General features: G+C 44.5%; 3 protein-coding genes and 1 non-coding gene across 7 annotated transcripts in view; all 4 read right to left on the bottom strand.

Moving 5' to 3' along the window:
• LRP3 (LDL receptor related protein 3) overlaps positions 1 to 2,282 on the bottom strand; it is a 59,125-nt gene extending 56,843 nt beyond the window's left edge. The window contains 1 exon segment of the mRNA XM_030205056.1: positions 1,936 to 2,282. Within this exon segment, the coding sequence (XP_030060916.1) occupies positions 1,936 to 2,194 (259 nt within the window). The 5' untranslated portion in view covers positions 2,195 to 2,282.
• A 12,228-nt stretch (positions 2,283 to 14,510) lies between these two features.
• LOC115470847 (cysteine-rich secretory protein 3-like) lies at positions 14,511 to 67,730 on the bottom strand. 4 transcript variants are annotated; one of them, XM_030204429.1, is made up of 11 exons: positions 67,509 to 67,730; positions 58,584 to 58,736; positions 41,084 to 41,191; positions 40,888 to 40,985; positions 37,417 to 37,514; positions 34,001 to 34,024; positions 32,479 to 32,571; positions 27,654 to 27,755; positions 26,615 to 26,740; positions 25,212 to 25,289; positions 14,511 to 14,790 (listed from the first exon to the last, which is right to left on the bottom strand). In XM_030204429.1, the coding sequence occupies exons 1-11, from the start codon at positions 67,689 to 67,691 to the stop codon at positions 14,765 to 14,767; spliced, it is 1,089 nt and encodes a 362-aa protein (XP_030060289.1). In that variant the 5' UTR covers positions 67,692 to 67,730; the 3' UTR covers positions 14,511 to 14,764. The 4 variants fall into 4 exon arrangements, with proteins under 4 accessions (XP_030060289.1, XP_030060292.1, XP_030060290.1 ...); XM_030204431.1 differs by lacking the exon at positions 14,511 to 14,790 and adding an exon at positions 15,615 to 15,702; XM_030204432.1 differs by lacking the exon at positions 25,212 to 25,289.
• A 605-nt stretch (positions 67,731 to 68,335) lies between these two features.
• TRNAT-AGU lies at positions 68,336 to 68,409 on the bottom strand. Its single transcript has one exon. It is a non-coding gene; the product is annotated as a tRNA-Thr (tRNA).
• Positions 68,410 to 77,682: 9,273 nt separating this feature from the next.
• WDR88 (WD repeat domain 88) lies at positions 77,683 to 137,624 on the bottom strand. The gene is made up of 12 exons (XM_030205055.1): positions 137,494 to 137,624; positions 133,353 to 133,536; positions 127,900 to 128,010; positions 125,025 to 125,113; positions 123,160 to 123,229; positions 121,396 to 121,534; positions 109,033 to 109,162; positions 105,375 to 105,559; positions 101,593 to 101,675; positions 85,973 to 86,041; positions 83,097 to 83,189; positions 77,683 to 78,122 (listed from the first exon to the last, which is right to left on the bottom strand). Exons 1-12 carry the CDS (start codon positions 137,622 to 137,624, stop codon positions 77,997 to 77,999), a joined length of 1,410 nt encoding a protein of 469 aa, XP_030060915.1. The 3' UTR covers positions 77,683 to 77,996.
• Between the last annotated feature and the right edge of the window lie 6,555 nt (positions 137,625 to 144,179).

The raw sequence follows: 144,179 nt of genomic DNA, 5'->3' as shown, positions 1-144,179 counted from the left end.
ATACACTAATTGTTTTTATACATATGTAAACCGTTCTGTTTTGCAGCTGCAATAAGACACGGTATATAAATTAACATAAATAAATAAAAAATAAAAATACACTTTGCTAGGTGTATTCTGTAAAGCGGCGCTCGTAGATTCCAACATGCACAGCCAAAAAGGGGGGGTGAGGGCATGGGGTGTGGCCTATCAATCAAATCTACGCGCAACATTATAGAATTTGGGCCTATGTGCGTAGATTTAGATGCAGCCATTTTCACCAGCTTTTCACTGGTGTAAATGGACACAGTATGGCAATACTTATGTACATTAGTAAATCAGACCCAGAGCTGGCATTAAAGGGGTGACAGCCACGGCAACTGCCCTGGGCCCCCAAGCCTGCTTTAAGTTGAAGGAGGCATATACTTAAGGTGGGCTTTGGTGCCCCCTTCCCAGTTTCTGCCCTGGGACTTTGTATGTCAAACACTGGGCCCTGGTATTCTCTGCTACAACACACTTAGTTTTGTTTTGTTTTTTTTGTTACATTTGTACCCTGCGCTTTCCCACTCATGGCAGGCTCAATGCAGCTTAGGGCAATGAAGGGTTAAGTGACTTGCCCAGAATCACAAGGAGCTGCCTGTGCCTGAAGTGGGAATTGAACTCAGTTCCTCAGGACCAAAGTCCACCACCCCTAACCACTAGGCCACTCCTCCATTCCTGTTGTCAGTTAGGGGCCCTTTTACAAAGCAGCGGGCTTACCACATGGCAATCTGGAAATACCGCCAGCCCAATGCAGGTGCCGGCAGTAGTTCCATCCCCAGCATGCGGCAGGCATTTCCAGTGCTGACGGAAAATATTTTAAAAATATCTCCGCAGGGGGTTACCCGACGGTAACCAGGCAGTGCCGCACGATGGCCGGTTACCACCAGGTTAGCACAGGAGCCCTTATGGGTGGCGGTAAGTGCTCCTCCCCCTCCCCCACACATGGTTAAATGCAATCGAACCACATGGCCATTTCTTTTTTCAGCCTTTTTACCTGCTGCAGTAAAAAGGACCTCAGTGCACGGCAAAAACGGGCCCCCGCAGTTTAGTGAAAAGACCCCTTAGTCAACAGAAACTAACCTTTACATGCTACAACAACCATAGAGTATGAGAATAAAATGGAAAAAAAAAACCTGCTAGATAATTATCAGTATGTATTATTCTGCAATGATGACACTTGCCTTTGCTTTTCTTTTTCAACAACAAAATCAATATAATGAAAAAAATCACACCATAAATGATTCTGATCTCCAGACCCAAGAAGCCAAGGGTAGTTTAAGTGAACTGGAAAAAAAAAGGCCTGCAGGAAGCTGGCAGGCTCTCTTTAATGCAATTGACCAGGAAGGCTATATTAGAGGATGATGTAATGTACCAGGAACACTGAAGACAGCAAGATCCGTACAAAAAAAACCTCGGCAATCTACTCTCTCGTCTCTAGGTTCTTGCGCAAGAAAAATTATTCAATAATGCAAGCTTTTTGGAAAACGTATCAATATTTGTTTCCGATTACATAAGCACCTAAAAGCCTACCTGACTTGTGCATTGGAAATGCTAACTTCCAACGAAGCCCGGAGATGCTCCTGGATGCACACACACTTTAGTAAAGCATCATACCACACACACACACAACACACACTTCACAAATCCAGAGAACTGTCTTCTATAATTCATTGCACACTTTACATCCATTTCATACTGGGATCCCAGATGCACGCAATTTCATTTGTACTTGCATTCTAAATGCTGGATGCATTTCTTTCAAATAGAGGTGCAGGTCTAGGTCTCCACGGGAAATTGCTGTGCTCCGTCTTTGCAAGTGCAAGCTAAAATAATAAAAAGCCGGAGAGTGCAATCAAGCAAAGCTCTGCTACGGGGGTGCACTGGTGTCACGGCTGCACGGTGTCAGGTACTCACCAGAGCAAATCACAGTGAGCTGAAGAAGTGCGCAATGAAGAAGCTCCAGCGCCGCTACCTTCTGCATGGTGAAGAAAGGGCGGCCAGTCCGTCCCCTTCGGTGAGCGGGGAGAGGGAGAGCATCAGCCACCCCTTTGTCAGCCTCGGAGCCGCGCGACCGCCCACGCCGCCTGTTCCAGCAGGGATGCGATCTCAGCTGGAGCTCGAGCTGGAGGAGGCGCGCGCAGCCTGCATCCCCGCGACCGCTCGCCCGAAGCATGCGCGCCACGCTCCAGCTCGCGCCTCTGCCTCCTCCTGGGGAGCTTCTGGCCCTTCCCCCATCCAGGGACCCGAAGGCAGCAGGTGGCGAGTGGGCGTGCGAAGAAGAGCAGCAGTAACCTGCAACACGTCACGCGCGTGACCATCCTGCCAACACTAGAGGGAGTGAGCGCGCACAAACCCATCTCCCGCCGCAGGGGAGCGAGGGCTGGGTGCACCTGCTGGGCGCGTGCACTGTTGGAGGCCCGTGTGTGCTGTAGTGGCACGTTAGGAGAGTGGGCTGGGCTCGAGCACCTGCTGCTGTTTGTTTTTATGAAGTTTGTTCTTTGCATTAGAAAATGAGTTAATGAAGGGCTAGTGGAAGCTTCTTTCAAACCCGTGGCTGGGTTCAGTTTCCTTGCACTGAGATCTAGGCGGGCAGGTCCATTTGTCCTATTTTCAGACCTTTTTGCCCGCTTCTGAACTTTACGAAAAGATGCCTCTCTGCGTATAAAGGATCTCTTGAACAACAGTTTAAAACTAAAGGGAAAGTACCCACGACCGTGACCTGTATGTACATATAGTTAAGCCGGTTTATGGTTTAAAATGGAGAGATGTGGATGTGGTAGCCGTGTTAGTCCACTTCCAAAGGTGATCAGTAGAAACAGAATAAAATAAGACAGAGAAAAGAAAATAAGATGATACATTTTTTATGGGACTAACTTAATACATTTTTTCATTAGCTTTTGATTAGTCCCATTAAAAAAGGTTATCATCATATTTTCTTTTCTCTGTTTTATTTATTTTATTTGTAGCATTTGTATCCCACATTTTCCCACCAATTTGCAGGCTCAATGTGGCTTACATTTGCCGTAGTGGCGATTGCCATTTCCGGTTAACAGAATTGCAAATGGTATTGCATTTTATTTTATTTTATTCTATTTCTATTGGTTTAAAATACAAATAATGCAAAGCATGCTACAATAAAATCCAAACAATAATATGCATATCATCAATACAACCCAACCCATCCAACCAGGAAGCAGGAACAATAATTCCCAAGCGATAATACACATATTGTCAGTACAACTCAACCCATCCAACCCGAGTCAGGAACTACGAAACCCAGGCAATACATACCCTTAGAGTGCCGCCTTCTGACATCATTTCCTGTTTCCATGAGGGCGGGACTCAGAGGGAACAAACTCGAAGGGAAGGCTAGAGATGGGCAGGGCTTTCAATAACACGGCCGCTTCGACAGGTAATCAGGGGAGAGAGGAGAATCACTGGGTATGGGTGGCTGGAGGGGGGGCAGGGGAGAGAAGAGAATCACTGGGTGTGGGTGGCTGGAGGGGGGCAGGGGAGAGAAGAGAATCGCTGGGTATGGGTGCTGGAGGGGGCAGGGGAGAGAAGAGAATTGCTGGGTATGGATGGATAGAGGGGGCAGGGGAGAAGAGAATCACTGGGTATGGATGGAGGGGGGCAGGGGAGAGGAGAGTTGCTGGATATGGATGGAGGGGAGGGCAGGGGAGAGGAGAGTTGCTGGACATGGGTGGATAGAGGGGAGGGCAGGGGGAAAGGAGGGTTGCTGGACATGGATGGAGGGAAGGGAAGAGTGAGGAAGGAGATGAGATGAGGGAAAAGGAAGAGAGGAGAAAAACTGCACATGGATGAAGAAAATAGGCAGAAGCTGGATCCACTGGACAGTCAAGTCTGCGGAGGACCCAGCTTTTACTTACGGATGTAGGGCAAGAAATGAAGAAGAAAGGCGGATAGTAAAGAAATAAATGGAAAGGAAGCCCTGGAAACGGAATTAAGAGGACAGATAGCAGCAGAATCGGACACTGGGCCAGCATGATCAGAAAAACAAAGTCACCAGACAACAAAGGTAGAAAAAAATCATTTTATTTTCATTGTAGTGTTTGGAATATGTCCACTTTGAGAATCAGGTGCTCAACATTAAAAGTTTACATTTATTTATTTACTTATTTATGGCATTTTATCCCACATTAAACATGAATTAGATTTGAACCTTGGATCATTTAATTTTTTTTTCCTGGAGTAATGCATTGCCCCCCCCCCCCCAGGCTCTCTCCCCGGCTATAGCCAGCTCTGCAATTTGGGGGGGGGGGGGGGCGCAGAGGTGGACCAGGGAGAGAGCCTGTTGTTAAACATTTACCAGCACACCACTGGCTACATCCAAAACAATAGTGCAAATTAAAAGCATACTCTTTCTTGAAACATATTTGGACCTACATAGGGCTCATAATCAAAGCAAAAAAAAAGTCCAAAAAATGGCATAACTGGCAGATGTACGTATTTCTGTCAGAAAAACCTCTAAAGCGTATAATCAAACAAAAAAATCCATCCAAGACTTATAGTCGCCAAAAAGAAGACATTCCCAGAGGGGGTGTTTCGTGGGTGTGACACAGGCGGTGTTATGTGATGAATGTTTTTTGGCAGTAACAGATAGCAAAACTACTTCCTGGGGGCAGAAAGAAAACGCCCAGAATTAAACCTGCTTTAAAAGCATCTAGGGTAAGGCTAAACCTATCTTTGGACCCATGTCTAATTTTGCTGAGTTGAAGAGTGGAGAGGTTGAAGTGGTCATTTGTGAGAAATAGTGGAGAGTTGCTGAGTGCGTTGTTACCATTGTGTGTTTGCCCCAGTCTGAACCTTTTGACCCTCACATTTCCTGCTTGCCTCCTCTGTCTCATCTCTTTGCCCACACCTGCTAGCCCTCCCAGCAGGGGCATAGCCAGACTTCGGCGGGGGGTCCAGAGCCCAAGGTGAGGGGGCACATTTTAGACCCCCCCCCGGCACTACCAACCCCCCCCCCCCACCACTTTTTACCCCCCCCCCCCCCCCCCGGCACCCCTCCCCCATCCTTTTTGACCCCCCCCTCCCGCCACCACCAGGTACCTTTGCTGGCAGGGGTCCCCAACCCCCACCAGCCGAAGTCCCCTTCAGCACCGGTCTCCAAGTCCAGAGCGTTCACTGATCTGGATTCTGTTTCTGCGATTCCTGACGTCCTGCACGTAGGAACGTGCAGGACATCAGGAATCGCAGAAACAGAATCCAGATCAGCAACGTGCCAGAGACCGGCGCTGAAGAGGACTTCGGCTGGCAGGGGTTGGGGACCCCCACCAGCAAAGGTACCTGACGGCGGCGGGGGAGGGTTGGCTGCGGGAGGGGGGGTCGAATGTGGCGGGGAAGGGTCAGCGGTGGGAGGGGTGAAAGCAGGGGGGCCAGGGCTATATCCGTGGGAGTCCATGCCCCCACCTAGCTACGCCCCTGCCTCCCAGCCACACCCATCCCTTCCTCTGTATCTTACCCCCTTCCTCCACCAAACCCCTCACTGTACCCAAACCGCCACACCTTCCATTATACCCCCCCAACCTGCTTGTCCCCTGTCTCTCATTCTTCCTCTTTTGTCCAATCCCAGTATGTCACTGTGCTCTGTGCTGTATCTCGGTGTGTGACCACTGTTTGCTGGTGGTGAAAGTGTGAGTACTTAATGCTGCAGCTGTGTGTGTCTGTATTGTTTGTTGGTGACGGGAGAGAGTGTTTTGGGCAGCTGATGCTGGGTCTCACCAGGTGCAGTAGGTGGAGGTGTTGACAGTGATGTTACTGGGGTCAGTGGATTGCACCTGTGGTGGTGGAGGAACACCTGCATGTCAGTCATGGATGCACTGCATGCTTTGGTGCTCACACCTTGCTAGAGGTGGATCAGAGTTTGCAGGGAAAGCCCTGGAGGAGATATCCCTATCATAGAGTCTTCAGGCCCCGCACTCGTTTCCTGGACCTCACTGCCTAGGAATACCTTACTAGGTTCCACTTTGACAGGCTGTCGTACAGCACCTCTGCGGCCAGCTACAACCCCTCCTCAGCCCAGGACACGCAGGAATAATCCTGTGGCAGTCCACCTGTAGGTCACTGCCTCTCTCACCTTTCTGGTCATTGGCACTTTCCAGTCAGTGCTAGCGGTCAATACAGGCTTCACCCAGACTGCCATCTCTAACTGTCTTGCCCAGTTCTTGGATGCTTCCCCTACCACCACCAACAACAGAACCACCCCCTCTCCCCCCAGCACACACCTCCACCCCTTCTTCCCCAGAACACACCCCCTCAACCCACCAAACAACCCCTCCCCTATACACACACCCATACCCCCTCTCCCTAGCAAACAACCCTCCTCCCCATGCACACCCCCACCCCCTCCCCCCAGTGGTGTCTCTAGAGAGAAATATTCAGGGTGGCAACAGGAGGGCAAGCTAGATATGGAGGGGGCAAGTCAAAGTGGCATTTCCACACATCCTGCCTACCACATCACACACCCCTCTCCAACCTCCTTTTTTTAAATTAGCAATATAAGATGCCATGAACTTTTATGCATAAAGAAGCCCTAGCTCTACAGGATTGCATAGAATCTCAACCCTGCACCTCCAGTTCTATATCACAAATTCCATATTCCCCAACAACGGAGCTACCCTTCTTACAACACATCATACAAGAAAATATTGAAATTGTGATTATCACCTCAGGAGCAGCACATGCTCCTCCTTCCACTGCCAGATACTTTGATTTACCAGCTTTTGAAGGCTGACTCCCAGTTTCAAGTACAGAATTTTATTTTTAATGGAAAGTTTCATCCTTCTGCAGTGACAATACTCATAATGTAACCATGTCCCACTGGAGTCAGATGGCAGGGCATTGAGCAGTACCCTATGCCCCCCCCCCCCACCCCACACACACACACACACTTAGTATAGATTCTCAGTCTCAGCCAAAAGGCCACAAAGGTGCCATCCTCCTTTCATATCTCAGACCCTAAATAGGATCTTAGGTATCAGAAAGACCTCTTTGTCAGCCATTTGTCTAAGATCCAAGCTCAGGAGCTGAGCCCTGAGCTAAAGATGGTCCCTCCTTGGTCTCTTGGCGAACACTAATTAGAATATGGGGAAGGACATTTATGCCCTACCACATAAGCAGTGATAAAGCTGGAGGGAACTGCTTGAACAAATGCTTTAAAATGCTATTTTTAAGACGATATGGGTCTAAAAGATATTATTTTTATCAGTAAAAAAAAAAAAAAAAAAAGAGAGAATTTTTGCACTTTGCTTAGAAAATGAAGGTTTTACATAGTAACATAGTAGATGACGGCAGAAAAAGACCTGTACGGTCCATCTAGTCTGCCCAACATGATAAACTCATATGTGCTACTTTATGTGTATACCTGCCATTTTCAGGGCACAGACTGTAGAAGTCTGCCCAGCACTAGCCCCGCCTCCCAACCACCAGCCCCGCCTCCCCCACAGCTCTGCCATCCAATCTCGGCTAAGCTTCCTTTTCAATCTCGCAAATACAGCCCATTCCCCTCAGACAAACTGTAAAACGCAGTCTACACTGGTACTGATCATTTGTATTTAGTGCTATACACCAACTAAACTGAAATCTGTAACCGTCTCTCTTGTAATATGTACAATGTAAGCCACATTGAACCTACCAATGGGTGGGAAAATGTGGGATACAAATGCAATAAATAAATTTTAAAAATGACTGACCTTAGCAATCTCTTACTTTTTTTAAAGTTTGATGAAATGATTCAGCAGCCTAGATAATTGAAATTATTACTTTTATAGGGTTGTCTCTAAAGTACAATACTTTGTGTGCTGCACAATGTACAAAATGTCTTCTGTTCTTTCTTGGTCAAGGACCTCAGAATGGGATATCAAGATCATAACAGGAGAGGACATCATAGAGTCGACCCTCGATGGCAGTTATTGTTATTCAGTCACTTTTGTACTTGTATCATTCCTTAAATTAACAGACACCCCCCCCCCCCCCCAAATTGAAGAATGTAGAAAAGGTCTTTTTGAATAAAATTCTTACATTTGAAACAAATAAATGACTAATGTTCAAAACTGTAAACACAGTCAGCTTTATTAAATGGCACTACATTACTAAACACAGAATTACATTTCATTCTCTTCTGCTCTCTTCTTTTTCCAGGTGAGTCAGGGTCTATTAGATTGTAAGCTCTTTGAGCAGGGACTGTCTTTCTTCTATGTTTGTGCAGCGCTGCGTAAGCCTTGAAGCGCTATAAAAATGCTAAATAGTAGTAGAAGTAGTAACTGGTGCCGTGAACCTTTAATTGCACTAACTGGGGGGGGGGGGGGAGTTCTCCTGTTTTTCTCTCTCTTTTCTCACTCACAGACACACTTACTTCTCCTTTCTTCCTCAAAATGTACCACCTGTTCCTCTGATCCCATTCCCACCCACCTTCTTAATGCCATCTCTCCTACTCTTATTCCTTTTATCTGTCACATTCTCAACCTCTCACTTTCCACTGCAACTGTCCCTGCTGCCTTTAAACATGCTGTGGTCACACCTCTCCTTAAGAAGCCTTCACTTGACCCTACTTGTCCCTCTAATTACCGACCCATCTCCCTCCTTCCTTTTCTCTCCAAATTACTTGAGCGTGCTGTTCACCGCCGCTGCCTTGATTTTCTCTCCTCACATGCTATTCTTGACCCATTACAATCTGGTTTTCGCCCTCTCCACTCAACCGAAACTGCGCTTACTAAAGTCTCCAATGACCTATTACTGGCTAAATCCAGAGGTCAATATTCCATCCTCATTCTTCTTGATCTTTCCGCTGCTTTTGACACTGTCGATCACAGCATACTTCTCGATACCCTGTCCTCACTTGGATTCCAGGGCTCTGTCCTTTCCTGGTTCTCTTCCTACCTCTCCCTCCGCACCTTTAGTGTTCACTCTGGTGGATCCTCTTCTACTTCTGTCCCTCTGCCTGTCGGCGTACCTCAGGGTTCTGTTCTTGGTCCCCTCCTCTTTTCTATCTACACTTCTTCCCTTGGTTCATTAATCTCATCCCATGGCTTTTCCTACCATCTCTATGCTGATGACTCCCAAATCTACCTTTCTACCCCTATCTCACCTTGCATCCAAACCAAAGTTTCAGCGTGCTTGTCTGACATTGCTGTCTGGATGTCTCAACGCCACCTGAAATTAAACATGACCAAAACCGAGCTTCTCATTTTTCCCCCCAAACCCACCTCCCCACTCCCCCCGTTTTCTATTTCTGTTGATGGCTCTCTCATTCTCCCTGTCTCCTCAGCTCGAAACCTTGGGGTCATCTTTGACTCTTCTCTCTCCTTCTCTGCTCATATCCAGCAGATCGCCAAGACCTGTCATTTCTTTCTTTACAACATCCGTAAAATCCACCCCTTTCTTTCCGAGCACTCTACCAAAACCCTCATCCACACCCTTGTCACCTCTCGCTTAGACTACTGCAATCTGCTTCTTGCTGGCTTCCCACTTAGTCACCTCTCCCCTCTCCAATCGGTTCAAAACTCTGCTGCCCATCTCATCTTCCGCCAGGGTCACTTTACTCATACTACCCCTCTCCTCAAGACCCTTCACTTGCTCCCTATCCGTTTTCGCATCCTGTTCAAACTTCTTCTACTAACCTATAAATGTACTCATTCTGCTGCTCCCCAGTATCTCTCCACACTCGTCCTTCCCTACACCTCTTCCCGTGCACTCCGCTCCATGGATAAATCCTTCTTATTTGTTCCCTTCTCCACTACTGCCAACTCCAGACTTCGCGCCTTCTGTCTCGCTGCACCCTACGCATGGAATAAACTTCCTGAAACCCTACATCTTGCCCCATCCTTGGCCACCTTTAAATCTAGACTGAAAGCCCACCTCTTTAACATTGCTTTTGACTCGTAACCACTTATAACCACTCGCCTCCACCTACCCTCCTCTCCACCTTCCTGTACACATTAATTGATTTGATTTGCTTACTTTATTTTTGTCTATTAGATTGTAAGCTCTTTGAGCAGGGACTATCTTTCTTCTATGTTTGTGCAGCGCTGCGTAAGCCTTGTAGCGCTATAAAAATGCTAAATAGTAGTAGTAGTAGAGTTATTAGGCTGACAGTCCTGGAGTGGAAGATATGTGGCAGCTATGTGTCTCAAATTGGCAGTCCAGGACTCACTCACAATGCCTGCAGCTTGTGGGGGGGGGGGGGGGGGGGGGGCTGTGAATGCCATGGTACAGCTAGAGGAGGATTATGAACTGAGCCTGGTACACGCTCAAGGAACCAGTCTCTCACTGCCAGGCCTAGACTATAATTTGTATGACCAATTAAAGGTGTGACCTAAATTCAATAAATCCCTTTAAAAATACACACATAACATAAATGTATATATACTGGGTTTACGGGCTAGATTCTACAATATGGCACCAACAAAATCAGCACCAAAAACAGCGCTATTCTATAAACCATGCGTAAAGTTAAGCACAGTTTATAGAATAGCGCTTATGCCCAGGAATCGCTTCTATCTTTAGGCGTGGCCATTTGCACCAACTGAAATGTGTTGCTCATGTATGCGCCTACAGTAGGAGCAAATCCCCGTTATTCTATAACAACGTGTATTAATTTTAGGAATGCCCCCATTACACTCATGACCCTCCCATTCCTGCGCCCCCTTTTTTTTAGATTGCACGTAAATTTTAGGCATGGATCCTGCGCCTAAATTTATGCACCTAAATGCTAAATAAATGTAATTAGTGCCAATAATTGCTTGTTAAAAAGTCTATTATTGGCACTAATTAGCTCATTATTCAATTAATGTATGCAATTTTTGGTAACTTTTATAGAATTAGGGGGACAGCGTCTGCAAACTTATCTCATTCCTATTCACTGCAGACATCCTGAAAACATGACTGACTGCGGGATCCCCAGGTTGGAGAAGCCCCAGAGTGTCCCAAAAATCCACCTCACCTCCTCACTGCTTAGGCCAGTGCTTCTCAACTCTCTCATGGAGGCTCCCCTAGCCAGCTGAGTTTTCAGAATTACCACAATGAATATGGATGAAATACATTTGCATGTACAGAAACCCATTATATGCAAATCTGTCTCATGTATATTCATTGTAGTGATCCTGAAAACCTGACTGACTGGATGTGCCTCCAAGGGAGGATTGAGAAGCATTGGCCTAAGCTAGTTTTGATTAGGAACGGAGGAGTAAGGGAGGAAGCCTGACGGGCTGATGCCAAGGATCCTGATATACAGCATCTAAGGAAAGAAAGGGTCAAGAAAGCATAGAGTCCAGAGCGTCTATTCCAATAAATATTGCTGTGAAAGAGATAAGCATTGTTTGTTACATTGATACAATGTGCTAAGTACATGTATTCATTGCTTAGAATGCTTAAATACTGTAAACAAAGGTAATTAATTTTGCATAATTGCGATTTTATCTGCACTTCATTCTCCAGTGTGCATCTAATAATATCTATTTATTTGTGTGTGTGTGTGTTGTTGTTGTTCTTTATAATTTTATGGCACACACCACTTTCTGAGACATGAATCTCATCTTCCAATGGACCTCCTGAATTTGTTTACCCTGGAAAATCAACAGTCACAGGGAGACTGTGTAGAAGAAATAAGGCGGCACAAGAGACCAGCAGTACTTCTCAGCTGCTTGTAAATCACAGAACAAAAAGTCAGACTTTGCACAGACAAAGCGCTTGCATTTCACACAATATCTGTACTGACATATGATACTGTATTTATACAAATAATAACAGACATTGCCATTTTCGCAGTAAAGCAAGCTCCACACAGCACTTTCCAGAGCATAAGAGAGCATACATTATTTATGATATTGTACAAACATATGACACAAAACAACAGGCCAGTAACTTCATAGGCATAAAAAACGTTTCAGTAAAAATAAGTTTTAAAAATAAAGTCTGGAAGGTTTTTTATGCTTATGAAGCTACTGACCTGTTATTTTGTGGTATATGTTTGTACAATGTCATAAACAGGCTCTGAGGCTTTTTCCTTCCTTCCTTTATTTTTTTAATTAATTAATTAATTGGGCTTTATTAACCACCTTTATGAAGAGATTCACCCAAGGCGGTGTACAGCAGGAACACTTTAACATAAAACTTAGAATTTTGTTAACAACATAGTAAAATTAACATAAATACAATAAATGAGGTAAACTTGAAAACAGTAAACTGAAACCTAATAGAACTACCGTGAAACAGTATCAAAAATATACACATTTAACAGCACTGGAATTCAAATGCCAGAGAAATAAAACAACGTTAGCCTAATACCAATGATACACCTAATAAGCATACATTAGAACATTCAACTAACATAGATATGATGCTAAAGATTTTCTACAATATGGCGTTTACCATATAGCCTGAGGGACCAAGAGTGATGGGACCAAGATGCGTGGTACAAGTCTATTCTCGAGTTAACTGTGATATTTGCATTAGCTCTTGTAAATGTTTATCTTTAAACTGCTAGTATTGTCTTGATGATTTGTATGATTTTAATTATTGCTCCCTGAAAAATTTCCCACACGATTGATCTGCTGTCTCTGCTTCTAAGTTTTCTATTGAGAACAATGCATGTAGTTTGCATATAGTCTGCCCTCTTCTTTTCCCTCTTCCGAGCATCTCAGTCCGCAGGTACAAATACATGCATTGTTGACTTTGACCCTCAGACACGCTGGGCAATAACCAAAGCCCAATTCCACAGTTAAACACTGTTTACCTATGGAAATGCCTTTGATTATTAAGCACCCGAATATAAAGACAAGCATTTAGCCACATACTTGCAAAGATGTAGTACTACTAAATTCACTTTTGGGCAGCCTGGAATTTCTTGTTCCAATATTCTGGTTATCCCAGTTATCTTCACATCCTCCCTTTTACTGTAATTTATAATTTAAATACAGAGAAATACATTCTAGGTAGGGCTTAATTTCTGGGAAATAGCCTGGAACCAGTAGTACAGGCAGAAGGCAATTTTGGGGTAGCACAGGTTAAATGGATGGGCATGACACATTTCCTCTCCACCTCTCACTTTCCCACTCCTCCCCACCGGCTTCCTTCTCCCCTGTCCCTGTCCCCACCACCACTACCAAACTTGAATACCTTAGGTGGGGGGGGGATCCCAAGAACTGAACATACACAAGAATTTATCATGTGTAAGGTGTGGGCATGGGCAACTGGGACTGCCATGGAATGTCTTTAGCTGGCAGTGATTGGGGATTCTCTGCCAGTTACACTGATGGTGTGTGCGACTGTTGGGTGGACCGGAGCAGAAAATTGACACACCCAGGCCCTCCCAAGTCCACCTGTGTCTATGCCCCTACCTAGAACTATGTTCCACCACTCCCATTTTGTTTCAGACTTTCTAGCAGCAGCAGTTTCCTGCTCCAGTCCCTGACTTCCAGGCAGCACATAGGGAAAAGGAGGGAAGAGGGAATCTAAAATAGTGGCGAGAGGACAGTCACTCTACTGGCATCTCCTGGGCCTGGCCCATCCATCCACCCCTCACCCAGTTCCACTTCCTTTTTGACTACAAATGAAGCCAAATGATCACACCAGGTCCTTAAAGGTTGAAGGAATATTTATTTATATATTTCCAGAGTCCACTACCTTTCATAATTACCACAAAGTGGGTCATGATAAAATCCAAATAAAGTAGACAATTCTATTCAACAAAACCCTAACAATCTAATCCTAAACCACATATTAACATAGTGAATAACTGCAGGAACAGATCGAATTGTCCCATCCAGCCTGCCCAGTTAGATTCTTCCATTGGGGGTAGATGAGTACATATAAATTCCCATGTGCAACCAACGCCAACTCCCCTGTACATATCCTGTCCTTGAGCTCACAACCCCTTGCCCACCTTCAATCTGCTTTCCACTGGCTTTTTTTTCTTCTTGTATGTATGTTCTGTGCTATAGGCTTGAAGTCTTTCTATGGAGTTTTTTCCATCTAACTTATTTATGACTTACACCTTCACTATGCAACATCAAGCACATTGGTTTCCTCGAGAAAGCCTGAAAGAGATGGGTGAAACAGTACCTCATTGGATTTTTAAAGAAAAGTGTGCTATGATGCTAGAGCCAGCTGAGCAATAAATGTTTTATATAAAATATATACTACAAAATTATAAAAAAAAAGTGGAGGAGGTGTTTTGAGCCAACGATGAACTGAAGTTCTGTTGATGATTATATTTTACTAAATAAGGAAGTACCACAGATATACAGAGGCTTTTTGTCCATTCACTTTTTTCTTCTTCCTCATTGTGTGTTGTTTTAGATGAAACACAAGGAGTTTTAAACCACATTTGATGTTAGTTGAAAAAGGATTGGACAAGTTCCTGGATGAAAAGTCCATAGTCTGTTATTGAGATGGACACGGGAAAGCCACTGCTTGCCCTGGGATTGGTAACATGGAATGTTGCTACTATTCGGGTTTCTGCCAGGTACTTGTATCCTGGATTGGCCACTGCTGATGGACCATTGGTCTGACTCAGTATGGCTCTTCTTATGTTCTTGGCGCACCAAAGCAGCTTTGTGCCAGTATTCTATGATGGTTTAGGTGCACCTATATGCCATTATAGCATTGGTGCTGCGCACACCCCTTTTGTGGTGCCTAAAATGAGGCACTAATTTATAGAATGGCCCCCTTATTATTCTCTCTGCATGTCCAGTCTTAATATCTCGCTGTCCATGTTGGCTGATTATTGTTTCATATGCTGTACAATGCCTGTGATGAAATTCATTCACAACAGTGAGTAAAGAACAAATATTCATCCAAAGTACGACTGTACAATCCATTGCTTTTATTTTTATGAAATGAAAACAAAAGAGAAATACAAAATGGGCCCAATACTCAGCTGACAGCGAGTTTGCTGTCTGTTGTCGGCATTAAACCCAGTTATTCAATTTCAGACCATATCTTTTTTTGTTGTTGTTGTTGTTACATTTGTACCCTGTGCTTTCCCACTCATGGCAGGCTCAATGCGGCTTACATGGGGCAATGGAGGGTTAAGTGACTTGCCCAGAGTCACAGGGAGCTGCCTGTGCCTGAAGTGGGAATCAAACTCAGTTCCTCAGGACCAAAGTCCACCACCCTAACCACTAGGCCACTCCTCCAGTGACTGGCATTGAATATCTGGGTTTATTTTGGTCGCTAAAAAGTTTAACCGCTGAATATCGACATAAGTGCTAACCGGTTAACTTTTTAGCAGTCAAAGATAGAGCGGCCTATTTAGACCGCTTAACATAGCCGGTTTGGGGCTGAATATCCGCGCCTAACCGGCTACATGTCACGCAATATAGCCGGTTAGCAGCTAGCTGCTAACCGGGATATTCAGCAAGAGATAACTGGTTATTTAAGTTAGGCACTTAAACACTATTTAACTGGGCTGGAGCCGTTCCTGGCCATTTACCTAGTTTGAATATTGGAGGGAATGGGAATAAAACACGGAAAAGAGTCAAAATAAAGCAAAATGGATATTATAAGAACAATAGCTCATCTGCAGCTTTTACATAGATAAAGGTATCTACTGGAGGAGATATGAATGCTAGGATATGCCTATGCTGGAAGCCATTACTAAAGAGACCATGGGAAGTATCATAGATAAGGTTGTTATGAGTCTGTGTCCATCTGCCAGTTCTACGAGAGAAAAAGACAAGAGAAAGTCTGATTATGTAAATATAATAAACACAGGAAGGCACAAGTCCAACAGACACAGACTATCATTCGGATGGCCTTATTTCTTCAGAGAGAAAAGGTACTCCTGCAGAGTACTCCATGCATAAGATGAGGTGGTACTGCGTAACAAGGGGAGACAGGAAGGTTGAGAATACTACCGCAGAGGTATTTCCTCACCTAAGTTTCTCAAATGAGTTATTAATATTGAGTTTGTTTATTTATTTACAAAACTTCTATATGGCTCATCATGAAATGCTGTACAAATCATGCACAAATAAAAAATATTACTATAACATGCGTAAATAGAAAACTGCTTTACATCTTATGGGAGAAATTCCATAATATAGGTGCTTCCAATGTTAATACTTCAAATAAGGGCATTTACACATGTATGTCTGGATATAGCGAAGATACTTACCTGTAGCAGGTATTCTCCGAGGACAGCAGGCTGATTGTTCTCACATGTGGGTCGACGTCCGCGTCAGCCAGGACTCGGCATTTTGCAAGCAAATAAAAACAAAGTTTTGCCAGAGTTTTCTGGTGCGCGTGCAGCGCGGACCGATTTCCCACAGTCGCATGAGCACATCTCGTCAGTTAGATCAAAAAGCATATAAGAAATAAATAACCACTCCAAAGGGGAGGAGGGCGGGTTTGTGAGAACAATCAGCCTGCTGTCTTCGGAGAATACCTGCTACACGTAAGTATCTTCGCTTTCTCCGAGGACAAGCAGGCTGCTGTTCTCACATGTGGGGTATCCCTAGCCACCAGGCTCACTCAAAACAATGAACATTGGTCAACTGGGCCTCGCAACGGTGAGGACGTAACATAGATTGACCTAAAACCATAAACAACTAACTGAGAGTGCAGCCTGGAACAGAACAAAAATGGGTCTAGGGGGGTGGAGTTGGATTCTAAACCCGAACAGATTCTGCAGCACAGACTGCCCAGACCCGACTGTCGTGTCGGGTATCCTACTGAAGGCAGTAGTAGTGAGATTTATTTAATTTATAGCATTTATATCCCACAATTTTCCCATCCACGGGCAGGCCCAATGTGGCTTACAACAGTTTACAGAACACATACAACAATCAGCAAACAAACAATCAATTTCATAGGAGTGAAAGAGAGAAAGGGTAATAGCAAAGGAGGGAAAAGGAGAAAGAGTAGTGGTGATCAAAATGCCGTTATGACATTTTGCCGCTATGACAGTTACAGTTCAGAAGTAAGAGATGCCAGGCAGGTTTGGAGCATAAGCGTTTCCAAATAAAAAGGTCTTGAGGCGCTTTTTGAAGGTCAAGTGATCAGGGGTAAGTTTGACCAATTTTGGTAGACCATTCTATAAATAAGCGCTAATATAGGAGAGGTGGATGCGTAGGTGGTCTTATACTTGAGGCCACAATTGGGTAATGGAGATTTAAGTACGAACGAGCTAATCTGTGAGAGTTTCCTAGGTGGCAGGTTGACTAGGGTGTCCATATAAGCTGGGGCTTCACCGTTAGATTTTATGCACCAGAGTGCAAATTTTAAAAGCGATGCGGTCCTTGACAGGAAGCCACTGCAGTTTTGAACGCAGTGGTCTGGAACTTTCGAATCTCAATTTACCATAAATAAGCCTAGCAGCTGTATTCTGGGCAGTTTGTAGTTTTTTTAGAAGAAAATCTTTGCACCCAGCATATATACCATTGCAGTAATCAAGGCGGCTTATGACTAGTGATTGAACCAACTTGCGAAATACTTCTTTAGGGAAATATGGTTTGACACGTTTTACTTTCCAAGAAAGAAGAACATTTGTCTGGTTGTAGAGTTCATTGATGCCCCAGTGTTAAGTTTCTATCAACAATGACACCTAATATTTTTAGGGTCTCTGAGATTGGCAAGGCAAGCTCAGAAGTGATTAATGTTGGGGGCGTGAATTTGTTATAGGGAGAGGAGAGTATTAGGCAATGAGTTTTCTCGGTATTGAGTTTAAATTTAAATGAGTTGGCCCAAATCAAGCATGGTGTGCAATCCAAGACTAATTTCATTTGTTATTTCGCTTAGGTCTTTTTTAAAGGAATAAAGATGTGATGTCATCAGCATAAATAAACAAAGCTCCCTCCACCGACGTCGAAGGGGAGTCGACCTGGGTGGCAGCCGACACTGATGCCACAGGCGGCACCGCAGTCGGGATCTCACCGCAGGAGAAGGGCCAGATACTGCTGCAGCAGGCGGTTACAGAAGGTGCAAGCACCCCAAACACCGAAGCTGTCGTAGCAGTCCCTCCAGAAGTTCTGGAAACAAGGCCCGGATGCACTCATCGATGAGCTGCCATTGGAGAAGGTCGCGGGGGTCAGTGGAACAGGCAGTGTCAGTATCCGTGGAGGCTCGGGAGCAGGTACGGGCTGCTAGGAGACCGACACATGGGCACCTCCTGTATCAAGGGGGGAGCGATCCTCTCGGCGCCGATGCTTCTCGGGTGCCGACTCTCTCGATGCCCCGGAGCTCCCGGTACTGTGTGTCAAAGAAGAACAATGATGGTGCTTCTTCGCCTTCACTTGACGCCCGTCATCGAGACTCCTCGGGTACCGATGAGGACGTGGAATCCTCATGTCTTCTCAGTGCCGGGTCCGATGAAGGTCGGTCACGGGGTGCCTGCATAACAGAAGGCCTCGAGGAAGGTGGAGACCCACTCGACGCCTCACTGCTCCCAGCGCGAGTTGGTCTCTCAGCAGTCATTACCTCTCTTCCCGACGTTGTGCTCCTTTTGATGTCGATGCCACCGACCTCGGTACCGATGTCAACGTCGAAGGATTGGACTGAGCCCCAAAAAGCTTTTCTCGTTGGGCTTCTCGAGATGCTTGGGTCAGTTTCTTCATACGCAAGACACAGACCACAAGTGGCTGGGCTATGGTCGGGCCCAAGGCACTGGATACACCAGCATGGGTATCGGTACCTAAGATGGTCCGGTTGCACCGAGTACAATGTTTTGAAGCCGCTGGGTGTCTTCGATGACATGGAAGGGAAAACAGCTTCGGCGAAATCAAACGATGCAATTGTGCCTGCTAAAAGAAAGGGCACAAATAAAAATGATGGCACTAACCCGGCAACGTCGAAAAAACAAAGGAAACTTTTTAAAAAGGGACAAACTAAAATACACTACGGGAGCTCTTTTTTTTTTTTTAAGATAATCAAATAAATAAAGAAAAATAGGAGAAAATAGCAAAGACTCGCAAAGACTCTTCTCTGGGCCTGAGAGGAGCGGAGAAAAAAACCTACCACAGCTCAACGCGGAGAAAAGAAAACTGATGGGATGTGCTCACGCGATGGGCGGGAAATAGGTCCACGCATGCGCGGTGCGCACTGCACGCGCACCAGAAGACTCTGGCAAAACTTTGTTTTTATTTTACTTGCAAAATGCCGATTCCTGGGCCGACGCAGACATCGACCCACATGTGAGAACAAGCAGCCTGCTTGTCCTCAGAGAAACATGTGTAACTGTCAATGTTCCACCTAGCGCTATCTGCAATTATCTGCGTAACTTACATAACATGTATTTGCAAGGAGCACATATATAGGTGGAGCACAGGTGCAACTCACATTTATGCATACAACTTATAGAATACCATATGGTTTAGGGGGGCAGAAGTCTATAAATTGTGCTCAAAAGTGGGCGCCAAAAAAGATTGGCATTAAGCGCTATTCCATAAATGGCACACGCCATGTATACAATCAAGCTTAGCACTGAATCTCTGGGCACCAGACTTATGCCTGCTGAAACCTGGTGTAAATGTTGGTGCCCCAGTTGGTTGCACTGACCCATTATTCTATAACATTGTGCACAACGTTTTGGAACACCCTTGACCCGTCCATGCCCTTCCCATGGCCATATCCTGGTTGGGTTGCATGTTATGGGATTTACGTGCCCTGCATTACAGAGTACCATGCAGCCATGATGAGTGCCCCAATCCTAATTGGTGGCAATTAATGTGAATAATTGTTTCTTAGCATCCAATTAGATGGTTAACAGCTCGTTAGCCAATTAAATTGCATGTGCAACTCAGGAGTTTGCCCAAATCTGGGCTCTATATATAGAATCCAGGGGGCAACTGCGTTAATACCAGTGGAATTAAATAAACTGTAGCTCAAAACCAAAAATAATCTGAGTTCTCCACACTAGCGATAAGTTTGAAAGCTCCCCTCAAGCAGATTGGGGGGGGAAAAAACCTAATTGGTTGGTCCTACCTTCTCCTAAGCAAGCCCATTATGAGTTAACCTGGAGCTCTGCTTTTTTCTTCTTATCTCCTTGCCTTTGGAATAGCTTACCTGCTGATATAAGATCTGAAGTTTCTGTATCTAAATCTGAGGCAAAACTTAAGTCCTTCTTCTTTTCAACACCTTTTGGATTAGGTTCCAGTTAAGTATTGGCCTCATGAAGTTTGTACTGAAACATCGTGCTCCATCATTCACGCTACTTTCCTAGCCCTTCCCTTCCCCCCCCCCTTCTTATCCTTTGTTGTTGTTTTTTTATTTCATTGTAGATTGAATGATTGTGTCTTTCCTATTTGTAATGGAGTTCTTTTCTTGATTTTGTGTTTTATATTATTGTAAACTGCTTTGACCTTCTTTTAGCTACAGCGGTATATCAAATCTCTAAATAAACATAAACATACTGCTTTAAAACGAATAAAACCCTTAAAAACCAGATTGGCAAAACTTGTTATTAGTCTGATAGAATATGTCATGTAGAGGATCAAAAGAAATTATTTAGAACATGGTGATAAATTGGGGGAATTATTAGCATGGCAGCTGAAAAGGCAACAAACTGATAGTGGGTTAATAGAATCATATCTAAAGCGGGGGAGGGTAAAACTTCTCATGAAAACTTTGCTAAAGATGTTTTTAGGAACAATTATACACCTTGGAACTTACTTGTCCCAGAGAAGAAATTCAGAACTATGTGAAAGGATTGAGACTCCCTAAAATAGACGAGAAAGATCACGTTACCTTGAATTTCCCCATATTAGAGCAAGAAGTAGTTCAAGTGATCCAGGGTCTTCCATCAGACAAAGCCCCAAAAGACAGGTTCCCAATGGAATACTATAAAGTTATGAATCATGAAGTATCAGGAGGTTCTTGCTAACCTCTTTAATGATGTATTACAAGGAGCCCCTCTTCCCAAAAGGCAAATGTGGTGTTGCTTCAGAAGCCGGGAAAAGACCTATCTTCACGTGCTACCTATAGACCAATAGCACTGTTAAATAATGATATAACAATTTTTGCAAAGATGCTAGCCAACAGATTGGATAGAATTCTCCACAAGTTTATTCATAGAGATCAAACTGCATTTATTCAAGGAAGGCAACTTGGAGATAATGTTAGACGGTCTATAAAAAAACTTAATTGATATTATTGCTAAAAGACATGAAAAAGCCCTCTGCATAGCTATCAATGCAGAAGAAGTGTTTGATAGGGTGGAATGGCCATACCTATTTGAAGTCATGAACCAAATGGGACTGGGAAGGAACTTTGTTACGTGGGTGAAATCCCTTTATACAGAACCAAAAAGTGCTATCCTGGTTAGTATTGTAGATCTGAAGAATTCCCACTTACTAGAGAGACTAAGCAAAGTTGTCCTATGTCCCCACTTGTATTTGCTATTGCAATACAACCCTTGGCTACTAGAATTAGCTCCTCGGTTGATATAGCCCCTATAGAAGTTCAGGAAAGACATCATAAAATTGTATTGTATGCGGATGATGCTCTTATTTTTATGTCTAATCTGCAGAAATCATTACCTTTTATGTTGCCTGAATTATCACAATTTGGCCAGCTATCTGGCTTTAAAGTTAATATTGACAAGACGGCAGCCTTACTTTTTAATATTAAACCTACAGATTTTCCTACATTTCCCTTCAGAGTAGCAAATAGGGGGCTCCGACACTTAGGTATCACAATATCTGATAACACCAAAGACTTGATCCATCTTAAATATGACAAACTTACTAAACAAACCACCTTGCAGACTTAGACCGGTGACAAACTCTTACCTTAACAAGGTGGGGATGAATAGAAACACTGTGGATGATGATCCTTCCCAAAGTTTTATTCGTATTTTCACAATTAGATAGTAACATAGTAGATGACGGCAGAAAAAAAGACCTGCACGGTCCATCCAGTCTGCCCAACAAGACAACTCATGTGTGCTACGTTTTGTGTATACCCTACTTTGATTTGTACCTGTGCTCTTCAGGGCATAGACCGTATAAGTCTGCCCAGCACTATCCCCGCCTCCCAACCACCAGCCCCGCCTCCCAACCACTGGCTCTGGCACAGACCGTATAAGTCTGCCCAGCACTATCCCTGTCTCCCAACCTCCAGTCCCGCCTCCCACCACCGGCTCTGGCACAGACCGTATAAGTCTGCCCAGCACTATCCATGCCTCCCAACCTCCAGTCCTGCCTCCCACCACCGGCTCTGGCACAGACCGTATAAGTCTGCCCAGCACTATCCCTGCCTCCCACCACCGGCTCTTCCCTCTAAGCAATTTAAGCAGTGGGGCAAAGTACTGAGAGGATTTGTGTGGGAAAGGAAAAGACCCAAGTTACAGGGAACCACATCACAACAGGATAAATTATCAAGTAGCTTGGGGGTTCCTAATCTTAAGCAGTACCACCAGGATGCCATAATAAAGGCTGTTAAAGACCACTATATAGAATCCCCTTCAATACACTGGGTTCAAGTGGAGAAACACTGTATACATCCCTACTCTAAGTACAAAGTAGAGACTTGAGTGACAAAGACTACAAGATCTGTAAGCACGTGTTCCTTCAACCTTTGTAGGACACTTGGGACCAGGTGAAAAGGATTTATCAGATGGCAGGTAAAGCGCACCCATTCCGTGCATTTAAGGATCCATGGTCTACAGACTATTTTACTCCTCTTAGAGAAAGACTGGAGGGGGCAGGTTTCAAACTTTGTAGAGACCTGATGCCCCCACAGTTCTCTGTTACCTCTAAATCAGTTATAAGAAATCCTGCACTGGAAGATCCCATTTTAATAACACTTCCAGGGCAGGGGTTTTCTATTAAGCAAAGACTAGAGATAATTTGCAAAGGAAACCCAATAGAGTAGAAGCAATTCTGTTTAAATCACCTCAATGCAAGAAATTACTTTCTAAGGTATATGCATCACTAGACAAATTATACCCTGCTTTCCAATCTTCTATAAAGAAGGATTGGGAGAAGTGGTTGGACAATCCTCTGGAGCGATGATGATTGGGTCTGTATACACCAATATGCCCATAAATGAACTGCCATTACTAATTATTACCAATTACAGTATCAAATAATAGGAAGAACTTTAGCCACTTTTTCTCCCATTTTTTTAAGGGAGTTTTTTGTGGCTCCTCCTTTTTCCCCTGAAACCTATGATATGAGCTTGGAGATTTCATTTGTTTAAAATTATAGTTTTGAAATAGCACATTGTCCACTAAACTCATTTTGTATTACTGTCATCTTAAATGTTCACCCATTGTATTCCACTGAAATTTAATAAAGAATTAAGTTAAAATGTATATTTATAAATGATCTGGAATAGGGAGCAACAAATAAAGTGATTTCAGCTTTACGTATGTCACAAATTATTTAAATCAATCTGAATTTCCAGTAAGTGCTCTATAGGATATTTCCCAACTGACATGTAACAATGTGATCAAACTACAATATCCTTGAATTCTATCGATATATTTTTTTAAAAATATTTTTTAATGAAAGGAGAAAAAGCCTCAATTATAAGGATTACTCCGTCGTTGGTGCACCAACATAAGGGAGGTCCCTCATATCATCATGGGCAAAAACTCCTTACATAATATAACATAAGGCTACTGCTCAAAATGTTTTCAAAAATATAATTGTAAACATACGGCTACTGCTCAATACCCATTGCGGATCTTGTGCACTTATCTTTTAAGTCTTTTGGACACCTTCCACGGCCCAGTTATTAAAACACAAGCAGATTCTGAGGAGTTGTAGGGGAACCTGGTGAGACTAGGGAACTGAGCACCTAAATGCTGATAGACCTAGGGGTGTAGTTATCAACATGGGCTAAAGTTAAGATGTGTTATTTCACCACTAATTCATGCTATTTTAGCACAGATCCCATTTTATACAATGGGACCTAGTTACTAGTAGCTGTGGTTAATTTTAAAATAACATGTCTTAACTGTAGCCCATGGTGTTAACTTCCTCCCTTAATGTGGTCAAGAGCAAAATGATCCATCCGAAATCCACCAAAGTAGAGAATTCCAAGATCCCACGGGATGCAACAGCAGCAGAAAACAAGTGGGGAAATGACCATGGACTCCAGAGAAAAGAGGGACAGCCTTAACACTTTTAAGAAAATTTTTTGATAAAAAGACTCGACATGGCACCGTGTTTTGGTGCCTTGGTTACGCGACCAGAGAAAACACTGAAGTTTATTGTTAATTCACAGTCTTTTTCAAGACCTCTCCTTAACGTTTTTTTTCGCTATAGGATACCTACATTGGAGAGTTTTTGTCAACAGACTCCTGAGGCAGGCCATAGGCCGAAACACGGTGCCGTGTCAAGTCTTTTAATCAATAAATTTTCTTAAAAGTATTAAGGCTGTCCCTGTTTTCTCTGGAGTCCACCGTCATTTTCCCACTTGCTTTCTGCTGCAAGAGCAAAATGATGCACATGGGAAAATAATCACAATGATAGGAATACAATGCTCTATATCAGGAGTCACTCTCCAAGAAAATCCTTAGTTCAGTAGTAGTCAAAAGCAATTAGATTGTTAGGAATTCTTTGGAAAGAAATAGATACTAAACTGTTGAAAACAAAAATGCCTATTTATTGATCTATAGTGCAACTGCATCTTAAGTATTGTGTACGGTTCTGGTTGTCCCATCTAAAAAAAGATAAGGAACAGAAAATAGTAACAAAAATGATTAAAGATGATGGAACAGTTCCTCTAAAGAAAGGCTACACAGATAAGAGCTCTTCTGCTTAGAGAAGACTGCGAGGGGATATGATAGCAGAGTGGAGCAGGTAAATAAAGAACAGTTGTTTACCCTTTCAAATAGTACTAAGATTAGGGGACACTCCATAAAACAAATTTTAAAAAATAAATTGGAGAAAGTGTCTTTCATTCAATGCACAATCAAGCTCAAATCATCCAAGTTTAAAGCTGTTCCTACAAGTTCCTGGAGAAAAAGGTCTATAAATTACGGTTGGCCAGGTAGACTTGAGAAAGCCATCACGTCTCTGACAGTGAGTGGATCTGCTCTTTGGGATCCTGTTGGGTACGTGTGACCCAAACTGGCCACTGTCAAAGACAGGACACTTGGGGTCAATGGACCCTTGTCTGGCCCAGCATGGTATATCTTTTGTCCTTATGCATCAGAGTCTAGTACTACCAGAATTCCTGCATATTATTTCATATCTCAGGAAAATCAAATGATCTCATCTTACATGGAATTTTAGGTCGGATCTTGCTCAGAATTGTATAATTTATCAGCTTCCTTACAGCATACATGCCCGTCTTTCTCCCTTTTCCAATAAAAAGAAAGATAAGGGTCAACACACAGATTGTAAATGACACCTTATTAATGGACTAACTCTACACATCCATTACTTGCTTTAAAGATGTATGGTCCCTTCATCAGGTCAGTGAAGAAAAGGCAAGGTTATGCTGTCTGAATTAATACATAGATCCACTTTCTGACATCACCATATCTGAAAATGGCGGGGAAGCCAACTAAGTTTTGTTCGGTGATCTCAACTCACACTAAGGACAAGACATTATGCAATGACACATACCTTCCAGTGGCTTTCTGGATAGTGAAGCAGTTCTGGTGTTAGCTTAAGAACCCAATATTCAAATAGTTGTTATGATGTCTTATTTTATGTATTTGCAATGAGAATAGGTTTTGGGCTCTCCAAACCTAGCAATATGAGATTTTTCAGTAAAATTTGTCTAAAACAGAGGGACCAATGCTCAGAACCCCCACATTGTTTGGAACAGTGCAGTAAAATACCACTGGAACAGAGCAGGGAATGAACTCCCCAATGATGAACGCTAATAACAAATTTAGGTGTTTTAGCATTGATCATAGAGGGACTTCTGTGGGAGGGCTGTGCCTGGGCATGCGCTGAAGTCACAATCCTCCAGCAGAAAAGGTTTGGCCCATCAAACGTAAGCCCTGGCGGTCCAGTGGACTTCCAGACTCCCCTACCCCCAAACACATAAGCCACTGTGCCCCACGACAACACCAAAAAACTTGGTGGTCCAGTGGAACCCTTACTAGACCCCATCCACCAAGGCTAGCCTAGTGGTCTAGTGGTGAGCCAACCCACCCCCAAACCCCCCCAGTTCCTCTCCAAACCCCCCATACCTCAAAACAGGAGGACAGACCACCACTCCCTCCCTTCTCCTATGGGCGCTGCCTCAAAATGGCAGCACCTTACCCTGCCCAGTGCATCCTGGCATGCACTGGGTGGGGGCTTAACTACCATATAAGGCCCACCAATAGACCACCAGGCTAGCCCTTGGGTGGGTAGGTGGGGGGGGGGGGTCTAGTAAGGGTCCCACTAGACCACCAGGCTTTTTGGTATTGTCAGTAGGGGAAGGCTTATGTGTTTGGTGGGGGGGGGGGGGGACTGGAAGCATGGAAATGCAAGCTGAACAGGGTCTCCCCATTCCTCCCCAATGCCCTGGCAAACCCTAACACCTGCTCTAAGCCCACATTTGCTTCTGAGCACCAGGGTTTGATTTACTTGAGATCTAATTATGTAACACAATGTCTCTGTTTTACATAGAGTATACATGCTGACACTGAAACACATACACTTGCTACAGGATTCACTATACGTACCACAGGATTTATCATGGAAGCCACCTGGGCACATACATTCACAGTTGCCAGTATTCAAGTAGCCTTTATTGCGACACTGTTTTCCACCACAGCATTTCATTGCCTTTGTAGTATTTCTAGAAGAAGCTGAAATAATTATTAAATATGTTCAAACCTTCTGAAAAAAAAAAAAATCAGGCAATTTAGCAACAATTGAATTTATTTACATAATGCCCGTATAAAGCACTTTATGCAGATTCATAAGCTTGCTGACTCTGTGTGCCCCAGTCTGAACTGTTTGTATCCCAAATCTCCAGTCTTGCCTATTGTGTTTGTCTCTCCCCGAACCTGTTACCCACACCTGTCTCTCCCCTATCACACCCATCCCTGCTGTTTACTAGGCCCCATCCTCCTTTGCTGTGTCCTTCCTCCATCAACCCCTCACTGTCCACAACCAGCACACCTCCCATTGTAACTCCTGACCTGCCATAGACAGTCGATAGCCCGACTGTTTGGGGAGGCTAAAGAGGGCGGAGCTTACCTCCATACGCTCCGTGGCAGCGATGTCAATGAAGAAAAAGACACTACAGGCTCACCGCCAGCTTCTCCCTTCTCTCTGCACAGTGTCCTGCCCTTGCGGAAACAGGAAATGCATCACCGCAGAAGGTGGAACACTGTGTGCAGAGAGAAGGGAGAAGCTGGCGGCGAGCCTGTAGTCTTTTTCTTCATTAACGGCGCTGCCTCGGAAATAAAAGGTCAAAACGCGCGGGGTGGGTGGCGGGCTGCATCGCAAATGGAAATCCACAATTGGGCTGGGGAGGCTTAGCCTCCCCAAGCCTCTTATATGGGGCGCCTATGTGACCTGCTTATACTGTGTTTCTCATTGTCCCTGTATGCACTGTGTGTGTGTCCTGTGTGTTGTACTGGTGCTGGGTGAGTGATGATTTTGGCCAGACAATCCATGTCTTCAATGTGTTTCATATCAAAGAAAAGGCAACAATTTAGGACAATTATAGTCACACAATTATAAAGTTACTTAAAGAGTAAAAATTCTGCTTACTACAATGTCCACATTTGGCTCGGCACCATTCTGGTTGTATCAGTGAACAGCTGGCTTGGTGCATCCTAGTACAGACTGTCTTGTTGGAGTTCTCACAGGGTTCTGTAAATTACACATAACTAACTCACACCTAGGGCAATACACCATGCAAAAGTTTTAGACAGAAAATGTGACATTAAATGATTCCTGTAAATGTGTTAACAATTGACCACATCACACCACTCTAGCATAAACTTCACTGGCTACCAGTACAATGCAGGCCTAAATTTAAAACTCTCTATTTGATTTTCAAGGCCCTTAAAGGAAATGGCCCAGAATACTTGAAGAATAGATCTCCCTCTACACACCTCCAAGGTCACTACAGTCCTCCCAAGGAATATCCCTAACCACACCCTCTCCAAAGGATATCACGCAATATGGTACTCACCAGTGAGCCTTCTCTGGAATAGCCCCCACACTCTGAAATGAACTGCCTGAAAAGCTTTGCTTAACACAAGACTATCTCTACTTCAGGTGGCTCTTCAACCAGGCCTTTAATGGAAGAAGCAGCAGGTCCCTTCTGTGATTCTGTCTGGTTCTCAACATGTTCATCATTCTGCCTTTTGTACTATTTGAGGTGAGGTTTCCCTTGTGGAAAAAGAACTGCAGCTTTTGAACCAGTACAAACCTTCCCTTTCAGCCTCTGCCAGAAATTGTAAAATGGCAAGCATTACGTTTATCTATGCCTTACAAAAACATTTAGATGGGAGGGCTGTAAATGTTGCTATTTGGTGCATCCAAGTTTCTGAAATTGCCAGCAGCTCAAAACATTTAGGGCTGCAAAATGTCTATGCCTGCCATTTTATAAAGCCACCAGCTTCCCTGGCTCAGTATTGAAACATGAGCCAGAGTTGTGTTATAGAAGATTTAGGTGGTACAATGTTCTTTTTATTTCAATTTTGATTTGATGCCCTTTATATTGTATGGTGTATGTACCTTGTTCTGTTTCTGTTCAGTGCTGAGTAAATAAAGATTAAAAAAAAAAAACCCACTGCTAAATGTTTTCTACTGCTCTGAGAAAAGCCGTCAATATCAAGTCTGGTGCTCTAACCACTAGACTGCTCCTCCATCAGAGGTCAAACTGCAAAACATTTTGCCCTGCTCTAAGGTACAAAATGTATTGCACCCCTAAGCAGGGCAAAATGTTTTGCACTCGAGAGAGGAGTGCCTGGTTCAAATCCCATTGCTGCTCCTTGTGATCTTGAGCACATCACTTAACTCTCCTTAGTTTCAGGTACAAAATTAGATTGTGATGTGAGACCTCCTGGAACAGGAAAATACCTGGTGTACCTAAATGTAACTCACCTTGATCTACTACTGAAAAAGGTGTGACCAAAATAAAAAATCAACATTTTGTACCCCAGAGAAGGGCAAAACATTTCACAGTATAAAATAGAATGGAGAAATAGCTTAGTAGTTAGCTTGCCAGGTGGCTGGTTCAAATCCCACTGCTGGTCCACGTGATCTTTGGCAGATCATCAAATCCTCCATTATGAACCCAACTGGGGTTGAGCTGTTCAGCCAAAAAAGGTGTGAGCAAAATTTAAATAAACATTTTGCACAGGGCAGTGCTAAGCTTTTTTGTATGCGCTATACATTTCATACCACCACCACAAGTGGCGCTAGATGTGAAGGCATTGAATGCATACCAGAGACGCAGCTGGGACCTCGTAGACGATATGTACTTGTCTTATGGGGGCAGGGCATGATAATGTGAACTTGTGTGCAAAGTGTTCAGCTTCATGAACACCCTTAGGTCAGTGGCGTAGCCAGAAGGCAATTTTTGGGTGGGCCAACAAGTTGGATGGGTGGGCACTAGAGTTGCCAACTTTTTGAAAGAGAAAAAAACCCCAGCCACCTAATACGCCCATGCTTTACCCCTATCCCACCCCATGCTGCACCTCTACCTCACTCCCCATTACTTCAATGAGGGTAGCAGTGCAGGCTTCAGTGGCCAATTAATTGAGAGCTAAAGGAAGTACAAGGAACTGCACTCTTCTTCAGCCCCCATTCAGCCAAGGTCCTCCAACACACATATGGTACTGAAAGCCAAACACTGAACGCCAAACACATTCTGCATCCACAGCACCTCCTGGCCTTCCATCAATAATGGATGCAGAGCATAGCAAGGACATTTCCCCATAAAACTCACCATACAAAGAAATTCTGGTAATCTCAATAATAGACATGTTGTAAAGTAATTTTAAAAAATCTACAAACAAAAAGTCACTCAGAATCTAGAGCAAATCTACCATGCCAGCACTAACTTCCAAAACAAGGATCCTCTACCTATGAAAAGCGGCTCTAAAATATTGATACATCTATCAAGAAAACTGAACAAGCCAAATTACTACAGAATGCTACATAGAAACTTCATGGTGACAGAATACCTCGGGGCCACGCACACAGAACACAAGAGCCAAATACAGAATAAGTGACCACAAACTCTATAAATATAAATTAAACTGAAACCCCAAGAAACCAGACCTTGCATGTAGTACAACACTAGAGAAACAAAAAGAAAGGCATTTCCTCCTGTGCAAAATTTAAAGGTATCACATGCCAGGGATGATGTTTTTGGGGGTTTTTTTTGGGGGGGGGGTGCAAATAGGGAAATTGTGCTTGGCTTTCTGGCCAGAGAGAGCCCCAAGCCTGCCAGAAGCTGAAGAAGGTGCAGCCTGGTAATGGGCTTTGGGGTCCTCTCCTAGATTTCTTCCCTGGGCCCCAGCAATGTCTGACATATGCCAACTCTGACATAATCTAATCACAAAATAGAAATAAAAATAATTTTGTACCTTTTTGTTGTCTGGTCATTTTATTTTCATATCATATTGGTCCCTGTCTCTGGTTTCTGCTTCCCTGTGTCTTTCCTGTCCATTTGACATTTCTTCTGTCTCCATGTCCACCATCCATCTCCCATCTCTGTGTCCATATATTTCCTTATTCAGAATCTCCCATGTTCATATCCCCGCATCCATCATCATTCCTTTGTGCACACATGTACCCCATGTCCAGCATCTCCCATCTGTGTTCCTATTCTCCCTCTTGTCTGGTATCTCCCCTCTGTGTCCATTATATCTCTATTCTCATACCCCCCCCCCCCCCCATGTCCATTGTATCTTTATTCCCATCTCCCTCCCCACCCCCATGTCAGGCATTGCCCCTATGTGCCCATATGTCATCCCAATACAGCATCTCATCTGTGTCCCTGTCCCCATGCTCCCATCCAATGCTCATCCCTTCTGTTTCTCTGTACCTCTCTATGTCCCCTTTCTCCCTCCCCCACCTTTCCTCCTTCTGCTCTCCTGTTCTCTTTTCCACCAACCTTTCCTCTCTCCCCCTTTCTCCCCCCCCCTCTCCTCTCTCCAACCAGCAACTTCCTTCTCTCTTCCCTCCCCCTTATGCATCTGGTTCATTCTCCACTGTGGGTTCAGCATTTGACGCCCCCCCCCCCCCCATTCCTTTATCTCCTTGATCCAACATCCTTCTCCTTTCCTCTAACACTAACCCTTCCCCCTCTCATAGGTCCAGTACTTCTCTCCCTTCGTTCTCGCCCCCCTTGCAGGTCCACATCTCTCCCTCTTCCCTCCAGTCCTCCCCTGCATATCCAGCCCTCTCTCCCTTTGCAGCAGCCTCCCTTGCATGCCCAGCACCTCTCCCCCTTCCCGCCTGCCCTCCCCCACAAAGCCAGCAGCTCTCTCCCTTCCCCCCCACACCCTCACCCAGCACATCTCTCCCTTCTCTCCCTCCTACATATCCAGCACCTCTCTCCCTTCCCTCCCACCCACATATCCAGCACCTCTATCCCTTCTCTCCCCCTACATATCCAGCAACTCTATCCCTTCCCCCAGCACCTCCTTACATGCCCAGCACCTCTCTTCCTTCTCTCCAACCTCCCACCCACAAGCATACATGTCCAGGGCCCCTTCCCTCCCCTCCACCCTCGCATGTCTGGCGCCTCTCTCTCCCCTCCCACAGTTCCGGCACCGCCAGGGCGCTACCTCCGTGTCTTCCTTACCCACCCGCCATCCTTGCCGCGGAACTTCTCTCTCTATGATCGCCGCCCAGCAGGAACTTCAAACAGCGCGTCAGCGCTGTGTTAGAGCCTTCCTCTCTGCCGCGTCCCACCCAGCCTGCGTAAACAGGAATTTGCATGAGATGCGTCAGAGAGGAAGGCTCTGACACAGCGCTGACGCGCTGTTTCAAGTTCCTGCTGGGCGGCGATCATAGAGAGAGAAGTTCCGCGGCAAGGATGGCGGGTGGGTAAGGAAGACACGTAGGTAGCAGTGCCGGAACTGTGGGAGGGGAGAGAGACAAGAGGCGCCGGACATGCGAGGGTGGAGGGAAGGGAGGGAATTGGTTTGGGTGTAGCGCTTCTGGGTGGGCCTGAACCAAGACTGGACGGGCCTAGGCCCACCCAGGCCCACCCGTAGCTACGCCCCTGCCTTAGGTGGTCAGCGGGAAGAAGCAAGAGCAACTCAAGATCACTCCTCCTCCAAAGAGGCCATTAGACCACCAGGGCTTTTAGTAGGTAGGCCCAGGGTAGGCCTACAGGTGAGGGGTGAGGACGGATGGACTTAGTGGGCAGCCCAGGAGGATGAGATTTTTGTTGGGATGGCCCAAGTGGGGCAGGCTTATGGTGGCTGGAGCTATGGATTTGACCTTGGTTCCAGCCGAAACCAAGCAGCAAATTTTGACTGCAGATTCGATTTCAGTCAGAACTGAAATCCCCGGTTTTGGTTGGCCTGTAGACTCATATCAGTTGCCTGTAGATTATAATCCATACCTGAACAGTCTGCGTAGTCCCACCCTTCAGTACAGGTACATGTGCAGTTCTTAGCATTAAAGATACCACAGTTCTTACATTTTAAAGGACATGCTGCAAAAAGGAGGAAGGTGACATCAACAAATAAGAAAGCAAGCAAAACCTTACTTTAAAGACAATTGCGACCATCTCTGGGGAAACATGACTAAAGTTGTGGATCCAAAATGTTGAGAGTGGCCAATTTTCATGTCATGCGCCCAAATCAAAATTGAGTTACTAAGTTCAATTTCTTTCCAACACCCTTTGGGTTTGAAAGAATAAAAATGTTGATATTCTGTTCATGTGACTGCTGGACCAAACGTTTTTTTATTTATATTGTCCGTATTTGGGTTAAGATGAAAGTGGGAATAGTTAATGATTTAGGGGGCTAGTGATCAAGCTGCATTACAGCTCTAATGCATGTTATTTGCCACTTAATGCGAGTTAAAGAGCATTAATGCAAGTTAAAATGTCGTAACATGCAGTATTCAACATTACAATGGTTTACTTAGTAATGAGTTTAAAAGGATGCAAATGCATGCAATGCACCTCATTACTATGTAAATTCTATAACGCAACTTGTGGTGAGGACCACAAGCCGCATTACAGCTGGAAAAATTAGTTTAGCAAAAACAGGGATTATTTTAGTATCTCAGGAGCCCTGGGCAAACTGAAACCCAATCCAGACATCCTTGAATCCCTCCCAATTCCAATCCCCCCTCCCAAAGCCCCCTGCCAATCAAGACACCTCCCCTAATCCTCCAATTCCCAACACCCCCTGAAGCCCACCACCATGACGGCAGCCCCTTGGGCCTACCTTTTAAATTCCTGGTATCGAATGGGATCAGAGTAAGAGCAATCCCCATTTGCTCCAGTCCCTTGCTGGCACTGGGTTGAAAATGGTGCCAGCAACCCCTAGTGGTAATCTCATGTTACTATCACTTGGGGTCAAGGTGCTGTATAAGTCCTCTTTGGGTCATGTAAGCCAGGATCAGCGATTGGAGGGGGGCAAGAGGGATTCTCAGCCCGACTGATGACATCATTTGGCCAAGAAGGCAGCAGCTAGCTGAAATCACTGGAACACTACAGGGCAATTTTAGGGGGGGGGGGGAGTTGATTTTTTTTTTTTAATTGGTTACAACTGAAAAAAAAAAACAATTTCCTCATTAGGGGTGTCTTATAGTTTTTCATTTATAATTAAAAAAAAAAAAATCAGAAGCCCAAAGCATAATACACCCATTTGAAAGCTGATGTCTGTCTGTGTGGACACCATTCTCATACACTATCTAGCAGGGATAACACAGCCATGGAACCCACAGTTTAATTAATGTTATTAACCCATTAGTGCCCAATGTTCAATGAATTATCAGGCTCTGACCTTTCTTCACAGGAATACTGCAGCTGGCACAAATGGAACAGTGCCAATAAGGACACACAAAATTGTTTACCATATGAATTCTCAAGAATACGTGTTAAAGAAAGGATAAAAGGCACTTGCCCTTACCGCATGTTTGATCAGTGCAGGTGACTATCAGGAGGAAAGAGAATACAATCAATAAATAAATGTGGCAGCTTCTTGTTTATTTCTAAAGATGTAACTACAGTATAGCACAATTGTAAAACAGTAGTGACGATGAAATAAATTTAACCCTATCAAAATACTGCACTATAGGAGAAATGTACAATATAGCATTGTACAATCAGGAAAAAAAAAAACATTGTGTTGAATGCTTTCTTTTGCCAGTGTCCTAAGTCAGGACTTCCTGGGCTCCCCACAGCAGTGGTGTAGCTATGGGGGGGGGGGGGGGGGGGGGCCTGAGCCCCACCAAATTGGATCCGGTGTCCCCTGGTTTGACTGGCAAGGGTCCCTACTGAGCTACACCTAGAACTCAGTTTCACTACAACCGAGCATACACATGACATGAGGGGATGCAGGGCAGGCAATACGCACAGAACAGCGCTAGAGAAAGGCTTCAGCTGGCGGGGGTTGGTGATCCACGCCAGCCAAGGTATGTGGGGTTGTGGCAGTAAGGTGAGCCAAACTGTGCCCCCCCCCCCCACACACTTTGGGCTTTGGACCCACCCAAACGTTGAGGTCTGGCTATGCCCTTGCCCCCCATCCAGTTGTGTTTTCAGGATATCCACAATAAAACCTCATGAGATAAATCTACACGCACCAGTATCTTCAGGGGGTGGCCAATCATTTCCTCTCAGTTCGCCCTCTCCCCCCCCCCCCCCGCCCCGCCGCTGCCGTATCATACCTTTGCTGGCAGGGATGCTCAACCCTTTTTCAGTAATACAGAGGATGAAAGAGTATACGAATAAATCTCAACAAATTCTCTCTCATACAATAAGCAAAGTACTTTTTAAATATTGTATTCACCCTTTGGAGTACGAAAAAAAATGTATGAAAGGGAAAAAGGCTCAGCACTCATGCCTCCATCCAAACAAAAATGCTTACTGGGTAAAAAGGACTTAAACGGTCAATTCTCTTCATTGGCATAAAAAACCCTTTCACACAAAACATTGTCAAAACTCCACAGAGTTCAATTTCAATGGATCCACCCAGGCACTTAGCTTATTTCTCTAAAGAAGATTCACTTACACTTCTGTGAGTCAATCACACCGACTGTGGCCAGTGTTTCGCTATTTTCAGCTATCTCAAGGCGTAAATAACCAATCAGTTCATTTCAGAATAAACCATCTTCATGCCACTCGGATCCCACTCGGACTGCCCAACCCTGCCAGCCGAAGGGATTCAGGGACCTTACGAGACTGGGAGACTGGGCGTCTAAATGGCAGATGACGTTTAATGTGAACAAGTGCAAAGTGATGCATGTGGGAAAGAGGAACCCAAACTATAGCTACGTCATGCAGGATTCAGCGTTAGGAGTCACTGAGCAAGAAAGGGATCTAGGTGTCATCGTTGATGATACGTTGAAACCTTCTGCTCAATGTGCTGCTGCGGCTAGGAAAGCAAATAGAATGTTGAGTATTATTAGGAAAGGGATGGAAAACAAAAATGAGGATATTATTCTGCCATTGTATCGCTCCATGGTGCGACTGCACCTCGAGTACTGTGTGCAATTCTGGTCGCCGCACCTCAAAAAGATATAGTGGAATTAGAGAAGGTGCAGAGAAGGGCAACAAAGATGATACAGGGGATGGGAAAACTTCCCTATAAGGAAAGGCTGAAGAGGCTGGGGCTCTTCAGCTTGGAGAAAAGGCGACTGAGGGGAGATATGATAGAGGTCTATAAGACAATGAGTGGAATGGAAAGGGTCGATGTGGAGCGTCTGTTTACATTTTCCAAAAATATTAGGACAAGGGGCATTTGCTGAGCCAGTATAGTAAATTTAGAACGAATCAGAGGAAAATTTCTTCATCAACACGTAGTTCGACTCTGGAATTTGTTGCTGGGAAAAGTGGTTAAGGTGGTTGACTTAGCAGAATTTTAAAAAGGGTTGGACGGCTTCCTGGAGGAAAAGGCCATAGAATGTTATTGAATGGACGTGGGAAAAATCCACTATTTCTGGGATGGGCGGGACAAATTGTTTGTTCTTTTGGCCTCTGTCGGAGACAGGGTGCTGGGCTCGATGGACCCTTGGTCTGTCCCAGCATGGCGATGCTTATGTACTAAATGTACTTTTGCCTGGACAGTGAGAAAGCCAGCAGGGTGTTCCAGCCTCTGACACCAGCACTTCGATACATACTCAGTTGAATACATGAACTGAACATGCACAGAAGTGCTGGTATCGGCAGCTGGAGAACTCCACTAACTTCCTGCTGCTCAGGCAGCATTGACTGAAGCTCGGGCAGTGAATCTCTTCAGCAGGCAGGACTTGAGCATCCCCACCAGCCAGGCATCCAGTGCCATAATTTTGGAGGGGGCCTGAGGCCAAAGTGGGGGACCCAGGCCCCCTGAGGCCCCGCCCTTGTGGATTTGCCCCTGGGGAGACTGCATGATAGGGGCCCAAGAGTTAATTGCAGGACAACGGTGTAAGGTTGAAGGTTCGCCTAGGGACCCACCACTGCACTGGCTCTTCATCTTTCTGACCTCCATTCTATGAATTTCAGAGTACACAGCAGCATTTCTTCATGAGGCAAAGATGACGATCCTCCTAGCTGGCCCAAATATATTTGATGAACTACAAGAAACCTCATGATGGGCTACAAAGTTCAGGAGTTTTGTAGCGCTAAGGCCAAAGTTCTGGGTAGCTCAGTAGTTAGAGCAAGAGGTGTGTATTTTTGTATGTTTTTCTTTCTGTTTTGGCATACACTAAAATTAGATTGCATTACACCATTTCAGCAGACAATAAAATGAAACAGCACACACTGATATGTCCAGTGCACTATTCTGTATTACTGTACCCTGAAATGAAATAGTGCACACTAAAATCCAGCAAAACAAAAATTAAAATAAGATACAAAATGAAAGAAAAGAATTCAACAAAAAAAATGAAGCAAAAATGTTCTGCCGCCAAGCTCTTAATTAAAGCAAGCTAAGGATTATGGAAACAAGGGACCCAATTCCACTGCTTTCACTAAAAGCCCTTGCGACCTTGTGAATGTCACGCTACCCTCCACTGCATCAGGTACAAACTTATTTACTAATGTGCATTTAAAAAAGGGTATCATCTTATTTTCTTTTCTATGTTTTGATTTATTTCTATTTATTACCATGTTAATGAGATTTAACACAAGCCCCATAATTGTCAGCAATACACATTAGAAAATCATGTATATAAGCTCTCTGGGGTAGGAAATATCCTACTGCACTTTAATGTAACTCATCTTAATATCAGGTTTGGAACGAGAACTACAATCCAATGCAAAATAAAGTCTATTGTTTTAAACTAAAATCATAAATAGGACATAGAAATTGAGGAAAGACTTTTTTTTAAATTATAAAATTCTTACTGCAAAGTTTATCATCACACCAGCCATGTCCGGAGTCACATTTAGAGCATGGGTCTCCTCTGATATAGGGCTGTTTGGGATTTAATCCTATGTTACCTCTGGAAAAATGACAGGTATACAGATAGATAATGATAGACACATGCAGTAAATTAACATACAAATTTGATTCTTCAGCAAATTAAGGGCCCTGTTTACTAAGGCACGCTAGTGTTTCTAGCGTGGGAAGGAGGTAGAACGAGAGGACATGAAAGGAGATTGAAGGGGGGCAGACTCAGGAAAAATGTCAGGAAGTATTTTTTCACGGAGAGAGCGGTGGATACTTGGAATGCCCTCCCGTGGGAGGTGGTGGAGATGAAAACGGTAACGGAATTCAAACATGCGTGGGATAAACATAAAGGAATCCTGTTCAGAAGGAAGGGATCCTCAGAAGCTTAGCCGAGATTAGGTGGCAGTATAGCGCTGCGTGAGTCTGGTAGCACTTTGGAAATGTTGAGTAGTAGTAGAGCCGGTGGGGGAGGCGGGGCTAGTGCTGGGCAGACTTATACAGTCTGTGCCCTGACAATGGCAGATACAAATCAAGGTAAGGTATACACAAAACGTAGCACATATGAGTTTATCTTGTTGGGCAGACTGGATGGACTGTGCAGGTCTTTTTCTGCCTTCATCTACTATGTTACTATGAACACTAGAGACACCCATAGGAATATATGGGAGTCTTTAGCATTTAGCGTGCGCTAAAAAACGCTAGCGCACCCTTAGTGTAGCTTAGTAAACATGGCCCCAAGTACCAAATAAATTTAAAAATCAGAAATGAAGGTCAAAGTGAGTGAAAAAGGGAAGAAATGAGAACCTGTATCTGCAATGATTTTCTAGCACATTTCAACATTATCTTAACTAACAGGGTCTTTTACTAAAGATTAACTCGAATTATCTGCAGCAGGGCCTATTTTATTCCTATGATAACTCGAGCTAATCTTTAGTAAAAGACCCCCTAAAACAGGTGGGGAAAGCATGCAGAGCGTGACTTCTGCAATTATGTCCCAACCTCACTCTTTATGTATGTGGGTGTATGTATGTCTGTGTTACCGGTGGGTTAGTGGGTGTGGGGGTTATGAGTGTACTTATGTATGTATGCCTGTATATGTGTATAGCTTGTGAATTTATGAATGTGTGGAGGAGTGGCCTAGTGGTTAGGGTGGTGGACTTTGGTCCTGGGGAACTGAGTTCAATTCCCACTTCAGGCACAGGCAACTCCTTGTGACTCTGGGCAAGTCACTTAACCCTCCATTGCCCCATGTAAGCCGCATTGAGCCTGCCATGAGTGGGAAAGCACAGGGTATAAATGTAACAAAAACAAAATGTATGTGTATAGGGGAGTGGGGCAGTTGCAGGGAATTGTAGAAGATTATTTTAGAGGAGTGGGGGAAATTTGGGGTGGTTGATGCAGTTGCAGAATAGTTTGGGGAGTTGGAACAGTTTAGGGGTGGAGGGTCAGTGGTGGGGATAGTTTGCCAGTGCTGAGACAATTGCAGGCAGGTAGTCTTTAAGGTTGGGGCAGTTTGGGGGACGACGGAACAGTTGTAAGGAGGCTTTAAGATTAAGGCGATTTCAAAGAAGGAATTCACTAACTGCTATATTCACTGCCTGTTGTTTCCTAGGCTGCAGAAGATGGAACTGCTTCTCCTATAGAAATGCATTGGGCTATTTGTTTGGGGGGGGGGGGCTTATTTATCTGAAACCCCACAGCACGATCTTGTTCATTTTCAAACTCAATGTGTCTTTTCATTAGTTTTGCCCCCCCCTACCAAAATGTCATCTCATTCTGTTTAATTTGCAGAGTTATTTTGCCCCCAGACAGATATTTCTTGACCACTTTTGTATAATTCTTTCTGGCCCTTAAAGCACGTACTACTGTTACCACATGCACATGGTAACTGTTACCCTGGTGACAGGACAGCATGCACTAATTCGTGCATTAACTGAATGTGGTGAGGGTGGGACTGGGTGGGTTTCGGACAGAGAATGGATGTGGACTTCATACTGAAGTTAGCTTACGGTACTTACCACACACTGTCACTTGTACGGTCAGCATGGGTGCATCCACACTAATTGCAAATAGAGAGGCCCTTTTAGCTGTGCTAAAAAGTGGCCTGCTCTATCACTAATGTGGGGCTTTCCCATGCGCTGAGGTCACTTTTAGCACAGCTGTAAAATGGCCTCATTATCCATTTCCTCTATTAATGGCCACGCGCTAATTTCTCCATTAGTGTGTGGCCATTAGTGCATGAGCACTTACCGACACGTATTTTCTAGGCGGTAAGGGCTCACATGCTAATACTGCACTAATCGGTTAGCGCATGCCGACGTAGCTGCGCTAACCGACTAGCACAGAACATGCTTACTCCCTACCCCCAAAAGTATTTTTTAGCACGTGGGAAGCCTGCAATGATCCAAAAAGAACTGAGCGAGTCCTTTGTTAGTGGTTTTTAACCTGGGGTAAGCACTTAGTAAAAGAGCCCCAGTGTTAATATGCAGTAAAGAACTTTTCAGTGCGGTAAACTGCAGAGGACATATTGGGAACACCTCTCCTCTCCCCTGGTTACAGCACAATGTTTGCACTCACTGCATGTTACCATTTCCTATTAAAGTATGGTAAATTACTCCTACTGGAATTCTGCATGACTGCGCAGAATTTGCACAGAATTCCCGAGCCACTTCCCTTTTTCCCCACAGAATCTATAGCAACCTACCTTAACACCTCTGCTCTCTCGCCGGTGCCATGCTTCTTCAAAATGGCCGCGAGACTTCAAGCGATAATCTCGTCAGGCTGCCACAGGAAGTCTCAGCGGCCATCTTGAAGAAGTGGCAGCACCGGCCCAGAACAGCAGGAAAACAGTGGGGCTCTTCTGCCTCCGAAGAAGCCACTGGACTACCAGGGGTATTAAGTAGACCCGGGTTGGACCCGCCAAGGCTCGAGGAGGGGAAGTGGTGGGGTGGGAGCAGCAGCTAGCTAGCAAGAATTTGGATGGAGTGGGGGGGGGAGCTGAAAAAGGTGGGGGCTCACCAGCCAGCCAGAATTTGGAAGGAGTGAGGGGGGCTCAAAAAGGTGGATTCTATGTGTGGGTGCAGGGAGGGGGGCTGTAATATATTTCAATTATGACAAAATAAACTAGCAGAATTTGCAAATTTGTACACAGAATTTTGCAGAATTTACAAATTTTGTGCACAGAATTTTGATTTTTTGGGGGGGGCACAGAATTCCATCAGGAGTAGTAAATGGGGAAAAAAACAAAACTTACCATACTTAGTAAAAGGGGCCCTTAGTGATTAAAATAGCCCAATATTAACTGTATAATTTCCAAAAATATACAGAAGGGAGCTGTGTGCTTGCCACCCACTGGTGAACACACAACTCCTTTTCAATATCAGCTTGAATGTTATTTAATAATTTTTTTGTATTGTCATACTTACGTTGGACCATAGTTGCATACAACATAGGTGAATTTTCCAGGACACTGTGTGCCATTCAAATAGCCACATCCCACATATTTTGTCCTTGCCCAAACAAGCTAAAAAAGGAAAAGGAAATTATAGTGCTGGTCACAGATTTAAGGATAATGCGTGACACTGAATTCATGGCTACAAAAGGCACTTTCTTCATTGCTACCTGTGTGTAATGACCACACATAGGTCCTAAGCACCGATCGCTGGCAAAATCGTACCATGTCACCTCATCCCACCAAGTTCTTAAAGGTATATGAGTCCGAGCTTCCAGCTGAAAAGAAAGCAATGTATTAGAGCATTCCCAGGAATGTTTTACATCTTAAATATATGGGTCAAAAGTCATACAGTACAACCAGCTCAATAAACGAAGAACAGTTTTGGAAAAAGTTTTTTTCTTCTTAAACCTGTTTTAAGTTGTTATTATTTTTTTTTGCAAAAGTTAAGGAAAAGCATTTCAATTAGTTAGTTTTCAAGTCTTCTGTGACAGAATAAATGGCTATGTTTTACTTGTGTTATAATTTTTCTCATTTTAGCCCAGTCCCCAGGACAACATTTCAGATACTTTAAAAATAATGTGCTTCTCTCCCCTATCCTTACTCCCTTCCCTAGACAATCATATCCACCTACAAACCTGTTCCCTACTGATACTTCAGTTTCTCCAGAAAATGCCTTTAAGACAGGGATTCTCAAATCCAGTCCTCGAGGTCCACAACCCAGGCTGGTTTTCAGGATTTTCACAATGAATATCTATGAAATCTATTTGCATGCAATGGAAGCAGTAAATGCAAATAGATCTCATACATATTTATTGTGGAAATCCTGAAAACCAGGCAAGATTGTGGACCCCCGCCTTAAGAGCTGCAGCCTTTCTGGTTCAGCATGAGGTGGTAAATGTAAGAGATACTCGCCACTTTAAAATGTTTTAAGATGTTGACATGAACTTCTGTGAAAAAGTTGAGATAATGGATAGTAGCAAGGTTTTGAAGATTTGACTACTGGCATTGCCACTCACAAGTTTCAAACTTGTCCTAGTTCGACTCCTTTCTGTGTCCAAACTACACCCACATATTTCTAAATTCTTTAGCGTGAAATGCTGCTGTAACTTTTTAATTGTTTTCAGCGATTAGGCCTGTGAATTAACAATCTAACCTGAGTGTTTATGAGTCCTAGGACTGATGCACAAACTGCTTGCCCATGTGATGAAAAACTTCCCCAAAATTCATTTTATCTTGAAGGCTTCAAAAATATTACGCAGTAGCATAATTATACTGGAGTGGAGGAGTAGCCTAGTGGTTAGAACAGCAAGTTGATAACCAGCGAAGCCTAGTTCAAATCCTACTGTAGTTCCTTGTGATCATAATTAGAGGCCCTTTTATTAAGTAGTGGTGAAATCTGGGGACTTTCCCACAGGCTAAACCCAGATTTGCTACAGCATTAAAGTCAGGATTTAAAAAAAAAATGTTTGCACGTTGTTGTGTACCAATGTTCCCTTTAGCATGGGGCGCCTGCAAAAAACTAAGGCCCTCATGATCAAAAGCAAACTCCGGCGCTAGAGGCTGTTAACGCCATACTAGCGCCGGAGTTTGCTGCCGGCCTGTGGTCAGAGCCCTCAAGCGCATGAAACAACGCACTTGAGGGCTCGTAGTGCAAGTAGCATGCAAATGCATGCTGAACAGGGCTCTTAGCGCAAGTAGCTTGCAAATGCATGCTGAACAGGGCTCTTAGCGCAAGTAGCTTGCAAATGCATGCTAATCAGCGATTAACGCATTCATCCCCAATGATCAGCGTCCAGCACACCAAAGATTGGGGTCGCTGGCCGCGGCAAACTCAACGCCAGCTCCGAGCTGACGTTAGAGTTACCAATCATTGGGGAGGAATGGTGAGCCCTGTCCAGCATGCAGTTGCATGCTGGCAGGCCCCCTCCTCTTCCAGTCGACGCCCGCAAAATGGCGGTGCCCAGCCCCACCCATTGCATCCTGGGATGCACTGGGCGGTGCTACAGACCATGTAAGGGAGCGATTCCCCTACATGGTCTGTAGCCCCGCCCAGCACATCCCAGGATGCAATGGGCAGGGCAGGCTGGGCACCGCCATTTTGTGGTGGCATCGACTAGAAGAGGAGGGAGGCAGGCTGCGTCCCTCCTCCAACTGAAGGTAGGGGGGCCGGGAGGGGGGTTGTCACTACTACTATTGGTACTACTTATCCTCACGGACCACCAGGGATTGGAAGAACAACGCGGGGGGGAGGGGGAGTTGGGGTGGGCTGGAGGTTCACTGGACTTCCAGCCCCTCCCCCCCCCGTCGCTGGGGTGGGAGGGTGGGAGAGGGTTTGGCCGCCGCCGGCCACTTGACATTTTCTGGGGGTTTGGAGGGCTGGAGACCCACCGGACCTCCAGCCCCCCGTTGTTCGGGACTCGGGGCAGGGTGTTTGTCAGGTTTGGGCTTTTGACAGCCCAGACCTGTCAAACAAGTGCGGGAGGATTGTGCTGAGCGCATGCTCGGCACAATTCACTCGCACTTTTACACGATAATCAAAGATAATTGCGCTGCTTAAATTTGCATGCATTATCTTTGATCATCCATGCAGTAAAGCCCCGCGCTGTTCCAGCGCTATTTTTAGAGCGCTGTTTGGAACAGCGCAGGGCTTTTGATCAAGAGGGCCTAACTTGGCAGTACGTACTGTCTTCTATTTAGGAGCTGCTAACCCTATATTTTTATCCATTTAGCATGCATTAAATGCGAATGTGCTAGCTGGACAACGTGGGAACGTTCACACTCCACCTATGATGTGCCCCATCTAAAAATATAGTATTTTTTTAAAACAGTTAACGCATACTTACCTCACGCAAACAGGCAAAATACCACAAAACACTTTAACGTGTTTTGCGGTAGTCAGTTTTTGCCGCAGTAAGTGTGTATTAAGGCTCAACACCCTTTAGCAAAAGGACCCCTTAGACTGTAAACCCTCCAGTACCATGGAAATTCCTATTGTGCTTGAACGTCACTCACCCTAAGGTACTACTGAAAAAAGGTGTGAGCCAAATCCAAAATCCCTTTCATCTCTATCTTTACAGTGGATCACAGCATGATGATGTATGATATAAATAACACAATATTATACAGGTTCAAGTACTGTGAGGCAAGGATGAAGTGTGTGTGGGGGGGGGGGTGGGGTAGTGCTGGGATGAGGTAGGGCTTGAATGGGGCACCTGTTCTGGTGTCATGTTCCCCATTAGGACTGCACTAGCTTCTGACTTGTTTGACAAGAGTTGATCCGTGCATGGACTTGGGGGTCTTGCTTTCCTTGGGGAATACAATAGGAAAATTAAAACTATAAGTTCCTGCATGGAATGTGGTAAACCGAGGACTGGATCAACTCTGTTGGGAGAATCTGGAGCCAGTTGGAAACTCAAGCTCCTTTAGCGGAGGGGTAGCACAGAAAAGGATCCAGCTAGCTAGAACTGCCCATTAAAGCTCAGCACACGGTTTCCTAATGTAAGAGGAGTGCAGGAAATTGGCTTCCCAAAGCAGTAAGCAAATGGTATGAGCAAAAAAAGTTTGCATTACACAAGGCAGAGCACACTGGACACATGCACAGAAAATTGCAGCACTATATCTGTCTGTGTGGAATTCCAAACTGTGCAGAAACTTAAATATTATTTTGCACAGAAATTTCATTGTGAGCAGTCCAGCACTTTACTCTTCATTCCAGCCCACCTCCCCCTCATACCCTGCCTTTTCTTCTTATCCTCCCTTTCAAAACTAATGAAAAATCTGAGCACACCATGGCATTATCCATGCATATAGCTTTTTGAACTGGGCATTTAAAAACAGAACGAGGTACTTAAAAGTCTGTTATCTAACTGCATATATATAGATGTACGCATACAACCAATAAAACACAGCAGGGTGCATAATACTGAACTTCTGTGCTTATAAACGTAACCCTGTGCTTTAAATAAGCCTACAAATATGCTTTTAAGGTGCAATATGACTATAATATTACTGTATACTATGCAATCTTATCCAATAGTTATTGAAATAAAGCAAATGCATAGGAATGCATGCCAGAAAGTGAGGAACTGTAAAGTGCTGTGAATGCTAGGGGGTTTATATAAGGCCAGACTGCAGACTGTCTTTGTTGCTGCAAACTCTGCTCATAGGCATTTCCTTTAAGAAGCTTGTACATACTCATGCTTGTTGATCATAGGTGTTCTGTCATAACTTTGTTTCCCCATGATATAGTTTTTTGGGTATACTAATGGGTCATGGATTTGACATACTGCTTTTCTGTGGTACAATCAAAGCAGTTTACATATATCACAAGCAGGTACTTTGTCCCTATTGGGCTCACAATGTAAGTTTTTTTTGTACCTGAGGCATGGGGGAAGGGGAAGTAATGTAGCGCCCCCAGTGGCGGTAAGATGTAATTACTATGAAAATTATTTTCAAGTCATGGTTGGGTCCCTCTTTATCCAACCACCAGAAGGGGTGACCCAGAAAAAAAAGTTTTTAATGTGGTGAACAGTTTTCTGGACCCTTTACAGTTTCAATTAGTATGCAAAGCACAAAGTTTCAATAAACAACTTTATTGCAGAAATCAATCAAATAGTAAACAGTGCTATACTTGAAGTGCAATGAACTAGAAATATATGCTTTCTAATATAACAACAATCAAGTTTTCTTTTATATACACAGTCATGATCGTCCACTACCCTCATTGCTGCTGGTGCCACTCCTCATGGAGCAGCCTGACCTCTGACACAAATCTGGCCCAGTATTTCTCGTTAGGCCACCCACTCCTGCTGCAAGTATCTGTGCATGGCTGAGACTTGCAGCAGGAGCTGGAGTTGGGTGTCTAGTGTGGGGGGCCCACCAGCAGGGCATGGCAGCAGTTTCTGGGCAGCCCTCAGCAGCTGTGCTGTCCAGCGTAGGTGTATGGGTGGGGCACTGTTCCCTGCGCAACTTTCTTCCCCCTCCAGTGTGGCATGTCCTTCCAAGGACCATCCCCCTCCTCGGCTTCCAGCTATCGTGAAGGGATTGGCACTTCCCAGGGTCCACTGTGACTTCTTCTCACGCTGTCTTGGTGTCAGGCTGGTCCTGGGCAGGCTGTTCCAGGGCATGCTGTTCCAGGATACCCTGATCTGGGCCAGGCTGGTCCTAGGCAGGCTGTTGCAGGGCAGGGTGTTCCTGGGTGCCCTGATCTGGGTCAGGCTGGTCCTGGGCAGGCTGTTCCTGGGCGCCCTGATCTGGGCCAGGTTGGTCCTAGGCAGGCTCTTCAGCAGCTGGAGGGTGCCCTGTATGTGTAAAGGTTTGCAACTGAGATCAACAGATCCTACATGGCTTGCATGGGGTGCAACTGGCTCTTGGGAGGCAGGTACAAGGACAACTGGGGACAGTTGTTACCTGGGGTACATGTCTGAGATGTAGCACCAATAAGATGACATAGCAGGGAACCAAAGCGGCTATGATATCAAAGGTGTTTGTCCCCTGAGAGGGTGGTCTGGCTATGGGCACAAAGGATGGGTTTTGGGCCTACTGGAGGCTACTGGGAAAGCAGGCATTGGCTGGGAGGCTGCTATTGCATGGATGGGGCCATTGTTACCATTTTTGTCAGAGATGTGGGTGTGTGGGTCTCCCCATGCCTATTAAGCTCATTTTCAAAGCACTTAGCCTCCCAAAGTTCCATAGAAACCTATGGAACTTAGCCTCCCAAAGTGCTTTGAAAATATGCCTATGTGTCCTACAGTTGGGTGGGAGATGACAGGGTCCCTGTCAGAGCCACTGATCCTTCTAGCCTCCTCAGCTGGGACCCCCTGGAGAAAGGTAGTTTCCAGACATCAAGGTGGGAAACCTAGGATTGGGAGCACCTATCTGTGCAATATGATGCTAGTTGCTTTAGGGCCTTCACGGATGGCAGTGGCTGCACATCGACCAATGTGCAGCCACTCATGCCCATATTTTGGTGGGGCCCGAGGGGGGAAAGGAAGTGTACACATAGGTGTGAGTTTCCATAGCGAGGGTTGGGGGTCCACTATAATGGTGGAGATGTCTGGGGCTCCCAGCTTGGTCCTTGAGGGATGTCTCACAGGACAGCATACCAAACTTGGGAGCCAACTGGTATATCCAATGAGTGTGGATTAAGCCATCTGGGGGGCAACTGATGCTGTGACAGCCCTTTGTAATTAGTGTACTGTCCTCCTTGAACACTCCATTGGCAGGTGCATATTTGGCATAGTGATTAGGGCTGTGTGCCCTAAATGAAGGGATGTGGGTTTGATTCCCATTGGGGGGGGGGGGGTGATTTGAGATGACTGTTTTATTTTCTCTGCCATAGGAGCTGCAATTTGCTAGATAGGTGTGTTTGACATGCAGGGCATTTTTCTATTGGTCACTGGGGGATGCTATCCAAAGGGCTTCCCCCTCTCCCCCCTTCCTCTCATAGGTTGGGAGTTGGCTGCAACACATTCTAGTAGACATGGGGTTGTAGACAAACTGTAACGAGTGTAGCTACGTATTCAGGCCTTGATCAGGGACAGAGCTCTTATAGGTTGCTATGTCTGTGGCCCTGAGGCGCTCCCTCATGCGCCAGATTACGGTGGGGTCCTCTCCCTAGACACGCCTGTTCTGGCACTGGAACAACTCAAGATCCCATTGTATCCTGAAGCATCTTCAAAACAGAAGTTGGTGGAGGCAGGGTTGGGCCTTCTTGGTGTCACATACATTATTATTTTATACAACATGTTGTGCAATGCTCCTCACATAGCCTGCGACAGATGGTAACAGAGATTTGGGGGGGGGGGGGGGTTCTAAGGGGGGGTGTTAGGCATTACATAGGCACAGGTGCTGTGTGAGTTAAGGTGGCTGTGCGGACAGAGGGTAGCATAGTGGCCTTTCTGTGGAGCATCTGCACTGTTGCTGGGAGATGGAAATGGGAGGTGGGGTAAAGCAGGTGTGTTTCTGGGTGGCTCAATGTACTTTTACTGAGCTACTGCCATCGTTCTCATCAGAATGTAGATGTGAGCCAGGATGCCGCGGAGGGGGGGAGGGGCGAGGAGGAGGTCCACATATGTGCAGCCCCTCATTTTAGCACTGCATAGTTAGTTGTGGGGGGGGGGGGCTCAATAATTAGTTGTTATTGGATATTCTGTAAATATTCTGATTTAATCAATTTTTTTTTCTTTCTTATGAAAAAGCAACAAAAAAAGCAGCACATGTGACTCTGCCTATGCATGGTTCTGTGATTCTGGAAAGCAAAGCTTAGGAACTGGGCAACATTCTGGGAAATGGGGGAGATGGTTCCAAAATGATGGGCTCCACCTTAACCGGGATTGCTGGCACTAACTTTTAAAAAGAGAGCAGCTTTTAAACTAGAATGGGGGGGGGGGGGGGGCAACAGTCGCCCAGGAGCGCATGGTTCGGTGTGGAGTATCCTTGAAGGATACTATTGAAACAGGACATTTAGGGAATCCTAGTGGACAGGTTTCAACAATGCAAAGTAAGCCAGGTGTGCTTAATGAGAGAGCGGGATAAAGGATGCACATTATCCCCTTCAACGTCTAAGCAGATTGCAGATCAAAGGAAAAAACACAATTTGAAGTGCCTGTATATAAATGCTAGAAGCCTAAAAAATAAGATGGGAGAGTTAGAATATATAGCACTAAATGATGAGGTAGATATAATAGGCATCTCAAGAGACTTGGTGGAAAGAGGACAATCAATGGGACACTGTGTTAACAGGGTACAAATTGTATCGCAATGACAGAGAGGATCAAATTGGAGTGGGGTTGCGCTATATGTTAAAGAGGGAATTGAGTCAAATAAAATAAACATTTCACATGACACAGATAGCAGCGTGGAATTATTATAGATAGAAGTTCCATGTGTGAAGGGAAGGAGTATTCTTGTAGGGCTGTACTACCGTCCGCCGGGACAGAACGAGCAGACGGATGAAGAAATGTTTACAGAGATTAGGAAAACTGACAAACTAGGCAACACTATAATAATGGGTGATTTCAATTACTCCAATATTGACTGGATAAATGTTACATCAGGGAGTGCCCGGGAGATAAAATTTCTAGATGTAATAAACGACTGCTTCTTGGAGCAGTTGGCCCAGGAACCGACAAGAGGGGGAGCCATTTTGGATCTGATCCTTGGTGGTATGCAGGGCATAGTGCAAGAAGTGACGGTGTTGGGTCCCCTAGGAAACAGTGATCATAACATGATCAAGTTTGAGCTATTATCCTGGATGAATCCGCAAAGGAAATCTACTGTAGCTGCATTTAATGTTCAAAAGGGCGACAATAATAAAATGAGGAAAATGGTTAAAAAGAAACTAAAAGGATCGGCTGTAAAGGTTAGGACCCTAAATCAGGCATGGACGTTATTCAAAAATACCATCTTGGAAGCCCAGTCTAAATGCATTCCACATATTTGCAAAGGAGGAAAGAAGAGAAAATGTCAGCCAGCATAGTTAAAAGGTGAAGTAAAAGATGCCATTATAGCCAAAAGATTGTCCTTCAAAGAAAGGAAAAAGGACCCCCCCCCCCCCACAAAAAAAAAAAAAAAAAAGAAGAAGCAGCAACATAAGCACTGGCAAGTCAGATGCAAAGCATTAATAAAGAAGGCTAAAAAGAGAATATGAAGAGAAACTTGCCACAGAGACTAAAACTCACAGTAACAACTTTTTCAGGTACATCAGAAGCAGAAAGCCTGCAAGGGAATCTGTGGGACCGTTAGATCATGAAAGAGCAAAAGGGGTGCTCAGGGAAGACAAGGCCATGTGGAGAAACTGAATGAATTATTTGCTTCTGTCTTTATGGAAGATGATGTAAGAAATCTGCCTTTACCAGATTTGTTTTTCAAGGTTGATGATGCAGAGAAACTGAAAGAAATCTCGGTGAACCTGTAAGATGTACTGAGCCAAACTGACAAATTAAAGAGTAGTAAATCACCTGGACTGGATGGCATACATCCAAGGATACTCAAAGAACTCAAGCATGAAATTGTTAATCTGCTGTTATTAATATGCAGCCTGTCGTTAAAATCGTCCATATAAATAAAATTACAGAACACATAGACAAACATGATTTAATGGGACAGAGTCAGCATGGGTTCAGCCGAGGGAAGTCTTACCTCACCAATTTGCTTAAATTCTGTGAAGGCGTGAATAAACATGTGGATAAAGGTGAGCCAGTTGATGCAGTGTATCTAGATTTTCAGAAAGCTTTTGATAAAGTTCCTCATGACAGACTCCTGAGAAAATTAAAGAGTCATGGGATAGGAGGCAAGGTTCTGGTGTGGATTAGGAATTGGTTATTGGACAGAAAACAGAGGGTAGGGTTAAATGGTCATTTCTCTCATTGGAGGAGGGTGAACAGTGGAGGTTGTGATAGAGTCACATCCAAGATAGTTGGGTTAAGGCAGTTTCAGTCTGAAATACAAGTCCCAGAAGGCATTGCAGGCAAGGAGCCAGGGGGTGAGATGAAGAACCCGGACTGGACTCCTAGCTGCAATAGGGGAAGACATGGGTGTAAGCTGGCAGGACTGTAGATTGGCTGCCAGAAGGGGGAAAGAGAGATAGGAAACCCTATGTGCAGGAGCTCATCATTAGTCTAATGCTCAACTCAGCTGGTACGGGTGTGGGGGAAGCTAATGGAAGGAGAATGATTGGTTGTGGTAGCAGAAGCCAGGGATTGATTAGGCAGGTGGGAAGGAATCCCAGGGAAGGGAGAAGCAAAAGGAAAGAAGAGGGTAGAGTGAAGCAGATGCAGGGTGAAATCCCTTGGGTGTGAGAAAGTCCCAAAAGTATTTGCAGGCTGAAAACCCTTGGGTAATAGAGGTCCCTAAAGTATTGAATCTGCCAGTGAAGCCGCTTTAAAGGGGAATCCCTTGGGGTAGGAGAAATCCCTAAAGTACGGAACCCCTCCTGAAGGTAAAGAGAGTAGAAGGTAGAAACTGCTGCATTGTGATTTAACTGTGATGATGAACTGAATGAACTGCTTCTATTTGGAATTGAACTACTGCTTATTGTGCACTGGATAAAGAGCCCAGACTGGAGCTGACTGTGAGTCTGTATTCAATCCTGGTATGTGCTGATACCTACTGCTTAAAGGGGATTATTTGCCACACACTTTCAGGTGGCTTATATGTGCTTAAGATTGAAGGTGAATGCTGCTGTTGGAACTGTGTATCAGGTCTACTAGAAACCTGCATGGAATAAAGTCCTTAGGATTGAAGTTGCTGGTGGACATTTATTTCTTGACTGTACCGGAAGCCTGTGGCTGGAGGAGATTGTTCTATCCTTGGCTGCACCTAGGAGGTACCTGGTTACAAGGTCTACAAAATATTGAGTGGTGTAGAAATAAATATTTTTCTACTCGTTCCAAAAGTACAAACACTAGGGGACACTCAAGGAAGTTACATGGAAATACTTTTAAACAAATAGGAAGAAATAATTTTTCACTCAACGAATAATTACGCTCTGGAACTCTTTGCCAGAGGATGTGGTAACAGCAGTTAGTGTATCTAGGTTTTAAAAAGGTTTGTACAAATTCCTGGAGGAAAAGTCCACAGCCTGCTATTGAGACAGACATGGGAAGTAACTGTTTGCCCTGGGATTTGTAGTATGGAGTGCTGGCACAATTTGGGTTTCTGCCAAGTACTTGTGACATGGCTTGGCCACTGTTTCGAAAACAGGATACTGGGCTAAATAGTCTGACCCAGTATGGCTACTTTTATGTTCTTTCCTTTCCAAGCTGCTCCTTTAATCTCCATGCACTCATGAGACACTGTGTGGGAGAAGGTGGTGTGGTGCTTCATAATTTGTCTCCTGTGCCTGATTGCACAGGAGGACCAGGAGCTCTGTCTCCTGAACCGAAAATTTAGGCTCCCTTCTCAAAGACATAGCTGTGCCCACTGAGGAACATTCCTCCACATGCAGAAGTATATATGCACATTTTGCACATGAAGGAAATGTCTTGTTGTTGCCATGGACATTTTCTCAATGCGGGAACCAGTACCACCATTGCACGTTTTCAGAAATGTTTATTTATTGCCTTTGTACCCCACATTTTCCATCCTAGTGCTAGATTCAATGTTGTTGTACAATTTACATGTTTGAAAGAACAGATTATACGTTCCAGGGGAGATAATGGTTACATGTTCAGAGACATACGGTACAATGTGCCAGGTCCAAGTTCAGTTCACATTCAGATCAGTTGAAGATTCGTAGTTATGGGGAGGTTGTCCTGGCTAATAAGGTCATCGGAGAGGAAGGTTGTTTTCTAGAAGTGGGCTTTCAGGTGTTTTCTGAAGTTGTTCATGTGTTTTTAAGTCTCTTGGAAGGAAGTTCCAGGTTTTGATTCAGATGTAGGCGAAGCTCGTTTCGTATGTGGTATTATATTTCAGGTCTTGGCATCTGGGGAAGTGGAGTGTGAGGTAGGATCTTGTGTTCTTGGTTGTGTTGCAGTGCGGTAATATTATTAGGTCAGTCATGTAAGCCGGGGAGAGGCCAAAAATTATTATGTAAACTAGCATACAGATCTTGAATGAAATGCAGGTTTTGATAGGTAGCCAAAGTAGATTTTTGGATCATGTGCTTTCAAAATGTTTTTTTCTATATACGGGTCTTGCTGATGTGTTTTGTGTAGTTTGTAGTTTTTTGGGTTTTTTAATGTTTAGTTTTTACATCCTGCGTAAATTCCATTGCAGTAATCTGCATGGGCGAGGACTGTGGTTTGGATGAGAGAGTGCGAAAAACATTCTGTGAGAGGTAATTTTTTATTTGTTTGTTTCCACATCATGTGGAACATTTTCTTTGTAGTGTTGGCAACTTATTTGTCGAATGATAGTTTTCAATCTATGGTGATACTTAGGATATTCAGGTGGTCTGCTATAGGAAGGGTTGTGCCCATATTGATGGATGTGAATTATTTGGTGTTGCATGGTGATGGGAGTATTAGGCATTGTGTTTTTTCCCTGTGTAGCTTCAGTTTGAAAGCCGATGCCCAGGCTTCTAGGGTGTTTATGCTGTCTGTGATTTTGGTGGTGATTTCGGATATGTCTTTTTTGAAAGGGACGTAGATATATCGTCGGCGTATATGAAGGGGTTGAAGTCTTTGTTGGCTAGTGATATTGCAAAAGGGACCATCATTAAGTTGAAGAGTACTGGTGAGACTGGAGAGCCCTGAAGGACTCCGCATTCTGCATTTCCATGAGGTGGAGATTGAGGAATTCAATTTTACTTGGTAGTATCTGGTGGTCAGAAATCCTCTGAACTATTCCTGTTTTGTCGAGGATTCTTTGTAGGATTGGCTAGGTAAGGAGTGTGATTAGTACCATTTCTGTGCTGTGGTGGGGTCTAAAGCCTGATTGTGACTTATGTAGTATAGAAAATTTGTTCAGGTACTCAGTTAGGTGGTTGGCAACGATTCCTTCCATTATTTTGGTCATAGGTATATGGCTGCTATTGGTCTGTAGTGGGTGGTATCTTTAATGGGGGTTTTTTGGTATCCTTTGGAATTGGAGCGAGTAGTATGTTGCCTTTTTCACTTGGGAATTTAACTTCTTGGAACAGAAAGTTTAGGTGGGAGGTGAGTTGATCTGTGGGTTTTCATTATGTAGTTGGGACATGAATCAAGGGTGCAGTGTGCCATTGAGAATTCTTTTTAATGCTTATGTGACTGTTTCATTGGTGAGTTTTATGAAGGCTGTTTAAGTCCGGTCTGCGGGTGTTTCCTCTGGGGGGTGGTTGAGTTCATCTAGTAAGTTTTCGAGGTTGGTATTAGCCTGTGGTAGGTCTTTCTTAAGATGAGGATTTTTTCTTCAAAATATCTGGCCAGTTCTTGTGCTGGTGGGGGTTCATCATTTCCTGTTGTTAGGGGTTTGGTATTTAATAGTGTGTTTACAAGCTTGTAGTTTCTTGTGTCTTTGTAATCTGGGCCTACTTGTTCTTTGTAGAATTTTCTCTTGACTTATCCAATTTCGTTTTTATATTTTCTTTGTGCTTCTTTCCATGCACTAATGGTGGAATCATTTTTGATTTTCTCTCCAAATCCATTCATGTTTTCTGCATTGGGATTTTAGCTCTTTGACGTCTTTGCTATACCATGGGACCACTTTTTGTTTTTGTATGGTTTTGGATTTTATGGGTGCTATTGTATTGAGTACGGGTAGTACATCTGATGTCCAATTCTATTATGAAGTCTGTGGAATCTGTTTGTGGTGACCATTGGTCATCGTATATGGAGGACCGGAATTTGGTTGTATCAACCTTTCCTCTTGATTTATGTAGGGATTTTTGGTTGTGCTGGGCTGATCCATTGTTCCTTCCAGTAGAAGGTCATGCTCAGCCTGTAGTGGTCAGACCAGGGAGATTCTGTCCATTTCTGGTTCTGTATTTTAAAGTCCTGGAAAGTCTGTACGCTATCAGGTCTAGTGAGTGGCCTTTGATGTGTGTTGTGTATACTGCTGATCTTTGGTAGTCCCAGAGGTGGAGGAATTCTATGCATTCTTTGGTACTTTCGGTATTCTGATTCTCCAAGTGTAGATTAATGTCTCCTATTACCAGGGTGTTGGGGTTAGTAATACTGGAGTTTGAGATGAAGTCCATAAAGTTGGTTTGAGCCATTTTCCAGTTGCCTGGAGGTCTGTAGAATAGGATGCATGTCAGTTGGTTGTGTAGGTTTTTGTTGCCTATTTTAACCAAGGCGATTTCAAGTTGTGGTGTGAAGGATTTTACAATGGGTTCTGTTGTGAAAAAGGATCTATAGATGAGTGTGATTACCCTCCTTTTTTCCCATTTCTAGTCCAATATATTATTTTATATCCTGAGGGACATAGGTCTAGTATTATGGGGTCTTCTTTGTCATGTATCTAAATTTTGTTTAGGAAGGCTAGTCCTAGGTCTTCTTCCAGTATCCAGTCTTTGATTGTTTCAGTTTTGTTTACCGCTGATCTGGTGTTAATATATCCCACTGGTATTGGCCAATAGTTGTCCTCTATTATCACTATTTTGGGGATTTTCACTAATTGATTGTTGTTGGGATTTTGAATTTGGTTGGTTTTTATCGGTGCTGGCTTTTGTGGTTGGGTGGTTTTGATGTGTGTCTTGTTGACTGGTAGTTTTGGTGCTTCTTTTTGTTTGCGAGTGTTGGGTCTGTCTTGTGAGAGTTTGGTGTTAGTAGTATGGTGATTCAGGATGCGGAGTGTTGGTATTATGTTGTTGTTGTTTCGCGCAAGGGCTTCTGTGGTAGATAGTAAAGTGGGTTTTTGGGGTTTTTTTATTTATTACATTTGCATCCCACATTTTCCCACCTTTTTGGTAGGTGAGTATGTTTGTTAGGGTCCTTGTAATATGCATTTTGTGTTTGTCTGTGTTGGGAGGGTGTTAGATTGTTCTGGTCCTAGAGATAGGGGGTGTATGTTTGCAGTGGTTTTATAGTCTTGTGTGCCTCTGGGTTTGTTATGAGGGTTTGAGGGAATTTTTTTTTGGGGGGGGGGAGGGGTTCCTTCTTCTATCCTTCTCTTTAGCTCTATATTTATCTCTGAATATCTATGACGTTTTCAGTACGTCCTCTTTCAAAATGTTTTTTTTGGGGTATTTTTGAATTAGCGGAAAACGTCTAGTTTTTTCTTCCTTTATTTATTTTCCCAATAAATGTTTATTTTGCCATTTTAATGTCATATCAGAAATGCCCCTCGAAATAACATTATTTCTGTTTTATACAAGCTTTATAAATCAATACAAAATAAAGTTTAAAAATCATTTGGGTAGTGGAGCTGAATTCCATGTGATACAAATTGGTTTATTTACATTAAGTTCTGTGAAATAAGTTATAGATGGGGCAATTGCAATTATGGTCCATGATTTACTTACTTGAATGTATATTATGTATGTTAGTTGTTGCCCACTTTGTACTTCAGAAATAGTGGGCTATAAACTGTTTAAATAAAATAAATAAAATGGGTATATGACAAGGTTTATGTTCTTTTTAAAAACTGTCCACTCCAGGGGCATAGCTACGGGTGGGCCTGGGTGCAGGCTCCTCCCGTCTCTTACATCACTGCCCCTGTAGCGAAGCAGGGGCAGTGACGTAAGAGACGGAAGGAGCCTGCAGAGCCAGCAGCCAATGCTTCGAGGCTGCCTGCAGTGCCGCGTTTTTTTAAAAACATTTTTTCTCGTCGGGTTAGCGACGCGTTGGCGCTCAGCTCAGTCAGCTGAGCGCTTCTTCTTTTTGTAGCGCCGGCCCTGCTGCTCATCAGGAAAAGCAGCAGTGGCTGGCAATGGGAGCTGGGGCTGGTGGGCCTGAATGGGAGAGGGAAAATGGATGGCAGGATGGGGAGAGAAAGAGGGAAAACAGATGGGAGGATGGCAGAGAAAGAGGGAAAATGGAAGGATAGGGAGAGAAAGAGGGACAATGGAAGGATGTGGAGAGAGAGGGAAAACAGATGGGAGGATGGCAGAGAAAGAGGGAAAACAGATGGCAGGATGGGGAGAAAGAGGGAAAATGGAAGGATGGGGAGAGAAAGAGGGAAAACAGATGGGAGGATGGCAGAGAGAGGGAAAACGGAGGATGGGGAGGGAAAACAGATGGGAGGATGGCAGAGAAAGAGGGGAGATGGATGAAAGGATGCAGAGAAAAAGGGGAGAGTGGAAGGATGTGGAGAGAGAAGGGACACTGAACAGAAAAGGGTAGAGAGATAGACACTGGTTAGAAGGAGGGAGAGAGACATTAGATGGAAGGATCAAGAGAGAGGGTAGATGGGTGGAAGGATGGGGAGAGAAAGAGGGAAGACGCTGGATGGAAGGGTAGGGAGAAAGAGGTGACACTGGATGGAAGGATGCAGAAAGAAAGAGGGGAGACTATTGGAAGGATGGGGAGAGAGAGGGGAGACACTGGAAGGATGGGGAGAGAAAGAGGAGAGCTGCTGCATGGAAAGGGGGAGTAGTGAAAGATTGGAGAATAAGAGGAAGGGGCATGGGGAGAACAAGGGTGAGAAAAAGATGAAAAGCCATAAGTAGATGAAGGAAATTAAAGAATGGATAGTAAGAATGAATTAAATTTGGACACAGAGAGAGGCAGAAAAATATTGAAGAAAGCAAAGAAAAAGGAGAGAAAAATGACAAATGGCCAGGAAACCCTGGCAGAAGAGTCAAGCGAAAACGAAGGAAAGCAGAATCTAGAGACTGGAGCAACACAATGAGAAAACGTAAATGGCCATACAACAAAGGTAAAGAAAATAATTTTATTTTTAATTTAGGATAAAGTAATATGGTGTTAATAAAGTTTCAGAGACCAATACTTCCTTCCTTAGGTCAGGAGAGGATACCGTAACAGCATTATACTGACCTGAGGCAGGAGGTTTTGGCCTCTGAAAGCTCACTGAAAAGGGTGTTAAGGCTATTAAATAAATTGTCTGAAATCTGATGCACTGAAAAGCAGCACTTTACCCTGTGTGACAAATGCATCTGAGTGTGACTACATTTTGCTGGGGGGGGGGGGGGGGTAGAGAGAAAATTTTGTGCCCACCCACTTTGGGTTCAGGCCCACCCAAAATTGGCAGTCTGGCTACGCCACTGGTCCACTCTAGTCACATCATTGGAGGGGACTTGTTTGTCTGTGCCTGTCCTGCCCCACCCCTTCAACCTCTCCAAACAAGTGAGTCACCAACCACCTATGGTGATGGATGTTGTAGAGGATGGGGCTGAGGGGAAGACATATTGCAGGGCAGGGGATGAAAGAAGAGAGAGGGAAAGGGAAAGGAGATGGGATTTGATATACTGCCTTTCTGTAGTTGCAAGATTTACATATATACAGGTACTTATTTTGTACTTGGGGCAACGGAGAGTTAAGCAACTTGTCTAGAGTCAAAAGGAGTGGCAGTGGGAATTGAGCCCAGTTCTTTAGTTATCAGGCCACAACACTATCCATTAGGTGATATAGGACAGGTGGTGGGGGAAAGACAGAGGGAGGAGAATGTAGGGCACTCTGTGGGGATGGGGAAGGAGAAAAGTGAAGGGGATGGGGAGTAGACAGCTTGCACTTGGGTCAGGAAAGTGAAGAGGCAGGGTCGGCTGAACCATTAGACAACACTAGGTGGCAGTATCTAGGGAGCAGCAGTTAGCAGATGCAGATGCAGTCCATGTAAAGAAATAGGTCTTGAAACTATATAGAACCATGAGTGTTCTCTTACCCCAAGAAGGATGGACAGTTTTCAAATAGCTCATTTACACAGCTAAATGACTTGTTGAAAATACCCTCATGTGTATATACACAACACAACGTTTAATATTTAAAAGTATGATGTCAATTATGCATTTGTATAGGATTGTTCTAGAAGGGGTGGTGTTGCAATGAGAATGATTGTTAAAGATAATAATCAAAGTTCACTGAGGACACCTAATACCCTTGCACCAGCCCTGGAGTGGAGAAGGATTGTTTGCATCCTGAGACCCCTCCACCCACCAATCTGAGCTCCTTATCTTGTGATTAATTCTGATGCTGACTCTTTCCTTCATGTTGTTAGATATAAGTAGTCTAAATTTGTTTTTTCTCTGCCTGCTGTATCTTCACAGTACATTCAGTTTACATTTCAAGTCAGAACTGCTTTACACTTTACATTAGTCATCATTTGCAATGCCTCAAGAGCAATTCTTACTGAATCAAGACGCTTCAGGTTCGAACTGGTGAACTTGTTGAGATTCTGTCCAATATCCTCAAATGGCTGTCTGTCTCTCTTGGGCTGTCCATGTTCAAAGGTGCATTTGTCAGCCCAGTCCTGAGCCATGCTGGCCAGCTCACTGTGCCATTCCTGGGGAAAAAAAAAAATCAACACTACAGGTATCATTTCATTTCCTGAAATCTCTCTAGTATGCACTTTAAATTGTAAGGAGGGCATTTAATTTTCTAAAAGAGACTTGAAAGGCTCTTTCCACCAGAATGCAAGTCAGCCAGCTTCACTTTTACACTGGAGGTAATGAAGCAACCTGGAATATGTGTACATGTGTTGGTAAAAGGTGGGAGATTTGACCAACCACTGGCTTCCCCGAAACAGTATTGAAAAAAATGGAGAAAAGGGGCCGTCTTCCACTTTAAACATTAAAACAGAGTGGTATGGAATCTGGGCAAGAAGGGGTCCGAGTTACAGGCCTGTGTTTATGTTAACCCAAGCAAATTCTTGACAGAACAAGTGTAGCCCACAACTTTCCAAATCTGCTCTGGTGACCCCACGGCCAGTCAGCTCTTCATCAAATTGACAACGACTAAATTATTTACAGTGGTGGAAATAAGTATTTGATCCCTTGCTGATTTTGTAAGTTTGCCCACTGACAAAGACATGAGCAGCCCATAATTGAAGGGTAGGTTATTGGTAACAGTGAGAGATAGCACATCACAAATTAAATCCGGAAAATCACATTGTGGAAAGTATATGAATTTATTTGCATTCTGCAGAGGGAAATAAGTATTTGATCCCCCACCAACCAGTAAGAGATCTGGCCCCTACAGACCAGGTAGATGCTCCAAATCAACTCGTTACCTGCATGACAGACAGCTGTCGGCAATGGTCACCTGTATGAAAGACACCTGTCCACAGACTCAGTGAATCAGTCAGACTCTAACCTCTACAAAATGGCCAAGAGCAAGGAGCTGTCTAAGGATGTCAGGGACAAGATCATACACCTGCACAAGGCTGGAATGGGCTACAAAACCATCAGTAAGACGCTGGGCGAGAAGGAGACAACTGTTGGTGCCATAGTAAGAAAATGGAAGAAGTACAAAATGACTGTCAATCGACAAAGATCTGGGGCTCCACGCAAAATCTCACCTCGTGGGGTATCCTTGATCATGAGGAAGGTTAGAAATCAGCCTACAACTACAAGGGGGGAACTTGTCAATGATCTCAAGGCAGCTGGGACCACTGTCACCACGAAAACCATTGGTAACACATTACGACATAACGGATTGCAATCCTGCAGTGCCCGCAAGGTCCCCCTGCTCCGGAAGGCACATGTGACGGCCCGTCTGAAGTTTGCCAGTGAACACCTGGATGATGCCGAGAGTGATTGGGAGAAGGTGCTGTGGTCAGATGAGACAAAAATTGAGCTCTTTGGCATGAACTCAACTCGCCGTGTTTGGAGGAAGAGAAATGCTGCCTATGACCCAAAGAACACCGTCCCCACTGTCAAGCATGGAGGTGGAAATGTTATGTTTTGGGGGTGTTTCTCTGCTAAGGGCACAGGACTACTTCACCGCATCAATGGGAGAATGGATGGGGCCATGTACCGTACAATTCTGAGTGACAACCTCCTTCCCTCCGCCAGGGCCTTAAAAATGGGTCGTGGCTGGGTCTTCCAGCACGACAATGACCCAAAACATACAGCCAAGGCAACAAAGGAGTGGCTCAGGAAGAAGCACATTAGGGTCATGGAGTGGCCTAGCCAGTCACCAGACCTTAATCCCATTGAAAACTTATGGAGGGAGCTGAAGCTGCGAGTTGCCAAGCGACAGCCCAGAACTCTTAATGATTTAGAGATGATCTGCAAAGAGGAGTGGACCAAAATTCCTCCTGACATGTGTGCAAACCTCATCATCAACTACAGAAGACGTCTGACCGCTGTGCTTGCCAACAAGGGTTTTGCCACCAAGTATTAGGTCTTGTTTGCCAGAGGGATTAAATACTTATTTCCCTCTGCAGAATGCAAATAAATTCATATACTTTCCACAATGTGATTTTCCGGATTTAATTTGTGATGTGCTATCTCTCACTGTTACCAATAACCTACCCTTCAATTATGGGCTGCTCATGTCTTTGTCAGTGGGCAAACTTACAAAATCAGCAAGGGATCAAATACTTATTTCCACCACTGTAGGGGGTGCAGTAGGGGAGCAAACCAAATTGGCACTTCCTCACATCACACTCACACCTCCCTCCACTTTAAATTAGCTATAAAATACACAATTTAAAAAATTCCCAAGAGGCTTCTGTGCATAAAGAATGCCCCCCCCCCCCCCACACACACACAGGTTGTTCCAATCAGAACAAGCAATGGGTCATGCAAGCTAGCCTATGACCCATGTAACTAATGACACACGGCCCACTGACTACATGGCCCCATTATCCATCAACCTTCCACAATATAGTAAACATAATCTATGACAATTAATTCTGTAATTGGTTAACAAGAAGAACACCATTCCAAGCATTCTGCCACCTTCCTAACCATTGGAACACCATTCCCATGTTCCCTCTCAAAATGACCACCATAATAGACAACTGTGAAGTAATATTTGAAATTGAGTTTGAATAGGCAAGTCTGTACTTTAAAAAAGATGGGTCACATTTTGAATAGACAGACCCATGACCCATTGCTTAGACTACCAGTCACCTACCATTAAAAAATTATTTGATAGCATCATTCAACCACTTTTATATAGGAGTGAAATCTGGGGTTTATACAAGATAGAATAGAATAGAAGCTCTCAGCTCTGTCACACACACTCCACATTCCCCAACACGGAGCTAGGATGCTTCTTCTTATGATTTATCAAAAAAAGTATATGGGTCCAAGCTTCCAACTGGAAAGCAAGGAATGTATTAAAGCATTTCCAAGAACATTTTACATCTTAAATATCTGGGTCACCTGCACCCAACACACCTCCTGCTGGGAAACAAGTCAGACTGAGACAGGCAAAATCCTTTACCTCAGTCACACCAGAGACACAGCCAGACACCCAATTTTGGGTGGGTCTGAGCCCAAATTGGGTGAGCACGACAACCCTGTCCCTGCATCCCCCCCCCCAGCATCTCTCTCTCCCCCCCAGGCGATTGCAAGGGGGTCATTTAACGCCACCCCCCTGACCCCCCCCCCCCCCCCCCCGGTACCTTTTTAGGTCTTCGCTGGCAGCGAGCAGCAACTCATTCCCCTTGCTCATGCCAGCTCCAAACTCACTGTGATGTAACTTCCTAGAAAGTTGTATCAGAGGGAAGGCTCAGGTCAGCGCAAGCAGGGGGAATGTGTTGTTGCTCGATGCTGGCAAAGAATTAAGGATTTAAACATACTGGGGGGGGGGGGATGGAGAGATGCCGGGACTCTTCAGTTGGCAGGCTTAGAGATCCTGGCCAGCCACATCCCTGCTGTGACACTGCTGAGTAGGCCCGAGTTCAATGTTGGTGGGTTGTGCCCACCCATGGCTACACCACTGAGTCACACATGCAGAACATGAGCAGACGACGCCATACTGAGTCAAAGAACAAAGTAACAGGCAGGCAAAAAACTGAAATGGAAACCCCTAAGAAAACCAGACTTTAGGAAAATTGCAGTACTGGAAAACAAAATCAGAAATGCATTTCTTTCTCTTGTTTGCAAAATACAAAAGTAGCAAAGATGCATATTTCCCAAAGCTGGTACAGTCCAATCCTTAAAAATGTAAAATAGCTATTTATTTTTTTACTTTTGTAGTCTGGGCATTTTATTTTTCTAACCAAATTAGTGTTGGTCTCTGTGTCTCTCTCTCTTGCCAACTCTCCTTTTATTAATCTTGTCCTCAATTATTTTCCAAGGTCTCCTGTCCATGTCCTGTCTTTTTCCCTGCATCTGTCTAATATTGATCTTTCCCTTCATCTTTTTTTCTCCATCTCTCCCTTCCTTCCTTTTCCAATCTGATACCTTTCAGTATAAAATTAAATTATAAAAAAAATAAAAGATGACCCCCCTCTTCCCCCATGAAATTGATAATTCTGCTTCACTTCTATTGAAAAAGCTGCAAAAAAGAACTTTATAAAAACCTTATAAATGCTAATAAAATGAATCAACACTTATCAGGAAGGAATTTAAAATGATCTTACTTTAAAAAGAGGATGAAGACAATTTTGTGAACTGCCATCACAGTATGAAATAATCTGCAGTGCTATAAAACATTAAGGGGAGAAGTTATCAACATGGGCTACTGTTAGGTTACTTTACCACAAAAGGGGATCCTGTACTTAAATAACCCAACTTAACTCATTAATAACTTCCCTCTAAATTAATCTATCAGAATTTATCATGAGCTGCTGTTGAGTACCTTGAAAGGGATAAGAATCTGTGGTCCTGTCTTAGCCTGGTTTCAAAGTTTTTTTGGCAAACAGATCATATACACTAAAGAGACGGAACAAGCTTGTCTAAATTTTGGAAACCTCCTTGTGGTGTGCCACAGGGCTCGCCTCTTTCCCCGACTTTATTCAATATATTGTTACAATCGTTAGCTGAGGCCCTTGACAAAATTGATATAAAAGCATCTATATATGCAGATGATGTGATGGTGCTTTTTTCCATTAGAAGCTAGTGAAACTAGTGATACTAGGAATGGATCCTCAGGAGCTTAGTCAGGATTGGGAGGCGGGGCTGGTGGTTGGAAGGCGGGGATAGTGCTGGACAGACTTGTACGGTCTGTGCCGGAGCCGGGGTTGGGAGGCGGGGCTGGTGGTTGGGAGGTGGGGATGGTGCTGGGCAGACTTGTGTGGTCTGTGCCGGAGCCGGTGGTTGGGAGGAGGGGCTGGTGGTTGGGAGGCGGGGATAGTGCTGGGCAGACTTGTGTGGTCTGTGCCGGAGCCGGTGGTTGGGAGGAGGGGCTGGTGGTTGGGAGGCGGGGATAGTGCTGGGCAGACTTATACGGTCTGTGCCCTGAAAAGGACAGGTACAAATCAAAGTAGGGTATACACAAAAAGCAGCAAATATGAGTTATCTTGTTGGGCAGACTGGATGGACCGTGCAGGTCTTTTTCTGCCGTCATCTACTATGTTACTATGTTAGTGCTTTAGCCAACTGTTTAAATTTAATTGTGTCATGGGTTTTCTTTCATAGGTTAAAACTGAACAAATAAAACAAATATATACCCTGTTTCCCCGAAAATAAGACATCCCCTGAAAATAAGACCTAGTAGAGGTTTTGCTGAATTGCTAAATATAAGGCCTCCCCCGAAAGTAAGACCTAGCAAAGTTTTTGTTTGGCCCCGATGGGACATGGACACAGAAACCTTAATTTTTTTCGCTGCAACCCAAAGCCGAAATAATCCTACCTAATAAAAAGCACACCCAACGTTCTGAAGCCGCCAGCATTGCAGTGAAGCCCGAAGCCCTGAAGTGTTCGTCGGCTTCGTAATATCTCCGCCCTCCTCCACTCGCTAGCCCTGCCCTCGGAGCACAGCTGATCACAACAAAGTTGCTCATGCTGTTCCGCCCTCCCGCCCCTCGCACCATGTCACTCAGTTCCTCGCGCTGCTAAAAAAAACGTCATGGGGGCAAGGGGTCAGTAACATGGAGGGGAGGTTGAAATCGAAGGGACGAGGGAATCTACAACGCCATGGGAGGGGCGTGGGTGGAGCTTCGAAACAAGCAGGACTGGTTGGAGGTGTTGTTGAAAGACGTTAAAAGAAAAAAAAAAAGGATGAGAGCCTAAGTTGCAATGCCACACCCCTAAGCAAAAACAGGCAATGTTCTTTTTTTTTTGTTCAACAATAAATGTGAATTCTTCTTCATGAAAAAAAATAAGACATCCCCTGAAAATAAGACCTAGCGCATCTTTGGGAGCAAAAATTAATATAAGACACTGTCTTATTTTCGGGGAAACAGGGTAAGTAGGGGCATCAACCACTTTACATAGCTATTCTTTTCTTGAGCTAGGAGAGGCTAAATTTAAGCTCGAGGAGTCATCTCAGACACAGGGTTGACAGTCAGTTCACTATGACTCTTCAGGTGAGCAAAGGGCTAAGAAATTCTTTTTTTGTTGTTAAAGAAGTTGCGAGTTCTTCGCAAATATTTTGATCAGTCAACGTTTAGACTTCTGGTTCAAGCTCTAGCGTTATTCCAGCTTGATTATTGCAACTTGGTTTACAGTGGCTGTTCACAATTTTTGAAACTTAGGTTGCAACTGATCCAGAATGCAGCTGTTAGGTTCCTTTTTTCCACATCTAAATATGATGCAGTTTTCCCTGTTGTTTTTAGAACTAGATTGGCTCTCTCTCAAAAAAAAAAAAACACGCTGTGATTGCAGTGAAAGCAAACTTGTTGTATCAACCAAGATTATATGCATGCTGAAGTCATACATACAAAATTAATGTAAAAGATAATCTTAAAAATTAGTTCAAAATAAGTCACCTTAGCTGAAAAACTGGTCAAAATAATGTGCCTGCAATACAAATTCACTAAAAACAGCTAAACAGTGGTGATTTAAAAAAAAAAAACAAAAAAAAGTGCACTCTAGCTGTTCACTCAACTTGTAATTAAACTCTGGAATTTGTTACCAGAGAATGTGGTAAAAGCAGTTAGCTTAGTGGAGATTTTAAAAAGGTTTGGATAGCTTCCTAAAAGTAAAGTCCATAAGCCATTATTAAGATGGACTTGGGGAAAATCCACTGCTTATTTCTAGGATAAGCAGCATAAAATATATTGTACTGTTTTGGGATCTTGCCAGGTACTTTTAACCTGGATTGGCCACTGTTGGAAACAGGATACTGGGCTTGATGGACCTTCGGTCTGTCCCAGTATTGCAACACTATACTATATACTTATCATGAAAAAAAGAAGTACATTTAAAACAATGTGTAACCCATTTAAGAAATTGTAAGACTAATGAAGTACATATTTCCAACCTTCCAACTCATGGCAAGAAGTAAGACCACAGCTATTAAAAGTAGCTCTAGCTGTTTAAACAGGTTTAAAATGCCATTGTGTGTAAGTATATACATAAAGATATTGCTGTAATATTCTAGCTTTGGCACAATAAAAGGTAGGAACGAAATTAATCTATCCTTTATTATCTATCTCTTGCACGGTATTAAAATTATTCTAAAAAAAAGTCACGTTCTTAGCAAGTAATGGTTGACATAAGGGTTTTGCATACAGCCTGATTATTCACCTGGGGCTTAATAGAGGATGGTGTTTTGGGGGCTGCTTTTTAATTAATTTATTTGTTTTCCATGAGTAAAGTGGTGTGGTAGCCGTGTTAGTCCAATTTTAAAGGTAATAAATAGAACTAAATCAAAACATATAAAAGAAAATAAGATGATACATTTTTTATTAGCCTAACAATAGATTTTTTTTATTACCTTTCGAAGATGTCCCTTCTTCTTCAGATCGGAAAAAAATCAATGTGGTTTGTTATTTATTTATTTATTTATTTATTGCATTTGTATCCCACATTTTCCCACCTTTTTGCGGGCTCAGTGTGGCTTACAATAAGATATGAATAATAGAAATACATTTGTAATAGCTTGAATATGGAGTACATTGTACAGAGTTGTGTGAGACATTCGATTATCATTAGGAATATAACAATGGGACATCAACATAGAAACATTGGGAGGAGACATTGGGACAGTTGATTACAGGATGAGGGATCTGAAGTGGATGTATGTTGCATTGGTGAACAGTGAGTATGGACTCTATGTGTTTTGGTTCTTTCCGTAAGTTTGTTCAAACAGATACGTCTTCAGTAGTTTTCGGAAGGAAGCTTGTTCGTTAATCGTTCTTAGGTTGCGCGGTAGTGTATTCCAGGCCTGCGTGCTCATGTGGGAAAAGGTTGACGCGTGTAGCGTCTTGTATTTCAGGCCCTTGCAAGTGGGGAAGTGGAGGTTGAGGTATGTTCGGGATGACCTTTTAGCGTTTCTGGGTGGTAGATCTATTAGATCAGACATGTACGCTGGGGCTTCGCCGTAGATGATTTTATGGACTAGTGTGCAAACTTTGAAAGTAACGCGTTCCTTAAGTGGAAGCCAATGTAATTTCTCTCGTAGTGGTTTCGCCCTTTCGTATCTTGGTTTTCCGAGGATGAGCCTGGCTGCTGTGTTCTGGGCTGTTTGAAGTTTCTTCATTATTTGCTCTTTGCAGCCCGCGTATAGTGAGTTGCAGTAATCCAGGTGGTTGAGGACGAGGGATTGCACTAGGATGCGGAAGACGAATCTTGGGAAGAATGGTCTTATCCTTTTCAATTTCCACATGCCGTAGAACATCTTCTTGGTTGTATTGTTTGCGTGGGTTTCGAGTGTTAGGTGGCGATCGATGGTGACTCCGAGGATTTTTAGTGTTTCTGAGACTGGGAGGTTTAGGGTTGGTGTGTTTATAGCGCTGAATTCATTTGTGTTGTATTGGGAGGTGAGTATCAGGCATCGGGTTTTTTCTGCGTTTAGTTTCAGGCGGAATGCGTCTGCCCATGTGTTCATGACGTGTAGACTTTGATTGATTTCGTTGGAGATCTCTTTGGTGTCTTGTTTGAATGGGATGTATATTGTTACATCATCGGCGTATATATATGAACAATGCTCTTATACTGTCTTGCAAGGGCAGATGGTATATACATTTGATAAACAAATTGAATAGTTAACAAAGCACTTTGAAAATCATATGAACGTTAAGGGTAATTCCTTTTTACAGCTATTCTCAACTTATTGTTAAATATTACATAGCTAAGTAAAGAGAACTGGTTGTTACCTTACAACAACAAAATAATTAAATGAACTGTTTATTGTCTCTTTGACATTTGTAAGTGGGTAATAGGAAAGGTATTCTGTTGTTCGCACGTATGCATCCACGCGTGGATCTACTTACCAGTTTCTGCATGTTTGCAGCCGGTGGATCGACTTTCCGCCGATAGTAATTGTGCACATTTAGCAGAATCTGGATTTCTTCTTGAGTGTAGTCGGACTTCCTGCCATGAGTCGGAATCCACAGGAGGAACAAATGAAAGTGCAGCAGTGCCTGGAGCCTTGAGAGGACCCTCGCTCCATTCATTTCGGCTTTGCCCCGGCCGGCACAGTGTGGGGGTAAAGGGCTTGGTGGGTCATTTGTAATCGGAGGTGGAGCCCTGTTTCCCCTCCTCCTCCTGCTGAGCTCCCTCCTCTTTCTTCCCCCTGTTGCACGGCTGCGGCGATACCGGTGGGAGGCGCTGCTGAGTCCTGAATCTCGGCTCACCGCTATCTTTTCCGGTTGGCAGATTGCACAAAATAAAACTGAAGTCCTGAGAAATAGTAGTGTGCTGTTTTGTAGCCGCTGTACCTGTACGCTTCCTGAAGTTTTTTTTTGTTTTACATAAATCAGCTGATTGCTTACGATTACTCACATATTTTAGCAGCAGCAACTGGTGGAGGTAGACAAGGGGCTCTAAGCCGCCAGCTGGAGTTTGGATTCACGTTTGTGTCTTGCCTAATTTGAGGACAGTAGTGAGAAGCTGCAGTCTCAATTCTACTACATCCCCTCTTTCAGGGCTTTGTATCTTTTCCAGTGAGGTTCCAGTTAATTATAAACACACGAGCCTTTTTCTCTCTCCAGTTGTTTGGGGTTTGCATAGAAACAGTACAAATAGATAGAAATAATATGAAAATCCACCATGTGATTGAATACCAACAGGAAGGAAAAAACTGAAGCGCTGCCTCGCCAGGCACCGCTGGGATTCGAACCCAGGATCTCCTGTTTACTAGACAGGCGCTTTAACCAACTAAGCCACGGCGCCGTGCAGGTTTGCTCGGCGTTCAAGCTTTTTTTATATTGTAGATTTGCAATGGCTTTGCTACGGAGAAGTAGGATTGGTAATCTCAGTCTCAAAAGTATCTGCAAGATAATAAATGTATTAAAGAAGGTTAAAGCAAACTTCATTGCTGCACAGGTAGTTCTGTAGCCAAGGACCTGCATTTTTTTGTGTTGAATCCAATCACAGTCAATAATGTCTCTCTTCGCACACACTTCCAGAGAGGTGGGAGGGCAGAGGGTCAGTTTGAGCCTTAGGCAGGCTAGGCAGTCACCTAGGGCAGCAATTTCTATGGGGTACTAAATCACAGCTGCAGTTGAAGCAAAACCATGGGTCTCCTTCAGCCACAGAAATTCACAGGACTATCAGTGCATACTTTTACACTTTAATGTCCAAGGGAGGCCAGAAATGGAGGAGGACAAAATGGGAATGGGAGACCAAATAGAAGGAAAAAACAGAACACAGGAGGAGTGATTCAATTCAACTTGATTCAATTTTGGTCTTATATACCGCTAATATCCCCTGTCTAGGGTTCAGCACAGTTTACAATATTAGTGGAACAAAAGTTACATTTTTATAAGTAGGCTAATGGGCAAATACAATTCTTATTGGAATGATATGATGTTATAGAGCATTATGTGGTATTACAGTCTATGTTAAATTCGATATTTCTAAAGTTTATTTGTCGATCAGTGATCAGTCAGTATTATGTAGCAGTCTTTGGGAAGAAGAAGGTTTTTAGCTTCTTTCGGAAAGCTGAGGTAGTTATACTCTGTTCTGATAGCCATAATGTGAATCCCTGCCCCTGAGAAGAGTGAGTTAAAGATCTTCTGAGATCGGATTCCCTTGAGAAACGGTGGGGCTAGGATTAGTTATTCTTTTAGTCTGTTGGAGTGGACAATGCAAATAGATGAGAGGCTGATCAGGAGTGCAGAGGTGGCACCTCAAAGAATCTGAAAGACTAGACAAGTAACCTTAAACATAGTTCTTTCAGCTATTGGTAGCCAGTGTAGTTTTGCAAGGTAAGGTGAGACGCTGGTGGATCTGTTCAGTTTGAAGATTAGTCTTGCTGCTTTATTCTGTATGATCTGTAGGTTTTTTTTGGTATTTACTCCTAATGCCAAAAAATTGGGCATTGCAGTAGTCCAGGTGTGATAGGATAAGCATTTGTACCAGTATCGCAAAAGCTTTTTCATCAAAGAATGACCTGACTAGATGAAGCTGTCTCATTTTAAACACTGTTTTCTTCCATAGCTGGTTGAGGGAAGAATCAAGAATGACTCCAAGCACTCTTGCTTATGATTCAACAGGGAAGGTCGTATTGTTGGGTAATGCTATTGAAGATGGAACCTCGGTTCCTTGATTCCGGAACCAGAGAATCTTGATCTTTTGGGTATTCAATTTCAGTTTGTTTGCTAGGGCCCAAGTCTGGATAGAGTTCATCCCGATTGTTACTGCTCGGGTCGGGTCTTGGTGCAAGGATGTCAGAGGTAGGAGGAGCATGATGTCATCAGCCTATGATAGTAGTATTTCTCCTTATCCCAGGTGAATAGACACGAAGAAGTTGACCAGGATGGGAGAGAGCGGGGACCCTTGGGGAACCCCGCATATCGGAATCCAGTATTTGGAAAGGTTATTATTTTGTTTAACTGAGTAGCTTCGGAATGAGAAGAATTCATTGAACCATTTGAGGACTTGGCTTGTAATTCCAATCTGATTCAGACGGTCTAGTAGCATTACATGATCCACTGCGTAAAATGCTGCTAAGATGTCGAACTGAAATAGAAGCACCAGATCTTCCTTGCATAGGTATTGTTTGATATACGTTGTTAGTACCAAGAGCAGAGTATCAGTGCTGTGTGTGGATCTGAATCCGAATTGGGACTGGTGTAGTGTGGAGAATGTGTCCAGATATTTGGAGAATTGTTTACTAACATATGATTCAAGAATTCTTGTAAAGAGTGGTATATTCGCCACTGGGCGGTAATTTGCAGTGGAGGCGGAGTCTAACCCTGACCCTTTAGAACTGGTGTGAGGACGATTTTGTCCATATCTGAGGGAAGAGAGCCAGAATCTAGTAGCCCGTTCAGGCAGTTTGTTAGCCAATGAACTGCTTCTGTTGAGGTAGTTTGGAACAGGAATTCTGGACAATGGTCTAGGAAGCAATGCGAGCATGAACATTTTAGTAGTAGTGATTTTACGTCTTCAGTTGATAGTGGTTGGAATAATTCCTATAGTTGGTTTACTTTAATTCTCTGACTTGAATCTAGGGTAGAGATGACCCCCTGAGTCATAGGCTTTTAAGTTCTTTTCTTTTGGGTTCTGTTTGGCAAGGTCAGCTCTAATTTGATTGACCTTGCTTTCGAAGTAGTCAGCTAGATTTTGAGCAGAGGGGCATGCTTGTTGTTCTGTAACAGGAAAGTGGATGGAGCTTAGGCTCCTAACTAGGGTGAATAGTTTTTTATTGTCAAAGGTGTCCTGGCACACTAGGCTTCTGTATTATTTTTGATTGGAACTAGTTACTTTTTGTTTGTAGTGATGAAAGGAGATTTTCCATTTGGATCTATCATCAATAGTTTTGCTTTTTCTCCATTTCTTTTTGAGGTTTCTGCATTTTTGTTCTAATTGTGATAGTTTTTCTGAGAACCGTGGTGATTTTCAAGATGCTTTAATTTTTTTTGGTAGTTATTGGTGCTATTTTGTCCAGAACTGTTTTGACTTTGATATCCCAGACCGATTTTACAGATTCTTGCATGGGGCTTTCAAGGGGAAGAGCGTTTTTCAGTTTGTTCCAGAAGCTGGATTCATCTATTTTCCCTCTAGTGGTGATAAGTTTAAAAGGGTAACGGGTTGGGTGGTTCAGAAGGCAGATATTAATGGTAAAGTCCAATTGGAAATGGTTGGACTATTATTGGCTTCCATGTGGTAAATCCAATTAGGTTGGTGGGAGGGTACATAAGGAAATGTAAAGTGTGGCCTAGCTCATGAGTTGGACCTCCCCTAAGTATAGCACGTTCAGCTATTCTCAAGAATGATTTAAACTTATGTATATTGGCATCCCCATCATTCTCTAGGTGTAAGTTTAGATCTCCCAGAACAACTACTTTGGGAAATTGAGACATCACAGATGAGATGATCTCCATTATGGTAGGTTCAGCCTTAGTCCAGGGTCCCGGTAGTTGGTAGATAAGGAGTGATCTGATTGGCTCCTTTGGAGTTGTCATGGAGTTTACATAGCATGTACTCCAGTTCTGGGAGGACTCCTATACTAACTAAGGATATGTGTAGAAAGCTCTTAAAAATGAGTGCTAGCCTCCTCCTTTTTTATTTAGTCTTGGAGAATTGAGAATGACGTATCCAGGTGGGTTAAGGTAGGGTAGTATCGGGCTATTGACTTCTGTGAACCATCTTTCAGAAATAAATAAAAATCCTAGACAGGACAATTCTTATAGTTCGCTTATTAATTAGGCCTTGTTCACCATGGATCTTGCATTGATATAAATTGCTGGTGCGGGTGTTCAATGGGCATTGTGGTCTGAGGATGATGATTGTTTGGTCAGGTTCAGAAGAGACTGTGTGCTGGGTCAAGCTTTGGGCTTGGTGAGAGGCCTATGGACAGATGCGGGCATGGAACACTGTGACCAGGTGTCAGAGCTCTATAAAAGGTGTCTGTTTGTGGGTCTTGGTTGTTTATGGGTGTTGGGTTTCTGGGTAAATCGCAGATTACTGGAATTACATTAGTGCTGGCACTTTCCTATAAGTTGCCCATCATATGCCTAAGAGGGCAAAGAATAGTATTAGAGACCACCAAAACAGGCTGAAAAGGGGTTGGATTGGAAAAGTCACACAAGAGCATGATTTGGTCAGTCTCTCTTTTTTTTTTTTTTAAGACAAGAGGGGAGATGAGTGATTCCTTGACCCCATGTTATCATTTGAGAAGCAGGTCAACTGTTTAACAAAAAAAAAAAAAAACATTTTGAAAGTTAAGACAGTTGAGAAGAATTTGAAAATATCTTTCAATCAATTTGGTTTAGTAGTACAAGCACTTGATCTAAGCACATTATAAACCTACACACAGTTTAAACAATGATCTTCCCTCCATAGGAAGCCAATGTAATCGCCTTAACGAGGGGATTACGCTATCCCATTTCAAAGCCTGACAGATCAATCTCACTGCCATATTTTGGAGTGTCTGTGATTGATGAGCCACTAGCCTTGAACAACCAGCATACAACAGATTACAATAGTCAAGCTGACTTAACATAGTAACTATCCTGCTTATTTTCGAAAGAGAAGGCTGGTCATCTTCCGACACAATTGAAAGCCGATTTCAGCAGGCCTCAACTGCAGTCCGTCGCGGAGCCGGCCAAACTTCAAGGGGGCGTGTCGGAGGCGTACCGAAGGCGGGACGGGGGCGTTGTTAACACATGGCTGCCCTCAGCTGATAATGGGAAAAAGAAGGGCGGCCCTGACGAGCATTTGCCCGACTTTACTTGGTCCATTTATTTTCAGGACCAAGCTTCAAAAAAGTGTCCAAACCGACCAGACCACTGGAGGGAATCGGGGATGACCTCCCCGTACTCCCCCAGTGGTCACCAATCCCCTCCCACCCTAAAAAAAAAAATTTAAAAACATTTTTTTGCCAGCCTCATAAGCAGTATGCAGGTCCCTGGAGCAGTTTTAGTGGATGCAGTGCACTTCAGCCAGGTGGACCCAGGTCCATCCCCCCCCCCCCCCACCTGTTACACTTGTGGTGGTAAGTGTTGAGCCCTCCAAACCCCCCCAAAACCCACTGTACCCACACGTAGGGTTACCATATGGCTCCAGAAAAAGAAGGACGGATTGAGCCAGCCGGGTTTTACTTCCATTGCTTTAAAGCAATGGAAGTAAAACCCAGCTGGCTCAATCCGTCCTCCTTTTTCTGGAGCCATATGGTAACCCTACAACACGTAGGTGCCCCCCCTTCACCCCTTATGGCTATGGTAGTGTTGTACAGTTGTGTGGAGTGGGTTTGGGGGGGCTCAGCACCCAAGGTAAGGGAGGTATGCACCTGGGAGCAATTTTTGAAGTCCACTGCAGTGCCCCCTAGGGTGCCCGGTTGGTGTCCTGGCATGTCAGGGGGACCAGAGCACTACAAATGCTGGCCCCTCCCACGACCAAATACCTTGGATTTGGATGGGTTTGAGATGGCCGGCCTCGGTTTCCATTATGGCTGGCCATCTTTTTCGATAATACGGTTTGGGACCGCTGTTTGCGGCGCCGGCCATATAGATGGCCCCCCCATATAGATGGCCGGCACCGTTCGATTGTGCCCCTCTATGTTACTATGTTAAGTCAGCTTGACTATTGTAATCTGTTGTAATGCTGGTTGTTCAAGGCTAGTGGCTCATCAATCACAGGCACTCCAAAATATGGCAGTGAGACTGATCTATCAGGCTTTGAAATGGGATAGCGTAATCCCCTGGTTAAGGCAATTACATTGGCTTCCTATGGAGGCAAGATCATTGTTTATAATGTGCTATATGAGTTAGCTCCATCATCACTAATGTCTTTAGTATCATTCTCTACACTGAGAAGCCAATGGTCAGAGTAAACACAGGTGCTAGAGACCATTACCGCCAGACCAGTGCAGTATGCTCAGAGGGAAACATTGCGGGAAAGAACAGCCAAATTACATGGTGATGTAGGCAGAAGAATGAAAATGAGGTCATCTCTCTATTCCATCTGATGCTCAGCAAATAACACAGCAAACAGCGCCCCCTACCACTGGAAACCCTAATGCCAGTATCTGGAACTCCTTACCAAACTGAGTTTGCTTAGACTCTACTTAAGGTTTGGGAAGAAACTGAAAGCTCGTTTATTCACTCCGATTTGGGAAACTGAATTTTGAATTTTTTCTATTTTATAATAATGCAATGTGCTGGATGTTCTTTCTTCCCAGTCTGATTGACTGGTTTGCGTTTTACTGTAATCCGCAGTGAACTATTAGGTAACTGTGAAACAAATGTAAATGTAATTAAATAAGGACTGGAGAGAGGATGAGTAGAGAGGGTGGAAATGGGGGGAGACTGGGAAAATAAAGAAATAGGGGGATGGGAAAATGAAAGGTAGGTGGGGAAGAAGTGAAAGAGGAAGACGGAAGACCTAAGGTGCAGCGAAGGGCAACTAAAATGATAGTGGAGATGGGACGACTTCCCTATGAAACTACAGTGTAGTAAATTTAAAACAAATCGGAGAAAATGTTTCTTCACCCAAAGCATAATTAAACTCTGGAATTTGTTGCCGGAGAACGTGGTGAAGGCGGTTAGCTTAGCAGAGTTTAAAAAGGGATTAGACGGTTTGCTAAAGGACAAGTCCATAAACCACTACTAAATGGACTTGGGAAAAATCCACAATTCCAGGAATAACATGTATAGAATGTTTGTACGTTTGGGAAGCTCACCAGGTGCCCTTGGCCTGGATTGGCCGCTGTCGTGGACAAGATGCTAGGCTCGATGGACCCTTGGTCTTTTCCCAGTATGGCATTACTTATGTACTTATGTAGAGGGTGAGAGAAGGGGTTGAGGTAAAATCCAGATATGTTTATATGAAGTAACCTGTTCCGGGGCAGAGGGAGCAGGGAACCAGTGGAGCCGACACCCCCCCAACGGCTTGCATCCGGGGCGGACCACCCCCCCTTCCTACGCCATTGGACCAAGGGTCCATCGAGCCCAGCATCCTTCCACGACAGCGGCCAATCCAGGCCAAGGGCACCTGGCGAGCTTCCCAAATGTACAAGCATTCTATACATGTTATTCCTGGAATTGTGGATTTTTCCCAAGTCCATTTATTAGTGGTTTATGGACTTGTCCTTTAGGAAACTGTCTAATCCCTTTTTAAACTCTGCTAAGCTAACCGTCTTCACCACGTTCTCCGGCAACGAATTCCAGAGTTTAATTATGCGTTGGGTGAAGAAACATTTTCTCCGATTTGTTTTAAATTTACTACACTGTAGTTTCATAGGGAAGTCGTCCCATCTCCACTATCATTTTAGTCGCCCTTCGCTGCACCTTTTCCAATTCTACTATATCTTTCTTGAGATGCGGTGACCAGAACTGAACACAATACTCAAGGTGCGGTCACACCATGGAGCGATACAATGGCATTATAATATCTTCACACCTGTTTTCCATACCTTTCCTAATAATACCCAACATTCTATTCACTTTCCTAGCCGCAGCAGCACACTGAGCAGAAGGTTTCAGTGTATTATCGACGACGACACCCAGATCTCTTTCTTGGTCCGTAGCTCCTAACGTGGAACCTTGCATGACGTAGCTATAATTCGGGTTCTTTTTTCCTACATGCATCACCTTGCACTTGCATTAAACGTCATCTGCCATTTAGCCTCCCAGTCTCGTAAAGTAGAGAAATATCTTATAAGATGCTATACTGGATTCTGTTTTATGTGTATGTTTGTTAGATATTGGATTGTTTTATATTGTAAACCACCTAGGACCTAGGATAGCGTGGTCTACACACTGTGGGGGTCTTTTACTAAAGGTTAGCTTGAATTATCTGCAGCAGGTCCCATTTTATTTCTATGGGCCCTGCTGCAGATAACTCAAACTAATCTTTAGTAAAAGACCTCCTGTGTAATAAATAAGTAAATAAAATGTTTAAAAAATGGAAAGGGGAGAGGATTTAGGAAAAGACAGGCAAATAGGGAAAAAAAGAGACCAGGAAAATTAAATTAGAAAAATAAAAGGATCATTTGGGTGCAAGAAAGTATTTTATTTTGAGTTTTTAGTGACTGGGATATGTCAGTTTTGGGAATGTCCATTTCTTATGGTTTTGTATTTAGCTTTGTACAGAAGGGAATGCATTTTCTTCAATGTTCCACTCTTCACACCAGTGGCGTAGCCAAGGGTGGGTTTGGGTGGGCCCAGGCCCACCCACTTTGGGCCCGGGCCCACCTAGTACCAGCATAGCTATAATGTGGCTGGCAGGGATCCCCAAGCCTCACCAGCCGAAAACTCCCAACAACTGTCCCTCCTGCATACCTTGTAAATAGCAGATCTTCGCCTGCAGTGAGCAGTGACTGATGCATACTGCTCGCATCCGCCCCATAGCCTTCGCTCTGATGTAGTCTTGCCTAGGTGGAAACAGGAAGTTGCATCAGAGGGAAGGGTATGGAGCCAACATCAGCTGTGTGTATTAGTTGCTGCCTGTTGCCGGTGAAAATCTGCTATTTAAAGGTATGCAGGAGAGGGAGGATATTTGAGAAACCATATGGCCTACAGGTGAGAGGAGAGACCACATCATCTGTGGGATGAGGCGGGGTTCTTCTGCCCACCCATCTCAGGCCCACCCAAAATTAGGTGACTGGCTACGCCCCTGCTTCACACTCTGGTTTATTGCAGTTTCCACTATAGTTTATGTCTGCATGTTTCTGTTGCTAATTTGTACTGTAGTTCTATATTCTGTATTAGGTAAGAGTTGATCTGTGTTTTGTGTATATGATGTGTGCTGATATGTCCGTCTTTATAACAGACTTGTGTCCATTCAAGTTTAAATTAAGTTATGGAGTATTGCATCTTGAGATATCTTGAAATATAATTGTCACAAAATGCCTAGCCATCCGCCTGGGGCTACCCCTGTGGTCTCTTAGAGGGTCTATCCCCAGCACAACTCAGGTCCGCCTGCAACTGCCGCTCAGTGGTACTCTTTGGTCGGCTGTCACCCAGGGTGGATCGCCACTGCACCCCCCCCCCCCCACACACACACAGGATACAGCGTCATCCCCCCTACAGGTGCAGCATCCCCCCAGGTGCAGCATCATTTCCCCTCCCCCCCCCCCCCGGTTCATCACCTCAAAACGCCCCCCCCCCCAGGTGCACTGTTCCTTCTGCCCCAGAATAGGAAGTAACATCAGAGGGAGCAGGGAACTCCCTGCACCCCCCTGCAGAGTGCACCTGGGGCGGACCGCCCCCACTGCCCCACCCTTGGTATGCCGCTGCTGCCACTTGTGCTCTACACTAGCACCCTCCTCCCACCGACTGGGTCCCAACCGCCTCTGGGCGAGTCTCCTGTTCTGAAATTATCCCCCATGATTCCTAGGTTACTGGGGCCACATTCCCAGTGGGCCCACAATTCCCAGAAAGCAGTTACAGACCCACCACACAAACCATCAGGATTCTTATTAAGTCCAGACAAGCAGAGGCAATAACCTAAAAACTGTTTATTATCTTGAAAAATTAGAATCATTCCCCCAGGAGTATTACATGTGAGAAATAAACACATTTCAACTGCACTGAAAAGTCAATAAAAATAGTGCATATGTTAACCTAGAAGCTAGTAAACAGCATTTATTAATACAATAACAGAGTTCATTATGTACTACGGTACAAACACTGTTATGGTCCAAACAAGTTCAAATGGCTGTTACTGCAGAATTCAAAACCAGTGCACAAAAATAGTATTTATAGTATCCTGTACATTAAGGTTCTTTGATTTCTGTGGGAAAAATTTTAGATAAAATATTTCCTGAATCATAGAGACAACTGGAAGCTCTTGCTGGCATGAAGTTCAGGCTAGGAGGCTGGAGGAGAAGGGAAAATGTTTCTTAGAGGAGAAGCCATACGACAGAAAACACACTGCATTATCACATTAAAGTCATCCCAGTTTAACAGCAAGAACGGTTTGCCACACTGTTCACACTAAAAGAAAAAAAATCAGCAATCATTAAATGGACAAGAACAGACTTTAACCACTGAAATCATTCTCCTCTGACAGAATGTGCTCTCTCTCTCTAGCTTGTAAATTTAGACTGATTGGCACATAAAATATTTATCAGATTAAAATACATACATGAAGTAATGCATAGTACAAGCTATTAATGACCTAGGTGAGAATGAGGTAACAGGTGTTATGGGCAGCTGATAGGCCACAATAAAAACTATGAGTAAAGTGCCCTTTTAATCTCTCCATTTTTTTACTATCTTAAGTTCTCTGTAAAACAGAGACATGACACAGAAAATTACTTTATTTTTCGTACCATCATGTTTTGTTTTTTTTAACAAATCAGGAAATCATCTTTATGGTAAGTCTTCAAACAGTAGTATGATAACAGCATCTTCATGCTTATCACAAAGGTGTTTTCTTTAAAGTATCCACATATAGAAGACTATGAGTGTGCCTCAAATCAACTGGTATTTAAGGTGTTGGAAATGCTGAACTGGACTCAAGCAATATGACTGCCCAATTCATCCTTTTTTTTTTTTTGTTACATTTGTACCCCGCGCTTTCCCACTCATGGCAGGCTCAATGCGGCTTACATGGGGCAATGGAGGGTTAAGTGACTTGCCCAGAGTCACAAGGAGCTGCCTGTGCCTGAAGTGGGAATCAAACTCAGTTCCTCAGTTCCCCAGGACCAAAGTCCACCACCCTAACCACTAGGTCACTCCTCCACTGTTGCTACTATTTGAGATTCTACATGGAATGTTGCAACATTCCACGTAGAAGTCGGCCCTTGCAGATCACCAATGTGGCCGCGCAGGCTTCTGCTTCTGTGAGTCTGAGGACGTCAGACTCACAGAAACAGAAGCCTGCGCAGCCTTCTACACGGAATGTTGCTAGTGGAATAGCAACATTCCATGTAGAATCTCCAATAGTAGCAACATTCCATGTAGAATCTCCAATAGTATCTATTTTATTTTTGTTACATTTGTACCCTACGCTTTCCCACTCATGGCAGGCTCAATGCGGCTTACATTGGGCAATGGAGGGTTAAGTGACTTGCCCAGAGTCACAAGGAGCTGCCTGTGCCTGAAGTGGGAATCAAACTCAGTTCCTCAGTTCCCCAGGACCAAAGTCCACCACCCTAACCACTAGGTCACTCCTCCACTGTTGCTACTATTTGAGATTCTACATGGAATGTTGCAACATTCCATGTAGAAGTCGGCCCTTGCAGATCACCAATGTGGCTGCGCAGGCTTCTACACGGAATGTTGCTAGTGGAATAGCAACATTCCATGTAGAATCTCCAATAGTAGCAACATTCCATGTAGAATCTCCAATAGTATCTATTTTATTTTTGTTACATTTGTACCCTGCGCTTTCCCACTCATGGCAGGCTCAATGCGGCTTACATTGGGCAATGGAGGGTTAAGTGACTTGCCCAGAGTCACAAGGAGCTGCCTGTGCCTGAAGTGGGAATCAAACTCAGTTCCTCAGTTCCCCAGGACCAAAGTCCACCACCCTAACCACTACTACTACTACTTAACATTTCTAAAGCGCTACTAGGGTTACGCAGCGCTGTACAATTTAACAAAGAGAGACGGTCCCTGCTCAAAGAGCTTACAATCTAAAAGAGGCCACTCCTCCAGATTGGGGGGGGTGGGGGAGGGGGGGGGAGGGAGGGATACTCAAAGAGGCTTGAAAGTGGGCTCCTGGAATGTAAAAGGTCTAAACAATCCACCACTGTATATATAACATAAGTACATAAGCACTGCCAGACTGGGAAAAGACCAAAGGTCCATCAAGCCCAGCACTCTGTCTCCGACAGTGGCCAATCCAGGCCCGAAGAACCTGGCAAAAACCCAACATTTAATAATGATCAATGGACTTTTCCTTCAAATCTGTTATCACCTTTGGATCAAAGACATACAGTCAGTAAGCATACTACAGATATGTAGCACAATCAGGGCCAGTCCTAACACTGAGCGATGTGATTTTCACACATGGCCCCACTTTTCAGCCCTACTGATTTAGGAGTCACAATGAATCAGCACATGACCCGCCTCTAAAAGAAATTTAGCAGGCAGGGCAATAGTGGTGCAAAAAGCCACACACAGACTGTTATCATAAAATGGATGAAAAGAAAGGTATAAAGAAGACATAAAACAATACTTACATTTAAGGTTTCACTGGCTTAATATTGCCAATTCTAGACATTCTTTAATTTGATTGGCTGCAAGTCATTCTCTTTTTTAATCATTTGTACAATGATGCTGAATTTATTGTAATTTTGTTCATTTGTTGTGCCTTTGATTTTGCTGTTTTCATTATTTGGCTATTTTTAATGATTTGGCGCAGCATTTTAGAAAGGACATCCAAAGCGGAATTTAGGTGTCTGAGTCAGGCCGTCTGAAGTTACTACTACTACTACTTAACACTTCTAAAGCGCTACTAGGGTTACGCAGCGCTGTACAGTTTAACAAAGAAGGACAGTCCCTGCTCAAAGGAGCTTACAATCTAATAGACAAAATGTGCAGTCAAACAAATTGGGGCAGTCTAGATTTCCTGAATAGAGGTATAATGTTAGGTGCCAAAGGCAACATTGAAGAGGTGGGCTTTGAGCAAGGATTTGAAGATGGGCAGGGAGGGGGCCTGGCGTATGGGCTCAGGAAATTTGTTCCAAGCATAGGGAGAGGCGAGGCAGAAAGGGCGGAGCCTGGAATTGGCGGTGGTGGAGAAGGGTACAGAGAGGAGGGATTTGTCCTATGAGCGGAGGTTTCGGGTAGGAGCGTAAGGGGAGATAAGGGTAGAGAGGTAATTAGGGGCTGCAGATTAAGTGCATTTGTAGGTTAGTAGGAGAAGCTTTAACTGTATGCGGTACCTGATCGGAAGCCAGTGAAGTGACTTGAGGAGAGGGGTGATATGAGTTCTGCTAATACCTTAGAACAGGATCTGTCAGTGTAGAACTTGTTCTAAAATACATGGTGAAATGGAAATGTATCTGTTGGATATGTGCTGCATGAACATCTAAACATCTAAATATCTATGGGATAACACAGGATCGTAAACATCTCTGTGGCAGCATATGAATGCTTATGTTATGAAATAGCAATATAGACATTTGTGTGCTGGAACATGTTAGCCACTTTAGAAACAGACATTGAAGTAGTAGCCTAGTGGTTAGTCCAGTGGACTTTGATCCTGGCGAACTCGATTCCCACTGCAGCTCCTTGTGACTCTGGGCAAGTCACTTAACCCTCCATTGCCCCTGGTACAAAATAAGTACCTGAATATATGTAAACCGCTTTGAACGTAGTTGCAAAAACTTCAGAAAGGCAGTATATGAAGTCCCTTTTCCCTTTATTTCTCCTGAAGCTGTCACACAACGAAGTGTCCCTTGCCAGTTTTACATTTTCTTTTGTGTGTGGGGGGGAACAACACCAACCACTGGAGAATGAAAAAGGTGACCTTCCTTAATCTCTCCAGTGTGCTGCTGATCAACGGAATAACTTTTCTGAAAACTGGATATCCCAGGTAGCAGGTCTAACTCCAAACATCCATCTTTTTTGGACAGAGAAATTCATTCCCCTTCTGAAACAGGGAATAAACATCTATTTTTTTGGACCCACCCAAAACATGCCCATGTCATAGGGTGTGACAATTGATTGGAACTAAACTTCCAGCGTGAGGACTGGATTGTGAACTGAGGAGAGGATTCATGGAGAGTAATTTGAAGAACAGATAAGAGAACGAGCACTTTGAATTGGAATAGTTGACTTGTTCTATTTCAAGCTTTGACATTTCGTCCTTTAGATTGTAAGCTCTTCTGAGCAGGGACCGTCCTTAGTTATTAATTTGTACAGCGCTGCGTAACCCTAGTAGCGCTCTAGAAATGTTAAGTAGTAGTAGTAGTTATGGTTATTGAGTGCACAATGAGAAGAAAAGTCATTTGTCACATGTGATTGAAGAAGAAAATTGGACATTGTACATCTTGCTGGTGCAAATAGCCTGTGCATAATAAAATAAGACTATGAGACTGTTCAATCTATGATATATTATATGAACAGAAAAATATGAATGTGTAATCTATGATGCAAATAGGGCATAGTGTAGCCACAGACTACATAGCTGGATAATTAGAGATGTGTATGAAGTGTGCAAGTGTGTGTGAGGATTAGGGACATTTTTAATAATTTTGTAGGTATTTAAATAAAATTGCAAGAATAAAGAAAAATTTTGATGATTAATATAAGGGTGGTTACTGGAGAGTGAGAGTAATAAATGTTGTAACCAGAGTGAAATAAGGAAACTCAGAGGGAAGTATAGGCATTCTCATTAGGGATATCCTGAAAACCTGGCCTGTCTTCGGCATTCGAAGGGCTGAACTCTTGCATCCGTGTTATATACAGAACTGCTATTACTATAGTTCTCTGCTTCTCAACCTTCTGCTGGAGGCACACCTAGTCAGTTGGGTTTTCAGGGTTATCACAACAAATATGCACAAGATATGGTTCTCTGGTTTTAGAACAGCAAGTCATTTCTTTCTGGTTTTTTTAGCCTTCAGATATCATCTATCTATGCATCCTGCACTTTGTGGCTTTCGAGCCTAGCAAATAACATCAAACAAATCTTAAAGGCAAATTGATATATTTTGGAGAGACACAAGGATCTTTATAATATGTGATTTCTGGATCAAATAAGTTTATTTGGATTTCATTTTCCTTCATTTCCTGGCTCCTTTGCTTCTGTTTATGCAACATAAATGTGTTTTTGCCAAGGCATGGTATTATATTACTGAATTCCCTGTGTCCTTTTTAAGATTATCAAATGCAATAATTTATCAAAAGAAGAAATGCATTGTAAAATCCCTAAACTACAAATTTCAAGTACCAACTCATTTGAAAATCATTTTTGCAATTAGTAACAGGTAGAAACAACCCTATCATAACACTGACCTTAACTATTGGCGATTCCCTTGTTCTGTTGCTTTCTTTCGCTGCTGAAATTCGCTCATAATTTTCAATATTCCATAATCTCAAAGTTTTATCCTGGGTATCAGAAGCAAATTCAATTCAACTATAACACTTCAGGGTACATATGTCTCATCAATAACGGAAAAGAGAGTAATTCCATAAACTGAAGCCTTGACATGCTGATGCTCAGCAGTTAAGAGTTTGATCATGAAGACTTTTTTTGATTTTGTGGAAAATAAACCAGCAGATCAATATAGGGACAATTAGCATTAGTAGCGGTGTATCCCTTGGTGATTTAAACATACAACAGGTCTTGCTGAATGTGCTGGTTTTTCTTTTTCCTTTATGAGCATTACTAGTAAAAAAGCCCCGTTTCTGATGCAAATGAAACGGGGGCTAGCAAGGTTTTCTTCAGAGTGTGCATGTGGGAGTGTATGTGTCCCTGCCCTCTGCCCTCTCTCCCTCCCCCTCCCCCCTCCCCCCTCCGAGTCCAGTCCTTCAGTGTTGTTTCCTGCTGTTCTGTGTTTGTGTTACAGAGAGAGTGAGGGCATCTCTCTCCCCTCCCCCCCTCTGAGTCCTTCACTGTTTCCTGGGATTTCGTGCTGTGCTGTTTTCCTTCACTCATGGGAAAACCGGATATCTCTGGCGCTTCACACTTCCGGCTGGAGGCTTCAGTGGTGCCTTTATATATATAGATAATTGTCCCTATCAGATGGTTCTACTTTAGCCCCTGACGCAGCCCCTTTGGGCGAAACACGGCCTGTGTCGGCAACTTTCTGATATACAGTATCATTAATAAAACCCTTTTGATGTTATATTGATCTGTGGGTTTATTTTCCACGTTGGAATTTGCAGATCACTTGCTTTGTTGTTTTTTGGGACTTTTTATGATTTACATAATAACAGAAGTTGTGAATTTTGTAGATTAAAGCAAATATTTATGTAGTTGTAAGTTGTATGATTTTGCAGTTCCTGTTCATTCATTGTGAAAATGAATGTGCAGTAACTGCAGACCTTCTGCGTTGGGGGCAACCACAGAACTTTCCCATTCAGGCAGAGGAAATGTCATTGCCAGGCCATTAACTACATTGCAGCTAACACTATGCTGTTATTTCACCTATTCAAGTGGTGTTAACTGCACCATGTTATCTCCTACATTGGCAGTTAACAAAGCATTTAAGCAGCAAACAGATCCTGTTGTCTGTGCTTCTTTTTTTTTTTTTTTTTTTGCTATGCACTACATTCCTTCTGTCCATTCTTTCTCTTTCCACTACTGATTCATACTTTCATTCTTGCTTTAATTATTTTCCGTTTGGACTACTGCGACCTCTCTCTGGCCCTGATGCTCAGACGTGCGCCGTTAAAGTGAAAGCAAGGAGAGGGGACGTGCTTGGCACATGTGCAGAAGAGTTTTACAGTAAACCCAGCTCCTGTGCGCATGAGCCTGGCAAACCCAAATGTGAAGCCCACATTGGCATCTGTTTTCTGCACCTTTAAATATAAGCTTTTCAATTTTTTTTTTAAACTTGGAAGGCTTAAATGCCAATGTGTGCTTTCAATTTTGGGTTTACTCAGACTTGTGCACATTTGTTTCTCACTACTGGAACTTAGGGGCTTGCACAAAAGCCTCTGAGCATTCTGCGCTCACTAATGAAGGCGCTAGTCTGCCGCTAATGGCCTCTAGTGCCCGTGTTTGCTTCTGAGCATAGGGGCATCTAAGAAGGTCTTCCTCTCTATGCCATACAGCGTCTTCAACACATACAATCCACTGCCATTAAACTACTACATTGTGCTCATGGTTTTGACCGTGTGACACCATTGCTCCGCTCCAAACACTGGCTATTTATTTCATCTCGTGTCAAATTCAAAATTCTTCTCCTTGTATATAGAGGCCTTTTACCAACTGCTCCAGCCTACATTAATAACCTACTCATTCCCTAACCCCCTCTCATACTCTCTGCTCCTCTGACAATTATCCGCTCACACTTCCCTCTCCTTCATCCTTTCATCTTAGCATCTCCTGCAAAACAGCTTTGCTGTGACAATTACATGCAGAGATGCATTCCCCCAAATTAAAACAATGGCAAAATGGTATTTCCCCAGGAGCTGAAGTCACTAACTAGCTACAGCTTAGGGACAGTGAATTAATACTTTATATCCAGCTTTTGCAAACTCCTCCCAGCAAAAAACACAAACACATGAGCAAGGGAACGGCAAAAACAACTCTAAAACTTTCTCTTCCTGGCTTCCCTGTTAAGCAAAGGTTTTGGATAAGATGATTTTCATTTTTAGAAAATTTCACTTCAGTTCATCAGGGTTCTATTACCTATCATGATTCAACCACGTAAAATATGAACAAATCTACCAGCAAGAAGGGAAAGTAATATGAAGACATGTTTGAAACTAATTTTAGTAATGTGGTAGCTATGTTTCCCCACTTGAAAATGTGGAAATAAAGGGCAGTACACAAAAGCAGATATAAGGTGATACCTTTTTATCAAATAGCAATGCTTTCATGATCTAGCATTTACCTCATCAGATCAAAGCAAAATATAGCATTGTCCAATGCAGAGTAAAACAAAGTCAAATTCTGTTTCCTTTTTGAAGAGTTTGCTCTAATATATGTTCAGGCAACATTATCTTTTCCTTTGACCTACTTATTTCATTTTGATCTGAGGAAGGGATTGTAGCACCTAAAAACTAGTCAAGAAACGTGTTGTTAATTTCTTTACTGTTGATTTTAAAAGCTTTGGCCCTTCCTCATTTGTTACCTCTGCATCAAGAGGAATGGTACTCGTAGAGAAAGAATTCCTGAAAAATACTGGATTTGGACTTTTGATTATATGTGCTTTCTTTACCTTACAGCAGGAAACAATCAATTTCTTGTCGCTGCTAATTGCGGCATCCATCACCCAGTCCTCATGGCCCTGCAACGAAGGACACTGTAACTACATGCAGAGTTGAAGTTGTAAATTAGTCTCTAGATGCTCTTTCACAATCTTATGTGGAAGCTGGGTGTGAGAACTAAACTCTTATGTAGGTAAGTGAATAGACAGTAACAAGAGTTAGCAATAGCCTTACTGTTCACAGGTTTCAAAACATCTGTGAATTCTAAAAAAGAAAAACACCCTAAATTAAGGCAATGGAGGCTTATTTCTCTTTTTCTTGCATAGCAGACACTGCAATATGCCCTAAAATGCAAACAGACCTCCTATTGGGAGGTAAAGATTGAAAAACAAAACAGGGGCGTAGCCAGACTTCAGCGGGAGGGGGGTCCAGAGCCCGAGGTGAGGGGGCACATTTTAGCACCCCTCCGGCGCCGATGACCCCCCCAACATTGCCAAACCCCTCACCATCAACTTTGACCCCCCACCACTACCATTGTCGAACCCCCCCGCCATTGCTGAACCCCCCCCACCAACTTTGACCCTCTCGACCCCCCCTGCCGCCAACCCACCGTCACCTACCTTTGCTGGCGGGGGACCCTAGAATGAAGCCTTGCGCGGGATTGGGAAGAAGAGGACCTCGGCTCGGCTGGCGGGTGTTGGGGTCCCCCGCCAGCAAAGGAAGGCGACGGCGGGTTGGCGATGGGAGGGGGGTCAAAAGGGTCAGCGGCAGGGGGTCCAGGGGCAAATCTACGGGGGCCCAGGCCCCCATGGCCCCATACTGGCTACACCTCTGATTTGGACTGCTAGAGATTCCTAAATAGAACCTACTCAGTTACACATGCAAAACACTAATGGATCCCCTCCAACTACAGAAGAAGTGACCACAAACTAGAAATAGAAATATGCAATCAAAACCGAACTGGAAGCCCTAAGAAGCCAGAGTCTGCATGCACTGCAACATTGGAGAAACAAAAACAGAAACGATTGTTGCAGTTGTCCGGGTTTTGCCATGTCTGAGTAAGTGGAACCGACGTTTCAGCCATCATACTGTGGCTTTCTTTAGAGTATGCTGTGAGGTCTGCATTGTCTTTATATATAGTTGATTGACTTGGGTTTGAGGTGGATAGTTTCCTCAGGAAGGAAGGAGGTTTTTGCAGGAAAGTTTGTTGGTCATAAATTTGAATTTTGGAGGGAAAGTTTGTCAGTTACAATTTTAAATTCTGGTGGGAATGGGGCTGGAGATTCACTGGGACAGTTCTGCCTCTGAAGAGGGAGAAATTGTTGTAGGTCATATCAGTGGCGTAGCTACGTGGGGCCTGAGGGGGCCGGGGCCCCCGCAGATTCACCCCAGGACCCCCCTCCCGGCGAACCCGCCCCCGCCGCCGCCTACCTTTACTTTTGCTGGCGGGGGATCCCACTCCCCGCCAGCCGACGTCTTCTCAGTCCTTCCTGCTCTTCAATTTGTTTGCTGACGTCCTGCACGTAATTGTACGTGCAGGACGTCAGACTCAGAGAACAGTTCTGTTCTCTGAGTCTGACGTCCTGCACGTACAACGTGCAGGCCGTCAGCAAACAAATTGAAGAGCAGGAAGCGACTAAGAAGAAGACGTCAGCTGGCGGGGAGTGGGATCCTCCGCCAGCAAAAGTAAAGGTAGGCGGCGGCGGCGTGTTCGCGGCGGGAGGGGGGGCGGCAATGTCGGTGGTGGGGGGGCGGCGCCGGGGGGAGGGCTAAAATGTGCCCCCTCCCCCGGGCTCTGGACCCCTCTCCCACGGAAGGCTGGCTACGCCCCTGGGTCATATTCTACAACTTTGGAAGGGGGGAGAAAAATATCTGTCCTTGGCACCAGCCTTTTTTGCGCTAAATTTATTTTAATTGAGCAGTTGCCATGCTTTGTTTAGGATGAGCCATTTGTCTCCACTGAAGTTATTAGTATGTCTTGTTATCTGTATTGCCTTTGATTCTTATGGGCCACCAACAATCTTCTTTTTCCTGAGGAAACTACCCACCTCAAACCCCAGCCAATCAGGTTTGAGAACCCACTACTTATAAAGACAGACTGCAGAGACCTCTCACAGCATACCCTGAAGAAAGCCACAGCATGATGGCTGAAATGTTGTGTGCAAAAGGTTAGGAAACCTGAGTCATACTATATGCTCCTGTTTCAATTAATCTCTAAAGGGCCCTTTTACTAGAGTGCACTAATTCTGTTAGTGTACGCTAATGCTATGAAGCTCATAGGTTTAAAATGGGCTTCTTAGCATTTATTGCGTGCTAATGGAATTAGAGCACGCTAAACTTTAGTAAATGAGCCCCTAAGTAAACAGAAGCCAACACAATTTCTACATGGTGAGAAGCTAAACACATCTTCCTGCAATTTTTAATGTAAATTACGGTGGCGTAGCTAGGGGGGCTGCCACCTGGGGCGGGGCGGTTCGCCGTTGCACCCCCCCCCCGGGTGCAGCCCGATGACATACCCCCCCTCAGCGCATCAACACCCCCCCCCCCCGACCCAGTGCCCACCCTCTTCCATCCAACCAGCTCCCTACCTTTAAAAAAATATTGGAATCTGAAGTGAGGCGCAGCGCCTCGCGCCTGCACGTAAAAGAAATGTGCACCGTCTCATCGGGCCTTCTCTCGCTCTGTCTGTCCCGCCCTTGTGGAAATAGGAAATTACGTCAGTGGAGGGCGGGACAGACAGAGCAAGGGAAGGCCCGATGAGACGGTGCACATTTCTTTTACGTGCAGGCCTCGCTTCGGATTCCGATATTTTTTTAAAGGTAGGGAGCTGGTTGGACGGAGGAGGGTGGGCACTGGGGAGGGGGGGTGTCGATGCGCCAAGGCGGGGAGCTGGCAGGGAGCACCCCCCCGAGCTGACACCCGGGTCGGACCGCCCCTCCCGCCCCCCCCCCCCTTGCTACGCCAGTGGTAAATTATTTATTTGATAACTTTAACAGACTGAAACATGTGGACACCCTTCCAGTTGACTTATCTTATCACTAGTTATTATATATATATATATATATATATATATATATATATATAGCGAATGCTACATACCTGTAGAAGGTATTCTCCGAGGACAGCAGGCTGATTGTTCTCACTGATGGGTTGACGTCCTCGGCAGCCCCCTCCATCGGAAACTTACTAGCAAAGGCCTTTGCTAGTCCTCGCGCGCCCATGCGCACTGCGCATGCGCGGCCGTCTTCCCGCCCGAAACCGGCTCGAGCCGGCCAGTCCAGTATGTAGCAAGACAATACAAGGGAAGACACAACTCCAAAGAGGAGGCGGGCGGGTTTGTGAGAACAATCAGCCTGCTGTCCTCGGAGAATACCTTCTACAGGTATGTAGCATTCGCTTTCTCCGAGGACAAGCAGGCTGCTTGTTCTCACTGATGGGGTATCCCTAGCCCCCAGGCTCACTCAAAACAACAACCATGGTCAATTGGGCCTCGCAACGGCGAGGACATAACTGAGATTGACCTAAAAAATTTACCAACTAACTGAGAGTGCAGCCTGGAACAGAACAAACAGGGCCCTCGGGGGGTGGAGTTGGATCCTAAAGCCCAAACAGGTTCTGAAGAACTGACTGCCCGAACCGACTGTCGCGTCGGGTATCCTGCTGCAGGCAGTAATGAGATGTGAATGTGTGGACAAATGACCACGTCGCAGCTTTGCAAATTTCTTCAATGGAGGCTGACTTCAAGTGGGCTACTGACACAGCCATGGCTCTAACATTATGAGCCGTGACATGACCCTCAAGAGCCAGCCCCGCCTGGGCGTAAGTGAAGGAAATGCAATCTGCTAGCCAATTGGATATGGTGCGTTTCCCTACAGCCACTCCCCTCCTATTGGGATCAAAAGAAACAAACAATTGGGCGGACTGTCTGTGGGGCTGTGTCCGCTCCAGATAGAAGGCCAATGCTCTCTTGCAGTCCAATGTGTGCAGCTGACGTTCAGCAGGGCAGGAATGAGGACGGGGAAAGAATGTTGGCAAGACAATTGACTGGTTCAGATGGAACTCCGACACGACCTTTGGCAAGAACTTAGGGTGAGTGCGGAGGACTACTCTGTTATGATGAAATTTGGTGTAAGGGGCCTGGGCTACCAGGGCCTGAAGCTCACTGACTCTACGAGCTGAAGTAACTGCCACCAAGAAAATGACCTTCCAGGTCAAGTACTTCAGATGGCAGGAATTCAGTGGCTCAAAGGGAGCTTTCATCAGCTGGGTGAGAACGACATTGAGATCCCATGACACTGTAGGAGGCTTGACAGGGGGCTTTGACAACAGCAAACCTCTCATGAAGCGAACAACTAAAGGCTGTCCTGAGATCGGCTTACCTTCCACACGGTAATGGTATGCACTAATTGCACTAAGGTGAACCCTTACAGAGTTGGTCTTGAGACCAGACTCAGACAAGTGCAGAAGGTATTCAAGCAGGGTCTGTGTAGGACAAGAGCGAGGATCTAGGGCCTTGCTGTCACACCAGACGGCAAACCTTCTCCATTGGAAGAAGTAACTCCTCTTAGTGGAATCTTTCCTGGACGCAAGCAAGATGCGGGAGACACCCTCTGACAGGCCCAAAGAGGCAAAGTCTACGCTCTCAACATCCAGGCCGTGAGAGCCAGGGATCGGAGGCTGGGATGCAGAAGCGCCCCTTCGTCCTGTGTGATGAGGGTCGGAAAACACTCCAATCTCCACGGTTCTTCGGAGGACAACTCCAGAAGAAGAGGGAACCAGATCTGACGCGGCCAAAAAGGAGCAATCAGAATCATGGTGCCTCGGTCTTGCTTGAGTTTCAACAAAGTCTTCCCCACCAGAGGTATGGGAGGATAAGCATACAGCAGACCTTCCCCCCAGTCCAGGAGGAAGGCATCCGATGCCAGTCTGCCGTGGGCCTGAAGCCTGGAACAGAACTGAGGGACTTTGTGGTTGGCTCGAGATGCGAAGAGATCCACCAAGGGGGTGCCCCACACCTGGAAGATCTGTCGCACTACACGAGAATTGAGCGACCACTCGTGAGGTTGCATAATCCTGCTCAATCTGTCGGCCAGACTGTTGTTTACGCCTGCCAGGTATGTGGCTTGGAGCACCATGCCGTGACGGCGAGCCCAGAGCCACATGCTGACGGCTTCCTGACACAGGGGGCGAGATCCGGTGCCCCCCTGCTTGTTGACGTAATACATGGCAACCTGATTGTCTGTCTGAATTTGGATAATTTGGTGGGACAGCCGATCTCTGAAAGCCTTCAGAGCGTTCCAGATCGCTCGTAACTCCAGAAGATTGATCTGCAGATCACGTTCCTGGAGGGACCAGCTTCCTTGGGTGTGAAGCCCATCGACATGAGCTCCCCATCCCAGGAGAGACGCATCCGTGGTCAGCACTTTTTGTGGCTGAGGAATTTGGAAGGGACGTCCCAGAGTCAAATTGGACCAAATCGTCCACCAATACAGGGATTTGAGAAAACTCGTGGACAGGTGGATCACGTCTTCTAGACCCCCAGCAGCCTGATACCACTGGGAGGCTAGGGTCCATTGAGCAGATCTCATGTGCAGACGGGCCATGGGAGTCACATGAACTGTGGAGGCCATGTGGCCCAGCAATCTCAACATCTGCCGAGCTGTGATCTGCTGGGACGCTCGCACCCGCGAGACGAGGGACAACAAGTTGTTGGCTCTCGTCTCTGGAAGATAGGCGCGAGCCGTCCGAGAATCCAGCAGAGCTCCTATGAATTCGAGTTTCTGCAGTGGGAGAAGGTGGGACTTTGGATAATTTATCACAAACCCCAGTAGCTCCAGGAGGCGAATAGTCATCTGCATGGACTGCAGGGCTCCTGCCTCGGACGTGTTCTTTACCAGCCAATCGTCGAGATATGGGAACACGTGCACCCCCAGCCTGCGAAGTGCCGCTGCTACCACAGCCAGGCACTTTGTGAACACCCTGGGCGCAGAGGCGAGCCCAAAGGGTAGCACACAGTACTGGAAGTGACGTGTGCCCAGCTGAAATCGCAGATACTGTCTGTGAGCTGGCAGTATCGGGATGTGTGTGTAGGCATCCTTCAAGTCCAGAGAGCATAGCCAATCGTTTTGCTGAATCATGGGGAGAAGGGTGCCCAGGGAAAGCATCCTGAACCTTTCTTTTACGAGATATTTGTTCAGGGCCCTTAGGTCTAGGATGGGACGCATCCCCCCTGTTTTCTTTTCCACAAGGAAGTACCTGGAATAGAATCCCAGCCCTTCTTGCCCGGATGGCACGGGCTCGACCGCATTGGCGCTGAGAAGGGCGGAGAGTTCCTCTGCAAGTACCTGCTTGTGTTGGAAGCTGTAAGACTGAGCTCCCGGTGGACAATTTGGAGGTGTTGAGGCCAAATTGAGGGTGTATCCTTGCCGGACTATTTGAAGAACCCACTGGTCGGAGGTTATGAGAGGCCACCTTTGGTGAAAAGCTTTTAACCTCCCCCCGACTGGCAGGTCGCCCGGCACTGATACTTGTACTGCGGCTATGCTCTGCTGGAGCCAGTCAAAAGCTCTCCCCCTGCTTTTGCTGGGGAGCCGCGGGGCCTTGCTGAGGCGCACGCTGCTGACGAGAGCGAGCGCGCTGGGGCTTAGCCTGGGCCGCAGGCTGTCGGGAAGGAGGATTGTACCTACGCTTACCAGAAGCATAGGGAACAGTCTTCCTTCCCCCGAAAAATCTTCTACCTGTAGAGGTAGATGCTGAAGGCTGCCGGCGGGAGAACTTGTCGAATGCGGTGTCCCGCTGGTGGAGAGACTCTACCACCTGCTCGACTTTTTCTCCAAAAATGTTGTCCGCACGGCAAGGCGAGTCCGCAATCCGCTGCTGGAGTCTATTCTCCAGGTCGGCGGCACGCAGCCATGAGAGCCTGCGCATCACCACACCTTGAGCAGCGGCCCTGGACGCAACATCAAAAGTGTCATACACTCCTCTGGCCAGGAATTTCCTGCACGCCTTCAGCTGCCTGACCACCTCCTGAAAAGGCTTGGCTTGCTCAGGGGGAAGAGCATCAACCAAGCCCGCCAACTGCCGCACATTGTTCCGCATGTGGATGCTCGTGTAGAGCTGGTAAGATTGGATCTTGGCCACGAGCATAGAAGAATGGTAGGTCTTCCTCCCAAAGGAGTCTAAGGTTCTAGGGTCTTTGCCCGGGGGTGCCGAAGCATGCTCCCTAGAACTCTTAGCCTTCTTTAGGGCCAAATCCACAACTCCAGAGTCGTGAGGCAACTGAGTGCGCATCAGCTCTGGGTCCCCATGGATCCGGTACTGGGACTCAATCTTCTTGGGAATGTGGGGATTAGTTAGTGGTTTTGTCCAGTTCGCCAGCAATGTCTTTTTGAGGACATGGTGCATGGGTACAGTGGACGCTTCCTTAGGTGGAGAAGGATAGTCCAGGAGCTCAAACATTTCAGCCCTGGGCTCGTCCTCCACAACCACCGGGAAGGGGATGGCCGTAGACATCTCCCGGACAAAGGAAGCGAAAGACAGACTCTCAGGAGGAGAAAGCTGCCTTTCAGGAGAGGGAGTGGGATCAGAAGGAAGACCCTCAGACTCCTCGTCAGAGAAATATCTGGGGTCTTCCTCTTCCTCCCACGAGGCCTCACCCTCGGTGTCAGACACAAGTTCACGAACCTGTGTCTGCAACCTCGCCCTGCTCGACTCAGTGGAACCCCGTCCACGGTGGGGGCGTCGAGAGGTAGACTCCCTCGCCCTCATCGGCGAAGCTCCCTCCGCCGACGTAGTCGGGGAGCCTTCCTGGGAGGTGGCCGCGGTCGGCACCGCACGCGGTACCGACGTCGGGGACCTCAACCTGGGCGATGGGCCAGCCGGCGCCACGCTCGCCGGTACCGGAGGCGCAAGCACCGCCGGTACCGGAGGGGTAGGGCGCAACAGCTCTCCCAGAATCTCTGGGAGAACGGCCCGGAGGCTCTCGTTTAGAGCGGCTGCAGAGAAAGGCTGAGAGGTCGATGCAGGCGTCGACGTCAGAACCTGTTCCGGGCGAGGAGGCTGTTCCGGGCTGTCCAGAGTGGAGCGCATCGACACCTCCTGAACAGAGGGTGAGCGGTCCTCTCGGTGCCGATGCCTGCTGGGTGCCGGATCCCTCGGCGACCCAGAGCTCTCGGTGCCGACACGGGGAGGAGACCCGTGTCGATGCTTCTTCGACTTCTTCCGAAGCATGTCACCGGAGCTCCCCTGCACCGACGAGGAGGACGTAGAATCCATCCGTCGCTTCCTCGGGGTCGAGACCGAAGAGGGTCGATCTCGGGGGGGCTGTACCGCAGGAGCCCTCAGGGTAGGAGGAGACCCACCCGAAGGCTCACCGCCACCAGCAGGGAAATGGACAGCCCTCACCTGCACTCCTGACGATGCACCTCCGTCCGACGACATCAGCAGACGAAGTCTCGGTACCACCGACGTCGATGCAGTCGCCCGATGCCTCGGCGCCGATGCAGAGGTCCGATGCCTCGATGCAGTCGATGAAGTGGCGGCCAAGGAAGATGTACCGGACGCTGACGACGTCGATGCACTCGATGCCTCCGGTGCCGATGCCGACGAAGAGCCCGAGAACAAAACGTTCCACTGGGCTAATCTCGCTACCTGAGTCCGCCTTTGTAACAGGGAACACAGACTGCAGTTCTGAGGGCGGTGCTGGGCCCCTAGACACTGAAGGCATGCAGAGTGCCTATCAGTGAGCGAGATTACCCGGGCGCACTGGGTGCACTTCTTGAAGCCGCTGGAAGGCTTCGATGTCATGGGCGGAAAAATCACGCCGGCGAAATCAAAAGCCGAAATGGCGAAAATGTAGCACCAAAAATTTAGAGGGAGAAAATCTCGACCGAGGCCAAAAGAGGCCTACCCCGACGACGAAAGAAAACTTACGGGGCGAAAACTAGAAATTACGGGAAGGGCAGAAAACCCCGAAAGGGTCCTCCGGAGCACTTCCGGAGCGCTTCCCGAACTCTTTTTTAGAGAAAAACAGAAGAAACACGTCGAACCGGACGCGCGAGGTCGACTCTCCAGGGCACGAACGGCGTAACACGACCGTACCGAGCGCGGACGAAAGAAGACTGGCCGGCTCGAGCCGGTTTCGGGCGGGAAGACGGCCGCGCATGCGCAGTGCGCATGGGCGCGCGAGGACTAGCAAAGGCCTTTGCTAGTAAGTTTCCGATGGAGGGGGCTGCCGAGGACGTCAACCCATCAGTGAGAACAAGCAGCCTGCTTGTCCTCGGAGAAATATATATATATATATATATATATATATATATATATATATATGAATAAGGTTCCAAATGTTCAGTAGTCTAATTAGTCAGATGAGTGAACATGGACACAAGGACAGCTATCTAATTTATTGTTTTACTCATTTCACCGACATTGCAAGATCACAGTCACAATCACACTAGGGGAAGCCAATGAAGAAGTGATATTGGGTGTTGATTGGCCAAATTCATGGCATAAATGGCAGCCAATTAAAACCTTCTATGGGGTCATTTATACCGACGGCTCTGTTTCACATACAGAAAATGTTTATATTTATTCCAATATATATTCACTTTTTGGTAGCATCTGAATATGTAAAGCTATAGTCCTTGTTTCCATTTATTTATATTGGTGAGCTCTTTTGTTTTTATACTGTTGATTGCTCTCCAATATTTCAGGTTCACTGGAAGAACAGTTAAACAGCAAACAAAATGCAAAATGTATATTTACTTATTAAGGGAGTCCTTTGAAGGAAATATCCCTACATTAGTTTCTTGATTTATAAATTTTTATTGAACATCAAGCAATATAACAATAATCTGGAGCCCAGGACTCCCACAACTTTCCAACAAGTCAAAAGTCAAACCATTTCCACAAAGCTTTTTTCTTTCCCCCCCCTCCCTCCCCCTCCCCCTCCCCCCCTCTTACCCTCCCCCCCACCCTTCCCACCCTTCAACGCTGTAACTTAACCAGCCCTGTTCACTATGTTTCCAGTAAAAAGTGTCTCCAAATGCATCCATTCTTCTGCAGTGTGACAATATCTCCCTCTACGTCTGTCCGTCATCTTTTCCATAGCCACTATTATCCTAAGCCTCTCCACCCAATCCTTTCCCGTAGGGCCCTTTGTTTGTTTCCAATTTAAGGCCACAATGGTTTTCGCCGCCGCAAAACCCATTCTTTTTATTCTGCATTGCCATCTCTTCCCCCTCCTATTGCCCCAGCCCAGCAAGCACCACTTAGGATCACATGGGACCAAATTACCCAATATTGTAGTTAGCAACCCTGTTACTTCCCCCCAGAATACCTGTAGTACCGGACACTCCCACCAAATATGAAAATATGTCCCCCTCCCAATCTTACATCTCCAGCATGCGTCAAGGGCATCTGGAAACATTGCCTTTATTTTATCAGGTGTGTAATACCATCTGCTTAGTATCTTGTACGCATTCTCTTTTATAAGGACACAAATAGATGCTTTCTTGGCCTCTAAACAAATTCGCCTCCATTCTATTTCAGTCAATTCTGTTTCCAGATCCTTCTCCCACGCCTTCATGTATGGCAATTTTACAAATTCCACTCCCCTAATATAATCATAAAGTTTAGATATCCCTCTCCCCTGTAGATCTATGGTACCCCACAGATTTTCAAATTTCCCTACATTAGTTTCATGCCTCAGAGTCCTTAAAAGTTTACAGTGTAAGAAATCCTAGATAATTCATCTCTAAGGTGATCATATTTATAAGTCGGTTCTATAGGAATCAATATTTAAAATAATGTAACCAGGGAGGAGGGCTCCTGCTCGGTTCAGTCTCACTGGCTAACCTAACTACTAATGTTAAGGGGCACTTTACTGGACTGTGCTACTGAATGATAACACTAACCATAGGCGCCGACTCTGTGGGTGCTGTGGGTGCTCGAGCACCCCCAATATTTTACGGACCAGAAGTTCCCTTCCAGCCCAGCCAGAATTTTAAAACTACTACTACCCTCCGAGTTCCAAGGCCACCCCTCCCTCTGAGTCCGAGTTCCAAGGCCCCCCTCCGTCCGAGTTCCAAGGCCCCCCTCCCTCCGTCTGTCCGAATTTTAAAAGCCCTCTTCTTACCTCGCGTCAGTGAAAAGCGTGCACTGCAGGCTCGTCGGCACTTCAGCCTTCCCTTCTGTCTCTCGGCTCTGGTCCCGCCTTCATTTCAAGTTTCCACAAGGGCGGGACCAGAGCCGAGAGACAGAAGGGAAGGCTGAAGCGCCGACGAGCCTGCAGTGCACGCTTTTCACTGACACGAGGTAAGAAGAGGGCTTTTAAAATTCAGACGGACGGAGGGAGGGGGCCTTGGAACTCAGACAGAGGGGGGCCTTGGAACTCGAAGGTGGGCCTTGGAACTCGGAGGGAGGCAGGCCTTGGAACTCGGAGGGAGGGAGGGAGGGGGGGCCTTGGAACTCGGAGAGGGGCCTTGGAACTCAGAGGCAGGGAGGGGGGCCTTGGAACTTGGAGGGAGGCCTTGGAACTCGGAGGGAGGGAGGCCTTGGAACTCAGAGGGAGGGAGGCCTTGGAACTCGGAGGAAGGGAAGGGAGGGAGGGAAAGGAGAGAGAGAGGGGGGGCCCCTGGAACTGGGAGGGCGGGCAGGAGGGACTGGAACTCTGAGGGAGGGAAAGAGGGGGCAGGGGCGGGGAATGCACCACCTGTAAAAAAACAATTTCAGCACCCCCAATCATTTTGAAAAGTTGGCTCCTATGACACTAACCACTGTGGTACTATCCGGTTAACACTGGGGCGGTCCAGGGGTGGAATTGGGAAGTTATCCAAGCACTGAAGGAATGGATCCTCAGAAGCTTAGCCGAGATTGGGAGGCGGGGCTGGTGCTTGGGTGGTGGGGCTAGTTCTGGGCAAGACTTCTACAGTCTGTGTCCTGAAAATGGCAGATACAAATCAAAGTAAGGGATACACAAGAAGTAGCACATATGAGTTTATCTTGTTGGGCAGACTAGATGGACCGTGCAAGGTCTTTTTCTGCCGTCATCTACTATGTTATGTTACTATGTTACTATTTAATGCTAATGGCCAGATAGCTAACTGCGCATGTTGGAGCACAGAAAAAGAAATCCTAAATATGCCAGGTTAGCTGTGGTACAGCACTGAATATCAGCCATACCCCGATAACTTCTGGGCACCATCGAAGACTCTGGCATTCAGTGCTAGCCTAATTCAACCTGCAGCGGTCAGCACAGGGTGATTATTGTCCCCATAGTGTTTAATGGTCCCATTTAGCAGTTGGTCCTATTTTGCACTTTGTAAGCTTAACTTTACAAAGCAGGGAACAGAATAAGGAATAGAGAAGTGTATGGTTCTAAAAATCTCCTCTCTGTGATCCTATCTTGTTCCTAAAAAAAAAAATAAAAAAATCAGCTCTCACCACAAAAGTCTAATTTTTCATGTATTAACTGGCCTTTATACCTATGGTATTCATCAAAACAGAAATATGTTTAGAAGCTTTAGAGGGGCATTTTTGATATGATATCCGAATGATGAAAAAAAAATATTTTTCAGAGAACATGAAAAGAAAAGATCTCCCCAACCCAGAAGGAATGCATCCATCGTCAGCACCTTTTGTGGCTGAGGAATTTGGAATAGAAGTCCCAGTGTCAAGTTGGATCAAATGGTCCACCAGTGACTTGAGTGAACAAGCTTTGGGGACACTCTGATAGCATCTTCCAGACTTCCTGTGGCTTGATACAACTGAGAAGCCAGAGTCCATTGTGCTGATCTCATGTGAAGATGTGTCATGGGTGTGACATGCACTGCAGATGACATGTGGCCCAACAATCTCAACATCTGCCGAGCCGTGACCTGCAGAGAGGCTTGAACCTGGGAAGACTGTGTGACTAAAGTGTCCGCTCTCAGCCTAGGAAAGTAAGCTCGAACCCTCTGTGTGTCAGGCAGGGCTCCTATGAATTCCAATTGTTGGGCAGAATGTAGGAGGGACTTGGGGTAGTTTAAAACGAACCCTAGTAGCTCGAGCACCCGAATAGTCTTCCATATGGACTCCTGAGCACCGTCCTCCAAGGTGCTCTTTACCAACCAATCGTCGAGATAAGGGAACATGGACTCCCAGTCTGCATAGCAACGCTGCAACTACCGATAGACATTTGGTGAAGACCCTGGGAGTTGACATGAGGCCAAAGGGCAATACGTGGTTTTGGAAGTGGTGTGTTCCCAGCCAAAATTGAAGATACTTCCCGTGGATTGGAAGCATCGGAATGTGGGTATATGCATCCTTCAAGTCCAGAGAGCATAGCCAATCGTTTTCCTGAATCATGGGTATAAGGGTGCCCAGGAAAACCATCCTGAACTTTTCTTTGATCAGGAATTTGTTCAGGGCCCTTAGGTCTAGGATGGAACGCATCCCCCCTATTTTCTTCTGCACAAAGAAGTACTTGAAATAGAATCCCCGCCCTGCTGTATTCAAAAGTGACCCATTTACTACCAATATAGGTGCCACCCCCCACTCCGTCCCATCCCACCCCTTCTTAGCTCTGCTCACTTCACCCTAACCCTATCCAGTCCCTCCCCTCTTTAGTCACTTCAAACATCTGAGTCACTGACTGCCTACGGCCTACACTGCACCAATACCTGCTTCCCAGCATCTACACATGCCTTCTACTTCATTGTGCTTTATTTTCAGACTTAAAAAATTCAGTATCTCTTGTCATTTGTCTGCTCTGTGCCACCGTAACCACCATCTTTTTGGCTGCCATAGACACAGAGTCTGAAGGAAGCATCACTTCTTAACCTAAACCTTGCCCTTACTAGTCCCAATTTTACCATGCACCTCTGATTTTGGAGAATGGGTGGGTTTCATTGCTTCCTCCCATCTTGGACCTCAGCTGCTGCCATGTCTTTCCAAGATCTCTGGAGTAAAAGATGCTGTCATTTACTAAAGTCAATTTTACTTGGTGACCCCTCCATACAATAAATAGGTACATATTGAATTCAATATTATTTCAATTTTTTTAGAATAAAGGTCTTCTCCGAGGACAAGCAGGTCTATTTATTCTCGACACATGTGGGTGTGGAAGGTATTGAGGAACTGGGCAAGACAGTTGGAGATAGCGGGTTGGGTGAGGCCTACATTGACTGCTAACACTGATTGAAAAGTGCCGATGGCAATGAAAGGCTTGGGAGGCTATGACCTTAAGGTGGAATGCCACAAAATTATTCCTGCATGTCTTGACCTGGAGGAGCGATTGTAGCTGCTGACAGAGGTGCTGTATGGTAATCCTATCAAAGCGGTACCTAGTCAGGCATTCCTGATCAGTAAGGTCCAGAAAGCAGTATTGGGCCTAAATACTCTCAGAGAGGGGTATCTCCTCCTGGGCTTCCCTTCTAAACTCTCGTCCACATCCACCAAAGCATCAGCTACAATAGCATTCAGCAAATCCATGATAGATGTGCAACCCACTAAGCCCAGTAACATCACTGTGCACACCTCCACCTACTGCACCTAGTGAGACCCAGCACAAAGCTTTCACTCTCCCAGCAGGAGCATATAGCCCTCACACAAACAGCAGCAGCACAAACCACTCACTCTGCCAGCACCAACATCAGCACACAGCCCTCACGCAGCAGCAGCAGCAGCAGCACAAAGCACTCACTCTGCCAGCACCAGCACACAGCCCTCACACAAACAGCAGCAGCATACAGCAAAGTGACAAACTGGGCTTAGACAAACAAAGCAACAATGAGAGACAGAAGACAAGCAGGTAGGGAGGTAGAATGGAAAGTGTGGAGATTTGGGAACAGTGAGGGTTTGATAGGGGAAGGGGGCCAGACACACAACAAGGGATGGTTATGGCTGAGGGGCTAGCAGGTGTGGGTAAGGACTTGAGGTGAGACACAGAGGAGGCAAGGCAGAAAATGTGAGGGTCAAAATGTTCAAACTGGGGCAGATGAACAATGGTAACAAATCACTCAGCAACTCCCTACTCTTTTTCACAAGCGACCAATTCCACCTCTCTACTCTCAAACTCAGCAAAATCACGAGTGGGTCCAAGACAGGTTTGGTCTTGACCCAGTCACTTTTAAAGTAGGTCTAAATCATGACATTTTTCTTTCCAGCCCCAGAAATTTGTTTCGCTATCCATTATTGCAAAAAAAAAAAAAAAAAAAAAGTCCATCACTTGTTGCTGCCTATCTCATGCCCCTTCTGAAAACATTTTCTTTTCGACAGATATCAGACTATAACATATTTAACATACTTTAACAAATTTAACATATTTATATGTTTTATTTATTTAGATCATTTATACCCCGCTTTTTGCCACGTAAAGCAGCCCCAGAGCGGCTTACAATGAACTAATGAAAACAATTACAATGACAGTAGAGAGGGCAGAAGAATGATTATATGGTTTAAATGTTTTCACACGAGAAACACGTCCATCTGCCACGTATGCCATTTTTTTTGAACATTTATTTCTTTTGATTATAAGCCCCTTGAAGTCTGCAGTACATGAGCAGGGCCAGAAAAGGAGGTAACAGCAGCACACAGTTTACCTATCATATGTTGTATTTCCCATATGTCTGATTCCTTTTTAAGAATGTCCTACCTTTATGATCAGTTTATTTGAAGCTCCCTCTAGATTCCAGAGAATGATATTTTTATCATATCCACCAGATACGACGAGAGTGCCTAAAAGGCAAGCAGCAGAATTCCAGGCTAGTTATTTACCATTTAGTGCCGGCTAACAGATAGATAGTTTTAAACTATAATGAGTTTGTATGATGTAACCAAGTTAAACAGAGAAAGTGAAGGCACATAAAGTCCACCATGTTCATCCAGTCTGTCCAAATTCACTTCTGTTCCAATTGCCTGATATCTGATGTTCTGGTCACTTATTTTGCAACTAAGGATCCTCTATGTTTAAACTAGTCTTTCTTGTTTTCTGTTACTGTTGTTGTCTATTCCATTCCTCTCCCACCTATTTTAAAGAAATATTTCCTGTTGTTACTCCTCAGTCTGCCTCCTCTGGAGCACTTTAATGTGGGGCCAATAGCATTAATGTGCATAAGTGCAGGTTGGTAAGTCTAACCCACAGTAGCAGAGCAGTGGAGGATCAGCAGCCTAGTAGTTGGAGCTGCAGGAACTGAGAACCACAGAAGCCAGGAATCAAATCCCACTAATGCTTCCTGTGACCCAGGGCTGGGCCCACCTAGTTTGGACTCAGGCCCACCCAGCAGCGCTGCACCCTTGCCAAAGCCGGATCAAACTAGGCTCCCACATCTTATTCCCCCATGTGTCCAACATCTCCACCATCACCCAGTTCTCCCCCAATTGTTCAGCATCTCTTCTATCTTCCTGTTCTACCCCCTCCCCCCAGTCTATAGCACCTCCCCTATGTCTCCCTATTCCCTCCCATGTCTAGTGTCTCTCTCCTCTATCTCCCTATACCCACCCCCGCTACTGCTCCAGTTCTCCTCCAACATCTCTCTGGCCTGGGCCAGGATTTTCCACATGTTTCCAGCATATTTCATGTTTCTATGGGACGGGATGCAACAGAGGCTTCAGGCATGCTCTCAGATGATCAGCAAGGCCCTATATTTCTTTCTAGTTATTGCCCCAGGCATTGCTAGAGGCCCAGGCAGAGGTAATACAGCTGTGACAGCACAGCAGTATGTTAGGCTGGAATATGGGGATAGGAGAGACTGCACAGAGCCACTGCAGTCAGCAGAAAACCAGTACTTACACTGACCGGTTTTCTATCCTGCCAGTTGTTATTCTTCCTTACATAGAACTGGCCAGACCAGCCAAATACCAGCTAGTTGGCAATCCTTTTCCCTCCCCAAACAACAGATCTCCTCCCCACCAACGTTCTAAATGAAGCCTCCAGCCGGAAGTGTGAAGGGGGAGAGATATCCGGTTTCCCCATGAGTGTCTGCCCCACCGTCGCTCTCTCTGTAACACAAACAGTGAAGGAAAACACAGCAAAGCACAAAATCAAAAAAGCCCCGTTTCTGATGCAAATGAAACGGGGGGGGGGGGGGGGCTAGCAAGGTTTTCTTCAGAGTGTGCATGTGGGAGTGTGTGTGTCCCTGCCCTCTGCCCTCTCTCCCTTCCCCTGTGCTGTCTGTCCTCTCTCTCCCCTCCCCCCTCTGAGTCCTTCACTGTTACAGAGAGAGCAATTGGGCTCAGCAGTCCCAAAATCTCCTGTCCAGTGGTGTCCAAAATCTCTTGTCCAGTAGTAGCTTTAGGAATTGGTAAACCAGGCCCAAGGACTCATATCTTACGGTAGCCCAAATTTCGTAAGTGAATTATATGCAAAGAAGAGACTTCAGTCTTTCCCACATTTGCATGTTAACACTCAGCTCTTTAGCTAATTCCTCCAAAGAATACTGAAAAGATTCATAATACAACTTTCATTGCAGTTTCATGTATTTGACAAAAGAGAAATTGAAAATGTCCAATTTTCTTACTGCATAGATCATCAAAATTAAGGCTCTAACAGACCTCAAATGACTCTTGCCCAGGGCCTGAACAACCTAAGACAACTACTGCTTTGTACTCCCAGTCGGCCAATTCACCCCATAATCTAACAATACTTTCAATAACATATGTTGAAACCTTTCTATTTCTTGCATCTTTAGCCTCCTTACCTACATCCTTCATGTTTCTTTCTCATGATCCCCATTTATTCTAATTCATATTTTCATTTATTATCTTCTCTTTAGTCATTTTATTTATTTATTTAGATTTAGCTCACACCTTTTTCAGTAGTAGCTCAAGGTGAGTTACATTCAGGTACTCTGGATATTTCTCTGTCCCAGGAGGGCTCACAATCTAAGTTTGTACCTGAGGCAATGGAGAGTGAAGTGACTTGCCCAAGATCACAAGGAGCAGCAGTGGGATTTGAACCGGCCACCTCTGGATTACAAGACTGGTGCTCTAACTACTAGGCCACTCCTCCACACAACAACCAAACTAGGAAACGGACAATACCCAATTCCTTGCCGCAGATCCCACCCTTGCAATCTGCATGGGACGAATCACCCCAATTCTAATTAATTGTACTAACCAATCTGTATTGTTCACACCAGAGTCTGTAACCGCCTCTCCGGAACTATGTAAGCCACATTGTCCATGTTGCTGCATTTCTTCTCTCTGATTTCTATATTTTTTTTCTTTTCTTACCCATTATATTATCTAAGGTTTTTATTTTTAACTGTTTCCTTCCTACTTCCCCTACCTTCACTTGCTAATTTCTTTCCAAGTCTATTTTTTGTCACTTATTTTCTTTTTTGTTGGAGTTGCTGTTTTTACTTTTATTTCTCTTTATCCCACTCTTATGATATTTACTGCATGCTTCCCTCCCCCTTCCTCTTATTCCCCAGCTCTCTCTCACACACAGCTTGCTCCCCACCCCATCTGATCTCACACACTACTCACTTCCCCTCCCTCACACATATACCCTTCTTCCTTACTTTTTCATCTGTCCCTCATCTCTTTGACTATTCCCTTTTTCAGGTCTCTCTCTTCTCTATTTCTCCTCCCCCCCCTTATTGTCCACTCCAATTTTTCTCTCCTCCATATCTTCCCCATCCTTTACCTTCTCGCTCCTCCTTCCCTCATCTTTCTCCACCTTCTTTCTTTTCTTCTCTCATCCCTTTATCCTCTACCTCACCCATCTCTCTCTTCCTCATCCCTTTTTCTGTCAACCCAGCATCCATTCTACACAGTCCTGAGCTACATCAGCCATGGTATCTGAAAAGAAGCAGTGTCTGTTTCTGCAGGTTCACCTCAATCCCTGTGCACTTACACCTAGACACTGGAGAGTAGCATTACAATGGAGGCATGTGCCCCTGAGGCTTTTCTGCTGGATTCACATTTTACCACCCAAGGACTGCCCTGCCTGCCAGCTTCATATAAACACACATGGAACTGTGGAAGCAGAACACTCCATGGTGCCTCTCTTTGAGGCCCACTTCTTTTGAACAGAAATGCAAATAGAAGAAGATGGCCTGTACACAGAGGCACCACAGAGTGTACTGCTGCTACTGCTCCATACAAATTTAAATAGAGCTGGCGGGCAGGACTTTTTCAGGCAGGAAGGCAGAATCAGTGGGAAAGCTCAGGGGAGGCATGCCTACACCCTAACACTGTTCTCCAATGTTTTGGTGTAAGTGCACAGGGATTCGTTCTAGGATGCTGCAGCACTTAAAATTTGGAGTCCGACGGGGCAATCCAAACATGCAGCAGAAAAGGAGCTGGAACTTACTGGCATATACTTGCAGGAAAAAAGAAAATACAGGCCTAATGCAGTAGAGGTGATAAGTTTCACCAGATTATTCAGTATGTAACATGTGATATTAAAGTATTTCACACAGAGTAACTCACCGTCCTCAGAGAAAGCACAGCAACTAGCAGATCCTGAATGACCTTTGTCAAGTACAACAGGACCCTGAGAGCGAAAGTGCCCTGTTTTGATATCCCATAATTTCAAAGTTTTGTCCCAAGAAGCTGTGCATAACTGGCGACCGTTTAAGGTGAAGCAGCAGTCTGAAATCACATTGGCATGTCCTCTGAAACAACAAAGGAAACCACTGAACCTGTGTCCATCACTGCAGGGAATTAATATTCAAGACACAGTATAAGGCACCCATCTCTCTGATGATCAGCCTAAAAGTATTGCAATTTTCTTTACATTTCTACACAGCATTGTATAGTTTTGTGTTTTAGCATTTCCCTGTTAATCTTTAAAGAGTAAATGTGTGTGTGTGGTTTTTTTTTTTTGGGGGGGGGGGTTAAATCTAACAGAGACACAAGAGTGTCTCACTTTATGGTGTGAAAGTTTTCTGTTGGAGTCAAACGTTTTAAGTTGTTCCTAGGTCATCTGGAGTATACATAAATTTAGAGGAATAATGTTCTTCCCCACAAAACCTTCTACAGGTGCACTTAAGTAATGGGTAACCTCAGGCTGTCATGGCATCTCCCAGAAGAAAGGAGGAGGAGGAGCAAGAACAGAAAAGTAAACAAATTGAAAAGTGCATGCTGTAAGTGGTGTACAAAAACGTGTTTCACTGTTGGACTACGTGTATGGGTATGTGAGCACGTCAACGAATGAAAGAATGAGAGTGGGGGGGGGTGAATGAGTGGATGACGACATTATGAGTGAGCAGCACAGCTGAGACAATTGACAAAGGAGCAGAGTGCATATGGCTGTGAATAATGTTGGGAAGGTGGCCAAGTGGGGGGGGGGGGGGGGGGGCTCAGTCAGTGACTGACTGGATTGGAGGGTTATAAGAAGCAGACGCACTCAGTGAATCAGTGAGAGAATGAGGAGTTATGAATGATAGGGGGTTTGGTGACTGAATGCATGTTATAAGTGGCAGTGGGATTGAATAAGTGGTAGAGTAGCAGGGGTATATGAGCTGTTGAAGGGCACAGGGAGTGTAGGATAAGCTGAATGTGTGCTTAAGGAAAGTATAATTAAATGTGAGGTAGGGTTATCTGAGACTACTGGAGGGTGTAAATCAGCCGCCCCCACCCCGCCATTTCCTTCCTCTTTCCTTTTCTTCCCTCTATCTCAGGGTGGGCAACCACAATCCTCAAGGGCCACAACCCAGTCAGGTTTTCAAGATTTCTAAAATGAATATACATGAAATTGATTTGCATGAACTGCTTCCATTGTATGCAAATAGATCTCCTGTACATTCATTGTGGAAATCTTGAAAACCTGACTGGGTTGTGGCCCTTGAGGACTGTGGTTGCCCACCCCTGCACTATCCTCCTTTCCTCCCCTCACTCTCTTCTCCTTTCACCTCACCAGCAAAAACTCCATGTCTTTTGCCTCTTCTGTCAGCAGGCCTAGGAACCTTGATGGTACTTCCCCTCCATCCTATGCTGCCATGGTGAGCCATCTCTTTTTGTGCTGGCAGGCTTAGGAACCTCACCAGTACTTCCCCTCATTCACCACCATGGTTACAAATGGTACGTGCTTTCCTTGATATGCATCTGTTTGTTTGTGAATGTGCAAACTGATGTGTAGAGACAGACCAGCCCATGACAATAGGTATCACATGCCTAAAACATGTCTAAAAATGATTATATACCTCTACGTAGCTTGAAGAGTTAAGTCTTTCTATGCCTGTCTCAAGAATGAGACCCAAAGGAAGACTTAAAACAAATTTATTTCTCTTCTTCAAAAGGTTGAAGGATGGTATTCAGATTCAAGTATCAAGATAACAAGTAAATTAACAATATCTTTCAGAAAAGTAATACTCATCTACAAGAGAATAGAAATCAAACAAAATAAAACATGGAAAAGAAAATAAGATGATACCTTTTTTATTGGACATAACTTAATACATTTCTTGATTAGCTTTCGAAGGTTGCCCTTCTTCGTCAGATCGGAAATAAGCAAATGTGGTAGCTGATAGTATATATAAGTAAAACATCCAAGCATTTCATTGACAGTCTAGCAGGATGGGGGTGGGTAGGAGGTATGCATGGGGACATCAAAGCATTTCATTGATAGTCTAACAGGATGGGTGTGCATGGGTGACAGGAGGGTGATAAAAAGAGAAATACAACTTTATGGTTTATAATGGGCTAGAAAACCCAGATCCTTGTTAAGTCCTGTCTGTTGGGTGTCAAAATATTCAATCATTCTGACTTCAAAGGTCTTACGTTCCTGTATTGTTTTAAAGTTACCTTTCAGGATTCTTACTGTGAAATCACTGGTGCAGTGTTCTGGTCTTGTAAATGTACATTAAAAGGTATACTCAGTTCACTTGCACTTTGAGGCTAAGTGCTTTGAAAATATGCCTCAAAGTTCCCAAATTTGATCATGTTACCTCCATTGTATATCCAATATCATTGACTGCCTATCTCTTATAGAATTAAGTTTAAACTGTTAGTGTTAACTCCTAGGACTTTATATGGAAAGATGCCTCCTTATTTAGTATCATTGATTGTTCCTTATACACCAGCTAGGGATTTACGATCAATGCTACTAAATAGGTTGGTTGTTCTTCTCCTGCATGCGCACACTGAGAATGAGCCCAAGACGGAGCGTTTTTCTACCAAGCAACATTCTTTGGAATCAACTCCCAACTGAGCTTCGTGCTGACGTATATTTTAAGAAATATTTTTAAATGATTGAAAATGCATTTTTTGTTCAGGTATTTGGGGTGTCTGAATGCTGAGAGGAAGGGTTCAGCATGGGGCATCTGTATAATGGGCTATATATATTTAAAAAATATATTTTGTATATTTAAAAAATTATTTTGTATTAACTGGAACTATGATATTTTAGTATGAGTGGAATAGGTCTGTGCTATTGTACATGACATTCTTTTCTGTTCTTTTTTTAACTTTGTAAACTGCTGTGATTAGTTGCGGCCAACAGGTATATCAAATTTAATAAACAATAAATGATACAGATCCTCAGTCTTTCTCTATCACCAGCAGATGGTGACTGTTGGCCATGCAGCTCCTAGAGTGATGCTTACGGGAAAGATCTGGAATTGATTCCACAGCCCAACATCTGTTTCTTCAGCTGGCTGGAATGACATTGAGACAGCTTTCATAGCCATCAAGCAACATCTAGTGGTAGCATTCAATTTGTACACATATCAGATTCCAGAGAGAAATGTAGTCCATTGCCTTGGTTGAAGGACTGTACATTAGAATAGGGGACTAAAACGAAGAATGCCTCTGGATATTTGCGAATGAAGGTTCAAGGTACTGCAACCCAGAAAAGGCTAGTTCTGATTGAACTGGAAGCACAAAGGAGCAAAAACAAACTGATGGACCCCAAAAATATTTAAAGTTAAGGTATTTATAACCATTTAAGCAAAGCAGTAACTGACACCATGTGGTATCACAGAGTATTCAGGGACAGTTCTGTACTCCACATGTGTTTAGCAAAACCAGCTCTTCCCATGCCTGCTAAATGAACTGTTTCCTGTTAATGTTACAGGATTTTACTTGCCACATCTGTGATAGTTGTTTGAACAGAAAAAGAAGTCTGCAATCACCTGTTGTCACTTACTGGTTAATTGTCACAGTGGTTGATTGTGCTATCAGATCCCAAAGCTTTATGGACCTATCTGATGACACAGAAGCCACCCTCTGGCTATCAGGATCAAAACAACATCTCCTTACTGTGTTCATGTGGTGATCTAGAACAGAGGAAAAAGAACACACTGCACAACTCAGTCTCTTCCTTAACTCCTTAGCACAGCATCCAATCATAACATAGGCAACCGAGACCCCTCGGGCCCACCAATTATCTCTTTACCATCATAACCCCCAATAAAGACTTCACATACAGTATTTCTTTAAGTGGTACAACTGGGCCGCAGCCTTATTTTAAATACAAACATATCTTAACCCTGGGCATACCCAAGCCGCTTCAGCCTCTGGCTCAATAACCCCCAAGCCAAGTCCACCGCACTAGCAAGACTGGCTAAGCTTTTACAGAGCCCCCCGTTGCACAGCAAGGGGGCCGTACTGTAATCGCAGCTGCCAGCTGCCTATTTAACACCATCCGGCTTGGGTACCCCGCCAAAGCTGCGACAATTCATACCATTGTACATTGTGTTTTTTTTGGGGGGGGGAGGGTTGGCTGGGTGCCGACCGCTGCCCTGGCCACCGAAGAGGTCGCTCCTGCCCTCTTCCTGAGCTTTTAACCCCCTTTGGGTGGCCCCTCCTATTGCCAGCGGGGAGCCATGAGCGTCGGGATCCTGCCCCTTCCCCCGCCTCGCTCGCCCCGGCTGGCCTCGGAGCGCATGCCCGTTGGGGCACGGCGCCATGTTATTTTTGGCTCCGTGCACCCTGCGGGGCACTGCGCCTTGCTTTTTTCTAGTAGAAGTGCCATAGATGCACAGTGATCTGGTATTCCTCTGGTTATGTAATCCTAATAACTTCTTTCACATTTTAAAATAATCCAATTTAAGTACAACAGGCAGTGCACTTCTCAGCTTCTTTCACTTTTCTGCCCTACCTCTCTTTTTAAATTAAAAGACACACATTCCTATGTAGCCCTGCCTTCAAGAATTCCTGCAAAAAAAAAAAAAACTACTGGCAAATATTTAACTTTGCTCTTGCAGCTTCCTTTATTCTCCACCCCAATCCTAGGTATCTACTCCCTCCAATATGTTTAGCTCATGTATGCTCTGGCAGAGGAATACTGAGCACCCCATATTTGTCTGCTTCTCAGGAACAGCGGTAGATGAAGCCTCACTGAATGTGGTACTGTGAAATGATTGTTCATAGTACTCCAGTCCAGCAACTCTTCCCTTTCCTCCTCCCCTGCAGACTTCCAGTTCCAGTTACTGTAAGGCCCATGAGCAGGTGTCTAACAGTATTACCTGAAGACTACAGCTACTACTATCCACAAGAGCAGCTGAACCCAAGGTGCCCTGTATACTTCTGCCTCAACATACATCTATTTATTTAATTATAACCTGTGCTATCTACTAGGTGAGGTATAAAACCTACATACACAAATGACTTAAAAACACATACAATCACATCATACAGATCCCATTACAACAGACATTCCAGCAATAGCAAAAACTAAAAAAATGGCCTGTAGATGGAAAAGCCTGACCAAAAAAGTGTGCCTTTAAGTTTTTTTCTTATCTGAATATCTGTCAGTATCCTAAGGTAGGTGGTAAATGGTTCCATGTTTCCATGCTGGCAATAGAAAAGGTGCATGCTCTTGTTTCTTGAAAGTTGATCTTTTGCAAGGATGGACCAAATAAATATCAGTATCCATCAAATCTCAACTTTCAAGGAAGAGTATAAATCCTTACTGTACGAAGACAAAATGATGTACCTCACTGGAAAAGTGAAAAAGTTCAATAAAAATAAAGTAATAAAAAATACCAGATGTTTAATAATAGTTTAATAATGCAGCAGGTCAGGAATATCTTTGCCACCTTTTGGGGGCTGTACAGGAGCTCCCCTCCAGAACGGTCCAGACATCGGAACCTGTTCTTAAGTTGTCCAAAGGTACGCTCGATGATGCCACAGGTGGTCCGATGTCTGCTATTGTAGTTCTCCTCTGACCCTGTTTGTGGGTGCATTATGGGGGTCATGAGCCAACTCCGCTGTGGGTAGCCTCTGTCACCTTTGGAGAGAAGCAGGATGAGAAAGATGAGTGTGTATTGTTTGGAGCGGGTACCTTGTGGAGGTGGGGGGGGGGGGGAATAGTGGGTTGTGGAATAAGCTGGAAGGAGACAGTGCTGAGGGCTGCCTGTTGGAGGGCAGATCCATGCTGCACTTACCTAGGAGCTATTCGCCGGTGATCTCCCCTCGGTCAAACCTGTGGAAGATTCCTGAGTGCTGCAATATATAGGCATCACGGGTGGAACCCGGGTATCAGGCACACACGTCTAGAATCTCCCCCTGGCCGTCACACACAACTTGCATATTCATGGAGTGGAATGCTTTCCTGTTCCTATAAGTGGCCTCTCGTGCCCGGGGGGGGGGGGGGTCTGAGTGCGAAATGTGTGCAGTCAATGGCACCTACGACCGAGGCGAAGCGAGCTATGGCGTAGAAGTCAGCCATGTTGTTCTGCAGGGCTTGGGGGGGTGGTGGGGAAGGTGATGTACTCAGAGGTGTGGGTAAGGAAGGCATCAAGGAACTGGGTGAGGCAGTTAGAAATGGAAGGCTGGGTGAGACCCGTGTTCACAGATAGCACAGACTGGAAACTCCCAGTGGCCAGAAAAGAGAGAGAAGCAGTGATCTTTAGGTGCACAGGGATGGGATTGTTCCTACGGATCCTGGCCTGCAGGAGGAGTTGGAGCTGCTCACAAAGGTGCTAAATGGCAGCCCTATCAAAGCGGTACCTAGTGAGACACTGCAGGTCAATGATGTCTAGGAAACTGCTACAGGGCCTGAAAACTCTGGGGCATGCGTACCTCCTGTGGTGCCTCCCCTCTTCCTCCAACATGTAAACCACCTGTGCATTTAGTGCCTCCATTTCCCCACACTAGATGTGCAATGCAGTGCTACCAGTGCTCACCTCTTCCTATCAACTTGGCGAAACACAGCAGCAACAAACAGAAGCTGACACTCACTCTCCCACCACCGACAAACAATGCGGTCAAACACAGCAGAGCCACGCTGCAAGCACTCCTGCCACACCCTCTAGCCACTCACTCTCCAAGCAGCAAACAACAGTCTTCACAAACACGCTGCAGCAGTACACAGGACAAAGAGACAAACAGAGACTACAAATAGGTAAGGGAATGAAATATAAACTTGGGGACAGTGAATGGAGAGGGATAGGGGGAGGGGATGGGGAGATAGAGGAAGGAGTACTGGTGTCTGGGTTTGGGGGCTAGGAGGGGTAGGGAAAGCTGAAAAGGTAAAACACAAATGAGGCAGGTGAGGGTGAAAACGTTAGGACTACGGCACACAGACACAAGTAACAGGTACTCAACAAACTCTCAGCTTTCTCTCCAAACAACTATCTCAAATGGCTAATGGGTCTAAAGACAACTTCCCTCTTACTCTGGTCGCTTTTATTTCAGTTCTAATTAAAAACGCCCATGTTCCGACCCATTCAAAACCATCTCAAAAGCTGTTATATGCTGAGGGTACTCATCACATAACACCGCCCAAAGCACGCCCCTAACAAGCCCCACAGGACGACCATAGATGGGTGTCCTCGCGTTGAGGACACCCTTACTGCCGGTTTTGATTATTGGATTTGGGTGACCTTCTTTCACGGGGATGCCCATTTGCCTTTTGTGTTGTTTTTTGGGTGCCATTCTCCTTTGAAAATAAGCTGGATAGTAACATAGTAGATGATGGCAGAGAAAGACCTGTACGGTCCATCCAGTCTGCCCAACAAGATAAACTCATATGTGCTACTTTATGAGTATACCTGACCTTGATTTGCATCTCCCATTTTCAGGGCACAGACCGTAGAAGTCTGCCCAGCACTAGCCCTGCCTCCCAAGCACTAGCCCCGCCTCCCACCTCCAGCTCTGCCACCCAATCTCCGCTAAGCTTCTGAGGATCCATTCCTTCTGAACAGGATTCCTTTATGTTTATCCCACGCATTTTTGAACTCCGTTACCTTTTTCATCTCCACCACCTCCCGCGGGAGGGCATTCCAAGTATCCACCACTCTCTCCGTGAAAAAATACTTCCTGACATTTTTCTTGAGTCTGCATCCCTTCAATCTCATTTCATGTCCTCTAGTTCTACCGCCTTCCCATCTACGGAAAAGGTTCGTTTGCGGATTAATACCTTTCAAATATTTGAATGTCTGTATCATATCACCCCTGTTTCTCCTTTCCTCCAGGGTATACATGTTCAGGTCAGCAAGTCTCTCCTCATACGTCTTGTAATGCAAATCCCATACCATTCTTGTAGCTTTTCTTTGCACCACTTGAATTCTTTTTACATCCTTAGCAAGATACAGCCTCCAAAACTGAACACAATACTCCAGGTGAGGCCTCACCAACGACTCATACAGGGGCATCAACACTTCCTTTCTTCTGCTGGTCACACCTCTCTTTATACAGCCTAGCAACCTTCTAGCTACGGACACCGTCTTGTCACACTGTTTCGTTGCCTTCAGATCCTCAGATACTATCACCCCAAGATCCCTCTCTCCGTCTGTACATATCAGACTCTCACCGCCAAACACATACGTCTCCCGTGGATTTCTACTCTCCCTAAGTGCATCACTTTGCATTTCTTCGCATTGAATTTTAATTGCCAAACCTTAGTCCATTCTTCTAGCTTCTGCAGATCCTTTTTCATGTTTTCCACTCCCTCCCGGGTGTCCACTCTTACAAATCTTAGTATCATCCGCAAAAAGGCAAACTTTACCTTATAACCCTTCGGCAATGTCACTCACAAATATATTGAACAGAATCGGCCCCAGCACCGATCCCTGAGGCACTCCACTACTCACCTTTCCCTCATCCGAGCGAATTCCATTAACCACCACCCTCTGGCGTCTGTCCGTCAACCAGTTCCTAATCCGGTTCACCATGTCGGGTCCTATCTTCAGCCTGTCAAGTTTATTTAAGAGCCTCCTGTGGGGAACCGTGTCAAAAGCTTTGCTGAAATCTAAGTAGATTACGTCTATAGCACATCCATGATTCAATTCTCCAGTCACCAAGTCAAAGAATTCAATGAGATTCGTTTGGCACGATTTACCTTTGGTAAAACCATGTTGTCTCACATCTTGCAACTTATTGGCTTCCAGGAAATTCACTATCCTTTCCTTCAGCATAGCTTCCATTACTTTTCCAATAACCGAAGTGAGGCTTACCGGTCTGTAGTTTCCAGCTTCTTCCCTATCACCACTTTTGTGAAAAGGGACCACATCCGCCATTCTCCAATCCCATGGAACCTCTCCCGTCTCCAAGGATTTATAAACAAATCTTTAAGAGGACCCGCCAGAACCTCTCTGAGCTCCCTCAATATCCTGGGGTGGATCCCGTCCGGTCCCATGTCTTTGTCACCTTTAGATTTTCAAGTTGTTCATACACACTCTCTTCCGTGAACGGTGCAATATCCACTCCATTCTCGTATATACTTTTGCAGTCAATTTCTTCTGTGAAAACAGAACAAAAATATCTATTCAGCAAATTTGCTTTTTCTTTCATCATTATCTACATAGCGGTTCGCAGCAACTTTCAGTCTCACAATTCCCTTTTTTGTCTTCCTCCTTTCACTAATATACCTGAAGAAATTTTTGTCACCCCTCCTTACCTTTCTAGCCATTTGTTCTTCCGCTTGCGCTTTCGCCAGACGTATCTTCCCTTGGCTTCTTTCAGTTTCATCCGGTATTCCTCTCCGTGTTCCTCTTCTTGAGTTTTTTCTGTATTTCAGGAACGCCAACTCTTTAGCCTTTATTTTCTCAAACCACTTGCTTGGAGAACCTATCGGTTTCCTTTTTCTCTTGCTTTTATTTACTCTCCTTTCATAAAGGTTTGTGGCCCTATTTATAGCTTCTTTCAGTCTGGACCACTGTCCTTCCACTTCTCGTTTGTCCTCCCAGCCCATCAGCTCCTTCCTCAGGTATTCCCCCATTTTACTAAAGTCAGCACACTTGAAATCTAGGACTTTGAGTTTTGAGTGGCCGCCCTCCACTTCAGCTGTCATATCAAACCAAACCGTTTGATGGTCACTGCTGTCCAGGTGGGCACCCACTCGTACATTTGACACACTATCCCCATTTGTAAGCACCAGACCCAGCGTCGCTCCCTCCCTCATGGGTTCCATCACCTTTTGTCTGAGCAGAGCACATTGAAAAGCATCCACGATCTCTCTACTTCTTTCCGATTCCGCAGATGGAACCTTCCAATCTACATCTGGCAGATTGAAATCTCACAGCAACAGCACCTCTCTCTTCTCTCCCAACTTTTGAATATCTGCGATCAGATCTTTATCTAGTTCCTCCAATTGTGTCAGAGGTCTGTAGACAACACCCACGTGAACAGAGATTCTATCATCTCTTTTTAAGGTGATCCATATCGCTTTTTCCGTTCCCCAGGTCCCTGTCATTTCAGTCGCTGCGATATCATTTCTCACATACAGAGCTACTCTTCCACCTTTACGACCATCTCTATCCTTCCTAAATAGATTATAGCCTGGTATGTTTGCATCCCATTCATGGGAGCCATTGAGCCATGTCTCCGTGATTGCAACAATGTCTAAGTCTGACTCCAACATCAGGGCATGAAGGTCATGAACTTTATTGCTTAGACTGCAAGTTCATTTTTCTATTCTATCATAGTAGATGACGGCAGAAAAAGACCTGCATGGTCCATCCAGTCTGCCCAAGACAAACTCATATGTGTATACATTACCTTGAATTTGTACCTGTCCTTTTCAGGGCACAGACCATATAAGTCTGCCCAGCAGTATTACCCGCCTCCCAACCACCAGTCCCCGCCTCCCATCACCGGCTCTGGTACAGACTGTATAAGTCTGCCCTCCCCTATCCCGCCTCCCAACCACCCCCCTCTTCCCCCCAACTGCTCCACCACCCAATTTCAGCTAAGCTTCTGAGGATCCATTCCTTCTGCACAGGATTCCTCTATGCATATCCCACGCATGTTTGAACTCCGTTACCGTTTTCATCTCCACCACCTCCCGTGGGAGGGCATTCCAAGCGTCCACCACCCTCTCCGTGAAAAAATACTTCCTGACATCTTTCCTGAGTCTGCCCCCTTCAATCTCATTTCATGTCCTCTCGTTTCTAACCGCCTTCCCATCTCCGGAAAAGATTCGTTTGCGGATTAATACCTTTCAAATATTTGAATGTCTGTATCATATCACCCCTGTTCCTCCTTTCCTCCAGGGTGTACATGTTCAGGTCGGTAAGCCTCTCTTCATAAGTCTTGGAACGTAAATCCCATACCATCCTCGTAGCTTTCCTTTGCACCGCTTCCATTTTTTTAACATCCTTCGCAAGATACGGCTCCAAAACTGAACACAATACTCCAGGTGGGGCCTCACCAACGTCTTATACAGGGGCATTAAAACCTCCTTTCTTCTGCTGATCACTCCTCTCTCTATACAGCCTAGCAATCTTCTAGCTACCGCCACCGCCTTGTCGCACTGTTCATCGCCTTCAGGTCCTCAGATACTATCACCCCAAGATCCCTCTCCCCGTCCGTGCCTATCAGACTCTCTCCGCCTAACACATACGTCTCCCTTGGATTTCTACTCCCTAAGTGCTCACTTTGCATTTCTTCGCATTGAATTTTAATTGCCAAACGTTAGACCATTCTTCTAGCTTCTTCAGATCTTTTTTCATGTTTTCCACACCCTCCGGGGTGTCCACTCTGTTGGAAATCTTGGTGTCATCCGCAAAAAGGCAAACTTTACCTTGTAACCCTTCGGCAATGTCACTCACAAATATATTGAACAGAATCGGCCCCCAGCACCGATCCCTGAGGCACTCCACTACTCACCTTTCCCTCCTCTGAGCGAACTCCATTGACCACCACCCTCTGGCGTCTGTCCGTCAACCAGTTCTAATCCAGTTCACCACTTCGGGTCCTATCTTCAGGCCGTCTAGTTATTTAAGAGCCTCCTGTGGGGAACCGTGTCAAAAGCCTTGCTGAAATCTAAGTAGATGACGTCCATAGCACGTCCTTGATTTAATTCTCCCGTCACCCAGTCAAAGAATTCAATGAGATTCGTTTGGCACGATTTCCCTTTGGTGAAACCATGTTGTCTCGGATCTGCAACTTATTGGCTTCCAGGAAATTCACTATCCTTTCCTTCAGCATGGTTTCCATTACTTTTCCAATAACCGAAGTGAGGCTTACCGGCCTGTAGTTTCCAGCTTCTTCCCTATCCCCACTTTTGTGAAGAGGGACCACCTCCGCCGTTCTCCAATCTCTCGGAACCTCTCCCGTCTCCAAGGATTTATTAAACAAATCTTTAAGAGGACTTGCCAGGACCTCTCTGAGCTCCCTCAATATTCTGGGTGGATCCCGTCCGGGTCCCATGGCTTTGTCCACCTTTAGCTTTCCAAGTTGTTGATACACACTCTCTTCCGTGAACGGTGCTATATCCATTCCATTCTCAGGTGTACTTTTGCCAGTCCCTCGTGGTCCTTCTCCAGGATTTTCTTCAGTGAAAACCGAACAAAAGTAGCTATTTAGTAAATTGGCTTTTTCTTCATCATTATCTACATAGCGGTTCGCGTATCTTTTAGTCTCACAATTCCCTTTTTAGTCCTTCTTCTTTCACTAATATATCTGAAGAAATTTTTGTCGCCCCTCCTTACATTTCTAGCCATTTGTTCTTCCGCTTGCGCCTTCGCCAGACGTACCTCTCTCTTGGCTTCTTTCAGTTCATCCGGTATTCCTCCCTGTGTTCCTCTTCTTGAGATTGTCTATATTTCTGGAACGCCAACTCTTTAGCCTTTATTTTCTCAGCCACTTGCTTGGAGAACCATATCGGTTTCCTTTTCCTCTTGCTTTTATTTACTCTCCTTACATAAAGGTCTGTGGCCCTATTTATTGCTTCTTTCAGCCTGGACCACTGCCCTTCCACTTCCTGTTTGTCCTCCCAGCCCATCATCTCCTTCCTCAGGTATTCCCCCATTTTACTAAAGTCAGCACGCTTGAAATCCAGGACTTTGAGTTTAGAGTGGCCGCCCTCCACTTCAGCTGTTATATCAAACCAAACCGTTGATGGTCACTGTTTCCCAGATGTGCACACACTCGCACATTTGACACACTATCCCCATTTGTGAGCACCAGATCCAGCATCGCTCCCTCCCTCGTGGGTTCCGTCACCATCTGTCTGAGCAGAGCACTTTGGAAAGCATTAACGATCTCTCTACTTCTTTCTGATTTGGCAGATGGAACCTTCCAATCTACATCCGGCAGATTGAAATCTCCCATCAATAGAACCTCTTTTTCTTTCCTAATTTTTGAATATCTGCAATCAGATCTTTATCTAGTTCCTCTAATTGTGTGGGGGGTCTGTAGACAACACCCAAGGGACAGTAGTTCTATCCTCTCTTTTTAAGGTGATCCATATCGCTTCTTCCTTTTCCCCAGGTCCCTGTCATTTCAGTCGCCATGATATCATTTCTCACATACACAGCTACTCCTCACCTTTACGACCCTCTCTATCCTTCCTAAATAGATTATAGCCTGGTATGCTTGTATCCCATTCGTGGGAACTGTTGAGCCACGTCTCTGTGATTGCAACAACATCTAAGTCTGCTTCTACCATCAGGGCTTGAAGATCATGAACTTTATTGCTTAGACTACGAGCATTTGTGGCCATTGCTTTCCACCTATATTTCTTGGTATGTGTTTTAACATTAGTGATTTGGGGGTGTCTTATCACTTTGGGTACCTTCATGTCTTTTTGTTCCAACTTTGCTTTTTCCTCTGCTTCAGTTCTATTTTCAGGAGCATTACAGTGCTTTAATGGAGCAAAAGAATTCTTAGTGGCAACAGTTGTGCGGGTGGATGCTTCTGTGTCACATGACGAAGTCTGCCTGAGCCTACTGTGAACCATCTGTTATGTGGTTTTATTCTTTGAGGGAGTGGTGAGAAGCTATTTCTCTGTGCAGTCCTAGAAGCTGGTTTAATTGTATCCAATTTTTGCATTACTTTACTGAGCTCTTGTTTAAAACTACATAGTTGAAGACAGATAGGGCAAGCTTTTAAGTCTCCAGATGGTTGGCCTTGAAACTAAAGTACACAATTATTGCAGAGAATAAAAGTCATCCTGATTTCTTGAATTGGGTATGAACAGGTGTACTTAGTTGGGGTTAACAGTCTGTAAGACTGCCTGTGTATGATTAAGTTTAAGTTAATTAGGTTTGGTTTGGTCTTTAAATGAGTGGAAAACCCTGGGGTGGGTGGGTGTGGGGAGGGTGGGTGGGATATAAGTCCCAAGTGCCAGCTAACTACTGAGTTAAGGCCAATTCTCTGGGTGGGACCAGTACTCTAGGATGAATACCATCCATTCCAGATGATTCCTACTCTTCAATTTGTCAAATTGAGCCATTACATTTTCCAGGTTTACAGAGATTTCATTCAGTTTCTCTGACTCATCAGCTTTGAATACCATTTTCTGGCACCCGATATCTCTCCTAAATCTTCCTCGATGAAGAACCGAAGCAAGAATTAATTTAATCTCTCCGCTATGGCTTTGTCTTCCCTGAGTGCCCCTTTTACCCATCGGTCATCTAGTGGTCCAACTGATTCTTTTTCTGTCTTCTTGCTTTTAATATACCTAAAAAGGTTTTATTATGTGTTTTTGCCTCCAATGCAATCCTTTTTTCAAAGTCCCTCTTTGCTTTCCTTGTCAGCGCTTTGCATTTGACTTGCCATTCCTTATGCTGTTTCTTATTATTTTCAGTTGGATCCTTCTTCCATTTTCTGAAGGATTTTCTTTTAGGTCTAATAGCTTCCTTCACCTCACCTTTTAGCCATGACGGCTGTTGCTTGGCCTTCCTTCCACTTTTTTTAATACATAGAATATAACTGGCCTGGGCTTCTAGGATGGTATTTTTGAACAGCATCTAAGCCTGATGTAAATTTTTGATGTTCGCAGCTGTTCCTCTAAGTTTTTCTTTTCATGTTCTTCTGATTTTATCATAGTCTCCTTTTTGAAAGTTAAATGCTAATGTATTGGATTTCCTGTGTGTACTTATTCCAAAGTTGATATAAAATCTGATCATAATATGATTCTAAGATGGTTTTGTGTCCTGCAGAATTTTCACCTATTTGATGCAAGGCCCTTCTGGCTCCTTCCCCATTTTGCTCTCAGTGTTGCTTCATTTTTTAAGGACACAGGTGTATTTGAAATTTTTGGGCATATGTAAAGCAGTGGCATTCCTAGGGCGGGGCAGAGAAGAAGCATGGATCGAACGGAGGACAGGCGCGCATGGCACCCCCCCAGTGACGTGCACGTGGGGGGGTGTCCTTTCGCCGGGGGGGGGGGGTCGCGCTGCATCTGGGGGGGGGGCGCTGCAATCCGGGGGGCGGGGCACATCAGCGATCCGCCCCGGGTGTCAGCCCCCTAGGAACGCCACTGATGTAAAGCACATGTAAATGTAGAATACAAACAGAAGGTGTGACCTAAGGAAAGATAAAAAATTTCATTACAAAATTTCAGAAATAAAGTATGTTAGAAGAATAGAGATGCCCTTGGAATCAAACCAAAAGGGGAAGCCATAATACTAAGAAACAGGCAGATGAATAATTTAAAAAAATCTATTTAAACTGTGGCCTTAAAAAAAGACAAATTGTTTCCTGCTACCTTCAAGAGCTAATCCAGTATTAGAGAACCAGTACAGAAAGTATAGAAATCTTTAAGCAGCAAGGAATCAAAAATAACAAAAAGGTATTTTGGACAGAGAAACAGAGAACTAACAGCAGAAAAAAAAAGACATTAATTCGTCTGTTTGGATTGACTGCCATTTACTGATGCAGTATAGCGCAAAGGACAAAAAGGTACAATAAGTATAAGCTTTTTTTAAATGATTTTTGTTCATTTTACAGTTCAGTTCTTAGCCATGTTATTTAAATATGTAGGGGGTCTTTTACTAATCCAAAGTAATGTTGTTAGCTTGTGGTAGAAATCAGCTGGTGGTAAACGCTGAGACGCCGATTATATTCCTATGGGTGTCTTGGCACTTGCTGCCAGCTGATTTCTACCGTGAGCTAAAACCGCTAACATGGCTTAGTAAAAGACCCCCTCAATGCGCAGTAGAACTTTTTAATATGTCCTAATCAACTTAACATATGGCAACTTGCATGCAATAAATTTTTAAAGGTGTGTTAACGAACTGAATGTGTTAACAAATGCAAGATCTTAATAGCTTTGTTCGAGCAGTCAAAGCATATACTGTAATCTGAAACAAAAAGATACTGTAAGCAACTGCTTTACCTTTCAGAAATGCTATCTCTGTGGAATTTTCTGCATCACTGATACATATGGCATTCTCCAAGTCCAAACCAGACACTATGTATTTGCCATCCAAAGAAATATTGCAGGACATTACAAGGCTTTTAAAACGTATTGTCCACTAAAAGGAGAGAAGGATTTGCACATCAGGATTCAGGACTGGTCATGCCAGCTCTTCCACAGAAACTGATATTTCCTGGACTTAATATAAGAAAGGATGTCACTCCTATTGACTACGCAGAAATTGTGCAGCCCAGATCTACTCTTGCAACGGCCTGCAAGACTTCTTCATTACCAGATATTATTTTAATGAGAACAAAATGTTTTAAAAGGTTATTACTTTGGTAATACCAACTAAGTGCATCAATTAAACCTTTTTATCTGTATAGCTTATCACTACAACTTTATATGTAAACTCCTTGTAGATAAATGGTAAAGTATACGGCGTCTGGAAAAATGAGTCCCATTACATAGTTCAAAATATTTTGCAATTGTTTAAAAATTTTGGGGCCTTTTACCAAATAGCAGTAAACAGTGCCTTAGCATATCTTATGCAGGTCATTTCTGCACACTAAGGTCATTTTTACCGCTGGGGCTGATTTTCTGAATTTTCCAATATTGACCACACACTAATGTTCACACTAGCATGCAGCCATTAGCGCGTGAGCCCCTACCACCACCTATTTTGTAGGGATAAGGACTCATACGCTAAACCTGCATATGGCAATGTAGCTGCGCTAACCAATTAGCACAGAACATACCTCCACTCCGCCCCCCAGACACGCCTCCGTGCCAATAAATAAAACAATTTTTAGCATGTGGGTAGCAAACGCACATGTCAAAATTACTGCAGGACACCTCAGCACACCCCGCAGTATGCCATTTTTTGCTGAGGTAAGCAAGCATTAGCGTTTACTGCAGCGGTGGTTGGGAGGCGGGGATAGTGCTGAGCAGACTTATACGGTCTGTGCCAGAGCCGGTGGTGGGAGGCGGGCCTGGTGGTTGGGAGGCGGGGAAAGTGCTGGGCAGACTTATACGGTCTGTACCCTGAAGAGGACAGGTACAAATCAAAGTAGGGTATACACAAAAAGTAGCGCATATGAGTTTATCTTGTTGGGCAGACTGGATGGACCGTGCAGGTCTTTTTCTGCCGTCATCTACTATGTTACATTCAAGCTCATTTTCAAAGCACTTAGCCTCCCAAAGTTCCATAGAAACCTATGGAACTTAGCCTCCCAAAGTGCTTTGAAAATATGCCTATATGTTACTTTGTGAAAGGGCCCCTTCTTATGACCTTTGAAAATACATTAGTCCAACCTTTATTAGGAAACTCCCTTAGCAAATGCTTTGCATCGTATGACTTATTTTGTCGCAAAAATATAATCACAACTTTATCTTCTTTGCTAAATGCTTTGCTAAAAGGGATCTTAATGGTCACTTCCTGAATTATGTCATTTTGAAAACAGGCATCGCTCTTCTTATCTATTCCCATCACTAGTCCCGGAGAAGTATCTTTAATATATAAAGCAAGCAATACACAAGGCAAGAGAGCACAGTTCCCTTCTGAATGGCTTTTATGTTGTTCTCTGATCAGCCAGCAAATGTCACTATAAGACTATCACAGCCCCAGACAGCCTGAAGCACAAGCCAAAAAACCAGTTGATCCTAACAAAACTTTTATTCAAAACATGAAGGGGAGGGGGAGGGGGAGGAAGAAAGAAAACTACTTGTATAATAAAAAGAAACTACATACAGCACTTGTCCAGTTTCCATATCCCAATATTTTACTGTTTTGTCATATGATGATGTCACCATTCTGAAAATAAAGTACATTAACACAATCAGTACAAAAATGTGACAAAATATCAACAGCTAGAACACTACACAGAAAACAATTCAGCTGATATTCAAGTTACTTATTTAAACAGCAGGCGTAGTTACCTAGATAAATAGAACTGACTGGGGCTATCCTGAATTTTCAGCAGCATTATTCAGATAATACCACTAAAAATCACTGAATAGATAGGGATGGGTAGGAGAATAAATTTTAAGGGGCTTCCATGTTAGCTTCAGAACTTAGTACAAGAACAGTACTGGGCAGACTTCTACGGTCTGTGCCCTGAGAAAGGCAAGGACAAATTAAACTCGGGAATACATATAAAGTATCACATACCATGTAAAATGAGTTTATCTTGTTGGGCAGACTGGATGGACCATACAGGTCTTTATCTGCCGTCATTTTTCTATGTTACTATGTACTCTTTGGGGTTCTACATGGAATGTTGCTACTAATTGGGATTCCGGAATCTTGTAACTCTTTAGGATTCCAGAATCTTCAGAACATTTAGTACAGGAACAGTGCTGGGCAGACTTCTATGGTCTGTGCCTGAGAAAGGCAAGGACAAATCAAACTCGGGTATACATATAAAGTATCACATACCATGTAAAATGAGTTTATCTTGTTCGGCAGACTGGATGAAACGTACAGGTCTTTATCTGCCGTCATTTACTATGTTACTTCAAACCAGCCCAGCACTATCCAAATAGAGCTGGAGTAGTCTGTGGGCGGAGCAAGGGTGGTCAATCAGTTACCCATTATTGGTGATATTCAAGTTGGCCTATCTTGATCTGGTTAGCTATCCAGATATCAAGCTGAATATTTTAGATATGGTACCCGTTCAAAATAGCCCTGATAAAAAAGCCCCCACATAAAATAGCCCTAACAAAAAGCTCACAACATAATAGCCCCCGACATAACAGCCACTGCCAAAACGGCCTGACCACAATATAGCCCCTGACAAATTAGCCCCCTCACCACCACCACCGACAAAAGGGCCCAATCAGGCTGCCCAGAATATAGCCTCTGACAAAGTAACCCGAACAGTACCAGACAGGGGGAGAACTTACCTTGCAGCACACTGCATTTTTTCCTAATAATCTTACCTTGCCAAACAAGATAAGGTTGGTAGGAGTATGAAAATGATGGCAATATTGTTTTTTTTTGTTTTTGTTTTGTGTTTTGATTAGAATGTTGATGGAAGAATAGTTTCCTTAAACAGCAGAACAGATCATGAATACCAGTTGGTAGCTATAGAATTTTGTTTATTTATATATGCTTTATACAATGCCATGCTGGTAGGAGCATATATCAATGAAGATTTCACTTATAGTTTATCATCTTTTTTTGTGATGTGTTATTTTTTCTAGGGGGCTATTTTGTTAAGGGGGCAATTTTGTCTAGGGGCTATTTTGTCAAGAGTTATTTTGTAGGAGGGACCATTTTGTCTAGGGCTACTTTGGGCCATTTTGTCAAGGGCTATTTTGTTACAAGGCTATTTTGTCGGGGCCATTTTGTCAGGGCGCCTTTAGATATCTAGATAGTGCCAGCAGTCAGCATTCAGTCTAGATATTCAGCGCTGGCAACTACCTGAATTACGGCACAGAATTTCTACATTTAATAAATTACTTACCACCCCTGTACAGAATACTCTGGATGAGGTTGCACCAGAGCTTTATACAGAGGCATGATAATACCCTTTGACTTTTGTCCAACACAGCACTTGTCTCCTTTCTGCTTTTTATTGTCGGATGAAACATATCTGAAAAGTCACCTTTTGTTATCAGTAGATATATTGCACTCTGAAATAGGAGCAGTATGTTCTCCTTCAAACACGTGGACAGGAAGACCTGTGGAAACATCCTTAAAAAGAAATAAATCAAAAATGGTTGATCAATAATTTGTTTTGAACCTATAAAAGGGGGGAACAAAAAAGCGTTGTTCTGACATACTGATTTTTATTTTTGTTTTGCATTCAGCTTTCCTTTCAATACAGTAAGGTATTGATACCTGAACGCCAGTTATCCAGACTTCCACTCAAAGCGCTCTGTGGATCTGCAGGCCATACCCTCCCACAGTTGGCTCTAGTTCTTGTAACATTGCCAGTTTGGTGACTACACTCTGTACCCTATTTTCAGCTAAAGCCATGGCTTCTATGTCTAAAATAAGGCAGTGTATTTTTAGGACTGAGTAAAAATTTGAGCTCATCAGAAGACTGCAGTAAGGGGAAACTCTCTCGCTCAAGTTAATGCTGGGAAATCAACAACAAAGGACACAAAATGTAAAAAAAGAACCACTTCTGATCACAGAAAATGACCAACTGGCCCATACAGTCTGCTCGTTATTCCTGTCTACACTGCAAGGATATACTCCAGCTGCCAGTGGTAGAAGTATGACTGCTTATCCAGTCAGTTTTTGTTGTCTTCCTTCTTGGATCTCTGCTCTCCTAGGTAGATGAACATACAAGATCCAGTCCTTAGCCCCTTGCTCTCCCTCTCCATTCCCTATCAAAAACTGTTATCTGGAATGTCAAGGCTACAGTCAAGTGGGGTTGTAAAATGAAGGCTCAGAGTCAAGAAGCACATCGGTAGCTAATTCTGAGTTGAAAATCCAGGAAGAAAATTAACGAGCCATAATAAAAGAAGACAACAGAGAAGGAATGGGAGACATGGATTTGATATACAATCTTCTTGTGGTACAACCATATATTATACACAGGTATTTTTTTTTCTGTCTCCAATTGGTTCACAATTCAAGTTACCTGTGGCAATGGAGGGTTAGGTGATTTGCCCAGAGTCACAAGGAGCTGCAATGAGAAGAAAACCCAGTTCCCCAGGTTCTCAACCCACTGTACTAACCATTAGGCTACTCTTCCATGAGATGCATAATCCTAGGCTTGGAATTTCCTAGAAGGCTGCTCAGTAAAGTTACAATTGTGCAGGAGAAGGTGTCCATGATCAAACTGATTGTAAGCTCTTTGAGCAGGGATTGTCTTTCTTCTATGTTTGTGCAGCGCTGCGTACGCCTTGTAGCGCTATAGAAATGCTAAATAGTAGTAGTAGTAGTAGGCTACGGATGAACGAATAACTTTAAAACAGGTCCATCAAATGATTTAACAAATCTGGGGAAATGTCAAAGTTACACTAAATAGCTCTTCAATCCCCTTTTCGTTTCTTTTTAAGAAAAAAAATGCAAAGTAGATCAAAAATATGTCATGGATTTTCTAAAAGTACAAGGTGGAATTGATCAGACTGGCCACTATCTGCTTTACATTTGCATCAAATTTCATCAAGATCTATGGGAAGGGGGGAAGTCAAGATGGCACCTGTAACAAGTGCCTAGCCCTCTCACTCGCTCAATATGGTGAAGAAAGGCCTATGACCCCGCTGCAGCCTACTTTAGTCATTTCAGGACCAATGGAGTCTTACCTAAAATGTGAGGGCCACAGTTCTCCAGCTGTCAGTGAGTCGCCAGCTTCACAGATATTATTGCCAGGAGGAATGTTGCCCAACATTGGCACAGACATCTCTATCACTCCTGATTAACAGACCCCCCCCCCCCCCCCCCACTCTCTTCACCTTAGCCTTTCCTGCTGAGAACACCAAATCCAGACCCGGGTTCAGTGGATGTCGATGGATGTTTCTGGACCGTGAGGGAAGGGCCTGGTGTCAGAGATGAAGTTGTCTTTCTCTCTCCAAGGCAACAGTCAGCGGTAGCTATGGGAGGAGTAACTGCCAACTGGGAGCTCAAGCTCTATCTACTACGGGCAGAAACGCACCATTGTCGGTAACGGTTCCATTCCAAAAATGATTCTTCAGAGTGACCTCCAGTCTTTACAATTAAGTCAACTGATTCACTAAACCTTTACCCATAGTAACACAATGGGGAAAAGTAGGCTAAGTCAGTGGAGGCACTGCATGCAAATCTCTCTCATGAATATTCATTGTGGATATCCTGAAAGCATGACTGGGTGCGGTGCCTCCAGGACCAGGTTTGGGAACCACTTGGGCTAAGTAAATCTGTCCTAGGATAACAAAGATGTGCCTCAGTTGAACAGGTAGACGTGAAGCATCTGTTTACACTTTCTAAAAATACTAGGACTAGGGGGAATGCGATGAAGCTACAAAGTAGTAAATTTAAACGATTCAGAGAAAAACTTTCTTCACTCAACATTTAATTAAAACTCTGGAATTCGTTGCCAGAGAATGTGGTAAAGGCAGTTAGCTTAGCGGACTTTAAAAAAGGTTTGGACGGCTTCCTAAAGGAAAAGTCCATAGACCGTTATTAAATTAGACTTGGATTGGCCACTGTTGGAAAACAGGATGCTGGGCTTGATGGACCTTTGGTCTGTCCCAGTATGGCAATACTTATGTACTTTTGTAAGCTTAGGACAATTTCTAAATCATATGAAAAGGAAGAACACTTGGATTTATAAGCTGGGGAGCTACAATTGAACATTAATATTTAACCAACTCAGTTAATTCAAAATTTTAAATGGCTCTAATCTTCCTTGCTGTTTACACCAAATCAAGGGGGACAGTCCAGGAAAGAAACCTACAAAATTCCAAACTGCTCCTGGGAGGTTTGTGGTAATATCTGGTGTTAGACAGGCTGTACATCTGCCCTCCAATTTTAGGTTGCTCACATACCCAAAGTTTCACTGTTGCATCGTAGGAACATGAGAGAATCCTTGTATCATCAAAGCAGAAATGGCAGGAGCTCACAGCTTCCTGATCTCCTCTTAAAACTCGAAAGGGGATCTGCAAATTGAAAAACCAAATTAATTTCTAGGAAACAGTACCATGAATCAGTCTTTTTTTCCTAGTTTTTTTACTGCTGTATTAGCCACATGAGAGAGTATGAAAGTGGTGTGACCAGAAACAAAATTCTGTCTGCTTAGCACCTCTTCCTAGTTTATGTTTGTTTAATAAGGCTCCTTTCTGCAGAATTCCCAGTGGCTAAATAGCTGCAAAGATATTTGACTTACTGCATCTTTTATATTACACGGAGAACACTTATGTTCAGGGCCAACTCTGTGAGTCTGCCTGATGGAAATTTACAGTTGTGCATATCTTTTTGGCATTTCTCTCAAACTATTTTCCTTAGAGGTCAAAAAAAGAAAAATAATAAGAATACAGGGTCAGCGGAATATTTGTGTTCCGACTTCTAGAAGTAATAAACCTGAGTGCAATCAATTAGCTAACAGGGATCACATAGCACTGTCAGTATCTAAGCTTTTCTTTCTCTTAATCAAGCACCCCTGATTCATGTCTTTATTAAAATGTCTGAATGCCAAAAGTGCTCCCAAATCATGCAAAAATTGTCTACGGATGTACTACCAGGTCCTATTAAGTTTGCAAATCTACTTAACATAGGTCTCACAAAGAAAAGAGAATAAAATTTATCTTTTTGCTTCATTGATATATTATTTTTCTGAATTGTATTCATTTGATTTTGTACTTTTGGTTCATAAAACTTTAATAAAGAGGAATTATATAAAAATTACTCAGCTTCTGCATTAAATAATTCCAGGTTTTAGCTAGATTTTTTCTATGACAAATATTTCTTTAAATTATTTAATATACATATGCTGGTCACTATTCAGCCTGCTGTGGTCAGAATTAGTCCTGGATATTAAATACTGGGGCCATGTCCGGGCATTAGAACTGAGCGTCCAGGGCTAATTCCTATTTAGCTGGCCACTGGAACTTATGCAGGTCCCAGCCAATATTCAGTCAAAACCTGCATAAGACAGTTATGTGGGCCTCGACTGAATATCAGCTGGGACCCACATAACTGTAAAGAGGTGCCCTCAGCCCATCTAATCCCCTCCCTCCCTCTTCCCAGTCCCAATCCCCCCTCCCTCCCCCCCCCCCCCAAAGCAAATGCTAGGCTCAGCTCCCACCCCCCTCAACTCCTCCCCACACCCGTAGGCCCTTGAAGTTTCCTGGTGTGTTCTCAGGGGGGCATAAGGACAGGGGCAATGCCTACTTGCTCCTGCTCATCACTGGTCTGGCCTCAAAATGGCCACCACGCTCCCTAGTGGCAGTCTCACAATACTCATACAGGATATTGTGGGATCTGAGACTCCATTTTATATATTTATATCAATGCTGAAATTCCTAAAATCTGTAGCAGAACTTAACTCCTAGAAACAGTGGGGTAAATATTCAGCCTACGGTGCCAGATATTCAGTGCCCAGCCATGTCCGGGCACCAGCACTACATATCTAGGGCTAAATGTAGGTGTGCTGGCCGCCGGAGCTTATATGGGTCCCAGCCGATATTCAGTTGGGGCCTGCATAAGACAGTTAAGCAGCCACAAGCTGAATATCAGCCAGGACCTGCATAACAATTTATGGAGCCCCAGGAGTCCCCTCACGGACCCTGCAAAAACCCCCTTCCGTCCCTTCCCCCTCCTCCTAGCCCACCACCATGATGAACACCCCTCCCCCACCAGGATTGTCCCCCACCCCCAATCTTACCCCCAGTCTAGGTAGGCCCCACAGCAGGGAGGTATTTTATATCATTCAAGATAGCAAGGAGTTTGTTTATTATTTGACATCATTTACGCTTCACTGTCTCCATGCATATGTATTACAAACACATTTAAATCAAGTGACTAGTAGCTTTGTTCCCTTTTTTAATATGGTGCCTGATGCACTGTAAAGACTGTTTGATGTAAGTCACACTTCTTTTTAGTTTTTGAGAAGAAGTCTTTAGATTTCTGTTTGGTATCTTTTTGGATAGTGCATTTTTATGCTTTGTTTCAGATGTAATAGTCATAAAAATATTTTACTGCCCTGGATATATTGATTTATTTATCCTTTATTTTCATGGGCAAGCTTACATTTTATTTATTTTGTTACATTTGAACCCCACGCTTTCCCACTCATGGCAGGCTCAATGCAGCTTACATATTATATACAGGTACTTATTTGTACCTGGGGCAATGGAGGGTTAAGTGACTTGCCCAGAGTCACAAGGAGCTGCCTGTGCTTGAAGTGGGAATTGAACTCAGCTCCTCAGTTCCCCAGGAGCAAAGTCCACCACCCTAACCACTAGGCCACTCCTCCACTGTGTGAGGGGAGATATGATTGAGGTCTACAAAATTCTGAGTGGTGTAGAACGAGTAGAAGTAAATCAATTTTTACTTGTTCCAAAAGTACAAAGACTAAGGGACACTAGAGGAAATTACATGGAAACACTTTTAAAACAAATAGGAGAAAATATTTTTTCACTCAAGGAATAGTTAAGCTCTGGAACTCTTACCAGAGGATGTTGTAATAGCAGTTAGCGTATCTGGGTTTAAAAAGGGTTTGGACAAATTCCTGGAGGAAAAGTCCATAGTCTGCTATTGAGACAGACATGGGGAAGCAACTGCTTGCCCCGTGATTGGTAGCATGGAATGTTGCTGCTAATTGGTTTCTGCCAGGTACTTGTGACCTGGCTCTTGGCTACTGTTGGAAAATAGGATACTAGGCTAGATGGACCATTGGTCTGACCCAGTATGGCTACTCTTTATGTTCTTATGTAAGATCTTGATACCAATAGCACATGTATTTTTTATATTGTTTTATCTGTGTGTATGATTTCTTTTCTATCACATATTGTATTTCCTTTCTTATGCTTTTGTATTTGTTTGTAAACCGCTGTGATCTGTTCATCAGCTACAGTGGTATATTAAGTTTTGAATAAATAAATAAATGTATAAGAGCATCACAGTGTTTAGATTAGGTGATGCACTGTCTGGTGTTCTTTTATACTTCAGCGGTTTTAAGATGAATAGTCCATATACTCTAAGAGTCTGCGCAGTTTTTTCACGTATCTAAGTTTATTATGAAGATAGTTTTAAGCAAACCTTTTGGCACCCTGTCTCTCATTTTACCTCCAGCACAACATTCTGGTTTTCTCACTATGGGGTATCTAAGGTGAATTTTTATTATTATTATTTATTGCATTTGTATCCCACATTTTCCCACCTCTTTGCAGGCTCAATGTGGCTTACAAATACATCATGAATAGTGGAAATATATGATAAAGTATACATTTAGTATTACAGAATTAGTGTTTTTAAACGCACCTGTAAATTTAAGGTGCGTTAAACCTCTAACACGACTATACATTTTCTATGGGCGCGTTAGTGTTTAATGTGCGTAAACCATTTACGCGTGTTAAAAAACGCTAACACGCCCATAGCGCCGCTTAGTAAACCTAGCCCTAAGCCTCTATACAACAATGCCCATTAGCAGATTTATACCATCACCTTTTCTTATTTAGAGACGCTTATTTTATCGTTTCTCTTTTAGTCCTTTTCACAATGTCATTTTATATATAGTTACATGCATTTGACCTACTGTTGCCATTTTTCTTTTCTTTCTTTTCTTTGTTTTTTACTTTGTATATAGATGATTTGAATGACAAATGTCAACTTGTTTCTGCCCTTCTTCCTCAAGATGATGGTAGGTTTTTGGCACCACCAAAGATATAGGTTAGTGTCACTACACTGTTTGCTTTGCATATATCACTTTTCAGAGTGGTTCCTTATGTTTACACATTCATTCATTTTATCATAGGTTTTGGACTATGCATACTATTATCTTTTCTCTATTTATTTTGGAAATTGGTCCTTTTTTCCTTTGGTATTTGGTCTTGTCTTTTCACTAGTTCTATACTTCTCTCGGTTGCTCTAATAGCATTTGTATGTTCAATATAGACATAAATAAATAAATATACATACATACTTGCATGTGTTTAAATAATATCAGATGCTTATTATATTTGATTGTCTACATAGTTTGTTCTCTAAAATTGATCTGGATAACTCTCTTTTTAATTTTTTAAATATTCATCTAATATTTATTTATTTTATTGTAATTAGTTTATAGCAATGTAATATATTTATATTTTGTTCCTATTTCTATTTAAGTTGTTGTGACCCCTTGAAGCATGTGGGTCTTCCTGCCGAAACACGGCCCTGTGTCAGGTCTATAATCCAAGTGGTCTTAAAAAGTCATTTTTATTCATCCCTGGTTAACTGCAAGTGACTTTGGTTCATTCATACTCTTTTGTTCAGAATGTAGAAAATGGCAGCCATAACCTCTTGCAACAGCTCATTGTGCCTTTGCGGTATGATGTAAGCCACATTGAGCCTGACGCAGTTGGGAAAATGTGGGTAATAAATGTGATAATAAATAAATAATAAATAAATTGTACCTGTCTAGTGCCACTATGCCACCATGAGAGAGCATGGTAGCCATTTTCCTCAAGCATCCACAAGGGGCAGGAGTGGGGGGGGGGGGGGATTTGCTCCCGCTCCTATCAACCCCGCTGGACCACCAGAGAGCTATAGTAGGCCCAGGTGACTTACCTAGAGTGGGGGAGAGGGGTTCTGCATGGCAGCAGGCTGAGGAGGGTTTTTTTGTAGGAGCCAGGAGGGTGCTCCCAAGGCACTGATATTTAGTGCCAGGGCCCACATAACTAAGCGGGTGAATTTAGGATAGCTTTTGAGCAGGGCCGTGCCTAGGGTCTCTGGCGCCCCCTGCAGACATCAGTTGGCGCCCCCTGCAGACTATCAGTTGGCGTGTGCCCCCCCCCCCCCCCCCCCCGGACCTGCCTGGCTCCAAGGCACGTGAAGAGCTGGGCGGTGCCAAAGAGCCAAGCGCTGCTCCCCCAAGCTGCCATCTGGGGCGCGACGGAGGAAATGGCTGGGTTTGGCCTGAGCCCTCCTCCGCTCCATCCCCGATTCCCTGGCGCTTTAAATTTACCTCTCTCCGCCTCCAGCTCTGACGTCTGCGCAGCGTCAGTGAAAGTGCTGCTTGTCTGACGTCTCTCCACCAGCCTTCCCTTCGATCATTCATTCCCTCTGTGTCCCGCCTTCTTCTGACGTCATTTCCTTGAGGGCGGGACACAGAGGGAACAAACTAGCGAAGGGAAGGCTGGTGGAGAGACGTCAGTCAGGCAGCACTTTCACTGCAGCGAGGTAAATTTAAAGCGCCAGGGAATCGAGGATAGAGCGGAGGAGTTCGTTTTTTTAAAAATACAGCTCGACAGCGCGGCGCCCTTGAAGGCAGGCGCCCCCCTGCGGTGCTTACCGCACTTACTGTGTTGGCACGGCCCTGCTTTTGATTTGTCCTAAAATTCACCTGCTTAGCTATGTAGGTCTTGGCACTGACGATTGCCGACACCCGAATAAACCCTAGCTCCTCTTCCACCACCGCCCCCTGTACCACCCCCGATCTGTCCACGTTTTCTTGGGCTACAGAACCAATATTCAAGTAGCAGCACCTGGTTAAGTGCCACTGAAAATCTGTGGCTAGGTGTCCCCAGGCGATCTAAGTTGCTGTTCCCTGCTTAAATCATTTTGAATATCGGCTGAACTATTTTACATACGGCAACAAGGTATGGTTGGTTTAACATCTATAATAGCATTATCTCCTTTTCCCTGTGCCTCAGTTTACCAAGTGTAATTCAATAATAATGTTTTTATTCTGCTTCACAAGCTCTCATACAAACTAGTTATGAGGAATGTTCCACAGGGCAGCCCATACTAGAGACAACTGTACGCAAGCTATAGGAGCCAGCTCTGTGGGTGCCAGTGGATGTTAATACTGCGGGGTGCTTAAGCAAGCTCCTTCATTTTGTCTAGGAGTGATAATTTGTACTGTTTGGCACCCCCAATCATTTTGAAATGTTCGCACCTATGATACAAACAGATGAGAAACTAATTAGTAAGCTATTATATTTTCTTTCATAGTACTGAGAGCTGGGACTGCTGGCTTGCTTTAGACTGGTCATGAAGTTGATCCAGTCCTAGGTTAATACCACTGCATGCAGGCAGGGACTTGTATTTCATTACTAAAAACAATACTATAATAAAGAAATCAGCTGGAATCCTCACAGGAGCCTCATGAATAAGCTAAGTGAGATGAAGTTAAGTCCCAAAGCAGTGACTGGATTTGAAACCGGTTAACTGGCAGACCACACAGGTGGCAATACATGGTATCCACTCAGAGGAAAGGAAGGTGAGTGTGGAGCGCCTCAGGGTTCTGTGACTGGGGCCGATTCTCTTTAATATATTTGTGAGAGACACTTCTGAAGGGATAAAAACAGAGCTGAAATTTTGATTAAAATTTTTGATCGCGATTAATTGCACGATGAAAGAGACTGGGACATAGCCAACAGCCCACTGGGGGGCACATACATTCCCTCTCCCTCCCCACCCCTACATTAGATATCATATCTTTGCTGGTGGGGATGCCAAGCCCCACCAGTCGAAGAAATCCACTGCCAAAGAAGCCCCCTTCCTCCTTGTGCTGCCTCAGGCGCAAGGAAGTCGCGGGGTCCTCTAGCTGCCGATGCCAGCACTCCCCGAGCATGCTCGGGAAGAAGCATTGGTGACTTGAGGCACCCCGCTGACTTCCTCGCTCCTGAGACAGTACGGAGAGGAAGGAGGTGACTCAGGCAATTGGATTTCTTCAGCTGGCAGGGCTTCAGCTACCACACCAGCCATTAAACAAGTACTGCAGCTTTGGAGGAGGTCTGAGCCCATTCTCTCCCTCTCTCATATGTGCCCCCATGCCTTCACCCATTTTCCTCTCTCTCATGTGCCCCCTGTGCCTCTCCCTCTCTCATGTGCCGCTGCTTCGCCTCACCTCGCCTCCCGCAGTTCTCTCTCAATGCTCTCCCCTGCCCACTCAGTCAGACATCGTTCCCTCCCCTCCCCATGTACCTTTTTTCAATAAATCTTCATCCTGCAGCAACAGCGGTATGAAAAGATGCCTCAGCCTGAATCAAGCCTTTCCTTCTGACCTGTCCTGTCCCCTTCTGAAAACAGAAAATTCCATCATAAGGGGGTGGACAGGTCAGAGGGAAAGGCCCGATTCAGGCCGAGGCAGTGTTTTAATACCACTGTCCGCTGCAGGGTGAAGATTTACTGGAAAAGAAAAAAAGTGGACAGGGAGTGAAGGGAGAGATGCTGGACCAACCATGTGTGCATGCGTGCAGATGGACAGCAGTGAATCATTATCGCGATTAAAATTTTCACTCACACATATGATTAACATGTTACATGCAGCCCTAGATAAAAGAAAAGGTTTGCCTTTTGCTGTTGTCAGAAAGATTACCAACAGAGTGGATACCTCGATGGGAGTAGAAAGCATGAAAAGAAATATACCATAATTAGAAGAATGGTCTAATATTTGCCAGTTCAAATTTAATGTGAAGAAGTGCAGAGTGATGCACTTGGCTGCAGAAAATCCAATGGAAATGTACGAGATTGGAGGCAAGCGACTGAAAAGTAAAGCTCAGACCTTAGGGTAATAGTGTCCAAGGATCTCAAGGCAATGATGTAACAAGGCGGTAGCCACGGCCAGAAGGACGCTAGGCTGCATAGAGAGAGGTATAACCAGCAGAAGAAGGAAGTGTACACGTCATTGGTGAGGGCCCACTAGGAGTATTGTGTTCAGTTTTTGGAGGCCATATCTTACTAAGCAGCAGAAAGAAAGAACACCCACTGTAAAGAAAACCAAAATGTATTCAACACAGATATATAAAATCAGTAATAACTTTCCTCTAACTGCCCACATGGCCATGTTTGCCCTCTCAAGGGCGGTGCAGGGCTTAACATGAAACCAAGAGAACAGTTCAATGTTTTCCCTGTCTGGTTAGTACAGTATAGCACAAAGAATAAGGCTCATAAGCAGTGAGCTGTTGTGTCTGTTCAGAAATGCAGGTTACTAACTGTATTGTTGAGCAGCCTGTGTCAGGCTGCAACTGCTTGGAAACTAACTGCTTTAGCCGCAATCTAGTAGATGGAAATTAAGGCTAGTGCCAGGCGACTTCTACAGTCCTATTTCCTGATCACGGCTAAATAGAAGATATAGTTGGACTGAAGCGGGTTTCAATAGCATCTCCAGTAGTTAAAAATTAAGCCAGTGAGGCAGATTTTTGTGCCTTGAAAATGGCAAGTACAGCTCAAGATCAAGCATGAATATGTTATCATATATTAGGGGTTATCTTGTTGGGCAGACTGGATGGACCATGCAGTTCTCTATCTGCGTCAACTACTACTGTACTATATAGATTGTGTGGATATTAAATGCATGATGCATACCCATCTACAAGTTCCTACAATACAGTGGAGAAAACTCAGGACTGAATCAACACTGTCGAGCAAATCTGGAGCCAATTAGAAATCCTACTCTGAGCACTTATTCTCAGCCCTGCCCCACATTGAAGGGCAAAAGCCCAAGCTTCATATTGCAGGAAAGACAGTCATAACACAGGAAAAGGAGACAAAAACACTGGGCCTGTAAAATGGACCGTTGTAGATGTTTGGGATGACTTTTGTGCTTTTTTCTAAAAAGAAGCCCCAATACACAGCGATTGCTGCAATCCAGTCCTGTGCGGCACATTAGTCTCATCAGGTTTTCCAGATATCCACAATGAAAATGCACGAGATAGATTTACTATCAAGAAGGCTGTGCATGCAAAACTCTCTCATGCATATTCACTGTGGATATCCTGAAAACTTGATGGGATTACGACGGTGCCTCAAGGACTGGGTTGGAAAAGCACTGCCATCTACTACTACTACTACTACTATTTAGCATTTCTATAGCGCTACAAGGCATACGCAGCGCTGGCACAAACATAGAAGAAAGACAGTCCCTGCTCAAAGAGCTTACAATCTAATAGACAGACAGTATAGTCAATCACCATCACCCCCAGTTCAACCAAGGAGGCTGATCCTTTCCTGGGTTTGTCCACACTGCCGCCACTGGTAGTAGCATGCAACTTGATAAAACCATGAATGAAATAGCCAAAGGAGGTTTGCTGAGACCGCATGACATCAAAAAGTGAAGCCACTTAGGTTGCTCTGTTTTCCCGTTCCCCGGGGCAGCCGTCATTCTGCGTACACTCAAAACAAAGCAAAACGTATGAGCTGCTGCATCCATGTTGTAGCTCTTTATTATTGGTTGCATTTTTATTTAATCTCACTTATATTTTCAAACATGCCAGCTGTCCAGCATACGGATGTACACAGAGGAGGTATAATAACGGAATAGCCTTGAACCGTCTCCTGTTCTTAATCTAACCTCCTTAAAATAGCCCCACCCATGGCTATAGGTGAGCTGCTACACTGCTGCCTCCCATTACTGGCTTTGACGCTGCACGTTGTTTTCTAAGATGAACTTAAAAAAAAATATCCTATTCTATTCCTATGGGAAAATGCATGCATACGTTGTTCCCTTCACTTCGATAACCTCCCGATCGTCCACATATCTTCTCCACGTGTTCTCATGGACCACCTGCTGCTCCGGTTGCTCCTCCACATCTAACGGGTCCAGGGCAACGTCCCCCGGGGCCGCCATCACCGCGTCTGCACCAAGAGTTCTACGTCTCCATGGTTACCGAAAGATGCCATATGAATAAGTTCTACGGCGGCGGTAGGACTTCAGAGACCTCCCACCTCACCTCCTTTAAAACTTCCCTTTAAGGGATATTTGAAGCCTCCGTTTACTAGCGATGACGTCAGGGTTGGCCTTTTTCCAAGGAGGTTGAAGAAAACAAACTGGTTCCCGACCCCACTGCGGCTGTGCAAACATCATTCACGTACACTCATGAAAAAAGCAAGCTAACAATGAGCTGCTGCATACACGTTGTCATGTAGCATTGTTTGTTTAATCTCACGTATATTTCAAACATGCCAGCTTGTCCAGCATACAGATGTACCCAGAGGAAGTATAATAACGGAATAACGTTCGTTGCATAGGTAGAGTAGTCATTTGTTATAAATCGTAATCAGGTGCCATTTGGAGGGGCTGGTTATAGGGACTCCGTAGCATGTGTTATGAAAATCAGGTACTCAACATTCAGAGTTTCTTTCAATTTATGTATTTACTTATTTATGACATTTATATCCCACATTAAACATGAATAAGGTTGCAACCTGGGAGCATTGAAAATATTTTGTTTTCTGTGCCTAAATCAAAAGAGAAAGATGGTTTGTGGCAATTTCCTCCTTTTGTTTTGTGGAATGCACTAGTATACTATAAAAAATGCACTTAATATTGTTTATTACTAATATTTAAAAGAAAGATATTAAATAATGAGGGTAGCATACTGCCAAATCAGGAAGTCTCTCGCTGAGATGAGGAATCGCTCTTTTTCCTCACTGCGCTGCTGCTGCTTCTCCTAATGCAGCGGCGACGGCAAAACAAAAAAAATGCGCTCAGTTCTTGCCGGTCCTCTGCCCCCGGAACTCAAAGTTGACATCAGCAGGGGCACAGGACCAGCAGAGCGACAGCGCATGCCTGAAGCAGAAAATACAAAAGAAACGCAAAGAGAGGGACCACAGAAAAGATTATCGGATTAACTGAAAGAAGTGAAGAGGAAATACAGCCAGCAAAAGCGGAAGAAAAATGGCTAAAGATGTAAAGAGAGGTGACCGACTTTTTTTAGTTAATTGGAGAAAGGAAAAGAGATAGGAATGGAATTGCGAGACTGAAAGATAATGAGAATGGCTATGTGGAGAGTGATGAAGACAAAGCGAACGTGCTAAACAATTATTTCTCTTCGGTGTTCACGGAGAAAAATCCTGAAGGACTGCGGTAGGCTGCCGAGAGAACATCTGGGAATGGAGTGATACTGCGCCGTTTACAGAAGAAAGAGTTTATAAACAGCTGGAGAATCTGAAAGTGAAAGAAAAAAATGGGGCCGGATGGGTTACATCCCGGGATACTGAGGAGCTCAGAGAGGTCCTGACGGGACCTCATAAAGATTTATTTACTAGATCTTTAGAGACGGGAGAGGTTCCGTGAGATGGAGACGAGCGGATGTGGTCCCTCTTCACAAAAGTGGAGACAGGGAAGAAGTGGGAAACTACAGACCGGTAAGTCTCACGTCGTGGTAGGAAAAATAATGGGAGTCGCTGCTGAAAGGATAGTTAACTTTCTAGAAACCAACGGGTTACAGGACCTGAGGCAACAAGGCTTTACTAAAGGAAAATCTTGCCGAACAAATCTTATTGACTTTTTTGACTGGGTGACCAAAGAACTGGTTGAGGGACGTGCGCTAGATGTAATCTACTTGGACTTCAGCAAAGCCTTTGATAGGTCCCCCACAGAGGACTCGTGAATAAGCTGAAAGGGTTGACTTAGGACCGAAAGTGGGGAAACTGGATAAGAAACTGGTTGACCAACAGGTGGCAGAGGTGGTGGTAAATGGAATCCGCTCAGAGGAAAGGAAGGTAGTAGTAGGTGTGCCTTTTTGCGGATGACACGAAAATAGCCAATAGAGTGGAGTACCCTGGAGGGAGTAGAAATGATGAGAAGGGGATCTCCGAACGTTAGAAGAATGGTTGAGGGTCTGGCAGTTAAAATTTAACTGCCGCTAGGGGTGCTCAGAAAGGCTTATTAAAGGGCTCTTTATGCTCAATGTGTGTGTTGTGGTAGTAGTGCTCAGTGTCTGGTGGTCTCGAGGAATAGCCATGGGGGCGACGGTTGCCCCCACAGTGGCCTGTTTATACATGGCTAGGTATGAAGAACTACATGTATACAACTCAGTATTTGCGATGCATATAGGAAGTTGGAGAAGATACATAGACGATGTGTTCCTAATATGGAAGGGTGATGGTGAACGGCTAACATGATTCTCCGAGCACCTTAACAAAAGTGATCCCAACATCAAGTTTGAAATCAATATTGGGACGCACCAGGTAAAGTTTTGGATATTCAGATATGGATCCAGAATGGAAAATTCCACACCCGGCTATATTGGAAACCCACGGACACTAATTCACTACTCCATTACAGTAGCTTCCATCCAATAGCACAAAAGGAGGCCATCCCTATTGGCCAACTCCTTAGGGCAAGGAGACTATCCATCTTATAATCGAAAGAGAAAACGCCTATATTCCGACCTACATCGGGAGATGGATGTCTTTCTCTCGCGGGTGCCCAAATCGGTATAATTGAAAGCCGATTTTGGGCGTCTTCAACTGCCTCCGTCGCGGGAACGAATAAAGTTGATGGGGCGTGTCGGAGGCGTGGTGAAGGTGGGATTGGGGCGTGGTTTATCGCCGAGCAGAGATGGGCGTCTTTAGGTGATAATAAAAAAAAAAAAGGCATTTTTACTGCGATTTTGCCAGTCGTATCTCTCTTGGGCTTCTTTCATTTTCATCCGGTAATCCTCCATGTGTTCCTCTTCTTGAGTTTTTCTGTATTTCTGGAACGCCAACTCTTTAGCCTTTATTTTCTCAACCACAAAATGAGTTTATCTTGTTGGGCAGACTGGATGGACCATACAGGTCTTGATCTGCCGTCATTTACTATGTTACTATGTAAGTAGTGGCTTTGTAAATATACCTCTGGTTGAATGAGCCTGAATGAAAAAGGAGGTTCCCAACCCTTAAGAAGACAGGTCAAATCAATTGTTCCCCTTAACCAATATGCAATTGTGGTCTTCAAAGCAGGTTTGCCCTTTATTAGGTCTAACAAACATAAAAGAACTAAAAAGCCAGTCTGATCTGCAAAACTATGAGTTGCAAGTATTGCAATAACATTCTTCGAATGTCTAGGAGGTTTAAAAGTTTAAACCTGTCCCCCCAGCCCTCCTGACAAAAGGCAGCCGCTCCACCACCTTGTTAACATGAAAAGCCGACACCATTTTTGGGAGAAAAAAGTGATGAGTAGCCTACTAGAGCAGCGGGCTGAGAACTAGGGGAACCTGGTTCAAAGTGCACCACAGCTCCTTGTGTCCTTGGACAAGTCACTTAACCCTCCATTGCCTCAAGAACAAACTTAGATCGTGAGCCCTCCAGGGACAGAATACCTTCTACTGTAACTCTGATAGCTTTCATGCTTGCAGGTGGTATATAAGAAATTAAAAATTAAACTTCATCTTCTGAAAATTGAAGCTAATGTGAAAGGGCCTGTAAATCAGATATCCTTTTGATTGAAGAAATAGGTGCAAGAAAAGCTAAGTCTGAGTCTTTCGAAGTAGCTTTCTTTGGAGACTCAAATGGTTTGGCTGTCAGCCCTTAGAGGACTAGGTTGAGATTTCTAGACAGAACCATCAGATATGCAAAGCCACACTACAGGTCTATCTGCCTGGTGATTCCAGTTACATTGTAGAATCTATGACCACAAACTTAACTCCACAAATGGTTTCTTGATAACTCAGTTGCACACAGCCTATTTCAGAAGTGGAGCTTTCCTGACAGATCTTTTTGCCACTCAAGGAACAAGTAGTCACAAGTTTTGCTCTCCATGTCTCACTCACTGCAGACTGACCAATGATGTCTTTCTCATCCAATGGACCACAGAATTTTATGCATACACTAATTTTCTGTTCATTTTCATAAAATTACCGAGTCAAAGCACAGTGACATTTATACTGCCCTACTGGCTCGTCAGATCTGTTTCTTGCACTGGCACAGAGTCAATCGATCCTGCTGAGGATACAGCCAACCCTGCTATCCCAGTCTCAAGTCACAGGTCCCACTTGCTTGGTTCTTAAGATCCAAGTAATCACAGATCTATTGCTCTCTCAGTATATTCAAAACTTCCTACCTACCTTCTAGATAGGATTTTATTGTTGAAGGTCTTCTTCAAAGCAAATGAGCTTGTTTCACTCACTAGTGGAAGACATGGTCAAACCAATGCTTCCTGTCCTATTTCTGGTGTCCTTCCTTCTTCCCTTCTGGTCTTCTCAATTCAGGCCTCAGACCACCTCAGGAAGGCTCCAACTCTGAGCAATTGCTGCATATCACCCCCCAGCTCAATGGCAAGCCAGTATCCCTCTACCTTATCAGTCCAGATTTATGAAAGGACAGATGGGTGGCTTCACATTCCTCAGAGACCCATCCTCAGTAAGGGTTTGTAAGGAAGGTGAAATTTGGACTTACCTGTTAACTTCCTTTCCCTTTTGTCCTGTGAAACCAGTCCAGACAAATGAGTTATGTCCCCACACCAGCAGAGGTGACTTCACTCCCCTTATAGCAATGGTTCTCAACCCAGTCAGGTTTTCAGGATACCCACAACAAATATGCTTGAGACAGATTTGCATATAATGGGAGGTAGTGCATGCAAACTTTCCTCAAGCATATTCAGTGTGGATATCCTGAAAACCTGATAGTCTGGGTGTGTCCTGGGGATTGGGTTGAGAACTCCTGCTATAGGGAACTGGTTGCTGCCTTCAGCTCCTCAGTATCTTATATCAAAGCTAAGACAGTTGTTATGTTCTGGGGTTCCAGTTCACCATTAAAGTGAAGCTTCACCTCAAGTTAACTAAACAAGGCCATGACTATGCCAACTACCTTCAGTTGGCTTCCAGGGGTGTGGTCTGGATTGGTCTGGCAAGACTCAAGAAAAGGAGGAGTGGCCTAGTCGTTAGGGTGGTGGGGAACTGAGTTCGATTCCCACTTCAGGCACAGGCAGCTAGCTCCTTGTGACTCTGGGCAAGTCACTTAACCCTCCATTGCCCCAGGTACAAATAAGTACCTGTATACAATATGTAAGCCGCATTGAGCCTGCCATGAGTGGGAAAGCGCGGGGTACAAATGTAACAAACAACAAAAAAAAAAGATAAGTTCAAATTTTAACTTCATTATTGTCCCTGCCAGACAAGTCCAAATGAACAAGATGTATCAGACCTGAACATCCATGCTGCAGCACTTAGAGAAGGGTTGCAGTGGAGGGCACTGTCTCTCTATTATCTTTCTGAGAGGCAGATTCTGCCTATGAGGCTTATTGCATTACACAGGCTTGTCAGCCATCTGGGACATACTAACTTTTGCTGGTGTGATCTGAGGCGATGCTTGATGTCTCCTGAAACTGATGCCATAAAGACCACTGTACCTTAATGGGACACAGCAACAGACCAAAGACCTATCTGGAAATTCAGAAGCAGCTGGGCACCTACTAACAGTGGATCAGTGAGATTAACTTGAGAATGGTTGCCCTACTCTGGCCTATATCATCTGACTTTCTTACCAATGAAAGCAAGAAAAACCTGGTTATGCACGAAGTGATAAACCAAACACAGATCAGCTTCACTGAAAAGGGCTGTGAAACTACTCAAAACAAAACCAGTGAAGAATAATGTTTCAAGGAGGGAAAAAAATCTCATAAAACTGCGGCAATCAAAATCAAAGAAACTACCGCCCCTTTTTAGCGGTTCTTCTGCCCACAGTGCAACAAGTAATCATAGATCAAAAACCTCCTAGAAAACTTATTTTGAAAAAACATTTTTAATTTTGACTTTTTGTATTATAGTTTTCAATGGCACCATCCCAAGCACTACTCATCACTACCACATTGCTTCAAGTGCTAACAACAGCGTACAGTAAATAGCAAAGTTAGAAACTTATCTGAGTAGTGCAGTTTGTGTAATCAGTGGTTCCATCCCAGCAGACTGGCTTAGGAACTATGCGGTCCCTATGGACCCATTTCACATCATCTTCTTCAGGAAACCACACATGAAGCCAAGTTCATTTCTGACTCGCTGGACGGTAGTCGTTCCACTGTTGAACTTCTGTTTTAGGCTACTAGTTTCCCCCCAGCTTGTTCCCATCAGCTAATAACATTGTCTTGCCTATTGTCACCTGCACTGTCTTCTCCCAAGCTAGAGGCAAGGATGGGAGTATTGGATGGCTGGTTATAAGCCTTGGACTAGACCTGGATTTGTTGGTTCTCCAAGAGGACTACTGTGACTGCATCAGCTGTCCCAGACTGCAATTTCCCTCCTAACCTAGTAGGCTCAACTCTATGGCAGAAACTTAGCCCAAACCCTAGTACTATCCCCATCTGATTACTGTAATGCAGTGTAAGCAGAATGCAAGGACAGAGTCATAAAGAAATTACAAACTGCCCAAAACACTGCCGCAAGACTTGTAACATTTAACAAGGCATCACCACTCCTTTACT

This window comes from Microcaecilia unicolor, chromosome 5 (assembly GCF_901765095.1).
Source record: "Microcaecilia unicolor chromosome 5, aMicUni1.1, whole genome shotgun sequence".
Lineage (NCBI taxonomy): Eukaryota > Metazoa > Chordata > Amphibia > Gymnophiona > Siphonopidae > Microcaecilia > Microcaecilia unicolor.
This window is presented reverse-complemented; position numbering and strand designations above follow the sequence as displayed.

Excerpts from the sequence above, each read along its gene's own strand:
- LOC115470847 (XM_030204429.1), bottom strand. The coding sequence starts at position 67,691 with ATGAATGGAGCGAGGGTCCTCTCAAGGCTCCAGGCACTGCTGCACTTT. Across the intron at positions 34,025-37,416 it reads GTGTGATGATAAACTTTGCA|TCACCTGCACTGATCAAACA; the intron begins GTAAGAATTTTA and ends TCCTCCTGATAG. Across the intron at positions 14,791-25,211 it reads GATCCGACCTAAAATTCCAT|GCATTGTACAGCATATGAAA; the intron begins GTAAGATGAGAT and ends ATTTCATCACAG.
- WDR88 (XM_030205055.1), bottom strand. The coding sequence starts at position 137,624 with ATGGCGGCCCCGGGGGACGTTGCCCTGGACCCGTTAGATGTGGAGGAG. Across the intron at positions 109,163-121,395 it reads AGAGATAGCATTTCTGAAAG|ATCACCACATGAACACAGTA; the intron begins GTAAAGCAGTTG and ends CCTCTGTTCTAG. Across the intron at positions 105,560-109,032 it reads ACCACTGTGACAATTAACCA|AGGACATGCCAATGTGATTT; the intron begins GTAAGTGACAAC and ends TTGTTGTTTCAG.